The sequence below is a fragment of the Pristiophorus japonicus genome, unplaced genomic scaffold (assembly GCF_044704955.1).
Source record: "Pristiophorus japonicus isolate sPriJap1 unplaced genomic scaffold, sPriJap1.hap1 HAP1_SCAFFOLD_621, whole genome shotgun sequence".
Taxonomy (NCBI): domain Eukaryota; kingdom Metazoa; phylum Chordata; class Chondrichthyes; family Pristiophoridae; genus Pristiophorus; species Pristiophorus japonicus.
In genome coordinates, this window is record NW_027254533.1 from 151,160 (window position 1) to 295,338 (window position 144,179).

General features: G+C 48.3%; 1 long non-coding RNA gene and 2 other non-coding genes across 3 annotated transcripts; all 3 read right to left on the reverse strand.

The window, feature by feature from the left end:
• Window positions 1-24,666: 24,666 nt before the first annotated feature.
• trnal-uaa (transfer RNA leucine (anticodon UAA)) lies at window positions 24,667-24,750 on the reverse strand. Its single transcript has one exon. It is a non-coding gene; the product is annotated as a tRNA-Leu (tRNA).
• Window positions 24,751-27,915: 3,165 nt separating this feature from the next.
• LOC139255693 (uncharacterized) lies at window positions 27,916-46,891 on the reverse strand. The gene is made up of 3 exons (XR_011592064.1): window positions 46,767-46,891; window positions 37,252-37,440; window positions 27,916-28,011 (listed from the first exon to the last, which is right to left on the reverse strand). It is a non-coding gene; the product is annotated as an uncharacterized lncRNA (long non-coding RNA).
• trnas-aga (transfer RNA serine (anticodon AGA)) lies at window positions 28,179-28,259 on the reverse strand. Its single transcript has one exon. It is a non-coding gene; the product is annotated as a tRNA-Ser (tRNA).
• Window positions 46,892-144,179: the final 97,288 nt, after the last annotated feature.

Below are 144,179 nucleotides of genomic sequence, written 5' to 3' on the forward strand. Positions count from 1 at the left end.
TCCATTCTCCATTCTCCCCTCTCCCCTACACTATTCTCCTCCCTTTCCCTCTCCTCCATTCTCCTCTCATCTCCTCTGCTGTCTCATCTCCACTCATCTCCCGTCTTCCCCGATCCACCCCTATCCTCACCTATCCTCTCCTCTCTCCTGTTTTCAGGTCGCTTCTCTCTCCACGCTCCTCTCTCCTCTCCACTCGTCTCCACTCCAATTATCTCGACTCCTCTCCCCTAAATTCTCCCCTCCTCTCCTCACCCCTCTCCTCTCCTCCTCACCTCTTCTCTCCTTTCATTTTAACTTCTCTCCTCACTTGTGTCGTCTGATGTTCTCCCCTCTCCTCTCCTCCCCGCTCCTCTCCTTCCCTCTGCTCTCCTGTACCCTCTCCAGTCCTCTCTTCTCCACTCCTCTCCTCCCCCTCCGACCCTCTCCTCCCCTCTGCTCTCCTTTCCTCTACCCTCTTTTCACCTCCTCCTCTCATGCACTGTCTTCTCTCTCCTCTTCTCTCCCCTAACTTACCCCCCTCTTCTCCACTCACCTCTACTCCCCTCTCCGTTACCCACTCTTCTATCCTCTCCTGCCCTCTCTTCTAATCTCCTCCCTTGTCCCCTCGCTTGTCCTCTCCTCTCCTCTAATCTACTACCCTCCTCTCTCCACTCTGCTTTCATCTTTTCTCTGCTATCCTCTCATCTCTTCTATTCTCCTCTCCATTGCTCGAATCTCCATAGCTCTTCTCTCCTCCAGTCTCCTCTCCACTTCCCCTCTCTTCTCCCCTCTCCTCCTCTCCCTTCTCATCTCTTCTCGCCCTGCTCTCCCCGCTCTCTTCCTCTCCTCTCCTCTGACGGTCTCTCCTCTGCTCTCCCACTGCCCTTCCCCTCTCCTCTGCTCTACTCTCCTTATCTCTCATCCTCTCACCTCTCCACTTCTCTCCATTCCTCCCTTCTCTGCTACGCTCCTCTCCTCGTCTCCCCGCTCCTCTCATCTCTCTTCTGTCCCCTACCTTCTCCCCACCTCTACACCACTCTCCTCTCCACCCCTCTCCCCTACACTCTCATCTCCACTCCCCTCGCCTCTCCACTCCTCTCATCCCTCTCCTCTCCCCTACCTTTTCCTCACCTCTATTCCACTCTCCTCTCCTTCCATCTCCTCTACACTATCATCTCCTTTCCCCTCCTCTCCTCTCTTCCCCTCTCCTATCTTCTCTTCTCCCCTCTTTTCTCCTCTCTTCTCCTCTCCTTTCATCTTATCAACTCTCCTCTGCTTTCCTCTACTCATCTCTGCTCTGCTCTCCTCTGCTCTCCTCTCTACTTCCCCTCTCATCTATCCTATCCTCCACTAACCTCTCCTTACCTTCCTGCTCATCTTCACTCTTTCCTTCTCCCACCCTCTCCAATCATCTCCTATCCTCTACTCTGTTCTGCTGTCTTCTCCACTCAACAGATCTCCTCTCCTCACCTCTGCTCTCCAATTCCCCATCTCTCCTCTCCTCCACACTCATCTCCTCTCGTCTACTCCCCTCCCACCTCCTGTCCTCTCTCTTCTCCCATCCTCACCTCTCTGCTCCTTTCATCTCCATTCCTCACCTCCAGTCTCTACATTCCCTGCTCTGAGGAAAATAAACAATTTGATGGCGTGTGACTGTATGACATCGGTCGCCATGAATCCGGACTGACCATTGTAAAAATAGCACACACGTATCCTTACTGACCAATATATTATCTGCCCCATGTCCCCTTACTGACCACTGTATTATCAGTCCCCATGTATCCTTACTGACCTCTGTATTATCTGTACCCATGTATCCTTACTCACAATTATATTAACAGTCACCATGTACCCTTACTGACGATTGTATTATCAGTTCTTATGTAGCCTTACTGACCACTGTATTATCAGTCCCCATGTACCCTTACTGACAATTGTATTATCAGTCCTCATGTACCTTACTGACCAATATATTATCTGCCCCATGTACCCTTACTAACCACTGTATTATCAGTGCCCATGTATCCTTAATTTGCGCTGTACTGTCAGTCCCCGTGTAGGTTACTGACATTTACTTAGCCTGCCTCTATCCTTCCATTTGTTTTATTTCACTTGTGTTACCCCGAGAAGTGAATTGAAAATCTGAAATTACAGTTATTTTACATCTCAGTAATAATAGAAACTGCCTAAATGAAAGTTGCTCCCTTCACATGCATGCTGTGATTCTGTGGAATTAACTATTTCTGCTTTTACCAATAGTGCTTGGTTTTGGATAAAGTTATTTGATCTGAAAGCCACGTTGCTTTTAAAATATTATGCAATTGAAAGTGATGCAAAGAAAAGGTTCGGACAACTTGTTTATTCAGTGACTGTGATTAATATCCTTCAGTGTGCAGTTTAATTGTCTCACTGGAGAGTTCCCTCAGGCTATAAATAGGGATTCTTTTTCAGTCTGTACAGCAATGTTTGACTGAAGTTGTTGTCTAAAACGAACAGCGCTCTTTGGAGCTCACAGAAAGTCAAGTCATGTTCTGGGAGATTCCAACTCAGCTTTGGATCCTGTGGGCACTTTTCAATGTGGAACGTATTTATTACCCGCTCCTCGCTGCTGTTGGTGTTCCTGGTGAGTCCTTCATCTGCAATGAATTATGTAACCCATGTTTCTCTGTATTTTCTGTCCTTGTCCTTTAGTTCTAGTTATTAATTGTATTCAATTTAAACCTCTTGTTCTTTGTCTAGCAATGCAAATAAGTTTATGTCATGTAATGTTTGATCATTTGTTAATTCGCTGCTCCCAGTTCAATAAATAGTATGTTGTTTCCACAACTTGCTTCCATTGATAGTGGTTCACAGGATTTGACAGAAATTTGACTTTATTGACACAGATATGTTAGTGAACGAAAATATTATTGAACAGCTTGCAGTCAGCTTTTCGCACTGATGCCCAGTGTTGAATAATAAATATGTGTTCAGTGGCAACAAGTGTTTTAAGGACCGCTGGTTATTGTTAATGACACTGACCAGTGGAAATCAGCGTTGATAGATCCTTCACAAATACATTGAGATATGAGACATTATTCACTAATGATTCAGCTATAGACAGTTGTCGTAATTTCCACTGCCTCCCGCTCTGCCTCACAGTCACTAATTCCAGATGGTCAGTTCAGGGTTAAAACTGCAATACGGATTCCAGTAAACTGTTTATTCAGTTGTGTTTGAATTGATTTATTTCCCTTGTTCAGCCACAGTTCAGGAGAGCTCGGTGTGGGCTGCACGGTAGCAACTATTCAAAATGGAGCACTATATTGTGAAATATTTTGATATTTCCAGTCTCAAACTCTCTCTGTCAACTGGAAGTCTGTAACTTTCTCACACCAGGTGAAAGGAAGTTGGTTGACACAGTTCCAGCTGTAAACAGACACGTTCGAAAATCTTCTGTGACATCTTACAACATGGGTTATCATTAGTCTATTGTAAAGCGACAGTCCCTTCTTTAAAGATTATTTGCAATATTCTTGGAAAGTCAGCTTAAGCCAGTTACAAAGTGTACTTTCAAAACAATGGTTGGAAAGGTTCTGATTTCGACACATAATACAATTCAATTCCTCTTCTTCAGCCTACGACAAAACCACAGTAACCACGCCAAAGACTCCATTCCCCTCTCTGGCCACTATCAACTCTCCTCTGCTTTCCTCTACTCATCTCTGCTCTGCTCTCCTCTGCTCTCCTCTCTACTTCCCCTCTCATCTATCCTATCCTCCACTAACCTCTCCTCCCCTTCCTGCTCATCTTCACTCTTTCCTTCTCCCACCCTCTCCAATCATCTCCTATCCTCTACTCTGTTCTGCTGTCTTCTCCACTCAACAGATCTCCTCTCCTCACCTCTGCTCTCCAATTCCCCATCTCTCCTCTCATCCACACTCATCTCCTCTCGTCTACTCCCCTCCCACCTCCTGTCCTCTCTCTTCTCCCATCCTCACCTCTCTGCTCCTTTCATCTCCATTCCTCACCTCCAGTCTCTACATTCCCTGCTCTGAGGAAAATAAACAATTTGATGGCGTGTGACTGTATGGCATCGGTCGCCATGAATCCGGACTGACCATTGTAAAAATAGCACACACGTATCCTTACTGACCAATATATTATCTGCCCCATGTCCCCTTACTGACCACTGTATTATCAGTCCCCATGTATCCTTACTGACCTCTGTATTATCTGTACCCATGTATCCTTACTCACAATTATATTAACAGTCACCATGTACCCTTACTGACGATTGTATTATCAGTTCTTATGTAGCCTTACTGACCACTGTATTATCAGTCCCCATGTACCCTTACTGACAATTGTATTATCAGTCCTCATGTACCTTACTGACCAATATATTATCTGCCCCATGTGCCCTTACTAACCACTGTATTATCAGTGCCCATGTATCCTTAATTTGCGCTGTACTGTCAGTCCCCGTGTAGGTTACTGACATTTACTTAGCCTGCCTCTATCCTTCCATTTGTTTTATTTCACTTGTGTTACCCCGAGAAGTGAATTGAAAATCTGAAATTACAGTTATTTTACATCTCAGTAATAATAGAAACTGCCTAAATGAAAGTTGCTCCCTTCACATGCATGCTGTGATTCTGTGGAATTAACTATTTCTGCTTTTACCAATAGTGCTTGGTTTTGGATAAAGTTATTTGATCTGAAAGCCACGTTGCTTTTAAAATATTATGCAATTGAAAGTGATGCAAAGAAAAGGTTCGGACAACTTGTTTATTCAGTGACTGTGATTAATATCCTTCAGTGTGCAGTTTAATTGTCTCACTGGAGAGTTCCCTCAGGCTATAAATAGGGATTCTTTTTCAGTCTGTACAGCAATGTTTGACTGAAGTTGTTGTCTAAAACGAACAGCGCTCTTTGGAGCTCACAGAAAGTCAAGTCATGTTCTGGGAGATTCCAACTCAGCTTTGGATCCTGTGGGCACTTTTCAATGTGGAACGTATTTATTACCCGCTCCTCGCTGCTGTTGGTGTTCCTGGTGAGTCCTTCATCTGCAATGAATTATGTAACCCATGTTTCTCTGTATTTGCTGTCCTTGTCCTTTAGTTCTAGTTATTAATTGTATTCAATTTAAACCTCTTGTTCTTTGTCTAGCAATGCAAATAAGTTTATGTCATGTAATGTTTGATCATTTGTTAATTCGCTGCTACCAGTTCAATAATTAGTATGTTGTTTCCACAACTTGCTTCCATTGATAGTGGTTCACAGGATTTGACAGAAATTTGACTTTATTGACACAGATATGTTAGTGAACGAAAATATTATTGAACAGCTTGCAGTCAGCTTTTCGCACTGATGCCCAGTGTTGAATAATAAATATGTGTTCAGTGGCAACAAGTGTTTTAAGGACCGCTGGTTATTGTTAATGACACTGACCAGTGGAAATCAGCGTTGATAGATCCTTCACAAATACATTGAGATATGAGACATTATTCACTAATGATTCAGCTATAGACAGTTGTCGTAATTTCCACTACCTCCCGCTCTGCCTCACAGTCACTAATTCCAGATGGTCAGGACAGGGTTAAAACTGCAATACGGATTCCAGTAAAATGTTTATTCAGTTGTGTTTGAATTGATTTATTTTCCTTGTTCAGCCACAATTCAGGAGAGCTCGGTGTGGGCCGCACGGTAGCAACTAATCAAAATGGAGCACTTTATTGTGAAATATTTTGATATTTCCAGTCTCAAACTCTCTCTGTTAACTGGAAATCTGTAACTTTCTCACACCAGGTGAAAGGAAGTTGGTTTACACAGTTCCAGCTGTAAACAGACACGTTCGAAAATCTTCTGTGACATCTTACAACATGGATTATCATTAGTCTATTGTAAAGCGACAGTCCCTTCTTTAAAGATTATTTGCAATATTCTTGGAAAGTCAGCTTAAGCCAGTTACAAAGTGTACTTTCAAAACAATGGTTGGAAAGGTTCTGATTTCGACACATAATACAATTCAATTCCTCTTCTTCAGCCTACGACAAAACCACAGTAACCTCGCCAAAGACTCCATTCCCCTCTCTGGCCACAGATTTCATTCCCCACCTTGGCCACAGACTCCATTCCCCTCCCTGTACACAGATTCGATTCCCCTTCCTGGAAAAAGAATCGATTCCTCTCATGAGCCACATACTCCATTCCCCTCCCTATCACAGACTCCATTCCTTCCTTGGCCACAGACTCCATTCCGTCCCTTGGCCCCCAATTCCATTCTCCTCCCTGGACACAGATTTCATCCCCCTCGCTGTCCCCATACTACATTCCCATCCCTGGACAATGATTCTATTCCCCTCAATGGACACAGGTTATTCACAAACTCGCGGCTTCTTGTGCTGAATTATTGCTTCCTCTGACTTGGATATGGCGTTATATCAGAGTCTCATTCGGAGCTTTACCCACCTGGAAAAGGTCCAATACATTAATTCTTTCAGTCATGACCCGGCACCGACACATCACATCCACCGCTTCACTCACTCCCTGTCACAACACCCAAACACCCCATCCACTGGTACATTCAGTCCAGAGCCAACACCCACACGTCCCATCCATTGGTACATTCAGTCCTTGTCCCGACACCCACACGTCCCATATATTGGTTCTTTCAATACCTGTGCCAAACATCACACGTCCCATCCACTGGTGTATTCAGTCCTGACCCAAACACCACAAGTCCCATTGGATGGTTCACTTAATCCTGACTCATTTCACACATAATTCTTTGAGACAGCTGTTAATGCTCTCAATCTGAAATATAAATTCCCTGTTTTTCTCTTTCTTGCAGTGAACTTAGTGACAATAATGATCCTGTCTCGAGGAAGGTGCGGTCTCTCCAAGTGTGTCAGCCGTTACCTGGTGGCAATGGCAGCGGCGGATCTACTGGTCGTTATCCTCGACCTGATATCCAGGCAGATTCCTATTCGTTATTCAACCGCGTTTGAGTTCATGTGGAAGGTTAAAGTGTGTAATATCCATGCTATCCTGCTTTACGCTGTCACAGACTGTTCCGTCTGGTTCACAGTTGCTTTTACCTTTGATCGATGTATAGCCATTTGTTGTCAGAAGCTCAAAACCAAATATTGCACCGAGAAAACGGCGACTGTATTTGTGGGAACAGTGAGTGCGCTGTTCTGTGTAAAGAACACTTTCTGGTACTTTATGTATGGAGGTATGTATCAGATTTCGAATAGTCCCTGGTTTTGTTTTGTTCGATGGGAAGTCTCTGAGTCAGTATCATGGGCAGTAATTGAATTCCTTCATTATATTATAACACCGTTTATTCCATTTGTTCTGATCCTTCTGCTCAATACTTTAACTGTCAGACAGGTTTTAGTGTCGAGCAGAGCCCGCAGGAGACTCCGGGCCCACAGCAGTGGGGAGAGTCCCAGTGACCCAGAGATGGAGAAGCGAAGGAAATCCATCATTTTACTGTTTGTTATATCCGGCAATTTTATCCTGTTATGGGCAGTGTTTCTGTTATATTCTGTGGTTGAACGATTGTATTCGTTAAATATTATTCGTGTATCTCTACCTAAATATGTAGAGGAAATGGGATTTATGCTTCAGCTCCTGAGTTGCTGCACCAACACATGTATTTATGCCGTGACCCAGACGAAATTCAGAGAGGAGTTGAAGAATGTGGTGAAATATCCCTTTACTCTAATTGTTAAATGCATTAAATAATAAGAATCACACAATGTGTTGGGCGTGTATTCTGCCCAATCCGCTCATCTCTGTGAAACACACACAGTGAGGCCTGTTTTCATCTTTCACCGCGCGGATTCAGCGACGAACAAAAATGATAGTGGTGGGGAAGTCCACGGGGATCAGTCCCGCTGGACTCCTGCAGGTTTTATCCCCGCTAAGACGTCTGTTGCGGCCTGGGATGGGTTTATAAAGCTCCCGACCGCCAGGCTCGTGTCGGATGTGTTTACCCAAAGGGAGCGGCGCGGGGAACTTTTCAGTCCACGGGCGGGCCGCTCAGTCCCCAGCACTCCCAGGAAAAGCTGGGGGGAAATGGCCTGAGACCAAACAACAGCCAGAGAGGGAAGGTTTCAAAGGCTCAAAGGTCAGTGCTTTCATCCATTTGCAGGCTCCTTGTGTTTTTCTCTCAGTGGGGTTTAACCTGAGCAGCCCCAGCGCCTGGTGATAGCGACGTATCCTTGTTTCAGATAATCTACCTTTGGGATTAAAGGGTCTCCTACAGACGGAGTATATCCCAGTGACATTCACCACTATAACGTTCCTTTGTAAGTTTGCCTGAACAATGCGGTGATCTGCAGGATGAAGTGTTCCCCGCACACACTCGACACACATTAAACTCAGCTCCTCCTCACTCTGTGTAAAATCTCCGAGCTCAACATAGCCCATAATATGCAGTGTTCAGGGAGGGTGGTAACGAGCTTTGTTAATAGCTATTGCAGTATGTGTGATGTAATAAAGCGGTGAAACTCGCATGACACTGTGCCTGAGCATTGTGACATCACAGACCTGCACTTTTGACCACGCCCTGGTCTGTGGTTGACCCAGAATCGCATTTCAGACATCCCTTCTCCTTCACCCATCACTTTACAAAGAGTTACTTAATGTCTGCAGCACAGACATAGGCCATTCTGTGCTCGCGGCTGCAAACTTGTCTGAGGCGGTTCCCCTGAGGTTTCCCTGGGGGTGCTGGGAGTTAGCAGCCCGTCTGCCTGTGGACTGCAAATTTACAGAGCGATCTTCCCCACCCCGACTCTTTCGGCCCAGCAGAGCATGCGATAGTTTACTCTATCACCACATCCTGATCTTAAACAGAGTGCACAAAGAGAGTGGTAAATTTGGGAACGTGGAGAAAGTGAGATTCAGTGGTAAGTCCGAGGTGAGTCTGGCTGAGTATTAGCTGTAAGAAGGTAAATTTAGTTGAACGTTTTGAATTGAACTTAGAACTTTAAAAACAGAAGTTAGCAGAAACTGCCTGTTAGTAGTAGTTAACTATCAGTCAGCTGTAAGTGTTAGTCTTAAATATGTGCTAATTACTGCGAGCAATGGGCACGGAGCTGAGACAGCACTTGTAACTTGTGTGTGGCTCCAAAGGTATAAAACTAAACACTGACTTGTGATTCACAGTGTGTTCTGCACAGTGATATTAAACGAAATTTGGTGAGAGTTTGAATGGGAACAGTGGTTGAAGGAGGTGCTGCTTTGGCCTCCAAAATACAGCAGGTAGATGAATGTTTGGTGAGTATTACCTTTTCTCTCGAAGCTTGGTCTACACTAAGACCTGGGAGCAATAACAATACTTTATTAAATTAATAATTTAACTATAATTACTAATTAATTAATATAATTATAAATAACCATTTGAATAAAAACTAAGTCATTAAATTAATTCAGTGTGTAAATAAGCAAATACATTTATAAAAAATAACTAAAGATGGCAGGGTAGGCAATGAGTCGAGACTGTAATGTGTGTGAGTTTGTGGACATCAAATCTGTCCCACATTCCCACATCTGCAGGAAATGTCTATGCTTTATTCGCTCTGGCTCAGCGTAATTGGGCTGGAGTTCGAGTTCGACACACTCTGAAACACACAGGATAAGTGATTTAATCCAGAAAACAGTCACATCCCACAGAAAAGCGCAGGTCAGGAAAGTCCGTGGCTGATTGGGTGCCGTGCAGTGAGAACTGAGGAGAGGCTGAGAATGAGACACTGCTCCTGTCCAACAGGTAGGATATACTCGAAACCTTTAACGATAAGGATAAAGATTGCGTGGAGGACATCCACAATACATACCAAAGTACGTGGCTCAGAAGGTTGTCTACAGGCAGAGATAGGTAGAAATATTAAACAATTACTTTGCGTCAGTATTTATCAGCGAGACAACACAGGTGTACATGCCATCGGATGATATTAGAAATGAAATAACTGCATTTAAAATAACAAGAGGAAAATATTATATAAATTAATCAAACCGAAAATGGATAAAATGCCAGCTTCGGACGAATCACATCTAGAGAAGAGATAGCAGAGGCATTAATAAACATATTTAAAACTTCGTTAGAATAAGGTGCAGTGCCGGAGGATTGGCAGACACCTAATGTAATAACTATTTTTAAGAAGGGAGGTAGAACGTGTCTGAGGAACTATAGTCCAGTCAACTTAACGTCGTTGGGAGGAAAAATAATGGATTCCCTACGAAAAGAAAAAGGGGAAGAACAACTAGAAACCAAAAATGAATAGTCAGCATGGATTATAAAAGGGAAAGTCTTGAATTGACCAAATTCTTTGAATTTTGTGAACAGGTAACAGATAGCGTAAACTAACATACTGTAGTAGATATAATTTATCTGGATTTCCAAAGGCCTTCGATAAGATACCCCATAATCGACTGAAAGGGCAGATCACAAAACGTAATTACAATTAATAATAATAATTGGGATGTTTTAAAATGGAGTTAACAGATTTTTAAAATGGATCCCACAGCCTGTTTTTCAGTCTGTGGGAAGCATGTGTGGGATGCCTTCCACAGAGGGGCAGATGTTCCAATTTATAGATCAAATGCCTTGGGAGCTGGGCACAGACACAGATAACATAGAATTTCAATTCTATAACAAGATACAAGTGAAATAAAAAGAATCATAAGAACATGTATCCTGAATTACCAATTAAACATATAGAGGCCAGATTGGAGGAAGCAACCTACCAGATAATCATGTATTAATCAATCAGCACATATTAATTGTAACTTGTGTAATTACGTAAGACTATAATCTGCAACTTTATAAAATTAGATATCTCTGGCAGTTTCTTTGAGCATTACTTCAAGGGTAGCTCCCCTGTTGGCTTGTATCTTTTATTAATAAAAACTGCATTTACTTTAAGCCTAACGGACTCCGAGTGGTGGTTTGAAGTTAACCCTAACAACTTGGCGCAGTCAGCAGGATCTACTGGACGGGCAGATTAGACACAAAAAGCTGACCAAACTAACAACGAATGAGTAGAGAATTACCTTGAGAAATTCTCCTTGCAAAGTAACCAGAGATGCAACGAATCTGAAGCAGAGTCTGTGCAGCCAGTAACTCCAGTTGAGGGGTGCGTCAGGACACTCTAAGTAAATACATGTGTCGGGAGAATAAGTACGTATATGGGATATTGGGCTAAAAGCCGCGGTGTAAATAGTTCCACTTAAGTAAAGATGGGTAAAATGGGAACTGGGGAAAAAGCCCAAGTGTAAGAAATGGCAAGGGAATCTGCCAAGGCCCTTGGAGGGGTGAGGTATAAACTACCAGAAGAGGTTCTGAGAGATAAATCTAAAAAGGTTAAGAAGATGGTTAAGGCAGGATTTGATGAAGGGAAAAAGAGCAGTTTAACAGCCGGAAAGATGAATAGAAAGATACCCGAAGTTGAGATGGACAGAGAAAATGACAAAAGACAAGAGGCTGTAAGTATAAAAATAGATATAGTTGACAGAAGGGAATGGACAGAGGAATTTGGCCCAAATTTGTATCCCCCACTAACAGGGTTATGATTAGGAGCCGAAGAAAATAAAGGATTTATTGGGGGCCAGAAGTATTGCTAAGCAGATATTTTTCGGAAGACCATAATAAAAACCGTTAGTGACTATCTTAAGTGAAATATGGATCCAAAATTAGAGGCGGCCAAACAATAAGCTTTGTTGAATGAAGAGAGACTTTTGTGAATGTCTGTCTTTGAATGAAAGTGCTTCTGTGATTGTTGACTGCGGAATATTTGAGGTGGGAATTAATGAATTTTTCAAGTGTCTGAAAGCCTGCTTCAGAAAGTGGTGGAGCTGTCTGTTGTTTTGGCCCCACCTACTTTTTCAAACAGAGTGAACGTTTTTTTTAACCCTTTACAGTGTTGTCCTGTATGAGGGAAGTTTTAAGAAAGTAGGAACCTAGAATTGAATTACATTTTGATTTAGAAATCCAGGTGTGGATTTATTCGGATGATATGTTATGGAGTTAGGAAATGCACAAAGGATAGGTTTGTTGAGCAAAAGATAAAAAATGCGAGGTCCCGTTGGTTTAAATTGTTTTTTTCGACACGCTCACTTGTCAAAAGAAAACACGTATGCATTGATTACATTTTGTTGAATGAAAATACATTAAGTCTAGGAATGAAATAAAGAACGATGAAGGGAAATTGTAATGCCTTAAAAAAAGAAGCCTGCGTGGGTGTCTCAAGGCTGCGGGCTGGGGAAATACGCCCCCATATTCCTTTGTGTAAAATCTTGATGCGAAGGCTTCTAGCTCAGTAAAAAGATTTTTAAATAAAAGATTGGCAATACAATATTTGAATTGGGACTTTGAGATATTTCAGGTGATTCTCCTTGACAAACATTTTGGTTGTATTGGAAAATATTGTGTTTGGAAGCCTTTTAATAAAAGTAAACATTCTGCGTCAGAAGCTGAAGCTTAAAAAGAGGTAATTTATGAGATACTGTATCACAAAATTGAAGTTACAGCGCAAAAGATTAGACTTTTTGACGTTCAGCTTCTAAAACAGAAGATAGGCACATAATTATAAAACAAGTACTTTGCATTCTGTGATCTGTGACTCACTATAAGCACAAATGAGAAGTCCGATTAAAAAACAGTTTTACCATACTTGACATTTCATAATCCAACAATAAATACAAATACTACAAAAGGGGAGCAGAAATTAGGATGGAAGAAGTGAACAGTTAATTTTGTTGTGAAGATTTCAAGTACCAATGTTTAAGAAAATACACAACATAAAATGTTAAATCTGACCTCTTAAAAAAAAAGAAATAAAACTATAATGTTTCGAAACAATGTAGAAATGCCTTCAGGGATCAGGGCAAACTCCTGGGCAAGTGGGGAGCTACCTGTGAAAGTTAAAAGGAACTTTGAAAAAATTAAAATGATAAAACGGCAGGCTTTAGCAGTTTAGAACAAAGGAAAATATAAGTTGAACTTGTGACTTCAGATACGGTGGTTGAAGAACCACAGAAAGTGAGACGTAAAGGCTTTGAAACTGGAACAGTTGAGATAACGGAAAGCAGTTATCAAAGTCTATGTGTTAGACTCTGTTCTAGTTATGGAAAAGACATTTGAGATAACGGAAAGCAGGATTTAAGGTAAATCCCAAAAAGGCAAAAATCGGACAAGCTGTGGTACAGTACCTGGGACATAAAATATCGCAAGGAACTCGGACCATGTCCAATGACAGGAAGGAGGACATTAGGATTATGCCCCGACCAAAACCAGCCTGAGGGGTGTGTAAGATATTGGGGTTCTTTTGCTATTGCAGGAATTTTGTGCCTAACCACAGCAACTGCAGAACCAATACAGTGGCTAGTGAAAGGAAAATCCGGTTGAAATGGAAATGGTAAGACTCTAACTAAAATCTGGAATATCCAGGATGTGTTTTATCAACAGAATATAAACGTGATCATCACCGTCCTTCCGATTCTACAAGGACAAGCTGCAAGGCCGCCCCAAGGGGGCCCAGAAGCATTTTACCACACCAGAGGCTCCGTAAAGCAGCCTCTAGGGGGCGGCATCTAGTGTCAGGAGCGTTTGTCTTGAAGCCATAAGATAAGTGTGTAAAAAATGTTACCTGAATATTGTAAACCAGGGGAATTAACCTTGGGAGATTGCGTGGTAGTTAAACCTGGAACAGAAGTAATGTTGTTATTTGACAATGTCCAGCATGAAATGTGACCTGTGAGCATAAATTGAACAGCCAGAAAAAATTATCCACAAGACTAAAGCATTGTAAACATGATTGCTAGACACAATCCTGAGAATAGCTAGTGACACATCAGGAGCAAGGGAGTAACACAAGAAGCTGAGACACAAAGAAGGAAGACAGAGGAGATCTATAGCAAATGACGTATTAGCTTTACAGGGACATCTCTAGTAGATACACCAGATATACAGGCGATCCAGGCAGGTGTAGATAATTTGAGGGGAACAACGGAGTTACTAATCAGGAAACAGACCAGGATTGGGATACAGTCTTCACAGTTAGGATACAAAACTTCCAAAAAAATGCTACAGGGTGTATCCGTATTAGAAGGCCATGCACGAACAATTAACGAGCTAAATAAGCAGGAATTGAGAGGACGATGCTGAGGACAGGAAAAGAGACACATGTCATGCCTATGGGAGATGGATGATTGGTCAGGTGAGACACAATATGGATCAGATACAAACCGGGCGAGTTACAGATTCAATAAATAGCACCCAGTTGAAAGTAATGGCACAACACACTGGGCCATTAGATGCATGCACACAGAAACATAGAAACATAGAAACATAGAAAAAGGTTGCAGGAATAGACCATTCGCTCCTTCGAGCCTGCACCAACATTCAATAAGATCATGGCTGATCATTCACCTCAGTACCACTTTCCTGCTTTCGCTCCACACCCGTTGATCCCATTAACTTAAGGGCCATATCCAACTCCCTCTTGAATATATCTGATGAACTGGCATCAACAACGTTCTGCGGAAGAGAATTCCACAGGTTAACAACTCTCTGAGTGAAGAAGTTTCTCCTCATCTCGGTCCTAAATGGCTTATCCCTTGTCCTCAGACTGTGACCACTGGTTCTGGACTTCCCCAACATCGGGAACATTCTTCGTGCATCTAAACTGCCCAGTCCCGTCAGAATGTTTCTGAGGTCCCCTCTCATTCTTCTAAACACCAGTGAATACAGACCCAGTCGATCCTAACTCTCCTCATATGTCAGTCCTCCCATCCCGGAAATCAGTCTGGTGAACCTTTGCTGCACTCCCTCAATAGCAAGAACGTCCTTCCTCAGATTAGAACAAAACTGAACACAGTATTCCAGGTGAGGCCTCACCAAGGCCCAGTACAGCTGCTCTATTCAAATCCCCAAGATATGGGGCCAACATGCTCTTTGCCTTCTTTCTGTCTGCTGCACCTGCATGACAACCTTCAATGACTGATGTACCATGACACCCGGATCTTGTTGCACCTCCCCTTTTCCTCATCTGCCGCTATTCAAATAATATTCTGCCTTCGTGTTTCTGCCACCAAAGTGCATAACCTCACATTTATCCACATTACACTAAATCTGCCATGCAATTGGCCACTCACCTAACCTGTCCAAATCACCCTGAAGGCTCTTAGCATCCTCCTCACATTTCACACCGCCATCCAGCATAATGTCATCTGCAAACTTGGAGATATTATACAAAATTCCTTCATCAAAATCATTGATGTATATTGTAAATTGCTGGCGTCCCAGCACTGAGCCCTGCGGCACGCAACTAGTCACTGCCTGCCATTATGAAAATAACCCGTTTATCCCGACTCTCTGCTTCCTGTCTGCCAACGAGTTCTCTATCCACGTCAATACATTACCCCCAATACCATGTGCTTTAATTTTGCACACCAACCTCTTGTGTGGGACCTTGTCAAAATTATTTTGCTAGTCCCACTACACCATATCCACTGGTTCTCCCTTGTCGGCTCTACTAGTTACATCCTCACACAATTCTAGAAGATTTGTCAAGCTTGATTTTCCATTCATAAATCCATGCTGACTTGGACCAATCCTGTCACTGCTTTCCAAATGGGCTGCTATTTCATCTTTAAAAATGAATTACAACATTTTCCCCACCACTGATGTCAGGCTAACTGGTCTATAATTACCCGGTTTCTCTCTCCCTCCTTTTTCAAAATGTGGTGTTACATTAGCTACCCTCCAGTCCATACAAACTGATCGAGAATCCATGCACTGTTAGAAAATAATCACCAATGCATCCACTATTTCTAGGGCCACTTCCTTAAGTACTCTGGGATGCAGACCATCAGGCCCCGGGGATTTATCGGCCTTTAGTCCCATCAATTTCCCTAACACAATTTCCCACAAATAAGGATTCTCTTCAGTTCCTCCTTCTCACTAGCCCCTCGGTCACGTACCATTTCCAAAAGATTATGCGTGTCTTCCTTCATGAAGGCAGAACCAAAGCATTTGTTCAACTGGTCTACCATTTCTTTGTTCCCTATTATAAATTCACCTGAATCTGACTGCAAGGGACCTACGTTTGCCTTCACTACTCTTTTTCTCTTCACATATTTATAGAAGTGTTTATGTTCCCAGCAAGCTTCCTCTCATACTCTATTTTCCCCCTCCTAATTAAACCCTTTGTCCTCCTCTGCTGAATTCTAAATTTCTCCCCGTCCTCGGGTTGATGCTTTTTCTGACCAATTTATATGCCTCTTCCTTGGATTTAACGCTATCCTTAATTTTCCTTGTTAGCCACGGTTGAGCCACCTTCCCCATTTTATTTTTACTCCAGACAGGGATGTCCAATTGTTGAAGTTCATCCATGTGATCTTTATATGTTTTCCATTGCCTATCTGCCGTCAACCCTTTATGTATCATTTCCCAGTCTATTCTAGCCAATTCATGTCTCATACCATCGAAGTTACCTTTCCTTAAGTTCACGAACCCAGTCTCAGAATTAATTGTTTCACTCTCCACCTTAACAAAGAATTCCAGCTTATTGTGGTTAGTCTTCCCCAAGGGGCCTCGCACAACAAGATTGCTAATTAGTCCTTTCTCATTACACATCAAGCAGTCGAGGATGGCCAGCCCTCTAGATGGTCCCTCGACATATTGGTCGAGAAAACCATCCCTAATACACGCCAGCAATCCTTCTCCACCGTATTACTACCAGTTTGGTTAGCCCAATCTATGTGTAGATTAAACTCGCCCATGATAAGTGGTGTACCTTTATTGCACACATCCCTACTTTCTTGTTGGATGCTGTCAGCAAACTCACGACAATTGTTTGGTGGTACACAACTCCCACTAGCGTTTTTTTCCCTTTGATATTCCACAGATCCACCCACGTAGAATCCACGCGAATGTCCTTCCTGACTATTGCATTAATTTCCTCTTCAACCAGCAATGCCACCCCACCTCCTTTTCCTTTGTCTCCATCCTTCCTGACTGGTGAATACCCCTGGATGTTGCGTTCCCGGCCTTCGTCACCCTGGATCCATTTCTCCGTGATGCCAATTACATCATATTCATTAATTGCTGCCTGTGCAGTTAATTTGTCCACCTTATTACGAATACTCCTCGCATTGAGGCACAATGCCTTCAGGCTTGTTATCTTAACACACCTTGTCCCTTTAGAAGTTTGCTGCAATGTGGCCCTTTTTGATTTTTTCCTTTGGGTTTCTCTGCCCTCCACCCTTACTTTTCTGCCCCCAAAGGTTCCCATCCCGCTGCCATATCAGCTTAACCCCTCCCCAACAACACGAGCAAACTCTCCCTCGTGGACATTGGTTCTGCTGAGGTGCAGACTGTCCGGTTTGCACAGGTCCCAGCTCCGCCAGAACGGTTCCAATGTCCCAAGAAATTGAATCCCTCCCTTCTGCAACACACATTCATCTGAATTATCCTGCGATTCCTACTCTGAAAAGTGGTAGCTATCCCTTAGATTGCTACCTTTGAAGTCCGATTTGTTAATTTAGCTCCCAGCTCCCTTAATTCAGCTTCTAATTCCTCAGACACAGAGAGTCAGACTCAAACACATAAAGTGCACTCTAAAGACAGAGAGTGAGAGGCACAGATACATTGCACAATCCCATTTGTTTGAATGTTACAAAGTTATCGACAAATGCAGATTCAACAGAATAGATTCGGGTATAACTGAGCAGGATGGCAGGAAATCGATTTGAATTTAAAGATTTACCAGGAGTGGGGTTCGAACCCATGCAGGTATAAACCCATTGGATTTTCCTTCCAACACCTTAACAACTCGGCCATCCTGGTTTTGTCAGTATTCGGATTTTGTCTCTGTGAGAATCTGGGCTGCAGCTCCACTCTCACAGACACAGGTTTTTAATGAGCATTTTCGAATATTTATATTAATATTGACACAGGGGCAACTCTCCTGTTCTTTTTCGAGTAATGCTCTGGGAACTTTCATATCCACCCGAGGGTGCAGACGGAGCTTCAATTTAAAATTTTAAAAGAAAGTCAACAGCTTCAACAATGCAAAATCCCCCAAGTACTGCATTTGAGTGTCAGCCAAGATTATATGCTCAAGTCTCAGGAGTGGGACTTACACACACAACCTCCTTATTCAGCCGAGAATGCTGCCACTGAACCAAAGCCGATACCAAAGTTCACATCCGTATTATTTTCCCCAAGTCTTTTTATAAAGTTTCAGGACATACAGAAGTAATATTCAACATTTTAAAAAAGCTTCATCCTGGTCGGGGAATTGAAGGCCGACCTCGCGCGTGACAGAGAGGGATATTAACTAAGACACGAATGAGGAGCTGACGGGTGTGGATTCTGTCAGTGCAGGAATCGAGCTGAGAACAGAAATGGACACCATGAGAAGTAGACAGGCACATTGAGAAAGAGAGACAAACCGACAAACAGGGAGAGACAGACAGCAAGATAGAGACAACATGAGACAGAAAGTGTGAGACTGAGAAGGAGAGGCAGACTGAGTGAGAAAAAGACACAAACACACACACATACAGATATAAAGAGAGAGAGGGAAACAGTGAGAGAAAGACAGTGATAAAGACAGTAACAAGGAGAGAGACAGATGAAGAGTGAGCGACAGATAGAGAGATATACAGAGATATAAACAGAAAATGATGGAAATACTCAGCAGGTTAGAGACAGGAACTATCAGAGACAGGCAAATAGAGACAGTCAGGTCGAGACATAGATAGACAGAGATGATGGGAATGAGAGAGACAATCAGACAGAGAGACTGAGAGAATCCCACTGGAACAGAACTGGACATCGTGAGAAAGAGACAGACACGTTGAGAGACAGACAAACAGGGAAACAGGGAGAGACAGACAGCGAGATAGAGGCAAAGAGAGACAGAAAGTTTGAGACTGAGTGGGAGGGTCAGACTGAATGAGAAAACGACTCCAACACATACATACACAGAGATGTGTTTGTGTGCTCCATAAAGAGAAGGAGGCAAATATGATGCGATGACAGAGACAAAGACAGGGACAAAGAAAGAGACAAAGAGGGAGACAGATAGAGAGAAAGACAGATAGAGACAATAATTCGGTTCTGTCTTTACAAAGGAAGATACAAAAAACCTTCCGACTGTACGAGGGGACTGTGAGTCTCGTGAGAATGAGGAACTGAAAGATATCCTTATTGGCGGGAAATTGTGTTGGAGAAATTGTTGGGATTAAAAGCCAATAAATGCCCGGCTCCTGATAGTCTGCATCCCAGAGTACTTAAGGAAGTGGCCCTAGAAATAGTGGATGCATTGGTGATCATTTTTCAACAATTATTCGACTCTGGATCAGTTCCTATGGACTAGAGGGTAGCTAATGTGATGGCACTTTTTAAAAAAGGAGGGAGAGAGAAAGCAGCTAATTATAGACCGGTTAGCCTGACATCAGTCGTGAGGAAAATATTGGAATCAATCATTAAGGATGAAATAGCAGCCCATTTGGAAAGCAGTGACAGGATCGGACCGAGTCAGCATGGATTTATGAATGTTAAATCACGCTTGACGAATGTTCTGGAATTTTTTGAGGATGTAATGAGTAGAGTGGAAAAGGGAGAACCAGTGGATGTGGTGTATTTGGACTTTCAATAGGCTTTTGACAAGGTCCCACACTAGAGATTGGTGCACAAAATCAAAGCGCATGGTATTGGGATTAATGTACTGACATGGATAGAGAACTGGTTGGCAGACAGGATGCAGAGAATCGGGATAAACGGGTCCTTTTCAAACTGGCAGGAAGTGACTAGTGGGGTGCCGCAGGGCTCAGTGCTGGGACTCCAGCTCTTTACAATATACATGAACGATTTGGTTGAAGGAATAGAGTGTAATATCTCCAAGTTTGCGGATGACACTAAACTGGGTGGCGGTCCGAGCTGTTAGGAGGACGCTAAGAGGCTGCAGGGTGAATTGGACAGATTAGGTGAGTGGGCAAATACATGGCAGATGCAGTATAATGTGGATAAATGTGAGGTTATCCATTTTGGGGGCAACAACACGAAAGCAGAATATTATCTGAATGGCGGAAAACTAGAAAAAGGGGAGGTGGAGTGAGACCTTGGTGTTATGGTTCATCAGTCACTGAAAGTGGGCATGCAGGTACAGCAGGCGGTAAAGAAGGCAAATGGTATGTTGGCCTTCGTAGCTAGAGGATTTGAATATAGGAGCCAGGAGATCTTACTGCAGTTGTACAAGGCCTTCGTGAGGACACACCTGGAATATTGTGTTCAGTTTTGGTCTCCTAGTCTGAGGAAGGACGTTCTTGCTGTTAAGGGAGTGCAGCGAAGGTTCACCAGACTGATTCCAGGGATGGCAGGACTGTCATATGAGGAGAGATTGGATCAACTAGGCCTTTAATCACTGGCGTTTAGAATGAAGAGAGGGGATCTCATAGAATCATATAAGATTCTGACGGGACTGCACAGGTTAGATTCGGGAAGAATGTTCTCGATGTTGGGGAAGCCAGAACCAGGGGACATAATCTTAGGATAAGGGGTAGGCCATTTAGCAGTGAGATGAGGAGAAACTTCTTCACTCAGAGAGTTGTTGACCTGTGGAATTCCCTGCCACAGAGAGTTGTTGAAGCCAGTTCATTGGATATATTCAAGAGGGAGTTAGATATGGTCCTTACGGTTAAGTGGATGAAGTGGGATGGAGAGGAAAACAGGAAAGGGTAACTGAAAGAATGATCAGCCATAATAATATTGAATAGCGGTGCAGGCTCGAAGGGCCTAATGGCCTACTCCTGCAGTTATTTTCTATGTTTCTATGTTTCAAAAACAGAAAATGATGCAAATACTCATCAGATTAGAGACGGGGACAAAATGAGTCAGGCAAAGACACGGACAGGGAGGATGGGAAAGAGAGAGACATTCAGACAGAGAGTCTGAGAGAATCCCATTGGAACAGAACTGGACACCGTGAGAAAGAGACAGATTGAGAGACAGAGACAAACAGAGAACCAGGCAGAGACAGTGTGAGTCAGAGTGAGGCAGACTGAGGGAGATAAAGGCTCAAGCACACAAACACATACACAGCTCTCTAAAGAGAGAAAGGCAGAGACTGAGATACACAGCTACATTTCACAATTTCATTTCATGATCGACTTAGAGTGTCACAGAGTTACAGAAAATTGCAGATTCAACAGATGAAAATCAAGTATCACTGGGCAGGATGGGAAAAATCTCTGTTAAATTAAAGAGATTCTAGGATTGGGGTTCGAATCCACGCGGGAAAAACCCATTGAATTTTATGGCCAACGCTGTATCCACTCGCCCATCCTGGTCTTTGTAGCGTTTGGATTCTGTCTCTGTGAGAATGTGGCCTTCAGCTCCACCCCCACAGCAACACACACACATACACATCGGGTTTCAGTGAGCATTTACGAAAATTTTTAGTAATATTGACACGGGCGCAACTCTCCTATTCTTTTTCATGTAATGCTCTGGGAACTTTCACATCTAGCCGAGGGTGCAGACGGAGCTTCAATTTAACATTTCAGCCGATTGTCAACAGCTTCAACAATGGAAAATTCCACAAACACTGCATTTGAGTGTCAGCAAAGATTATCTGCTCAAGTCTCAGGAGTGGGACGTACACACACAACCTCCCGATTCAGTCGAGAATAGAACCAATGAACCAAGTCCGATACCAACGATCACAACCGTATTATTTTCCCCAAGTTTTTAAAAAATTTCCAGGACATACCACATTCATGGTGATGATTTGCATCGACAGTTGCACATACACAGAGACATACATATAGATAGACATACACAGACACACACACACACAATAACCAAAAATATACACGCGTCAACATAGAAACATAGAAACATAGAAATTAGTTGCAGGAGCAGGCCATTCGGCCCTTCGAGCCTGCACCACCATTCTTTAAGATCATGGCTGATCATTCAACCTCAGTACCCATTTCCTGTTTTCTCTCCATATCCCTTGAACCCTTGAGTCGTAAGGGCCATATCTAACTCCCTCTTAAATATATCTAACTAACTGGCCTCAACAACTTTCTGCGGTGGAGAATTCAACAGGTTAACCACTCTCTGAGTGAAGAAGTTTCTCCTCATCTCGGTCCTAAATGGCTTACCCCTTATTCTTAGACTGTGACCCCTGGTTCTCGAACTCCCCAGTAACGGAAGCATTTTTCCTGCCTCTCAATTGTCAAATTTAGTCAGAATTTTATTTGCTTCTATGAGATCCCCTCTCATACTTCTAAACTCTAGTGGATACCAGCCCAGTTGATCCAGTCTCTGCACATATGTCAGTCCAGCCATCCCGGGAATCATGCTGGTGAACCTTCGCTGTACTCCCTCAATAGCAAGGACGTCCTTCCTCAGATTCGGAGACCAAAACTGAACACAATATTCCAGGAGTGGCCTCACCAAGGCCCTGTACAACTGCAGTAAAACCTCCCTGCTCCTATACTCAAATCCCCTCGCTATGAAGGCGAACATGCCATTTACATTCTTCACCGCCTGCTGCACCTGCACACCAACTTTCAATGACTGATGTACCATGACACCCAGATCAAGATATACACAGGTTGCCTTAGGCAAATAGATGGATAGACAGGCAGGGTCACTGTCGCTACTTTGTCTGGCTTTTGCGTTTTTCAGTCGAGAATGCTGCCACTGAACCAAAGCCGATACCAATGTTCACAACCGTATTATTTTCCCCAAGTCTTTTTGAAAAGTTCCAGGACATACCAAATTCATGGTGATGATTTCCACAGACAGTTGTACATACACAGAGACATATATACAGATAGACAGACACAGAGACTCACACATACATACATAACCAAAAATATACATGCACCAACGGACATGCACAGATGCCGGAGACATCTCGAGGGATAGACAGGCTGAGTCACTGTCGCTACTTTGGCTGATTTTTGCGTTTTTCTATCCGTATGTATCGTGAATATTGCAGATTAATAAAAATGAGATATAGATGTCAGTGTTGAAAGGTGTGGGACGTTATTCCACCTATCTCAGGATTAGTTTTGCAAAAACCTGGTTAAATTGTGAAGAAAATTGCTGAGAATCGTAGTCGGCAGGATTCGAACCTGAGCGCCGAAAACCAAAAGGATTTCAAGCCAATCGCATTAACCACTCGACCACAATTACTGCGTCTTTGGCATTTTAAATGTTACTCAGAAAAAACTCAGTCATCCATCTCTGTGTAGCAGACGGCCACAGAATCCTGAAAAAGTCTCTGTTTGCAAAAAATCTGGAAGAGGCAATCGCCTCTTGCTGTATTTTTACTGTTCTATATTGTTCTGGAACTTTTCAATATGAATCTATACCAAGAAAGAGACGTAAAATTAGACATTTTGAAAAAACTGCTTTTCCGTCGGGGAATTGAACCCGGTTCTATTTCTTAACAGGGGAGCAGAATTACGACTATACGGACGAAGGTGCGGGCGATGTCAGAGCAGTAATCGAGCTGTGAACAGAAGTCGACAGACACATTGAGAGACAGAGACAAACCGACAAACAGGGAGAGATAGACAGCGATAGAGGGACAACAAGAGACAGAAAGGGTGAGTCTGAAAAGTCACGCAGACTCTGAGAAAAAGACTCAAAAACCTACATATACAGAGATGTGTGTGTGTGATCAATAAAGAGAGAGAGGGAAAGAGTGAAAGAAAGACAGTGATAAAGACAGTGACAAGGAGAGAGACAGATAGAGAGAGAATGACAGAAAGAGAGATATACAGAGATATAAACAGAAAATGATGGAAATACTCAGCAGGTTAGAGACAGGAACTACCAGCGACAGGCAAAGAGAGACAGATAGGCAGAAATATAGACAGACAGAGATGATGGGAAAGAGTGAGACAGTCAGACAGAGAGACTGAGAGAATCCCATTCGAAAAGAAATGGGCACCGTGAGAAAGTGACAGACACATTGAGAACCAGAGACAAACAGGGAAATGGGGACAGACAGACAGTGAGATAGAGACAAAGAGAGACAGAAAGTTTGAGACTGAATGGGAGGATCAGACTGAATGAGAAAAAGGCTCAAACACATACATACACAGAGATGTATTTGCGTGCTCCATAAAGAGAGGGAGGCAAATAGTGATGGAATGACAGAGAAAAGGAGAGGGACAAAGAGAGAGACAAAGAGGGCGACAGATAGAGAGAAAGACAGATAGAGAGAGAGCCATAGAGAAAAAAACAGAACATAATGGAAATATTTATCAGGTTAGAGACAGGGATTAACAGAGACAGGCAAAGACATGGACAGACAGAGATAATGCGACTGAGATAGGCAGTCAGACTGAGAGTCTGAGAGAATCCCATTGCAACAGAACGAGACACCGTGAGAAAGAGACAGATTGAGAGACAGGGACAAACAGAGAAACAGGGACAGAGAGAGTGTGTCAGAGAGAGGCAGACTGAGAGAGACAATGACTCAAACACATTCACAGCTCTCTAAACAGAGAGAGTGGCAGAGACCGAGCAACACAGATACATTTCACAATTTCATTTCATTGTCGGCTCAGAATGTCACATCGTTGCAGAAAATTGGAGATTCAGCAGATGAAAATCGGGTATCACTCGGCAGGATGGGAAAAATCTCTGTTTAATTAAGGAATCACCAGGAGTGGGGTTTGAACCCACACGAGTATATAACCCATTACATCTTAAATGCAACGCCTTTACAACTCGGCCATCCTGGTCCTGATCCTGTCAATGGTTGGACTCTGCCTCTGTGAGAATCTGGACTTCAGCTCCACCCACACAGACACAGAGCATTTCAGGGAGCATTTACGAACATTTTTCGTAATATTGACACGGGCGCAACTCTCCTATTCTTTTTCGACGAAGGCTCTGGGAACTTTCACATCCACCCGAGGGTGCAAATGGAGCTTCAATTTAAAATTTCAGCCGATGGTCAACAGCTTCAACAATGCAAAATTCCCCAAATACTGCATTTGAGTGTCATCCAAGATGATGTGTTCAAGTCTCAGGAGTGGGACTTACACACACAACCTCCTGATTCAGTCGAGAATGGAGCCACTGAACCAAAACCGATACCAAAGATCACAACCGTATTATTTTCCCCAAGTGTTTTAAAAGTTCCAGGACGTACCAAATTCATGGTGATGATTTCCACAGACAGTTGGACATACACAGAGACATACATACAGATAGACATACACAGACACGCGCACACACAATAAAAGAAAATATACATGCATCAACATAGAAACATAGAAATTAGTTGCAGGAATATGCCATTCGGCCCTTCGAGCCTGCACCACCATTCAATAAGATCATGGCTCATCATTCAACCTCTTTTACCCCTTTCCTGCTTTCTCTCCATACCACTTGATCTCTTTAGCCATAAGGGCCATATCTAACTCCCTTTTGAATATATCTAATGAACTGGCCTCAACGACTTTCTGCGGTAGAAAATTTCACAGGTAAACCATTCTCTGAGTGAAGAAGTTTCTCCTCATCTCGGTCATAAATGGCTTACCCCTTATTTTTAGACTGTAATGCTTGGTCTCAAACTACCCAGCAATGAGAACATTCTTACAGCCTCCAATCTCGTCAGAATTTTATATGTTTCCGTGAGATCCCCTCTCATTCTTCTAAACTCCAGTGGATACCAGCCCAGTTGAGCCAGTCTCTCCTCATATGTCAATCCTGACATCCCGGGAATCATGCTGGTGAACTTTCGCTGTACTCCCTCAATAGCAAGGACGTCCTTCCTCAGATTCGGGGACCAAAACTGAACATAATATTCCAGGTGTGACCTCACCAAGGCCCTGTACAACTGCAGTAATATCTTCCTGCTCCCATACTCAAATCCCCGAGCTATGAAGGCGAACATGCCATTTGTTTTCTTCACCGCCTGCTGCACCGACATGCCAACTTTCAATGACTGATGTACCATGACACCCAGATCAAGATATACACAGGTTGCCTTAGACAAATAGATGGATAGACAGGCAGGGTCACTGAGGCTACTTTGGCTGGTTTTTGCGTTTTTCTATCCGTATGTATCGTGAATACTGCAGATTAATGAAAGAAAGAAAACAGCGGCTGCATCGAAAGATGTGGGACGTTCCTCCATCTATCTCAGAATCAGTTTCGCAGTAACGTGGTTAAATTGTGAAACAGAATGAAATATGCTGAGAAACATCGTCGGCAGGATTCAAACCTGCGCAGAGAAACCCCGATGGATTTTTTGTCCATTGTCTTACCCACTCGGCCACGACTACTAGCTCGCTGCATCATTAAATGTTACTCAGATAAAACTCAGTCATCCATCTCTGTGCAGCAAACGGCCACAGAATCCGGAAAAAGTCTCCGTTTGCTAAAAATCTGGAAGAGGCAATCTCCTCTTCCTGTATTTGTACTGTTCTATATTGCTCTGGAACTTTTTAATATGAATCAACACCAAGAAACAAGTAAAATTCTGCATTTTGTAAATGCTGCCACCGCGTCGGGAAGTAGAACCACGGTCTCCGGCGGAACAGGCGGAGATACTCACCACTATACGAACGAGCATGAGTTCTATCAGAGCAGGAAGCGAGCTGTGAATGGAACTGGACACCATGAGAAGACGACAGACACATTGAGAGACAGAGACAAACTGACAAACAGGGAGAGACAGACAGCGAGATAGAGACAACAAGAGACAGAGAATGTGAGACTGAGAAGGAGAGGCAGACTGAGTGAGAAAAAGACTCAAACACACACATATACAGAGATGTGTGTGTGTGATCTATAAAGAGAGAGGGAAAGAGTGAGAGAAAGAGAGTAATAAAGACAGTGACAAGGAGAGAGAGCGACAGATAGAGAGTGTCAGAAATAGAAACACAAATGATGGAAATATTCAGCAGGTTAGAGATAGGAACTATCAGAGGCAGGCAAAGACATGGACAGACAGAAATGATGGCGAAGAGAGAGCCAGTCTGACAAAGAGTCTAAGAGAATCCCATTGGAACAGAACTGGACACCGTGAGAAAGAGATAGAGACACAGGAACAGACAGAGTGAGTCAGACTGAGAGTGAAAAACACACAAACACAAACACACCTCTCTTTGGAACAGACAGAGTGAGTCAGACTGAGTGACAAACACACAAACACAAACATACCTCTCTAAAGAAAGAGACAGGCAGAGACCGAGCGACACCGATACATTTCACAATTTCATTTCATTATCGGCTCAGAGTGTCACAAAGTTGCACATTCAACAGATGAAAATCGGGTATCACTGATGAGAATGGGAGGAAATCTGTGTTAAATTAAAGAAGTACCAGGAGTCAGGTGCGAGAACACGCGGGAAACATCCCATTGAATTTTAAGGCCAACGCCTTAACCACTCGGCCATTCTGTTCCTGTCAGAATATGGATTCTGTCTCTGTGAGAAACTGGGCTTCAACCCCACCCCCACAGAAACACATATATGTCGGCTTTCAGTGAGCATTTACGAACATTTTTAGTAATATTGACACGGGGGAAACTCTCCTATTCTTTTTCGAGTAATGCTCTGGGACCTTTCATATCCACCCGATAGTGCAGACTCAGCTTCAATTTAACATTTCATCCGAAAGTCAAAAGCATCAACAATGCAAAATTCCCCAAGTGCTGCACTTGATTGTTAGCCAACATTATATGCTCAAGTATCAGGAGTGCGACTTGAACACACAAACTCCTGATTCAGTCGAGAATGCTGCCACTGAACCAAAGCCGATACAAAAGTTCACAACCTTATTATTTTCCCCAAGTCTTTTTTATAAGTTCCAGGACATACCAAATTCATGGTGATGATTTCCACAGACAGTTGCACATACACAGATACATATGTAGAGATAGACAGACACAGAGACACACATAACCAAAAATTTGCACTCACCAACGGGCATGCACAGCTGCCTCAGACATCTCGAGGGGTAGACAGGCTGAATCACTGTCGCAACTTTGACTGATGTTTGCGATTTTTGAAACGGATGTATCGTGAATATTGCAGATTAATAAAAATGAGAAAAAAATGTCAGTGTTGAAAGGTGTGGGACGTTATTCCATCGATCTCAGGATCAGTTTGGCAGAGAACCGGTTAAATTGTGAAATGGAATGATAAATACTGAGAATCGTGGTCGGCAGGATTCGAACCTGCGCGGGATAACCCAATGGATTTCTAGTCCATCGCCTTAACCACTCGGCCACGACTACTGTGTCGCTGCCTTTTTAATCGTTACTCAGAAAAATCTCAGTCATCCATCTCTGTGCAGCAGACGGCCAAAGACTCCTGAAAAATTCTCCGTTTGCTAAAAATGTGGACGAGGGAATCTCCTCTAAATGTATTTTTACAGTTCGATATTGTTCTGGAACTTTTTAATATGCATCTCTGCCAAGAAACAGAAGTAAAAAGCTGCATTTTAAAACAACTGCCTCCCCGTCGGGGAATTGAACCGCGGTTTCCCGCGTGATAGGGGGGCATACTCACCACTATACTAACGAGGAACTGACGAGTACCATTTCTGTCAGAGCAGGAATCCAGCCACTGTGAACAGAACTGGACACCAGGAGAAGTCGACAGACACATTGAGAGACAGAGACAAACCGACAAACAGGGAGAGACAGACAGCGAGATAGAGACAACGAGAGACAGAAAGTGTGAGACTGAGAAGGATAGGCAGACTGAGTGAGAAAAAGACTCAAACATTTTCATATACAGAGATGTGTGTGTGTGATCTATTAAGAGAGCGAGGGAAAGAGTGAGAGAAAGACAACGATAAAGAGAGTGACAAGGAGAGAGACAGATAGAGAGAGAGTGATAGAGACTTAAACAGAAAATGATCGAAATACTTCTCAGCTTACAGGCAGGGAGTAACAGAGACAGGCAAAGACATGGACAGACCGAAATGATGGGAAAGAGAGAGCCAGTCAGACAAAGAGTCTGAGAGAATCCCATTGGAACAGACGTGGGCACCGTGAGAAAGAGACAGATTGAGAGACAGAGACAAACAGAGAAATAGGGACAGACAGAGTGAGAGAGACAAAGACTCAAACATACAAACACAGACACAACTCTCTGAAGAGAGAGAGAGAGGCAGAGACCGAGTGACACAGATACATTTCACAATTTCATTTCATTATCGGTTCAGAGTGTCACATTGTTACAGAAAATTGCTGATTCAACCGATGAAAATCCGGTCTCACTGATCAGAATGGGAGGAAATCCGTGTTAAATTAAAGAGAAACCAGGAGTGGGTTACGAACCCACGCTGGAAAAAGCCATTGAACTTTAAGGCCAACGCCTCAACGACTCCTGTGAGTACCTGGATTCTGTCTCTGTGAGAATCTGGGCTTCAACCCCAACCCCACATACAAACACATACACATCGGCTTTCAGTGAGCATTTAGGAACATTTTTAGTAATATTGAGACGGGGGCAACTCTCCTATTCTTTTTCGAGTAATGCACTGGGAACTTTCATCTCCACCCGAGGATGCAGACGGAGATTCAATTTAACATTTCATCCGAAAGTCAACAGCTTCAACATTGCAAAATTCCCCAAGTGCTGCACTTGAGTGTTAGCCAAGATGATATGCTCAAGTCTCAGGAGTGCGACTTGAACAGACAAACTCCCGATTCAGTCGAGAATGCGGCCACTGAACCAAAGCTGATACAAAAGTTCACAACCTTATTATTTTCCCCAAGTCTTTTTAACAAGTTCCAGGACATACCAAATTCATGATGATGATATCCACAGACAGTTGAACATACACAGAGACATACATACAGATAGGCACACATAGAGACACACACACACACACACACTACCAAAAAGTTTCTCCTCATCTCGGTCTTAAATGGCTTACCCCTTATTCTTGGACTGAGACCTTGGTTCTTGAACTCCACAGCAACGGGAACATTCTTTCTGCCTCTAACCTGTCCAAACTCGTCAGAATTTTATATATTTCTATGAGATCGCCTCTCATTCTTCTAAACTCCAGTGTATACCGCCCAATTGATCCAGTCTCTCCTCATATGTCAGTCGTGCCATCCCGGGAATCAAGCTGGTGAACATTCGCTGCACTCCCTCAATCGCAAGGACGTCCTTCCTCAGATTTGGAGACCAAACTGAACACAATATTCCAGGTGTGGCCTCACCAAGACCCTGTGTAATTGCACTAAGACTTCCCTGCTCTTATACTCAAATCACCTCGCTATGAAGGCGAACAGGCCATTTGCCTTTTTACCGCCTGCTGCCAACTTTCAATGACTCATGTACTATGACACCAGATCAAGATATACACAGAGTGCCTTAGACAAATAGAGGGATAGACAGGCAGGGCCACTCTCGCTACTTTGGCTGCCTTTTGCTTTTTTCTATCCGTATGTATCGTGAATATTGCAGATGAATGAAATAAAGAAAAAAATGGCAGCGTTGAAAGGTGTGGTACACGGGGCAACTCACGACACTTTTTCGAATAATGCTGTTGGAACTTTAACATTCACCCGAGAGAGCAGACAGAGCTTCAATTTAACATTTCATCCGAAAGTCAACAGCTTCAACAATGTAAAATACTTGAAGTACTGCACTTGAGTGTCAGCCAAGATTATATGCTCAATTCTCAGGAGTGGCACTTGAAATCGAAAATACTGCCGCTGAACCAAAGCCGATATCAAATGTCACAACCGTATTATTTTCCAAATCTTTTTAACAAGTTCCAGTACATACCAAATTCATGGTGATGATATCCACAGACAGTTGAACATACACAGTGACATACATACAGATAGGCACACATAGAGACACACACACACACACACACTACCAAAAATATACATGCACCAACGGACATACACAGAGTGCCTTAAACATATAGAGGGAGAGACAGGTTGAATCACTGTCGCTAATTTGGCTGATTTTTGCGTTTTTCTATCCGTATGTATCGTGAATATTGCAGATTAATGAAAATTAGAAAAAATGTCAGTGTTGAAATGTGTGGGACATTATTTTACCTAACTCTGGATCCGTTTTGCAGAGATCTGGTTAAATTGTGAAATAGAATGAAAAATGCTGAAATCAGTAGTTGGCAGGATCGAACCTGCGCAGGAAAACCCCAATGGATTTCTTCGTCCATTGCCTTCACCAACCAGACACGATACTGGGTTTCTGCCTCTTTAAATGTTACTCAGATAAAACTCAATCATCTATCTCTCTGCATCAGAACGCCACAGAGTCCTGAAAAAGTCTCCGTTTCCGAAAAATTTGGAAGAGCCAATCTCCTCTTGCTGTATTTTTACTCTTCTATGTTGCTCTGGAACTTTTAATATGAATCTATACCGAATAACAGAAGTACAATTCAACATTTCGTAAATGCTTCCTCCCGCATGACAGGCGGGGATACTCATGACTATACTAACGAGGTGCTGACGGGTGTAGATTTTGAGACAGCAGGAATCGAGCTGTGAAAAGAACTGGACACCGTGAGAAAGAGACAGACACATTGAGAGACAGACACAAAAAGAGAAACAGGGAGAGACAGACAGCGAGCTAGAGAAATAGAGAGAGAGAGCAAGTGTGAGACTGAGAGGGATAGGCAGACTGAGTGAGACAAAGACTCAAACACACACATACACAGAGATGTGTGTGTGTGTGCTCCATAAAGAGAGGGAGGTAAATAGTAATGGAAAGCCAGAGACAAAGACAAAGACATGGACAAAGAGAGCGACAAAGAGAGAGAGAGATAGTGAGAGAGAAGATAGAGAGAGAGAGACAGAGATAAAAACAGAAAATGATGGAAATACTCAACAAGTTAGAGACAGGGTCGAACAGAGACAGGCAAAGAGAGACAGACAGGCAGAGACATAGACAGACAGTGATGATGGGAAAGAGAGAGACAGTCAGACAGAGAGACTGAGAGAATCCCTTTGGAACAGAACTGGACACTGTGAGAAAGACACGGGCAGATTGAGAGACCGAGACAAACAGAGAAAAAGGGAGAGACAGAGTGAGTCAGAGAGAGGCAGTGTGAGGGAGGCAAAGACTCAAACACGCAAACACATGCACAGATCTCTAAAGAGACAGAGGTAGAGAGTGAGGCAGAGACTGAGAGACAGAGATACATTTCACGATTACATTTCTTTATCGGTTCAGAATGTCATAGAATTACAGTAAAATGCAGATTCAACAGATTCTTACTGCAGTTGTACTGGGCCTTGGTGAGGCCTCACCTGGAATATTTTGTTCTGTTTTGATCTCCTAATGTGAGGAAGAACGTTCTTGCTATAGAGGGAGTGCAGCGAAGGTTCACCAGACTGATTCCCGGGATGGCTGGACTGTCATTGGAGGAGAGACTGGATCAACTGGATTTTTATACATTGGACCTTAGAAGGATGAGAGGGGATTCCATAGAAACATAAAGATTCTGGCGGGATGGGACAGGTTAGATGCGGGTAGCTTGTTCCCGATGTTGGGGAAGTCCGGAACCAGGGTACACAGCCTTAGGACAGCCATGTCAACGTGGTGCCAATTATATCATATTCATTCATTGCTGCCTGTGCAGTTAATTCTTCCACCTTATTACAAATACTCCTCGCATTGAGGCACAGAGCCTTCAGGCTTGTCTTTTTAACAACTTTGTCCCTTTTGACATTTGCTGTAATGTGGCCCTTTTTGAAAGGAATGACAAGGGTGTATGCGGTTACAGGAGGATGTGAGGGGAAACAAACATAATACGAGGGGAAGAGTACATCCGCGATGGACCAGTATGATAGCAAAATGAATGGAAATATAAGGGGAATATCGTTATCCGTGTGCCGGAGAGAAAGATGCCTAACTATAGGTCCTCGCCCAGTGGGAGACGGGAGCAAGGATAGCTGCGGGTATGACAATACTACGGAAGGATGTGTCAGTGGAAAAAACCCTGCCCGAACCGAACCCACACATTACAACGATCAAGGGCGAGGGGAATATTGTGCGGTAACTAGCCTGGGAACTTACGTGACTTCAAGACAATCGGTGGCAGTGGGAAGAGCACGCATGACATGCCAGGAAGACAGTGACATGAAATATAAGCGATGAGATTAAGCAAGATATTGATGTTTACATGTAAGAGCAAGCACAATCAATTCCCCTGTTACTTGAAGATTTAACTAGCTCAAGAAATAACATTAAAATATATCAAGAGCTGAAGGATAAAGCAAAAGAACTGGACAGTGAAATAAAGGATAACCTGATATTATACATCCCTGGATAACGATCCTTTCACATAACCTAGTGGCAGTACAGATAGTTATAGCCTTGATTTGGTTGGTGATGTTATGTAACAAGTGCAAAGATAGGCGAGGCTTACCCGAGCAAAGTTGGAAGATAGGGATTATAATTATATCCAATGTGTTAGTCCTAGTGCAGCTGATAGTGTTGCTGATGCTCCTGGGAGACTGTGGAGGCAGATACAAGAGACGCAGAAAGAAGAGGTTGGCCAAGGCCCGTAATCAAGAACGCAGAAAGCCTTTGCTAGATCCAAAGAAGGTTAATCAAACAAAAAGACGGCATGAATACCTGATCTGAGTCATGAGTGTCCCAATCCGATCGCCTGATCAACGATACCGAGGCAGGAGACACACGAATCAAGACAGAATAAGGCAGGGAAAGCAAAAGTGTTGTTCATCGTGCGATATTTTTAAGGGCTGGTCACCTGAAGCCTACGCAGTCCTCAAATTGATGTGGCATTCAATTGAGGTAATAATGGTAGTGGAAGTGATATGTATCGTGATCCAACTATATCTGATGTGTCAGATCAGAGAGAAATACAACCACGTGGTTCTAGCCGAACAGCAAACAGCCTTGTTAATTATGTAATGTAGGCATGATAGGGAGGCGAATAATTTTGTAACGCATTAGGGAAACAACCAAGACCCCGAGCTTATGCACTGCCTGTACAAAAATAAATATAAGTGGCGTGCCAATATCCCAGGGAAATGGTCAAGGGTGGTATGTAAAGACTCCGCAAAAGATGGAACTACGAGCGATCCCAGGGATATGAACTTGATATCACCATTTCCAGCAGATAGCTCAGAACATATATGTGCTCAGCTGATTATTTAGAAATAATCAGGGACCAACAGGAGGGACTGAAAGGGCAGATTAGAAATTGTAATTACAACTAATAATAATAATTGCGATGTTTTAAAATGGAGTTAACAGGTTTTTAAAATGGAACCCACAGCCTGTTTTTCAGACTGTGGGAAGGATGTGTGGGATGCCTACCACAGAGGAGCAGTGTTCCAATTCATAGACCAAAGGGAGCTGGGCACGGACACATATAACATAGAATTTGAATTGTATAGCAAGATAAGAGTTAAATAAAAAGAATCATAACAACATGTGTTTGGATTTCCCAATTAAGGCATATAGAAGCCAGATTGGAGGAATCGCTGAACCAATCATTCATGTATTAATCAGCATTTATTAATTGTAACTTGCGTAATTACGTAATGCGATAATTTGAAACTGTATAATGTAAGTTGTCTCTGGCAGTATCTTCGAGCATTCTTTCAAGGATAGCTCCCCTGCCGGCTTGTATTAATAAAACCTGCATTTAGTTTAAGGCTAACAGAATCCGAGTGGTGGTTTGAAGTTAACCCTAACAAGGTTAGAGAGATAGGGAGAGGTGTAGGGGCCCGTGGAGGTTAGAGAGATAGGGAGGGGTGTAGGGCTGGAGGAGGTTACAGAAATAGGGAGGGGTGTCGGGGCTGGAGGAGGTTAGAGATAGATGGGGCGGGGCCATCGAGGGATTTGAACACGAGGCTGAGAATTTTAAAAGCAGTGCTTCGCTGGGGCCGAGGAGGGGGGAGAAGTGCAGGAACACAACCCCCTCACTACCTACCCTGCACTAACCCTCATCATCTGTTACATCACCTGGAGTTCATGCGACACTCCTCCCCCTCTCTCTTGGTATTTATCTACTCACTTCCTCACTCAAAGCTTATCTCCCATTGACAGTCCGTGTGAGTGCCCTCGTTGTCCCAGAATTGCTCCCCTTGGACACCGACTGACCTTCCCCGTGCCTCCGCCGCCCCTATCCTGTTCCATGACGGCCGACAAATTCAGGTTGTGTTCCAGTTAGCAAGCAAAAGATCCGGGCAGCGCGGGGGGAGGGCTCGTACAAATTAAAACACATGGCGGGCCGGTTAGGGCATGGGGGGGGCCCACAGGCCATATGTTTGACACCCCTGATCTACCCTGTCAAGCCCAATAAGAATTTTGTTGTTTTAAAATGAGATCACCTCTCATTCTTCTAAACTGTAGAGAATATAGGCTTAGTCTACTCAATCTCTCCTCACAGGACAATCCCCCCATCCCAGGAATCAGTCAGGTGAACCTTCGTTGCCATCCTCAATGGCAACTACATCCGTCCTTAGGTAAGCAATCAAAACTGTACACAATACTCCAGGTGTAGTCTTACCAGGGTCCTATATAATTGCAGTAAAACGTCCAAGAGCAAGTTATTATTTAAATGGAGAAAGATTGCAAAGTGCCGCAGTACAGCAGGACCTGGGGTCACTTGTCCATGAAACACAAAAGGATAGTATGCAGGTACAGCAAGTGATCAGGAAGGCCAATGGCATCTTGACCTTTATTGCAAAGGGGATGGAGTATAAAAGTGGGGAAGTTTTGCTGCAGTTATAAAAGGTTTTGGTGAGGCCACTCCTGGAAAACTGCATGCAGTTTTGGTTTCCATATTTACGAAAGGATATAATTGCTTTGGAGGCAGTTCAGAGAAGGTTCACTAGGTTGATATCAGGGATGAGCAGGTTGACTTATGAGGAAAGGTTGAGTAGTTTGGGCCTCTACTCATTGGAATTCAGAAGAATGAGAGGGGATCTATCGAAACGTTTAAGATTATGAGGGGACTTGACAAGGTGGATGCAGAGCTGATGTTTCCACTGATGGGGGAGACTCGAACTAGAGGGCATGATCTTAGAAGAAGGGGCCGCCCATTTAAAACAGATGAGGATGAATTTCTTCTCTCAGAGGGTTGTAAATCTGCGGAACTTGCTGCCTCAGAGAGCTGTGGAAGCTGGGTCATTAAATAAATTTAGGACAGAAATAGTTTCTTCAATGATAAGGGAATAATAGGTTATGGGGAGCGGGCGGGTAAGTGGAGCTGAGTCAATTATCAGATCAGCCATGATCTTATTGAATTGCGGAGCAGGCTCTGTGGGCCGTCTGGCCTACTCCAGTTCCTATTTCTTATGTTCTTATGTTTACTATTATCCTCAAATCCTCTTCTAATAAACAACATACCATTTGGTTTCTTAATTGCTTGCAGTACCTGCATATTATCTTTCAGTGATTCGTGTCCAAGGACACCAAGATCCCTCTGAACACCAACATTTCCAAATCTCTCACCATTTCAAGTAGCTGTTTCCAGTCGACTTTGGCTAAACCACATCTCAGCTTAGTAAAATTGGCTTTTCCCCAATTGAGAACTTTTATTCCTGGTCTATATTTGTCCTTTTCCAGAAGTACCCTGAATCTAACTGAATTACGATCACGAGCACCAATGCTCACCCACTGCTACCCCTTCCAGCTGCCCAGCTTCAGTCCCTAATACTAAGTCCAGAACTTCCCCCTCTCTTGTTGGCCTTGCTACGTACTGGCTAAAAGATTCAGCTGGTTGCTGACCCCTCTGTGAAGGGAAATAGGTCCTTCCTAACCACTCTCTCGAGGCTCCTCATAATTTTATACACCTCATTAACGTCTGCCCTCAGCCTCCTCTGTTCCAAAGAAAACAAACCATTAAGTGGGTTGATGGGCTGGAGGAGGTTACAGAGATATGGAAGGGTGAGACACTGGAGAGATTTGAACACGAGAATGCGTATTTTAAAGGCTGATGCCACCAGCCATCACGCCCAGTACAGAATGTGACTCACTACCAACAGGAAGGACGTTACGTTAACTACTACAAATGCATAATGAGAGGAAATCAATCTCTGTCCCTTTAACTAACAGCGACATGGAAAGAAGGAAATTAATGACCTTTAAATACCTGGTCCACTTGGCACTGAAGTGTCTGAAACTCATAATAGGAACTCATAAATGGAAATAAAATACTGACAGATGTTAAACTGTTTTGTTGACAAAAGAAATCACGATTTAACTTTTAAAAGATAAATAGTTTAACAGGGCTTGAAACATACTCACCCGATAGGCCTACTCAGGATCCACCTCTCAAGAACCGCGATTGGTTGCAGAACACGCTGCTCCCTTGGCCCTCCGGCCTCTGATCTCTCTTCCTGTTGGTTCCCAGGGCAATCAATCACCATTCGCCAATATCCCACTGCCAGATTAAGTTGAGGGGCTCGGAGGAAGAAATAAAATGAGGCTGTGAATCTGAGTTAAGAAATAAAATTAGAAAAACATGATTAAATGAACGAGGAAAGACAATATAAACTAAAGCGTACAATCCTAAAGGGGGTGCATGAACAGTGAGACCTGCGGGTATATATGGACAAATCGCTGAAGGTGGCAGGACAGGTTGGGAAAGCAGTTAAAAAAGCTTGCAGGATCCTGGGCATCACAGAGTACAAAAGCAAGGAGGTTATGATGAACCTTTGTAAAACACTGGTTCGGCCTCAAGTGGAGCATTGTGTCCAATTCTGGGCACCGCCCATTGGGATGGGATACCCTTAGAGAGGGTGCAGAAGAGATTGACAAGAATGATTCACGAGATGAGGGACTTCAGTTTTGTGACTTGACTGGAGAAGCTGGGGTTGTTCTCCTTGGAGCAGAGAACGTTGAGAGGAGAATGGATAGAGATGTTCAAAATCATGAGGGGTCCGGACAGAGTAGATCGAGAGCTACTGTTCCCATTGGCGGAAGGGTCAAGAACCAGAGGAGACGGATTTAAGGTGGATGAGCAGAAGAACCAAAGGCGATGTAAGAAAAATCTATTTCATGCTACGAATTGTCAGGATCTGGAATGCACGGCCTCAAAAGATGGTGGAGGCAGACTCAATCACAGCTTTCAAAAGGGAATTGGATAAGTACCTGAAAGAAAACATTTGCAGGGCCGGGGGGAAAAGGCGGGGCAGTGGGACTAGCTGCGAGCCGGCAAGGGCTCGACGGGCCGAATGGCCTTCCGTGCTGTAACCATTCTCTGATTGTGTGAGCAGAACCACTCTGTTCCCTGACTCAATCTAAAGCCTTCCTGTTTGTGAGCACCTCTGTTAAACCTGTTTATCTCCGCCTTAAATATATTCAATGATCCAGCCTCCACAGCTCTCTGGCAGAGAATTCCACAGATTTGCAAGAAGAAATTCCTCCTCATCTCATTTTTAAATGGTCTGTGGAGAAAGGCTGCATTTGTAAATAGAACAGGATTTACTGGGATTGCTTTGGGTACTGAACCATGTTCATTCTGGCAGCTCTTGTTTGTTTCTGATTATCTTAATAACCCCTATATATGGGCTGGAGATTAATATCTTGTATAAATGTTGAACAAATTATATTCGTTTCAAACACAGTGTGTCGAATATTTGATTCCTCCATGATCAGAGGAGACTAATTGATGTTCTGTTACCGACTGTTCCATTTTAGTGCTTTTTCTTAATCTAACTTATATCACTTCTCACCTAGTTCACCTTCTATTATATCAAACCCCAAACTTGTCCCGTTTGAGTACATGAGTTGCAATTGTAGTAGACTTAACTGCAGTGTCTTACTTTAAATTCAGCTGAAATCCTTTGAACCACCCCTTTATTGAACTGCCTTGCAAAAGATTTGAAATCCGTTACTTTCTGTAACCTGGTTTTGGAACCGATTGAATTTTAAAATGCATCCACACATTTTGCACGTGATAGCCTGTGAAATATTCTGATATTTGTAATTGTCATTGCCACAAACTCAGCTCTCTAGCCACCGATTCAATCCCTCTCCCCAACTTGTGTCTGTGCCTGAACCGGACTGTTTGCATCCTTGGTGCCATATTTAATCCTGAAGTATGTTTTTGACCACATATCCACATAATTAAGAATGCATATTTCCACCTGTGTAACATCGCCCTTGCCTCACCTCATCCGCTGCTGACCCCTCATCCCTGCCTTTGTTACTTCTGGATTTGACTATTACAACATACTCCTGCCACATTCTCACCTGCATAAACTAGAGTTGATCCAAAATTCGCTTGCCCGTGCCCTAACTCTCACCAAGTCCAGCTCACCCATCAGCCCTGTGCTCGCTGAACGACATTGGCTTCTGGTTCAGCAACGCCTTGATTTCAAAATTCTAATACTTATTTTCAAAACTCTCCATGGCCTCGCCCCTCCCTAGCTCTGTAAACTCCTCCAGCCCCAACCAGCACCACACCGCCACCTCCCCCCCCCACCCCCGACCCATGAGATATCTTTCTTCCTGAGCATTCCTGATTATAATTGGTGGCTGTGCCTTCTGTTGTCCAGGCAGGCCCCAAGTTCTTGAAAACCCAGCCTAAACCTTTCTGTCTAACCTGTGCAGTACCTTCCCTGGCAGTTCTTGATGGGATACTGCAGAGCAAGCTTTTCTCTCTTATCTAATCCATGCTGCATCTTTCCACGGAGTGTTTGACAGGAGAGTGTAGGGTGAACTTTACTCAGTATCTAACCCGCGTTGTTCCTCCTCTGGGTGTGTTTGATGGGATGGTGTAGAGGGAGATTTACTCTGTATCTAACCCGTGCTTTACCTGTCCTGGAAGTGTTTGATGGACAGTGTCGGGGGAGCTTTACAGTGTATGTAACCTGTGCTGTACCTGCGCTGGGAGTGTTTGATGGGACAATGTCGCGGGAGTTGTACTCTATATCTAACCCATGCCGTAACTGCGTTGGGAGTGTTTGATGGATCAGTCTATGGGAGCTTTACACTCTGACTAACCCATGCTGTGCCTATTGTGCGACTGTTTGATGGGACAGTGTAGAGGGAGATTAACTCTGTATCTAACCAATGCTGTACCTACCCTGGGACTGTTTGGGACAGGCTAGAGGGTGATTTAACCTTCAATATCCAAGGCTGTATCTACCTGAGAATGTCTGGTGAGACATTGTAGAGGGAGCTTTACTCTGTATCTAACCTGTGTTGTCATCATCATCATCATCATCATAGGTAGTCCCCGAAATCGAGGAAGACTTGCTTCCACTCCTGAAGTGAGTTATTTGGTGGCTGAACCGTCGAATACGAGAGCCACAGACTCTGTCACAGGTAGAACAGATAGTCGTTGAAGGAAGGGGTGGTTGGGTGCAGCACGCTCTTTCCACTACCTGCACTTGTTTTCTGCATGCCCTTGGCGATGAGACTCCCAGATGCACTTCCTCCACTTAGGGTGGTCTTTGGCCAGGGACTCCCAGATGTCAGTGGGGATCTCGCACTTTATCAGGGAGGCTTTGAGGGTGTCCTTGTAACGTTTCCGCTGCCCACCTTTGGCTCATTTTCCGTGAAGAAGCTCTGCATAGAGCACTTGCTTTGGGAGTCTCGTGTCTGGCATGCGAACTATGTGGTCTGCGTAGCGGAGCTAGTCGAGTGTGGTCAGTGCTTCAATGCTGGGGACGTTAGCCTGGACGAGGACGCTGATGTTGGTGTGCCTGTACTGCCAGGTGATTTGTAGGATTTTGCGGAGACATCGTTGGTGATATATCTCCAGCGAGAAAAATTGTCTACTGTACATTGTCCATGCCTCTGAGCCATACAGGAGGGCGGGTATTACTACAGCCCTGTAGACCATGAGCTTGGTTGTACCTGCCCAGGGAATGGTTTATGAGACAGTGTAGAGGAAACTTTACTCTGTCTCTAACCCGTGTTTTTTCTGTCCTGGGAGTGTTTGATGGGACAGTGTAGAGGGAGCTTTACTCTGTATCTCACCCGTGCTGCACCCGCCCCGCGAATATCCGCTGGAATAATATAGAGAGAGATTTTCTCTACACCTAACAGATGCTGTATCTGCCGTGGAATGACTGGGACAAGTTAGAGAGAGATGTAGTCTGTGTCTAACCTGTGCTGTACTTGCACTGGAAACGTTTGGTGGAACAGTATAGAGGGAGCTTTATTCTATATTTAACCTGTTAAGTCCAGAAAAAGTAATGTGATTGAGTACTATAGAGGTGAGTAAGTGTGACCTGTCTCTTTATTCTAACTTCAGAGTGCACGTACAACATGGAAGGTCTGCTTATATACAGTGCTCCCAAGGGACGCTGGGATCCCTTGGGACTCCAACAGATACGCCCTGTGGTGGTGGTAGAATTTTGGTTACATAGAGTTATATACATCACATCACTCCCTCCCAAAGTCAAAGTACACTTATTTGCAAGTTGAGACGATCTGGGGCTTTTCGCTCCCGAGTCGATCGTCTCGGTACAAATACAGGTGCAGGTGAGTTCGTTGGTTCTTCGCTGGGCTGCTGCGCAGCTGACCTTGCTGGGCTGCTGGGGATGATGAGTTCAGTTTCGTGGTCAACCATGATGTTGGTTGCCACTTGTGTGTGTGTCGGAGGGTCGAAGTTGGTTGCTTGTGGCTGTCTGTGAATCGAAGTTTGGTTTGGTCCAAATACTTTCTGCAAGTTAATCCATTTGCGAGTTTGACCTGAAACACCCTCCTCCCTTCTTTGGCTATGACAGTGCCAGCAAGCTATTTGGGACCATGTCCATAGTTGAGTACAAATACAGGGTCATTGACTTCACTATTGCGTGACAAATCTGTGCGATCACGGTACATGCTTTGTTGATGCCACCTGCCCTCGACTTATCATGGAGATCAGGGTGAACGAGAGAAAGCCTTGTTTTGAGCATCCTTTTCAGGAGCAGCTCAGCTGGGGTACCCCGGTGAGAGCATGGTGTCTGGTGCAGTGGCTGAGCAGGACTCGGGACAGGTGGGTCTGCAGGGAGCCTTTTGACATGTGTTTCAAGCTTTACTTGATGGTTTGGACTGCACGTTCTGTCTGGTCATTGGATGCGGGCTTGAACGGGGCAGATGTGATGTGCTTGATCCCATTGCGTGTCATTAAATGCTTGAATTCAGTGCTGGTGAAGCACGGCCCGTTGTCGCTAACAAGGACATCAGGCAGGCCGTGCGTGGCTCGAAGGTTTTCGAGGGTGGCAGTGGACGTGCTTACAGACATTATTACAGACTCAATCCAGTTAGAATAAACATCCACAAGAACGAAGAACATTTTGCCTAAAATGGGCCGGCGAAGTCAACGTGGATCCTAGACCACGGTTTGGAGGGCCATGACCACAAACTTGGGTGCCCTGGGTGCATTGCTCAGTTGCGAGCAAGTGGTGCATTGGCGCACGCAAGACTCCAAATCTGCGTCGATATCGGGCCTCCACACATGGGGTCTGAATATAGCTTTCATCATTACTATGCCTGGGTGGGCACAGTGTAGGTAAGGTTTGAACATTTCCCTCCCTTTCTTGGGAAAAACCACGTGATTACCCCACAAAAGACAGTCAGTCTGTCTGGACATTTCGTCTTTACGCTGCTGGAATAGCTTGATCTCGTCATGCATCTCCGCTGGGACGCTGGACCAGCTCCCATGGAGGACACCGTTTTTACAAAGGACAGTAAAGGATCCTGGCTGGTCCAGATCCTCATCTGGCGGCCGTAACGGGTGACTTTTCATTTTCAAATGCATCCATCACCAAGAGCAAGTCTGCAGGCTGTGCCATTTCCACCCCGGTGGTGGGAAAAGTAGCCGACTGAGGGCATCAGTGCAGTTCTCTGTGCCTGGCCAGTGGTGAATTGCATACTTATCTGCATACAGCGTGAGCGCCCATCTTTGGATGCGAGCAGAAGCATTAGTATTCATACCTTTGCTCTCTGTGAATAGCGATATGAGCGGCTTATGGTGAGTTTCTAACTGGAACTAAAGCCCAAACAGATACTGGTGCATTTTTTCGCCCCGTAAACGCATGCGAGCGCTTCTTTTTCAATCATGCTGTAGGTCCTTTCGGCCTTGGACGAACTCCTGGTCGCATGGGCGACCGGTTGCAATGTTCCCAAATCGTTTGCTTATTGTAACACATGTCCGACCCTGTACAAAGATGCATCGCAAGCTAGCACTAAACGTTTACATGGATCATACAGGACAAGCAGTTTGTTGGAACATAACAGATTTCGGACTTCCTCAAAAGCAGTCTCTTTTGATTTCCCCCGTGCCTAATAATCTCCCTTGCACAGCCACATGTGTAGAGGTTCTAGCAAGGTGCTTAACCCAGGTAGGAAATTACCAAAATAATTGAGGAGCCCCAGGAAGGACCACAGCTCCGTCACGTTCTGTGGTCTCGGCGCGTTCTTGATGGCCTCCGTCTGGGTGTCAGTGGGTCTGATGCCATCTGCCACGGTTCTTCTCCCTAAGAACTCGACCTTTGCCGCCAGGAAAACACACTTCGAGCGTTTCAACCTGAGTCCCACATGATCTAGCCGACTTAGAACCTCTTCCACGTTCTGCAAGTGCTCGACGGTGTTCCGACCTGTGACCAGTATATCATCCTGGAAAACCACAATGTGCAGAACCGACATTAGCAGACTCTCCATGTCCCTCTGAAAAATAGCCACGGTCGATCGAATTCCAAACGGTCATCTAATGTAGATGAACAGACCTTTGTGCGTGTTGATGCAGGTGAGGCCTTTTTAAGGTTCCGCCAGCTCCTGCATCATGTGGGCCGAGGTCAAGTCCAACTTGGTGAATGCCTTTCCTCCTGCCAGTGTCGCAAATAGTTCATCTGCCTTTGGTTGAGGGTACTGGTCCTGCAGCGAAAAGTGGTTAATCATTACTTTATAGTCCCCACAAATTCTGACCGTGACATCGCCCTTGAGAACCAGAACAACCTGACTGGCCCACTCGTGAAATCCACCAGTGCGATGATGCCCTCTCGTTGAACTCGATCTCCACTTTCTCTCGCATCATATATGCCACTGCCCGTGTCTTGTGATGGATGGGTCATGTACCGGGAATCAAGTGGATCTGCACCTTCACCCTCAAGAAACTTCTGAACCCTGGCTCAAACAATGACGGAAACTTGCTCAGAACCTGGGCACATGAGGCGTCATCGATGGATGAAAGCGCTCGGATGTCATCCCAGTTCCAACGTATTTTTCTCAGCCAGCTTCTGCCGAACAGTGTGGGGCCATCTCCTGACACTATCCTGATTGGGAGTTCGTGTACTGTTCCATCATAAGAGACTTTTAATACTGTGCTGTCAATTACTGGGATCAGCTCTTTAGTGTAAGTTTTCAGTTTGGTGTGAATGGGGCTCAGCTTGGGCCTGTCGAAGGCCCTTTTCTCATGATGGACTGACTCGCACCCATGTCCAATTCCACAGATACTGGAATTCCGTTCAGTTCAACATTTAACATGATTGGTGGACATTTCGTGGTGAAGGTGTGTACCCCGTACACTTCTGCCTCCTCGGTTTGATTCACTAGTTCAGTTTAATCCACCATGGATCGGTCTACCACTGCAATGTGGTGCTTTGCAGTGTTTGCAGCTCATCTGCACATTCGCTGGAGGTATCCCCTTGTTCCACAGCCTTTGCACGCATAGTGTTTGAAGCTGCATAATGGGCTCGATGATCACCTCCGCAGCGCCAACAATCTGTTAACTGCCTCGAATTAACGCTTGATGGCAGACTCTGAGTCATCTGAGATCATGCAGCTGCAGGCGTGTACATTCTGCCATATGCATTCCTGCCAGGAAACGATGTTACTTTGTGTACAGTACTTGCTGAAACATCTGTGTGCTGCGAAATTTGTTTGGCTGGTGGACATAAATGCCTAGGCTATCGTTATGGCTTTGCTCAGGTGCGGTGTTTCAACAGTCAATAGTTTGCGAAGGTTATCCTCATGGCCAATGCCAAGCACAAATAATCTCTTCGCATTTACTCCAGGCATCCATCAAATTCGCAATGTCCTGCAAGGTGCCTTATTTCACCGACGTAGCTCGCCACTTCCTGGCCTTCAGACCGTTGACATCTGTAAAATTGATACCTTACCATCAGAATGCTCTCCTTCGGATGTAGGTGCTCCTGGATCAGCGCACACAGTTCTTCATACGATTTGGTTGTTGGTTTCACCGGAGCAAGAAAATTCTTCATGAGGCCATAGGTTGTTGCCCTGCAGAGAGTGAGGAGGATCGCCCTTTGTTTGGCAGCATTCACATTCCCTGCCAGCTCGTTGGCCATGAAGTATTAGTCGAGTCGCTGCATGAAGACCTCCCAATCGTCCCCTTCTGAGAATTTCTCCAGGATATCAACAGTTCTCTGCATTTTCACATGATGATTCATTCTCTCGTCTCCAATTGTTATGTCCAGAATAAAGTAATGTGATTGAGTACTGTAGACATGAGTAAGTGTGATCTTGGTCTCTTTGTTCTAACTCCAGAGTGCAGTACAGCATGGGAGGCCTGCTTATATACCATGCTCCCAAGGGATGCTGGGATCCCTTGGGACTCCAACAGATATGCCCTCTGATGGCGGTAGATTGCTGGTTACATTGGGTTGCATACATAACATAACCCATGTTGTACTTGCCCTGGGAATGTCTGATGGGACAGTGTAGAGGGTGCTTTAATCAGTATGTACTCCATATCCGTTGTACTCCGTAGAGGACGAAATCATCATTGTGACTCCAGGAGGAGCTCCTCAGCCACAGGGGAAGACGGTTGAGGAGGATTCTAGTGATGACTTTCCCAGTGGCTGGTAACAGGGAGACTCATCTGTAATTGCCACAGTCGGACTTGTCCCCTTTGTTAAAGATGTTCACGATTACTGCATCTCTGAGATCTCCAGGCCTGCTCTCCTCCTTCCAGATGAGAGAGATGAGGTCATGCATTCATGCCAATATTGCCTCTCCACCATACTTTAGTGCCTCAGCGGGGATTCCATCCGCTCCCATTGCCTTGTTGTTCTTGAGCTGGCGGATGGCCTTTTCTATCTCGTGCAGGGCTGAGGTTTTGCTGAGATGTTGGCGGGTAGCATGCTGCAGGATGGAGTCGAGGACACTCGAGTCAAAGGCAGAGTCTCGGTTAAGGACATCTTCGAAGTGCTCCTTCCAGAGGGTCCTGACTGCCTCAGTGTCCTTGATGAGTGTTTCACCATTCTTGGCCAGCAGTGGGGCGGTGCCTTGGGTGCTTGGGCCATAAGTGGCCTTGACTGCGATGAAGAATCCTCGCACATCATGGCTGCCGGCCAGCTGCTGAAACTCCTGTGATTTCTCCACCCACCATCTATGCTTTCGGTCACAGGTTTTTTCTTGGACCTCGGCCTCAAGCCATCTGTAATGCTGCTTTGCTGCTCCCGAGTTGGGTTGTTGTTTTAGGTTCAGATTTGCCCTGTGCTTGAGATTAATTAGCTCTTGGATCTCCTGGTCATTCTCATCAAACCAGTCCTGGTGTTTCCTCGATCAGGCCAACATCCCCAGCATCGAAGCACTGACCACACTCGACCAGCTGCGTTGGATTGGCCACATTGTTCACAACTATTTTAAGTAGAACAATAATCAAGTTCCCCTGATTAAAGGGTGGAGGGGGGTCACACTCCAGAAACTTTCATTAAAGTGCCCCCTTGTTTTTTTACGGAACCAAAAACACAACTTAACAGTTCAACATAAAGATAACTTTTGTCAAATCAAATCAAATGAATTAAAATTACAATTCTGTTCCCTCTTGAATGATGCACTCCAGTCTCTCTGGTGCTCACCTCTCATGGAAGGCCACGAATCTACCAGTGGACACTCCATGCTCAATCTCCAGGGATACCATGGCTCGACACATTGTTCACAAGACTCCCAAAGCAAGGCTCTACTCGGAACGCCTCCACGGAAAGCGAGCCTACAGTGGGCAGAGGAAACCTTTCAACGACACCCTCAAAGCCTCCTTGATGAAATTCACCAACCCCCCGATACCTAGGAGTCCCTGAAAAAAGTCCGCCCTAAGTTGAGGAAGTGCATCTGGGAGGCCACTGAGCACCTCGAGTCTCATCGCTGAGTGCATGCAGAAACCAAGCATAGGAGCATGTGGCAAACCAGTCCCACCCACTCATTCGTTCAACGACTCTCTGTCCCACCTGTGACAGAGACTGTCATTCCCATACTGGACTGTTTCGTCACCGAAGAACTCATCTTTAGAGTGTAAGCAAGTCTTTCTCGATTTAGACGGACAGCCTGTGATAATGATGATGTGTATCTCACCTGTGTTGTGCATGTCCTGTGCATTTTTGGATTGGCTGTTTAGAGAGATGTTTACCCTGCTTCTAAATTATGCTGTACTTGCCCTGGGAGTGTTTGATGGGACAGTGTAGAGGGAGCTTCACTCTGTATCTAACCTATGCTGTACCTGCACTGGGAGTGTTTAATGGGACAGTGTAGAGGGAGCTTTACTCCATATCTAACCGATACTGTACCTGACCTGGGAGTGTTTCATTCCTCACTCCCTCAGTACCCTGTGTTACTCACACTCCCACAGTACCCTGTGTTACTCACACTCCCTCAGTACCCTGTGTTACTCATACCCCCTCAGTACCCTGTGTTACTCACACTCCCTCAGTACCCTGTGTTACTCACACCCCCTCAGTACCCTGTGTTACTCACACTCCCTCAGTCCCCTGTGTTACTCACACTCCCTCAGTACCCTGTGTTACTCACACTCCCTCAGTACCCTGTGTTACTCACACTCCCTCAGTACCCTGTGTTACTCACACTCCCTCAGTACCCTGTGTTACTCACACTCCCTCAGTACCCTGTGTTACTCACACTCCCTCAGAACCCTGTGTTACTCACACTCCCTCAGTACCCTGTGTTACTCACACCCTCAGTACCCTATGTTACTCACATTCCCTCAGTACCCTGTGTTACTCACACTCCCTCAGTACCCTGTGTTACTCACACTCCCTCAGTACCCTGTGTTACTCACACTCCCTCAGTACCCTGTGTTACTCACACTCCCTCAGTACCCTGTGTTACTCACACTCCCTCAGTACCCTGTGTTACTCACACACCCTCAGTATCCTGTGTTACTCACACTCCCTCAGTACCCTGTGTTAATCACAATCCCTCAGTACCCAGTGTCACTCACACTCCCTCAGTACCCTGTGTTACTCACACTCCCTCAGTACCCTGTGTTACTCACACTCCCTCAGTACCCTGTGTTAATCACACTCCCTCAGTACCCTGTGTTAATCACACTCCCTCAGTACCCTGTGTTACTCACACTCCCTCAGTACCCTGTGTTACTCACACTCCCTCAGTACCCTGTGTTACTCACACTCCCTCAGTACCCTGTGTTACTCACACTCCCTCAGTACCCTGTGTTACTCACACTCCCTCAGTACCCTGTGTTACTCACACTCCCTCAGTACCCTGTGTTACTCACAATCTCTCAGTACCCAGTGTCACTCACACTCCCTCAGTACCCTGTGTTACTCACACTCCCTCAGTACCCTGTGTTACTCACACTCCCTCAGTAACCTGCGTTACTCACACTCCCTCAGTCCCCTGTGTTACTCACACTCCCTCAGTACCCTGTGTTAATCACACTCCCTCAGTACCCTGTGTTAATCACACTCCCTCAGTACCCTGTGTTACTCACACTCCCTCAGTACCCTGTGTTACTCACACTCCCTCAGTACCCTGTGTTACTCACACTCCCTCAGTACCCTGTGTTACTCACACTCCCTCAGTGCCCTGTGTTACTCACACTCCCTCAGTACCCTGTGTTACTCACACTTCCTCAGTACCCTGTGTTACTCACATTCCCTCAGTACCCTGTGTTACTCACACACCCTCAGTACCCTGTGTTACTCACACTCCCTCAGTACCCTGTGTTACTCACACACCCTCAGTACCCTGTGTTACTCACACTCCCTCTGTACCCTGTGTTACTCACACTCCATCAGTACCTCTGTGTTACTCACACTCCCTCAGTACCCTGTATTACTCACACACCCTCAGTACCCTGTGTTACTCACACTCCCTCTGTACCCTGTGTTACTCACACTCCCTCAGTACCCTGTGTTACTCACACTCCCTCAGTACCCTGTGTTACTCACACTCCCTCAGTACCATGTGTTACTCACACTCCCTCAGTACCCTGTGTTACTCACTATCCCTCTGTACCCTGTGTTACTCACATTCCCTCAGTACCCTGTGTTACTCACACTCCCTCAGTACCCTATGTTACTCACACTCCCTCAGTACCCTGTGTTAATCACACTCCCTCAGTACCCTGTGTTACTCACACTCCCTCAGTACCCTGTGTTACTCACACTCCCTCAGTACCCTGTGTTACTCACACTCCCTCAGTACCTGTGTTACTCACACTCCCTCAGTACCCTGTTACTCACACTCCCTCAGTACCCTGTGTTACTCACACTCCCTCAGTACCCTGTGTTACTCACACTCCCTCAGTACCCTTTGTTACTCACACTCCCTCAGTACCCTGTGTCACTCACACTCCCTCAGTACCCTGTGTTACTCACACTCCCTCACTACCCTGTGTTACTCACACTCCCTCAGTACCCTGTGTTACTCACACTCCCTCAGTACCCTGTGTTACTCACACTCCCTCAGTACCCTGTGTTACTCACACTCCCTCAGTAACCTGTGTTACTCACACACCCTCAGTACCCTGTGTTACTCACACTCCCTCAGTACCCTGTGTTACTCACACTCCCTCAGTACCCTGTGTTACTCACACTCCCTCAGTAACCTGTGTTACTCACAAACCCTCAGTACCCTGTGTTACTCACAATCCCTCAGTAACCTGTGTTACTCACACACCCTCAGTACCCTGTGTTACTCACACTCCCTCAGTACCCTGTGTTACTCACACTCCCTCAGTACCCTGTGTTACTCACACTCCCTCAGTACCCTGTGTTACACACACTCCCTCAGTACCCTGTGTTACTCACACTCCCTCAGTACCTGTGTTACTCACACTCCCTCAGTACCCTGTGTTACTCACACTCCCTCAGTACCCTGTGTTACTCACACTCCCTCAGTACCCTGTGTTACTCACATTCCCTCAGTACCCTGTGTTACTCACACTCCCTCAGTACCCTGTGTTACTCACACTCCCTCAGTACCCTGTGTTACTCACACTCCCTCAGTACCCTGTGTTACTCACACTCCCTCAGTACCCTGTGTTATTCACACTCCCTCAGTACCCTGTGTTACTCACACTCCCTCAGTACCCTGTGTTACTCACACTCCCTCAGTACCCTGTGTTACTCACACTCCCTCAGTATCCTGTGTGACTCACACTCCCTCAGTACACTGTGTTACTCACACTCCCTCAGTACCCTGTGTTACACTCCCTCAGTTCCCTGTGTTACTCACACTCCCTCAGTACCCTGTGTTACTCACACTCCCTCAGTACGCTGTGTTACTCACAATCCCTCAGTACCCTGTGTTACTCACACTCCCTCAGTACCCAGTGTTACTCACACTCCCTCAGTACCCTGTGTTACTCACACTCCCTCAGTACCCTGTGTTACTCACACTCCCTCAGTACCCTGTGTTACTCACACTCCCTCAGTACCCTGTGTTACCCACACTCCCTCAGTACCCTGTGTTACTCACACTCCCTCAGTAACCTGTGTTACTCACACTCCCTCAGTACCCTGTGTTACTCACACTCCCTCAGTACCCTGTGTTACTCACACCCCCTCAGTACCCTGTGTTACTCACACTCCCTCAGTACACTGTGTTACTCACACCCCCTCAGTACCCTGTGTTACTCACACTCCCTCAGTACACTGTGTTACCCACACTCCCTCAGTACCCTGTGTTACTCACACTCCCTCAGTACCCTGTGTTACTCACACTCCCTCAGTACCCTGTGTTACTCACACTCCCTCAGTACCCTGTGTTACTCACACTCCTCAGTACCCTGTGTTACTCACACTCCCTCAGTACCCTGTGTTAGTCACACTCCTTCAGTACCCTGTGTTACCCACACTCCCTCAGTACCCTGTGTTACTCACACTCCCTCCGTACCCTGTGTTACTCACACTCCCTCCGTACCCTGTGTTACTCACACTCCCTCAGTACCATGAGTTACTCACACTCCCTCAGTACCCTGTGTTACTCACACTCCCTCAGTACCATGTGTTACTCACACTCACTCAGTACCCTGTGTTACTCACACTCCCTCAGTGCCCTGTGTTACTCACACTCCCTCAGTACCCTGTGTTAATCACACTCCCTCAGTACTCTGTGTTACTCACACCCCCTCAGTACCCTGTGTTATTCACACTCCCTCAGTACCCTGTGTTACTCACACTCCCTCAGTACCCTGTGTTACTCACACTCCCTCCGTACCCTGTGTTACTCACACTCCCTCAGTACCCTGTGTTACTTTCACTCTCTCAGTACCCTGTGTTACTCACACTCGCTCAGTACCATGTGTTACTCACACTCCCTCAGTACCCTGTGTTACTCACACTCCCTCAGTACCCTGTGTTACTCACACTCCCTCAGTACCCTGTGTTACTCACACTCCCTCAGTACCCTGTGTTACTCACAATCCCTCAGTACCCAGTGTCACTCACACTCCCTCAGTACCCTGTGTTACTCACACTCCCTCAGTACCCTGTGTTAATCACACTCCCTCAGTACCCTGTGTTACTCACACTCCCTCAGTACCCTGTGTTACTCACACTCCCTCAGTACCCTGTGTTACTCACACTCCCTCAGTACCCTGTGTTACTCACACTCCCTCAGTACCCTGTGTTACTCACACTCCCTCAGTACACTGTGTTACTCACACTCCCTCAGTACCATGTGTTACTAACACTCCCTCAGTACCCTGTGTTACTCACACTCCCTCCCTCAGTGTCCTGTGTTACTCACACTCCCTCAGTACCCTGTGTTAATCACACTCCCTCAGTACTCTGTGTTACTCACACACCCTCAGTACCCTGTGTTACTCACACTCCCTCAGTACCCTGTGTTACTCACATTCCCTCAGTACCCTGTGTTACTCACACTCCCTCAGTACCCTGTGTTACTCACACTCCGTCAGTACCCTGTTTTACACACACTCCCTCAGTACCCTGTGTTACACACACTCCCTCAGTACCCTGTGTTACTCACATTCCCTCAGTGCCCTGTGTTACTCACACTCCCTCAGTACCCTGTGTTACTCACATTCCCTCAGTGCCCTGTGTTACTCACACTCCCTCAGTACCCTGTGTTACACACACTCCCTCAGTACACTGTGTTACTCACACTCCCTCAGTACCCTGTGTTACTCACACTCCCTCAGTACCCTGTGTTACTCACACTCCCTCAGTACCTGTGTTACTCACACTCCCTCAGTATCCTGTGTTACTCACACTCCCTCAGTACCCTGTGTTACTCACACTCCCTCAGTACCCTTTGTTACTCACACTCCCTCAGTACCCTGTGTTACTCACACTCCCTCAGTACCCTGTGTTACTCACACTCCCTCAGTACCCTGTGTTACTCACACTCCCTCAGTACCCTGTGTTACTCACACTCCCTCAGTACCTTGTGTTACTCACACTCCCTCAGTACCCTGTGTTATTCACACTCCCTCAGTACCCTGTGTTACTCACACTCCCTCAGTACCCTGTGTTACTCACACTCCCTCAGTACCCTGTGTTCCTCACACTCCCTCAGTACCCTGTGTTCCTCACACTCCCTCAGTACCCTGTGTTACTCACACTCCCTCAGTACCCTGTGTTACTCACACTCTCAGTACCCTGTGTTACTCACACGCCCTCAGTACCCTGTGTTACTCACATTCCCTCAATACCCTGTGTTACTCACACTCCCTCAGTACCCTGTGTTACTCACACTCCCTCAGTATCCTGTGTGACTCACACTCCCTCAGTACCCTGTGTTACTCACACTCCCTCAGTACCCTGTGTTACTCACACTCCCTCAATACCCTGTGTTACTCACACTCCCTCAGTACCCTGTGTTATTCACACTCCCTCAGTACCCTGTGTTACTCACACTCCCTCAGTACCCTGTGTTACTCACACTCCCTCAGTAACCTGTGTTACTCACACTCCCTCAGTAACCTGTGTTACTCACACACCCTCAGTACCCTGTGTTACTCACACTCCCTCAGTACCCTGTGTTACTCACACTCCCTCAGTACCCTGTGTTACTCACACTCCCTCAGTAACCTGTGTTACTCACACACCCTCAGTACCCTGTGTTACTCACACACCCTCAGTACCCTGTGTTACTCACACTCCCTCAGTACCCTGTGTTACTCACACTCCCTCAGTACCCTGTGTTACTCACACTCCCTCAGTACCCTGTGTTACTCACACTCCCTCAGTACCCTGTATTACTCACGTGCCCTCAGTATCCTGTGTTACTCACACTCCCTCAGTACCCTGTGTTACTCACACTCCCTCAGTACCCTGTGTTACTCACACTCCCTCAGTACCCTGTGTTACTCACACTCCCTCAGTACCCTGTATTACTCACGTGCCCTCAGTACCCTGTGTTACTCACACTCCCTCAGTACCCTGTGTTACTCACACTCCTCAGTACCCTGTGTTACTCACACTCCCTCAGTACCCTGTGTTACTCACATTCCCTCAGTACCCTGTGTTACCCACACTCCCTCAGTACCCTGTGTTACTCACACTCCCTCAGTAACCTGTGTTACTCACACTCCCTCAGTACCCTGTGTTACTCACACTCCCTCAGTACCCTGTTACTCACACCCCCTCAGTACCCTGTGTTACTCACACTCCCTCAGTACCCTGTGTTACTCACACTCCCTCAGTACCATGTGTTACTCACACTCCCTCCGTACCCTGTGTTACTCAACTCCCTCAGTACCCTGTGTTACTCACACTCCCTCAGTACACTGTGTTACTCACACTCTCTCAGTTCCCTGTGTTACTCACACTCCCTCAGTACCATGTGTTACTCACACTCCCTCAGTACCCTGTGTTAATTACACTCCCTCAGTGCCCTGTGTTACTCACACTCCCTCAGTACCCTGTGTTACTCACACTCCCTCAGTACACTGTGTTACTCACACTCTCTCAGTACCCTGTGTTACTCACACTCCCTCAGTACCATGTGTTACTCACACTCCCTCAGTACCCTGTGTTACTCACACTCCCTCAGTGCCCTGTGTTACTCACACTCCCTCAGTACCCTGTGTTACTCACACTCCCTCAGTACCCTGTGTTACTCACACTCCCTCAGTACCCTGTGTTACTCACACTCCCTTAGTGTCCTGCGACACTCACACTCCCTCAGTAAACTGTGTTACTCACACTCCCTCAGTATCCTGTGTTACTCTCATTCCCTCAGTAACCTGTGTTTCTCACACTCCCTCAGTAGCTGTGTTACTCACACTCCCTCAATACCCTATGTTTCTCACACTCCCTCAGTACCCTGTGTTACTCACACACCCTCAGTACCCTGTGTTACTCACACTCCCTCCGTCCCCTGAGTTACTCACACTTGTTCAGTACCCTGTGTTACTCACTCTCCCACCGTCCCCTGTGTTACACACTCTCCTTCAGTAGCCTGTGTTACTCACACTCCCTCAGTACCCAGTGTTACTCACACTCCCTCAGTATCCTGTTTTACTCAAACCCCCTCAATCCCCTGTGTTACTCACACTCCCTTAGTACCCTGTGTTATTCACACACCCTCAGTACCCTGTGTTACTCACACTCCCTCAGTACCCTGTGTTACTCACACTCCCTCAGTACCCTGTGTTACTCACACTCCCTCAGTACTCTGTGTTACTCACACTCCCTCAGTACCCTGTTACTCACACCCCCTCAGTACCCTGTGTTACTCAAAATCCCTTAGTACCCTGTGTTACTCACACTCCCTCAGTACCCTGTGTTATTCACACTCCCTCAGTACCCTGTGTTACTCACAATCCCTTAGTACCCTGTGTTACTCACACTCCCTCAGTACCCTGTGATACTCACACTCCCTCAGTACCCTGTGTTACTCACACTCCCTCAGTACCCTGTGTTATTCACACTCCCTCAGTACCCTGTGTTACTCACACTCCCTCAGTACTCTGTGTTACTCACACTCCCTCAGTAACCTCTTTTACTCACACTACCTCAGTATCCTGTGTTACTCACACTCCCTCAGTACCCTGTGTTAGTCACACTCCCTCAGTACCCTGTGTTACTCACACTCCCTCAGTACCCTGTGTTATTCACACTCCCTCAGTACCCTGTGTTACTCACACTCCCTCAGTACTCTGTGTTACTCACACTCCCTCAGTAACCTCTTTTACTCACACTCCCTCAGTACCCTGTGTTACTCACAGTCCCTCAGTACCCTGTGTTACTCACACTCCCTCAGTAACATGTGTTACTCACACTCCCTCAGTACCATGTGTTACTCACACTCCCTCAGTAACCTCTTTTACTCACACTCCCTCAGTACCCTGTGTTACTCACAGTCCCTCAGTACCCTGTGTTACTCACAGTCCCTCAGTACCCTGTGTTACTCACACTCCCTCAGTAACCTCTTTTACTCACACTCCCTCAGTACCCTGTGTTACTCACAGTCCCTCAGTACCCTGTGTTACTCACAGTCCCTCAGTACCCTGTGTTACTCACACTCCCTCAGTAACCTGTGTTACTCACACTCCCTCGGTACCCTGTGTTACTCACACTCCCTCAGTAACCTGTGTTACTCACACTCCCTCAGTACCCTGTGTTACTCACACTCCCTCAGTACCCTGTGTTACTCACACTCCCTCAGTACTCTGTGTTACTCACACTCCCTCAGTACCCTGTGTTACTCACACTCCCTCAGTACCCTGCGTTACTCACACTCCCTCAGTACCCTGTGTTACTCACACTCCCTCAGTACCCTGTGTTACTCACACTCCCTCAGTACCCTGTGTTACTCACACTCCCTCAGTACCCTGTGTTATTCACACTCCCTCAGTACCCTGTGTTACTCACACTCCCTCAGTACCCTGTGTTACTCACACTCCCTCAGTACCCTGTGTTCCTCACACTCCCTCAGTACCCTGTGTTCCTCACACTCCCTCAGTACCCTGTGTTACTCACACTCCCTCAGTACCCTGTGTTACTCACACTCTCTCAGTACCCTGTGTTACTCACACGCCCTCAGTACCCTGTGTTACTCACATTCCCTCAGTACCCTATGTTACTCACACTCCCTCAGTACCCTGTGTTACTCACACTCCCTCAGTATCCTGTGTGACTCACACTCCCTCAGTACCCTGTGTTACTCACACTCCCTCAGTACCCTGTGTTACTCACACTCCCTCAGTACCCTGTGTTACTCACACTCCCTCAGTACCCTGTGTTACTCACACTCCCTCAGTACCCTGTGTTACTCACACTCCCTCAGTAACCTGTGTTACTCACACTCCCTCAGTACCCTGTGTTACTCACACTCCCTCAGTACCCTGTGTTACTCACACTCTCTCAGTACCCTGTGTTACTCACACGCCCTCAGTACCCTGTGTTACTCACATTCCCTCAGTACCCTATGTTACTCACACTCCCTCAGTACCCTGTGTTACTCACACTCCCTCAGTATCCTGTGTGACTCACACTCCCTCAGTACCCTGTGTTACTCACACTCCCTCAGTACCCTGTGTTACTCACACTCCCTCAGTACCCTGTGTTACTCACACTCCCTCAGTACCCTGTGTTACTCACACTCCCTCAGTACCCTGTGTTACTCACACTCCCTCAGTAACCTGTGTTACTCACACACCCTCAGTACCCTGTGTTACTCACACTCCCTCAGTACCCTGTATTACTCACGTGCCCTCAGTACCCTGTGTTACTCACACTCCCTCAGTACCCTGTGTTACTCACACTCCTCAGTACCCTGTGTTACTCACACTCCCTCAGTACCCTGTGTTACTCACACCCCCTCAGTACCCTGTGTTACCCACACTCCCTCAGTACCCTGTGTTACTCACACTCCCTCAGTAACCTGTGTTACTCACACTCCCTCAGTACCCTGTGTTACTCACACTCCCTCAGTACCCTGTTACTCACACCCCCTCAGTACCCTGTGTTACTCACACTCCCTCAGTACCCTGTGTTACTCACACTCCCTCAGTACCATGTGTTACTCACACTCCCTCCGTACCCTGTGTTACTCACACTCCCTCAGCACCCTGTGTTACTCACACTCCCTCAGTACACTGTGTTACTCACACTCTCTCAGTACCCTGTGTTACTCACACTCCCTCAGTACCATGTGTTACTCACACTCCCTCAGTACCCTGTGTTAATTACACTCCCTCAGTGCCCTGTGTTACTCACACTCCCTCAGTACCCTGTGTTACTCACACTCCCTCAGTACACTGTGTTACTCACACTCTCTCAGTACCCTGTGTTACTCACACTCCCTCAGTACCATGTGTTACTCACACTCCCTCAGTACCCTGTGTTACTCACACTCCCTCAGTGCCCTGTGTTACTCACACTCCCTCAGTACCCTGTGTTACTCACACTCCCTCAGTATCCTGTGTTACTCACACTCCCTCAGTACCCTGTGTTACTCACACTCCCTCAGTGTCCTGCGACACTCACACTCCCTCAGTAAACTGTGTTACTCACACTCCCTCAGTATCCTGTGTTACTCTCATTCCCTCAGTAACCTGTGTTTCTCACACTCCCTCAGTAGCTGTGTTACTCACACTCCCTCAATACCCTATGTTTCTCACACTCCCTCAGTACCCTGTGTTACTCACACACCCTCAGTACCCTGTGTTACTCACACTCCCTCAGTACCCTTTGTTACTCACACTCCCTCCGTCCCCTGAGTTACTCACACTTGTTCAGTACCCTGTGTTACTCACTCTCCCACCGTCCCCTGTGTTACACACTCTCCTTCAGTAGCCTGTGTTACTCACACTCCCTCAGTACCCTGTGTTACTCACACTCCCTCAGTATCCTGTGTTACTCAAACCCCCTCAATCCCCTGTGTTACTCACACTCCTTCAGTACCTGTGTTACTCACACTCCCTTATTACCCTGTGTTACTCACACTCCCTTAGTACCCTGTGTTACTCACACTCCCTCAGTATCCTGTGTTACTCAAACCCCCTCAATCCCCTGTGTTACTCACACTCCTTCAGTACCTGTGTTACTCACACTCCCTTATTACCCAGTGTTACTCACACTCCCTTAGTACCCTGTGTTATTCACACACCCTCAGTACCCTGTGTTACTCACACTCCCTCAGTACCCTGTGTTACTCACACTCCCTCAGTACCCTGTGTTACTCACACTCCCTCAGTACTCTGTGTTACTCACACTCCCTCAGTACCCTGTTACTCACACCCCCTCAGTACCCTGTGTTACTCACACTCCCTCAGTACCCTGTGTTACTCACAATCCCTTAGTACCCTGTGTTACTCACACTCCCTCAGTACCCTGTGTTACTCACACTCCCTCAGTACCCTGTGTTACTCACACTCCCTCAGTACCCTGTGTTACTCAAAATCCCTTAGTACCCTGTGTTACTCACACTCCCTCAGTACCCTGTGTTATTCACACTCCCTCAGTACCCTGTATTACTCACAATCCCTTAGTACCCTGTGTTACTCACACTCCCTCAGTACCCTGTGTTACTCACACTCCCTCAGTACCCTGTGTTACTCACACTCCCTCAGTACCCTGTGTTACTCACACTCCCTCAGTACCCTGTGTTATTCACACTCCCTCAGTACCCTGTGTTACTCACACTCCCTCAGTACTCTGTGTTACTCACACTCCCTCAGTAACCTCTTTTACTCACACTACCTCAGTATCCTGTGTTACTCACACTCCCTCAGTACCCTGTGTTAGTCACACTCCCTCAGTACCCTGTGTTACTCACACTCCCTCAGTACCCTGTGTTATTCACACTCCCTCAGTACCCTGTGTTAGTCACACTCCCTCAGTACTCTGTGTTACTCACACTCCCTCAGTAACCTCTTTTACTCACACTCCCTCAGTACCCTGTGTTACTCACAGTCCCTCAGTACCCTGTGTTACTCACACTCCCTCAGTAACCTGTGTTACTCACACTCCCTCAGTACCATGTGTTACTCACACTCCCTCAGTAACCTCTTTTACTCACACTCCATCAGTACCCTGTGTTACTCACAGTCCCTCAGTACCCTGTGTTACTCACAGTCCCTCAGTACCCTGTGTTACTCACACTCCCTCAGTAACCTCTTTTACTCACACTCCCTCAGTACCCTGTGTTACTCACAGTCCCTCAGTACCCTGTGTTACTCACAGTCCCTCAGTACCCTGTGTTACTCATACTCCCTCAGTAACCTGTGTTACTCACACTCCCTCAGTACCCTGTGTTACTCACACTCCCTCAGTAACCTGTGTTACTCACACTCCCTCAGTAACCTGTGTTACTCACACTCCCTCAGTACCCTGTGTTACTCACACTCCCTCAGTACTCTGTGTTACTCACACTCCCTCAGTACCCTGTGTTACTCACACTCCCTCAGTACTCTGTGTTACTCACACTCCCTCAGTACCCTGTGTTACTCACACTCCCTCAGTACCCTGTGTTACTCACACTCCCTCAGTACCCTGTGTTACTCACACTCCCTCAGTACCCTGTGTTACTCACACTCCCTCAGTACCCTGTGTTACTCACAGTCCCTCAGTACCCTGTGTTACTCACAGTCCCTCAGTACCCTGTGTTACTCACACTCCCTCAGTAACCTGTGTTACTCACACTCCCTCGGTACCCTGTGTTACTCACACTCCCTCAGTAACCTGTGTTACTCACACTCCCTCAGTACCCTGTGTTACTCACACTCCCTCAGTACCCTGTGTTACTCACACTCCCTCAGTACTCTGTGTTACTCACACTCCCTCAGTACCCTGTGTTACTCACACTCCCTCAGTACCCTGCGTTACTCACACTCCCTCAGTACCCTGTGTTACTCACACTCCCTCAGTACCCTGTGTTACTCACACTCCCTCAGTACCCTGTGTTACTCACACTCCCTCAGTACCCTGTGTTATTCACACTCCCTCAGTACCCTGTGTTACTCACACTCCCTCAGTACCCTGTGTTACTCACACTCCCTCAGTACCCTGTGTTCCTCACACTCCCTCAGTACCCTGTGTTCCTCACACTCCCTCAGTACCCTGTGTTAGTCACACTCCCTCAGTACCCTGTGTTACTCACACTCTCTCAGTACCCTGTGTTACTCACACGCCCTCAGTACCCTGTGTTACTCACATTCCCTCAGTACCCTATGTTACTCACACTCCCTCAGTACCCTGTGTTACTCACACTCCCTCAGTATCCTGTGTGACTCACACTCCCTCAGTACCCTGTGTTACTCACACTCCCTCAGTACCCTGTGTTACTCACACTCCCTCAGTACCCTGTGTTACTCACACTCCCTCAGTACCCTGTGTTACTCACACTCCCTCAGTACCCTGTGTTACTCACACTCCCTCAGTACCGTGTTACTCACACTCCCTCAGTACCCTGTGTTACTCACACTCCCTCAGTACCCTGTATTACTCACGTGCCCTCAGTACCCTGTGTTACTCACACTCCCTCAGTACCCTGTGTTACTCACACTCCCTCAGTACTCTGTGTTACTCACACTCCCTCAGTACCCTGTGTTACTCACACTCCCTCAGTACCCTGTATTACTCACGTGCCCTCAGTACCCTGTGTTACTCACACTCCCTCAGTACCCTGTGTTACTCACACTCCTCAGTACCCTGTGTTACTCACACTCCCTCAGTACCCTGTGTTACTCACACCCCCTCAGTACCCTGTGTTACCCACACTCCCTCAGTACCCTGTGTTACTCACACTCCCTCAGTAACCAGTGTTACTCACACTCCCTCAGTACCCTGTGTTACTCACACTCCCTCAGTACCCTGTTACTCACACCCCCTCAGTACCCTGTGTTACTCACACTCCCTCAGTACCCTGTGTTACTCACACGACCTCAGTACCATGTGTTACTCACACTCCCTCCGTACCCTGTGTTACTCACACTCCCTCAGCACCCTGTGTTACTCACACTCCCTCAGTACACTGTGTTACTCACACTCTCTCAGTACCCTGTGTTACTCACACTCCCTCAGTACCATGTGTTACTCACACTCCCTCAGTACCCTGTGTTACTCACACTCCCTCAGTGCCCTGTGTTACTCACACTCCCTCAGTACCCTGTGTTACTCACACTTTCTCAGTATCCTGTGTTACTCACACTCCCTCAGTACCCTGTGTTACTCACACTCCCTCAGTGTCCTGCGACACTCACACTCCCTCAGTAAACTGTGTTACTCACACTCCCTCAGTATCCTGTGTTACTCTCATTCCCTCAGTAACCTGTGTTTCTCACACTCCCTCAGTAGCTGTGTTACTCACACTCCCTCAATACCCTATGTTTCTCACACTCCCTCAGTACCCTGTGTTACTCACACACCCTCAGTACCCTGTGTTACTCACACTCCCTCAGTACCCTTTGTTACTCACACTCCCTCCGTCCCCTGAGTTACTCACACTTGTTCAGTACCCTGTGTTACTCACTCTCCCACCGTCCCCTGTGTTACACACTCTCCTTCAGTAGCCTGTGTTACTCACACTCCCTCAGTACCCTGTGTTACTCACACTCCCTCAGTATCCTGTGTTACTCAAACCCCCTCAATCCCCTGTGTTACTCACACTCCTTCAGTACCTGTGTTACTCACACTCCCTTATTACCCTGTGTTACTCACACTCCCTTAGTACCCTGTGTTACTCACACTCCCTCAGTATCCTGTGTTACTCAAACCCCCTCAATCCCCTGTGTTACTCACACTCCTTCAGTACCTGTGTTACTCACACTCCCTTATTACCCAGTGTTACTCACACTCCCTTAGTACCCTGTGTTATTCACACACCCTCAGTACCCTGTGTTACTCACACTCCCTCAGTACCCTGTGTTACTCACACTCCCTCAGTACCCTGTGTTACTCACACTCCCTCAGTACCCTGTTACTCACACCCCCTCAGTACCCTGTGTTACTCACACTCCCTCAGTACCCTGTGTTACTCACAATCCCTTAGTACCCTGTGTTACTCACACTCCCTCAGTACCCTGTGTTACTCACACTCCCTCAGTACCCTGTGTTACTCACACTCCCTCAGTACCCTGTGTTACTCAAAATCCCTTAGTACCCTGTGTTACTCACACTCCCTCAGTACCCTGTGTTATTCACACTCCCTCAGTACCCTGTGTTACTCACAATCCCTTAGTACCCTGTGTTACTCACACTCCCTCAGTACCCTGTGTTACTCACACTCCCTCAGTACCCTGTGTTACTCACACTCCCTCAGTACCCTGTGTTATTCACACTCCCTCAGTACCCTGTGTTACTCACACTCCCTCAGTACTCTGTGTTACTCACACTCCCTCAGTAACCTCTTTTACTCACACTACCTCAGTATCCTGTGTTACTCACACTCCCTCAGTACCCTGTGTTAGTCACACTCCCTCAGTACCCTGTGTTACTCACACTCCCTCAGTACCCTGTGTTATTCACACTCCCTCAGTACCCTGTGTTACTCACACTCCCTCAGTACTCTGTGTTACTCACACTCCCTCAGTAACCTCTTTTACTCACACTCCCTCAGTACCCTGTGTTACTCACAGTCCCTCAGTACCCTGTGTTACTCACACTCCCTCAGTAACCTGTGTTACTCACACTCCCTCAGTACCATGTGTTACTCACACTCCCTCAGTAACCTCTTTTACTCACACTCCATCAGTACCCTGTGTTACTCACAGTCCCTCAGTACCCTGTGTTACTCACAGTCCCTCAGTACCCTGTGTTAATCACACTCCCTCAGTAACCTCTTTTACTCACACTCCCTCAGTACCCTGTGTTACTCACAGTCCCTCAGTACCCTGTGTTACTCACAGTCCCTCAGTACCCTGTGTTACTCACACTCCCTCAGTAACCTGTGTTACTCACACTCCCTCAGTACCCTGTGTTACTCACACTCCCTCAGTAACCTGTGTTACTCACACTCCCTCAGTACCCTGTGTTACTCACACTCCCTCAGTACCCTGTGTTACTCACACTCCCTCAGTACTCTGTGTTACTCACACTCCCTCAGTACCCTGTGTTACTCACACTCCCTCAGTACTCTGTGTTACTCACACTCCCTCAGTACCCTGTGTTACTCACACTCCCTCAGTACCCTGTGTTACTCACACTCCCTCAGTACCCTGTGTTACTCACACTCCCTCAGTACCCTGTGTTACTCACACTCCCTCAGTACTCTGTGTTACTCACACTCCCTCAGTACACTGTGTTACTCACATTCCCTCAGTACCCTGTGTTACTCACACTCCCTCACTACCCTGTGTTACTCACACTCCCTCAGTACCCTGTTTTACTCACACTCCCTCAGTACTCTGTGTTACTCACACTCCCTCAGTACACTGTGTTACTCACATTCCCTCAGTACTCTGTGTTACTCACACTCCCTCAGGATCCTGTATTACTCACACTCCCTCAGTACCCTGTGTTACTCACACTCCCTCAGTACACTGTGTTACTCACATTCCCTCAGTACCCTGTGTTACTCACACTCCCTCAGTACTCTCTGTTACTCACACTCCCTCAGTACCCTGTGTTACTCACACTCCCTCAGTACCCTGTTACTCACACTCCCTCAGTACCCTGTGTTACTCACAATCCCTTAGTACCCTGTGTTACTCACACTCCCTCAGTACCCTGTGTTACTCACTCTCCCTCAGTACCCTGTGTTACTCACACTCCCTCAGTACCCTGTGTTACTCAAAATCCCTTAGTACCCTGTGTTACTCACACTCCCTCAGTACCCTGTGTTATTCACACTCCCTCAGTACCCTGTGTTACTCACAATCCCTTAGTACCCTGTGTTACTCACACTCCCTCAGTACCCTGTGTTACTCACACTCCCTCAGTACCCTGTGTTACTCACACTCCCTCAGTACCCTGTGTTATTCACACTCCCTCAGTACCCTGTGTTACTCACACTCCCTCAGTACCCTGTGTTACTCACACTCCCTCAGTAACCTCTTTTACTCACACTACCTCAGTATCCTGTGTTACTCACACTCCCTCAGTACCCTGTGTTAGTCACACTCCCTCAGTACCCTGTGTTGCTCACACTCCCTCAGTACCCTGTGTTATTCACACTCCCTCAGTACCCTGTGTTACTCACACTCCCTCAGTACTCTGTGTTACTCACACTCCCTCAGTAACCTCTTTTACTCACACTCCCTCAGTACCCTGTGTTACTCACAGTCCCTCAGCACCCTGTGTTACTCACACTCCCTCAGTACCCTGTGTTACTCACACTCCCTCAGTATCCTGTGTGACTCACACTCCCTCAGTACCCTGTGTTACTCACACTCCCTCAGTACCCTGTGTTACTCACACTCCCTCAGTACCCTGTGTTACTCACACTCCCTCAGTACCCTGTGTTACTCACACTCCCTCAGTATCCTGTGTGACTCACACTCCCTCAGTACCCTGTGTTACTCACACTCCCTCAGTACCCTGTGTTACTCACACTCCCTCAGTACCCTGTGTTACTCACACTCCCTCAGTACCCTGTGTTACTCACACTCCCTCAGTACCCTGTGTTACTCACACTCCCTCAGTAACCTGTGTTACTCACACACCCTCAGTACCCTGTGTTACTCACACTCCCTCAGTACCCTGTGTTACTCACACTCCCTCAGTACCCTGTGTTACTCACACTCCCTCAGTAACCTGTGTTACTCACACACCCTCAGTACCCTGTGTTACTCACACACCCTCAGTACCCTGTGTTACTCACACTCCCTCAGTACCCTGTGTTACTCACACTCCCTCAGTACCGTGTTACTCACACTCCCTCAGTACCCTGTGTTACTCACACTCCCTCAGTACCCTGTATTACTCACGTGCCCTCAGTACCCTGTGTTACTCACACTCCCTCAGTACCCTGTGTTACTCGCACTCCCTCAGTACTCTGTGTTACTCACACTCCCTCAGTACCCTGTGTTACTCACACTCCCTCAGTACCCTGTATTACTCACGTGCCCTCAGTACCCTGTGTTACTCACACTCCCTCAGTACCCTGTGTTACTCACACTCCTCAGTACCCTGTGTTACTCACACTCCCTCAGTACCCTGTGTTACTCACACCCCCTCAGTACCCTGTGTTACCCACACTCCCTCAGTAACCAGTGTTACTCACACTCCCTCAGTACCCTGTGTTACTCACACTCCCTCAGTACCCTGTTACTCACACCCCCTCAGTACCCTGTGTTACTCACACTCCCTCAGTACCCTGTGTTACTCACACGACCTCAGTACCATGTGTTACTCACACTCCCTCCGTACCCTGTGTTACTCACACTCCCTCAGCACCCTGTGTTACTCACACTCCCTCAGTACACTGTGTTACTCACACTCTCTCAGTACCCTGTGTTACTCACACTCCCTCAGTACCATGTGTTACTCACACTCCCTCAGTACCCTGTGTTACTCACACTCCCTCAGTGCCCTGTGTTACTCACACTCCCTCAGTACCCTGTGTTACTCACACTTCCTCAGTATCCTGTGTTACTCACACTCCCTCAGTACCCTGTGTTACTCACACTCCCTCAGTGTCCTGCGACACTCACACTCCCTCAGTAAACTGTGTTACTCACACTCCCTCAGTATCCTGTGTTACTCTCATTCCCTCAGTAACCTGTGTTTCTCACACTCCCTCAGTAGCTGTGTTACTCACACTCCCTCAATACCCTATGTTTCTCACACTCCCTCAGTACCCTGTGTTACTCACACACCCTCAGTACCCTGTGTTACTCACACTCCCTCAGTACCCTTTGTTACTCACACTCCCTCCGTCCCCTGAGTTACTCACACTTGTTCAGTACCCTGTGTTACTCACTCTCCCACCGTCCCCTGTGTTACACACTCTCCTTCAGTAGCCTGTGTTACTCACACTCCCTCAGTACCCTGTGTTACTCACACTCCCTCAGTATCCTGTGTTACTCAAACCCCCTCAATCCCCTGTGTTACTCACACTCCTTCAGTACCTGTGTTACTCACACTCCCTTATTACCCTGTGTTACTCACACTCCCTTAGTACCCTGTGTTACTCACACTCCCTCAGTATCCTGTGTTACTCAAACCCCCTCAATCCCCTGTGTTACTCACACTCCTTCAGTACCTGTGTTACTCACACTCCCTTATTACCCAGTGTTACTCACACTCCCTTAGTACCCTGTGTTATTCACACACCCTCAGTACCCTGTGTTACTCACACTCCCTCAGTACCCTGTGTTATTCACACTCCCTCAGTACCCTGTGTTACTCACACTCCCTCAGTACTCTGTGTTACTCACACTCCCTCAGTACCCTGTTACTCACACCCCCTCAGTACCCTGTGTTACTCACACTCCCTCAGTACCCTGTGTTACTCACAATCCCTTAGTACCCTGTGTTACTCACACTCCCTCAGTACCCTGTGTTACTCACACTCCCTCAGTACCCTGTGTTACTCACACTCCCTCAGTACCCTGTGTTACTCAAAATCCCTTAGTACCCTGTGTTACTCACACTCCCTCAGTACCCTGTGTTATTCACACTCCCTCAGTACCCTGTGTTACTCACAATCCCTTAGTACCCTGTGTTACTCACACTCCCTCAGTACCCTGTGTTACTCACACTCCCTCAGTACCCTGTGTTACTCACACTCCCTCAGTACCCTGTGTTATTCACACTCCCTCAGTACCCTGTGTTACTCACACTCCCTCAGTACTCTGTGTTACTCACACTCCCTCAGTAACCTCTTTTACTCACACTACCTCAGTATCCTGTGTTACTCACACTCCCTCAGTACCCTGTGTTAGTCACACTCCCTCAGTACCCTGTGTTACTCACACTCCCTCAGTACCCTGTGTTATTCACACTCCCTCAGTACCCTGTGTTACTCACACTCCCTCAGTACTCTGTGTTACTCACACTCCCTCAGTAACCTCTTTTACTCACACTCCCTCAGTACCCTGTGTTACTCACAGTCCCTCAGTACCCTGTGTTACTCACACTCCCTCAGTAACCTGTGTTACTCACACTCCCTCAGTACCATGTGTTACTCACACTCCCTCAGTAACCTCTTTTACTCACACTCCATCAGTACCCTGTGTTACTCACAGTCCCTCAGTACCCTGTGTTACTCACAGTCCCTCAGTACCCTGTGTTAATCACACTCCCTCAGTAACCTCTTTTACTCACACTCCCTCAGTACCCTGTGTTACTCACAGTCCCTCAGTACCCTGTGTTACTCACAGTCCCTCAGTACCCTGTGTTACTCACACTCCCTCAGTAACCTGTGTTACTCACACTCCCTCAGTACCCTGTGTTACTCACACTCCCTCAGTAACCTGTGTTACTCACACTCCCTCAGTACCCTGTGTTACTCACACTCCCTCAGTACCCTGTGTTACTCACACTCCCTCAGTACTCTGTGTTACTCACACTCCCTCAGTACCCTGTGTTACTCACACTCCCTCAGTACTCTGTGTTACTCACACTCCCTCAGTACCCTGTGTTACTCACACTCCCTCAGTACCCTGTGTTACTCACACTCCCTCAGTACCCTGTGTTACTCACACTCCCTCAGTACCCTGTGTTACTCACACTCCCTCAGTACTCTGTGTTACTCACACTCCCTCAGTACACTGTGTTACTCACATTCCCTCAGTACCCTGTGTTACTCACACTCCCTCACTACCCTGTGTTACTCACACTCCCTCAGTACCCTGTTTTACTCACACTCCCTCAGTACTCTGTGTTACTCACACTCCCTCAGTACACTGTGTTACTCACATTCCCTCAGTACTCTGTGTTACTCACACTCCCTCAGGATCCTGTATTACTCACACTCCCTCAGTACCCTGTGTTACTCACACTCCCTCAGTACACTGTGTTACTCACATTCCCTCAGTACCCTGTGTTACTCACACTCCCTCAGTACTCTCTGTTACTCACACTCCCTCAGTACCCTGTGTTACTCACACTCCCTCAGTACCCTGTTACTCACACTCCCTCAGTACCCTGTGTTACTCACAATCCCTTAGTACCCTGTGTTACTCACACTCCCTCAGTACCCTGTGTTACTCACTCTCCCTCAGTACCCTGTGTTACTCACACTCCCTCAGTACCCTGTGTTACTCAAAATCCCTTAGTACCCTGTGTTACTCACACTCCCTCAGTACCCTGTGTTATTCACGCTCCCTCAGTACCCTGTGTTACTCACAATCCCTTAGTACCCTGTGTTACTCACACTCCCTCAGTACCCTGTGTTACTCACACTCCCTCAGTACCCTGTGTTACTCACACTCCCTCAGTACCCTGTGTTATTCACACTCCCTCAGTACCCTGTGTTACTCACACTCCCTCAGTACCCTGTGTTACTCACACTCCCTCAGTAACCTCTTTTACTCACACTACCTCAGTATCCTGTGTTACTCACACTCCCTCAGTACCCTGTGTTAGTCACACTCCCTCAGTACCCTGTGTTGCTCACACTCCCTCAGTACCCTGTGTTATTCACACTCCCTCAGTACCCTGTGTTACTCACACTCCCTCAGTACTCTGTGTTACTCACACTCCCTCAGTAACCTCTTTTACTCACACTCCCTCAGTACCCTGTGTTACTCACAGTCCCTCAGCACCCTGTGTTACTCACACTCCCTCAGTAACCTGTGTTACTCACACTCCCTCAGTACCATGTGTTACTCACACTCCCTCAGTAACCTCTTTTACTCACACTCCCTCAGTACCCTGTGTTACTCACAGTCCCTCAGTACCCTGTGTTACTCACAGTCCCTCAGTACCCTGTGTTACTCACACTCCCTCAGTAACCTCTTTTACTCACACTCCCTCAGTACCCTGTGTTACTCACAGTCCCTCAGTACCCTGTGTTACTCACAGTCCCTCAGTACCCTGTGTTACTCACACTCCCTCAGTAACCTGTGTTACTCACACTCCCTCAGTACCCTGTGTTACTCACACTCCCTCAGTATCCTGTGTTACTCACACTCCCTCAGTACCCTGTGTTACTCACACTCCCTCAGTACCCTGTGTTACTCACACTCCCTCAGTACTCTGTGTTACTCACACTCCCTCAGTACCCTGTGTTACTCACACTCCCTCAGTACCCTTTGTTACTCACACTCCCTCAGTACCCTGTGTTACTCACACTCCCTCAGTACTCTGTGTTACTCACACTCCCTCAGTACCCTGTGTTACTCACACTCCCTCAGTACCCTGTGTTACTCACACTCCCTCAGTACCCTGTGTTACTCACACTCCCTCAGTACCCTGTGTTACTCACACTCCCTCAGTACTCTGTGTTACTCACACTCCCTCAGTACACTGTGTTACTCACATTCCCTCAGTACCCTGTGTTACTCACACTCCCTCAGTACCCTGTGTTACTCACACTCCCTCAGTACCCTGTTTTACTCACACTCCCTCAGTACTCTGTGTTACTCACACTCCCTCAGTACACTGTGTTACTCACATTCCCTCAGTACTCTGTGTTACTCACACTCCCTCAGGATCCTGTATTACTCACACTCCCTCAGTACCCTGTGTTACTCACACTCCCTCAGTACACTGTGTTACTCACATTCCCTCAGTACCCTGTGTTACTCACACTCCCTCAGTACTCTGTGTTACTCACACTCCCTCAGTACCCTGTGTTACTCACACTCCCTCAGTACCCTGTTACTCACACTCCCTCAGTACCCTGTGTTACTCACACTCCCTCAGTACACCGTGTTACTCACACTCCCTCAGTAACCTGTGTTACTCACACTCCCTCAGTACCCTGTGTTACTCACACTCCCTCAGTACCCTGTGTTACTCACACTCCCTAATAACCCTGTTACTCACACTCCCTCAGTACCCTGTTACTCACCCTCCCTCAGTACCCTGTGTTACTCACACTCCCTCAGTACCCTGTGTTACTCACACTCCCTCAGTACTCTGTGTTACTCACACTCCCTCAGTACACTGTGTTACTCACATTCCCTCAGTATTCTGTGTTACTCACACTCCCTCAGGATCCTGTATTACTCACACTCCCTCAGTACCCTGTGTTACTCACACTCCCTCAGTACACTGTGTTACTCACATTCCCTCAGTTCCCTGTGTTACTCACACTCCCTCAGTACCCTGTGTTACTCACACTCCCTCAGTACCCTGTTACTCACACTCCCTCAGTACCCTGTGTTACTCACACTCCCTAAGTACCCTGTTACTCACACTCCCTCAGTACCCTGTGTTACTCACACTCCCTCAGTACCCTGTTACTCACACACCCTCAGTACCCTGTGTTACTCACACTCCCTCAGTACCCTGTTACTCACACTCCCTCAGTACCCTGTGCTACTCACACTCCCTCAGTACCCTGTGTTACTCACACTCCCTCAGTATCCTGTGTTACTCACAATCCCTCAGTACCCAGTGTTACTCACACTCCCTCAGTACCCTGTGTTACTCACAATCCCTCAGTACCCAGTGTTACTCACACTCCCTCAGTACACTGTGTTACTCACACCGCCTCAGTACCCTGTGTTACTCACACTCCCTCAGTACCCTGTGTTACTAACACTCCCTCAGTACCCTGTGTTACTCACACTCCCTCAGTACCCTGTGTTACTCACACCCCCTCAGTACACTGTGTTAATCACACTCCCTCAGTACCCTGTGTTAATCACACTCCCTCAGTACCCTGTGTTACTCACACTCCCTCAGTACCATGTGTTACTCACACTCCCTCAGTACCCTGTGTTACTCACACTCCCTCAGTACTCTGTGTTACTCACACTCCCTCAGTACCCTGTGTTACTCACACTCCCTCAGTACCCTGTGTTACTCACACTCCCTCAGTACCCTGTGTTACTCACACTCCCTCAGTACCCTGTGTTACTCACACTCCCTCAGTACTCTGTGTTACTCACACTCCCTCAGTACACTGTGTTACTCACATTCCCTCAGTACCCTGTGTTACTCACACTCCCTCAGTACCCTGTGTTACTCACACTCCCTCAGTACCCTGTTTTACTCACACTCCCTCAGTACTCTGTGTTACTCACACTCCCTCAGTACACTGTGTTACTCACATTCCCTCAGTACTCTGTGTTACTCACACTCCCTCAGGATCCTGTATTACTCACACTCCCTCAGTACCCTGTGTTACTCACACTCCCTCAGTACACTGTGTTACTCACATTCCCTCAGTACCCTGTGTTACTCACACTCCCTCAGTACTCTGTGTTACTCACACTCCCTCAGTACCCTGTGTTACTCACACTCCCTCAGTACCCTGTTACTCACACTCCCTCAGTACCCTGTGTTACTCACAATCCCTTAGTACCCTGTGTTACTCACACTCCCTCAGTACCCTGTGTTACTCACACTCCCTCAGTACCCTGTGTTACTCACACTCCCTCAGTACCCTGTGTTACTCAAAATCCCTTAGTACCCTGTGTTACTCACACTCCCTCAGTACCCTGTGTTATTCACACTCCCTCAGTACCCTGTGTTACTCACAATCCCTTAGTACCCTGTGTTACTCACACTCCCTCAGTACCCTGTGTTACTCACACTCCCTCAGTACCCTGTGTTACTCACACTCCCTCAGTACCCTGTGTTATTCACACTCCCTCAGTACCCTGTGTTACTCACACTCCCTCAGTACCCTGTGTTATTCACACTCCCTCAGTACCCTGTGTTACTCACACTCCCTCAGTACTCTGTGTTACTCACACTCCCTCAGTAACCTCTTTTACTCACACTCCCTCAGTACCCTGTGTTACTCACAGTCCCTCAGTACCCTGTGTTACTCACACTCCCTCAGTAACCTGTGTTACTCACACTCCCTCAGTACCATGTGTTACTCACACTCCCTCAGTAACCTATTTTACTCACACGCCCTCAGTACCCTGTGTTACTCACAGTCCCTCAGTACCCTGTGTTACTCACAGTCCCTCAGTACCCTGTGTTACTCACACTCCCTCAGTAACCTCTTTTACTCACACTCCCTCAGTACCCTGTGTTACTCACAGTCCCTCAGTACCCTGTGTTACTCACAGTCCCTCAGTACCCTGTGTTACTCACACTCCCTCAGTAACCTGTGTTACTCACACTCCCTCAGTACCCTGTGTTACTCACACTCCCTCAGTCACCTGTGTTACTCACACTCCCTCAGTACCCTGTGTTACTCACACTCCCTCAGTACCCTGTGTTACTCACACTCCCTCAGTACTCTGTGTTACTCACACTCCCTCAGTACCCTGTGTTACTCACACTCCCTCAGTACCCTGTGTTACTCACACTCCCTCAGTACCCTGTGTTACTCACACTCCCTCAGTACTCTGTGTTACTCACACTCCCTCAGTACCCTGTGTTACTCACACTCCCTCAGTACCCTGTGTTACTCACACTCCCTCAGTACCCTGTGTTACTCACACTCCCTCAGTACCCTGTGTTTCTCACACTCCCTCAGTACTCTGTGTTACTCACACTCCCTCAGTACACTGTGTTACTCACATTCCCTCAGTACCCTGTGTTACTCACACTCCCTCAGTACCCTGTGTTACTCACACTCCCTCAGTACCCTGTGTTACTCACACTCCCTAATAACCCTGTTACTCACACTCCCTCAGTACCGTTACTCACACTCCCTCAGTACCCTGTGTTACTCACACTCCCTCAGTACCCTGTGTTACTCACACTCCCTCAGTACTCTGTGTTACTCACACTCCCTCAGTACACTGTGTTACTCACATTCCCTCAGTACTCTGTGTTACTCACACTCCCTCAGGATCCTGTATTACTCACACTCCCTCAGTACCCTGTGTTACTCACACTCCCTCAGTACACTGTGTTACTCACATTCCCTCAGTTCCCTGTGTTACTCACACTCCCTCAGTACCCTGTGTTACTCACACTCCCTCAGTACCCTGTTACTCACACTCCCTCAGTACCCTGTGTTACTCACACTCCCTAAGTACCCTGTTACTCACACTCCCTCAGTACCCTGTGTTACTCACACTCCCTCAGTACCCTGTTACTCACACACCCTCAGTACCCTGTGTTACTCACACTCCCTCAGTACCCTGTTACTCACACTCCCTCAGTACCCTGTGCTACTCACACTCCCTCAGTACCCTGTTACTCACACTCCCTCAGTACCCTGTGTTACTCACACTCCCTCAGTACCCTGTTACTCACACTCCCTCAGTACCCTGTGTTACTCACACTCCCTCAGTACCCTGTTACTCACACTCCCTCAGTACCCTGTGTTACTCACACTCCCTCAGTATCCTGTGTTACTCACAATCCCTCAGTACCCAGTGTTACTCACACTCCCTCAGTACCCTGTGTTACTCACAATCCCTCAGTACCCAGTGTTACTCACACTCCCTCAGTACACTGTGTTACTCACACCGCCTCAGTTCCCTGTGTTACTCACACTCCCTCAGTACCCTGTGTTACTAACACTCCCTCAGTACCCTGTGTTACTCACACTCCCTCAGTACCCTGTGTTACTCACACCCCCTCAGTACACTGTGTTAATCACACTCCCTCAGTACCCTGTGTTAATCACACTCCCTCAGTACCCTGTGTTACTCACACTCCCTCAGTACCATGTGTTACTCACACTCCCTCAGTACACTGTGTTACTCACACTCCCTCAGTACACTGTGTTACTCACAATCCCTCAGTACCCAGTGTTACTCACACCCCCTCAGTACACTGTGTTAATCACACTCCCTCAGTACCCTGTGTTATTCACACTCCCTCAGTACCCTGTGTTACTCAAAATCCCTTAGTACCCTGTGTTACTCACACTCCCTCAGTACCCTGTGTTATTCACACTCCCTCAGTACCCTGTGTTACTCACAATCCCTTAGTACCCTGTGTTACTCACACTCCCTCAGTACCCTGTGTTACTCACACTCCCTCAGTACCCTGTGTTACTCACACTCCCTCAGTACCCTGTGCTATTCACACTCCCTCAGTACCCTGTGTTACTCACACTCCCTCAGTACTCTGTGTTACTCACACTCCCTCAGTAACCTCTTTTACTCACACTACCTCAGTATCCTGTGTTACTCACACTCCCTCAGTACCCTGTGTTAGTCACACTCCCTCAGTACCCTGTGTTACTCACACTCCCTCAGTACCCTGTGTTATTCACACTCCCTCAGTACCCTGTGTTACTCACACTCCCTCAGTACTCTGTGTTACTCACACTCCCTCAGTAACCTCTTTTACTCACACTCCCTCAGTACCCTGTGTTACTCACAGTCCCTCAGTACCCTGTGTTACTCACACTCCCTCAGTAACCTGTGTTACTCACACTCCCTCAGTACCATGTGTTACTCACACTCCCTCAGTAACCTATTTTACTCACACTCCCTCAGTACCCTGTGTTACTCACAGTCCCTCAGTACCCTGTGTTACTCACAGTCCCTCAGTACCCTGTGTTACTCACACTCCCTCAGTAACCTCTTTTACTCACACTCCCTCAGTACCCTGTGTTACTCACAGTCCCTCAGTACCCTGTGTTACTCACAGTCCCTCAGTACCCTGTGTTACTCACACTCCCTCAGTAACCTGTGTTACTCACACTCCCTCAGTACCTTGTGTTACTCACACTCCCTCAGTAACCTGTGTTACTCACACTCCCTCAGTACCCTGTGTTACTCACACTCCCTCAGTACCCTGTGTTACTCACACTCCCTCAGTACTCTGTGTTACTCACACTCCCTCAGTACCCTGTGTTACTCACACTCCCTCAGTACCCTGTGTTACTCACACTCACTCAGTACCCTGTGTTACTCACACTCCCTCAGTACTCTGTGTTACTCACACTCCCTCAGTACCCTGTGTTACTCACACTCCCTCAGTACCCTGTGTTACTCACACTCCCTCAGTACCCTGTGTTACTCACACTCCCTCAGTACCCTGTGTTACTCACACTCCCTCAGTACTCTGTGTTACTCACACTCCCTCAGTACACTGTGTTACTCACATTCCCTCAGTACCCTGTGTTACTCACACTCCCTCAGTACCCTGTGTTACTCACACTCCCTCAGTACCCTGTTTTACTCACACTCCCTCAGTACTCTGTGTTACTCACACTCCCTCAGTACACTGTGTTACTCACATTCCCTCAGTACTCTGTGTTACTCACACTCCCTCAGGATCCTGTATTACTCACACTCCCTCAGTACCCTGTGTTACTCACAGTCCCTCAGTACCCTGTGTTACTCACACTCCCTCAGTAACCTCTTTTACTCACACTCCCTCAGTACCCTGTGTTACTCACAGTCCCTCAGTACCCTGTGTTACTCACAGTCCCTCAGTACCCTGTGTTACTCACACTCCCTCAGTAACCTGTGTTACTCACACTCCCTCAGTACCCTGTGTTACTCACACTCCCTCAGTAACCTGTGTTACTCACACTCCCTCAGTACCCTGTGTTACTCACACTCCCTCAGTACCCTGTGTTACTCACACTCCCTCAGTACTCTGTGTTACTCACACTCCCTCAGTACCCTGTGTTACTCACACTCCCTCAGTACCCTGTGTTACTCACACTCCCTCAGTACCCTGTGTTACTCACACTCCCTCAGTACTCTGTGTTACTCACACTCCCTCAGTACCCTGTGTTACTCACACTCCCTCAGTACCCTGTGTTACTCACACTCCCTCAGTACCCTGTGTTACTCACACTCCCTCAGTACCCTGTGTTACTCACACTCCCTCAGTACTCTGTGTTACTCACACTCCCTCAGTACACTGTGTTACTCACATTCCCTCAGTACCCTGTGTTACTCACACTCCCTCAGTACCCTGTGTTACTCACACTCCCTCAGTACCCTGTTTTACTCACACTCCCTCAGTACTCTGTTACTCACACTCCCTCAGTACACTGTGTTACTCACATTCCCTCAGTACTCTGTGTTACTCACACTCCCTCAGGATCCTGTATTACTCACACTCCCTCAGTACCCTGTGTTACTCACACTCCCTCAGTACACTGTGTTACTCACATTCCCTCAGTACCCTGTGTTACTCACACTCCCTCAGTACTCTGTGTTACTCACACTCCCTCAGTACCCTGTGTTACTCACACTCCCTCAGTACCCTGTTACTCACACTCCCTCAGTACCCTGTGTTACTCACACTCCCTCAGTACACCGTGTTACTCACACTCCCTCAGTAACCTGTGTTACTCACACTCCCTCAGTACCCTGTGTTACTCACACTCCCTCAGTACCCTGTGTTACTCACACTCCCTAATAACCCTGTTACTCACACTCCCTCAGTACCCTGTTACTCACACTCCCTCAGTACCCTGTGTTACTCACACTCCCTCAGTACCCTGTGTTGCTCACACTCCCTCAGTACTCTGTGTTACTCACACTCCCTCAGTACACTGTGTTACTCACATTCCCTCAGTACTCTGTGTTACTCACACTCCCTCAGGATCCTGTATTACTCACACTCCCTCAGTACCCTGTGTTACTCACACTCCCTCAGTACACTGTGTTACTCACATTCCCTCAGTTCCCTGTGTTACTCACACTCCCTCAGTACCCTGTGTTACTCACACTCCCTCAGTACCCTGTTACTCACACTCCCTCAGTACCCTGTGTTACTCACACTCCCTAAGTACCCTGTTACTCACACTCCCTCAGGATCCTGTATTACTCACACTCCCTCAGTACCCTGTGTTACTCACACTCCCTCAGTACACTGTGTTACTCACATTCCCTCAGTTCCCTGTGTTACTCACACTCCCTCAGTACCCTGTGTTACTCACACTCCCTCAGTACACTGTGTTACTCACATTCCCTCAGTTCCCTGTGTTACTCACACTCCCTCAGTACCCTGTGTTACTCACACTCCCTCAGTACCCTGTTACTCACACTCCCTCAGTACCCTGTGTTACTCACACTCCCTCAGTACCATGTGTTACTCACACTCCCTCAGTACCCTGTGTTACTCACACTCCCTCAGTACTCTGTGTTACTCACACTCCCTCAGTACCCTGTGTTACTCACACTCCCTCAGTACCCTGTGTTACTCACACTCCCTCAGTACCCTGTGTTACTCACACTCCCTCAGTACCCTGTGTTACTCACACTCCCTCAGTACTCTGTGTTACTCACACTCCCTCAGTACACTGTGTTACTCACATTCCCTCAGTACCCTGTGTTACTCACACTCCCTCAGTACCCTGTGTTACTCACACTCCCTCAGTACCCTGTTTTACTCACACTCCCTCAGTACTCTGTGTTACTCACACTCCCTCAGTACACTGTGTTACTCACATTCCCTCAGTACTCTGTGTTACTCACACTCCCTCAGGATCCTGTATTACTCACACTCCCTCAGTACCCTGTGTTACTCACACTCCCTCAGTACACTGTGTTACTCACATTCCCTCAGTACCCTGTGTTACTCACACTCCCTCAGTACTCTGTGTTACTCACACTCCCTCAGTACCCTGTGTTACTCACACTCCCTCAGTACCCTGTTACTCACACTCCCTCAGTACCCTGTGTTACTCACAATCCCTTAGTACCCTGTGTTACTCACACTCCCTCAGTACCCTGTGTTACTCACACTCCCTCAGTACCCTGTGTTACTCACACTCCCTCAGTACCCTGTGTTACTCACACTCCCTCAGTACTCTGTGTTATTCACACTCCCTCAGTACCCTGTGTTACTCACACTCCCTCAGTACTCTGTGTTACTCACACTCCCTCAGTAACCTCTTTTACTCACACTCCCTCAGTACCCTGTGTTACTCACAGTCCCTCAGTACCCTGTGTTACTCACACTCCCTCAGTAACCTGTGTTACTCACACTCCCTCAGTACCATGTGTTACTCACACTCCCTCAGTAACCTCTTTTACTCACACGCCCTCAGTACCCTGTGTTACTCACAGTCCCTCAGTACCCTGTGTTACTCACAGTCCCTCAGTACCCTGTGTTACTCACACTCCCTCAGTAACCTCTTTTACTCACACTCCCTCAGTACCCTGTGTTACTCACAGTCCCTCAGTACCCTGTGTTACTCACAGTCCCTCAGTACCCTGTGTTACTCACACTCCCTCAGTAACCTGTGTTACTCACACTCCCTCAGTACCCTGTGTTACTCACACTCCCTCAGTAACCTGTGTTACTCACACTCCCTCAGTACCCTGTGTTACTCACACTCCCTCAGTACCCTGTGTTACTCACACTCCCTCAGTACGCTGTGTTACTCACACTCCCTCAGTACCCTGTGTTACTCACACTCCCTCAGTACCCTGTGTTACTCACACTCCCTCAGTACCCTGTGTTACTCACACTCCCTCAGTACTCTGTGTTACTCACACTCCCTCAGTACCCTGTGTTACTCACACTCCCTCAGTACCCTGTGTTACTCACACTCCCTCAGTACCCTGTGTTACTCACACTCCCTCAGTACCCTGTGTTTCTCACACTCCCTCAGTACTCTGTGTTACTCACACTCCCTCAGTACACTGTGTTACTCACATTCCCTCAGTACCCTGTGTTACTCACACTCCCTCAGTACCCTGTGTTACTCACACTCCCTAAGTACCCTGTTTTACTCACACTCCCTCAGTACTCTGTGTTACTCACACTCCCTCAGTACACTGTGTTACTCACATTCCCTCAGTACTCTGTGTTACTCACACTCCCTCAGGATCCTGTATTACTCACACTCCCTCAGTACCCTGTGTTACTCACACTCCCTCAGTACACTGTGTTACTCACACCCCCTCAGTACCCTGTGTTACTCACACTCCCTCAGTACCCTGTGTTACTCACACCCCCTCAGTACCCTGTGTTACTCACACTCCCTCAGTCCCCTGTGTTACTCACACTCCCTCAGTACCCTGTGTTACTCACACTCCCTCAGTACCCTGTGTTACTCACACTCCCTCAGTACCCTGTGTTACTCACACTCCCTCAGTACCCTGTGTTACTCACACTCCCTCAGTACCCTGTGTTACTCACACTCCCTCAGTACCCTATGTTTCTCACACTCCCTCAGTACCCTGTGTTACTCACACTCCCTCAGTACCCTATGTTACTCACACTCCCTCAGTACCCTGTGTTACTCACAACCCCTCAGTCCCCTGTGTTACTCACACTCCCTCCGTACCCTGTGTTACTCACACTCCCTCAGTAACCTGTGTTACTCACACTCCCTCTGTACCCTGTGTTACTCACACTCCCTCAGTAACCTGTGTTACTCACACTCCCTCAGTACCCTATGTTTCTCACACTCCCTCAGTACCCTGTGTTACTCACACTCCCTCAGTACCCTATGTTACTCACACTCCCTCAGTACCCTGTGTTACTCACAACCCCTCAGTCCCCTGTGTTACTCACACTCCCTCAGTACCCTGTGTTACTCACACTCCCTCAGTACCCTGTGTTACTCACACTCCCTCAGTATCCTGTGTTACTCACACTCCCTCAGTACCCTGTGTTACTCACACTCCCTCAGTACCCTGTGTTACTCACACTCCCTCAGTACCCTGTGTTACTCACACTCCCTCAGAACCCTGTGTTACTCACACTCCCTCAGTACCCTGTGTTACTCACACCCTCAGTACCCTATGTTACTCACACTCCCTCAGTACCCTGTGTTACTCACACTCCCTCAGTACCCTGTGTTACTCACACTCCCTCAGTACCCTGTGTTACTCACACTCCCTCAGTACCCTGTGTTACTCACACTCCCTCAGTATCCTGTGTTACTCACACTCCCTCAGTACCCTGTGTTAATCACAATCCCTCAGTACCCTGTGTTACTCACACTCCCTCAGTACCCTGTGTTACTCACACTCCCTCAGTACCCTGTGTTAATCACAATCCCTCAGTACCCTGTGTTAATCACACTCCCTCAGTACCCTGTGTTACTCACACACCCTCAGTACCCTGTGTTACTCACACTCCCTCAGTACCCTGTGTTACTCACACTCCCTCAGTACACTGTGTTACTCACAGTTCCCTCAGTACCCTGTGTTACTCACACTCCCTCTGTACCCTGTGTTACTCACACTCCCTCAGTACTCTGTGTTACTCACACACCCTCAGTACCCTGTGTTACTCACACTCCCTCAGTACTCCGTGTTACTCACACTTCCTCAGTACCCTGTGTTACTCACACTCCCTCAGTGCCGTGTGTTACTCACAGTCCCTCAGTACCCTGTGTTACTCACACTCCCTCAGTACCCTATGTTACTCACACTCCCTCAGTACCCTGTGTTACTCACACACCCTCAGTACCCTGTGTTACTCACACTCCCTCAGTACCCTATGTTACTCACACTCCCTCAGTACTCTGTGTTACTCACACACCCTCAGTACCCTGTATTACTCACACTCCCTCAGTACCCTGTGTTACTCACACTCCCTCAGTGCACTGTGTTACTCACACTCCTCAGTACCCTGTGTTACTCACACTCCCTCAGTACCCTGTGTTACTCACACACCCTCAGTCCCCTGTGTTACTCACACTCCCTCAGTACCCTGTGTTACTCACACTCCCTCAGTACCCTGTGTTACTCACACACCCTCAGTACCCTGTGTTACTCACACTCCCTCAGTACCCTGTGTTACTCACACTCCCTCAGTACCCTGTTTTACTCACACACCCTCAGTACCCTGTGTTACTCACACTCCCTCAGTACCCTGTGTTACTCACACTCCCTCAGTACCCTGTGTTACTCACACTCCCTCAGTACCCTGTGTTACTCACAATCCCTCAGTACCCAGTGTCACTCACACTCCCTCAGTACCCTGTGTTACTCACACTCCCTCAGTACCCTGTGTTACTCACACTCCCTCAGTACCCTGTGTTAATCACACTCCCTCAGTACCCTGTGTTAATTACACTCCCTCAGTAGCCTGTGTTACTCACACTCCCTCAGTACCCTGTGTTACTCACACTCCCTCAGTACCCTGTGTTACTCACACTCCCTCAGTACCCTGTGTTACTCACACTCCCTCAGTACCCTGTGTTACTCACACTCCCTCAGTACCCTGTGTTACTCACACTCCCTCAGTACCCTGTGTTACTCACAATCTCTCAGTACCCAGTGTCACTCACACTCCCTCAGTACCCTGTGTTACTCACACTCCCTCAGTACCCTGTGTTACTCACACTCCCTCAGTAACCTGCGTTACTCACACTCCCTCAGTCCCCTGTGTTACTCACACTCCCTCAGTACCCTGTGTTAATCACACTCCCTCAGTACCCTGTGTTAATCACACTCCCTCAGTACCCTGTGTTACTCACACTCCCTCAGTACCCTGTGTTACTCACACTCCCTCAGTACCCTGTGTTACTCACACTCCCTCAGTACCCTGTGTTACTCACACTCCCTCAGTGCCCTGTGTTACTCACACTCCCTCAGTACCCTGTGTTACTCACACTTCCTCAGTACCCTGTGTTACTCACATTCCCTCAGTACCCTGTGTTACTCACACACCCTCAGTACCCTGTGTTACTCACACTCCCTCAGTACCCTGTTTTACTCACACACCCTCAGTACCCTGTGTTACTCACACTCCCTCTGTACCCTGTGTTACTCACACTCCATCAGTACCTCTGTGTTACTCACACTCCCTCAGTACCCTGTATTACTCACACACCCTCAGTACCCTGTGTTACTCACACTCCCTCTGTACCCTGTGTTACTCACACTCCCTCAGTACCCTATGTTACTCACACTCCCTCAGTACCATGTGTTACTCACACTCCCTCAGTACCCTGTGTTACTCACTATCCCTCTGTACCCTGTGTTACTCACATTCCCTCAGTACCCTGTGTTACTCACACTCCCTCAGTACCCTATGTTACTCACACTCCCTCAGTACCCTGTGTTAATCACACTCCCTCAGTACCCTGTGTTACTCACACTCCCTCAGTACCCTGTGTTACTCACACTCCCTCAGTACCCTGTGTTACTCACACTCCCTCAGTACCTGTGTTACTCACACTCCCTCAGTACCCTGTTACTCACACTCCCTCAGTACCCTGTGTTACTCACACTCCCTCAGTACCCTGTGTTACTCACACTCCCTCAGTACCCTTTGTTACTCACAGTCCCTCAGTACCCTGTGTCACTCACACTCCCTCAGTACCCTGTGTTACTCACACTCCCTCACTACCCTGTGTTACTCACACTCCCTCAGTACCCTGTGTTACTCACACTCCCTCAGTACCCTGTGTTACTCACACTCCCTCAGTACCCTGTGTTACTCACACTCCCTCAGTAACCTGTGTTACTCACACACCCTCAGTACCCTGTGTTACTCACACTCCCTCAGTACCCTGTGTTACTCACACTCCCTCAGTACCCTGTGTTACTCACACTCCCTCAGTAACCTGTGTTACTCACAAACCCTCAGTACCCTGTGTTACTCACAATCCCTCAGTAACCTGTGTTACTCACACACCCTCAGTACCCTGTGTTACTCACACTCCCTCAGTACCCTGTGTTACTCACACTCCCTCAGTACCCTGTGTTACTCACACTCCCTCAGTACCCTGTGTTACACACACTCCCTCAGTACCCTGTGTTACTCACACTCCCTCAGTACCTGTGTTACTCACACTCCCTCAGTACCCTGTGTTACTCACACTCCCTCAGTACCCTGTGTTACTCACACTCCCTCAGTACCCTGTGTTACTCACATTCCCTCAGTACCCTGTGTTACTCACACTCCCTCAGTACCCTGTGTTACTCACACTCCCTCAGTACCCTGTGTTACTCACACTCCCTCAGTACCCTGTGTTATTCACACTCCCTCAGTACCCTGTGTTACTCACACTCCCTCAGTACCCTGTGTTACTCACACTCCCTCAGTACCCTGTGTTACTCACACTCCCTCAGTATCCTGTGTGACTCACACTCCCTCAGTACACTGTGTTACTCACACTCCCTCAGTACCCTGTGTTACACTCCCTCAGTTCCCTGTGTTACTCACACTCCCTCAGTACCCTGTGTTACTCACACTCCCTCAGTACGCTGTGTTACTCACAATCCCTCAGTACCCTGTGTTACTCACACTCCCTCAGTACCCAGTGTTACTCACACTCCCTCAGTACCCTGTGTTACTCACACTCCCTCAGTACCCTGTGTTACTCACACTCCCTCAGTACCCTGTGTTACTCACACTCCCTCAGTACCCTGTGTTACCCACACTCCCTCAGTACCCTGTGTTACTCACACTCCCTCAGTAACCTGTGTTACTCACACTCCCTCAGTACCCTGTGTTACTCACACTCCCTCAGTACCCTGTGTTACTCACACTCCCTCAGTACCCTGTGTTACTCACACTCCCTCAGTACACTGTGTTACTCACACCCCCTCAGTACCCTGTGTTACTCACACTCCCTCAGTACACTGTGTTACCCACACTCCCTCAGTACCCTGTGTTACTCACACTCCCTCAGTACCCTGTGTTACTCACACTCCCTCAGTACCCTGTGTTACTCACACTCCCTCAGTACCCTGTGTTACTCACACTCCTCAGTACCCTGTGTTACTCACACTCCCTCAGTACCCTGTGTTAGTCACACTCCCTCAGTACCCTGTGTTACCCACACTCCCTCCGTACCCTGTGTTACTCACACTCCCTCCGTACCCTGTGTTACTCACACTCCCTCCGTACCCTGTGTTACTCACACTCTCTCAGTACCCTGTGTTACTCACACTCCCTCAGTACCATGTGATACTCACACTCACTCAGTACCCTGTGTTACTCACACTCCCTCAGTGCCCTGTGTTACTCACACTCCCTCAGTACCCTGTGTTAATCACACTCCCTCAGTACTCTGTGTTACTCACACCCCCTCAGTACCCTGTGTTATTCACACTCCCTCAGTACCCTGTGTTACTCACACTCCCTCAGTACCCTGTGTTACTCACACTCCCTCCGTACCCTGTGTTACTCACACTCCCTCAGTACCCTGTGTTACTTTCACTCTCTCAGTACCCTGTGTTACTCACACTCGCTCAGTACCATGTGTTACTCACACTCCATCAGTACCCTGTGTTACTCACACTCCCTCAGTACCCTGTGTTACTCACACTCCCTCAGTACCCTGTGTTACTCACACTCCCTCAGTACCCTGTGTTACTCACAATCCCTCAGTACCCAGTGTCACTCACACTCCCTCAGTACCCTGTGTTACTCACACTCCCTCAGTACCCTGTGTTAATCACACTCCCTCAGTACCCTGTGTTACTCACACTCCCTCAGTACCCTGTGTTACTCACACTCCCTCAGTACCCTGTGTTACTCACACTCCCTCAGTACCCTGTGTTACTCACACTCCCTCAGTACCCTGTGTTACTCACACTCCCTCAGTACACTGTGTTACTCACACTCTCTCAGTACCATGTGTTACTAACACTCCCTCAGTACCCTGTGTTACTCACACTCCCTCCCTCAGTGTCCTGTGTTACTCACACTCCCTCAGTACCCTGTGTTAATCACACTCCCTCAGTACTCTGTGTTACTCACACACCCTCAGTACCCTGTGTTACTCACACTCCCTCAGTACCCTGTGTTACTCACATTCCCTCAGTACCCTGTGTTACTCACACTCCCTCAGTACCCTGTGTTACTCACACTCCGTCAGTACCCTGTTTTACACACACTCCCTCAGTACCCTGTGTTACACACACTCCCTCAGTACCCTGTGTTACTCACATTCCCTCAGTGCCCTGTGTTACTCACACTCCCTCAGTACCCTGTGTTACTCACATTCCCTCAGTGCCCTGTGTTACTCACACTCCCTCAGTACCCTGTGTTACACACACTCCCTCAGTACACTGTGTTACTCACACTCCCTCAGTACCCTGTGTTACTCACACTCCCTCAGTACCCTGTGTTACTCACACTCCCTCAGTACCTGTGTTACTCACACTCCCTCAGTACCCTGTGTTACTCACACTCCCTCAGTACCCTGTGTTACTCACACTCCCTCAGTACCCTTTGTTACTCACACTCCCTCAGTACCCTGTGTAACTCACACTCCCTCAGTACCCTGTGTTACTCACACTCCCTCAGTACCCTGTGTTACTCACACTCCCTCAGTACCCTGTGTTACTCACACTCCCTCAGTACCTTGTGTTACTCACACTCCCTCAGTACCCTGTGTTATTCACACTCCCTCAGTACCCTGTGTTACTCACACTCCCTCAGTACCCTGTGTTACTCACACTCCCTCAGTACCCTGTGTTCCTCACACTCCCTCAGTACCCTGTGTTCCTCACACTCCCTCAGTACCCTGTGTTACTCACACTCCCTCAGTACCCTGTGTTACTCACACTCTCAGTACCCTGTGTTACTCACACGCCCTCAGTACCCTGTGTTACTCACATTCCCTCAGTACCCTATGTTACTCACACTCCCTCAGTACCCTGTGTTACTCACACTCCCTCAGTATCCTGTGTGACTCACACTCCCTCAGTACCCTGTGTTACTCACACTCCCTCAGTACCCTGTGTTACTCACACTCCCTCAATACCCTGTGTTACTCACACTCCCTCAGTACCCTGTGTTATTCACACTCCCTCAGTACCCTGTGTTACTCACACTCCCTCAGTACCCTGTGTTACTCACACTCCCTCAGTAACCTGTGTTACTCACACACCCTCAGTACCCTGTGTTACTCACACTCCCTCAGTACCCTGTGTTACTCACACTCCCTCAGTACCCTGTGTTACTCACACTCCCTCAGTAACCTGTGTTACTCACACACCCTCAGTACCCTGTGTTACTCACACACCCTCAGTACCCTGTGTTACTCACACTCCCTCAGTACCCTGTGTTACTCACACTCCCTCAGTACCCTGTGTTACTCACACTCCCTCAGTACCCTGTGTTACTCACACTCCCTCAGTACCCTGTATTACTCACGTGCCCTCAGTATCCTGTGTTACTCACACTCCCTCAGTACCCTGTGTTACTCACACTCCCTCAGTACCCTGTGTTACTCACACTCCCTCAGTACCCTGTGTTACTCACACTCCCTCAGTACCCTGTATTACTCACGTGCCCTCAGTACCCTGTGTTACTCACACTCCCTCAGTACCCTGTGTTACTCACACTCCTCAGTACCCTGTGTTACTCACACTCCCTCAGTACCCTGTGTTACTCACATTCCCTCAGTACCCTGTGTTACCCACACTCCCTCAGTACCCTGTGTTACTCACACTCCCTCAGTAACCTGTGTTACTCACACTCCCTCAGTACCCTGTGTTACTCACACTCCCTCAGTACCCTGTTACTCACACCCCCTCAGTACCCTGTGTTACTCACACTCCCTCAGTACCCTGTGTTACTCACACTCCCTCAGTACCATGTGTTACTCACACTCCCTCCGTACCCTGTGTTACTCACACTCCCTCAGTACCCTGTGTTACTCACACTCCCTCAGTACACTGTGTTACTCACACTCCCTCAGTACCATGTGATACTCACACTCACTCAGTACCCTGTGTTACTCACACTCCCTCAGTGCCCTGTGTTACTCACACTCCCTCAGTACCCTGTGTTAATCACACTCCCTCAGTACTCTGTGTTACTCACACCCCCTCAGTACCCTGTGTTATTCACACTCCCTCAGTACCCTGTGTTACTCACACTCCCTCAGTACCCTGTGTTACTCACACTCCCTCCGTACCCTGTGTTACTCACACTCCCTCAGTACCCTGTGTTACTTTCACTCTCTCAGTACCCTGTGTTACTCACACTCGCTCAGTACCATGTGTTACTCACACTCCATCAGTACCCTGTGTTACTCACACTCCCTCAGTACCCTGTGTTACTCACACTCCCTCAGTACCCTGTGTTACTCACACTCCCTCAGTACCCTGTGTTACTCACAATCCCTCAGTACCCAGTGTCACTCACACTCCCTCAGTACCCTGTGTTACTCACACTCCCTCAGTACCCTGTGTTAATCACACTCCCTCAGTACCCTGTGTTACTCACACTCCCTCAGTACCCTGTGTTACTCACACTCCCTCAGTACCCTGTGTTACTCACACTCCCTCAGTACCCTGTGTTACTCACACTCCCTCAGTACCCTGTGTTACTCACACTCCCTCAGTACACTGTGTTACTCACACTCTCTCAGTACCATGTGTTACTAACACTCCCTCAGTACCCTGTGTTACTCACACTCCCTCCCTCAGTGTCCTGTGTTACTCACACTCCCTCAGTACCCTGTGTTAATCACACTCCCTCAGTACTCTGTGTTACTCACACACCCTCAGTACCCTGTGTTACTCACACTCCCTCAGTACCCTGTGTTACTCACATTCCCTCAGTACCCTGTGTTACTCACACTCCCTCAGTACCCTGTGTTACTCACACTCCGTCAGTACCCTGTTTTACACACACTCCCTCAGTACCCTGTGTTACACACACTCCCTCAGTACCCTGTGTTACTCACATTCCCTCAGTGCCCTGTGTTACTCACACTCCCTCAGTACCCTGTGTTACTCACATTCCCTCAGTGCCCTGTGTTACTCACACTCCCTCAGTACCCTGTGTTACACACACTCCCTCAGTACACTGTGTTACTCACACTCCCTCAGTACCCTGTGTTACTCACACTCCCTCAGTACCCTGTGTTACTCACACTCCCTCAGTACCTGTGTTACTCACACTCCCTCAGTACCCTGTGTTACTCACACTCCCTCAGTACCCTGTGTTACTCACACTCCCTCAGTACCCTTTGTTACTCACACTCCCTCAGTACCCTGTGTTACTCACACTCCCTCAGTACCCTGTGTTACTCACACTCCCTCAGTACCCTGTGTTACTCACACTCCCTCAGTACCCTGTGTTACTCACACTCCCTCAGTACCTTGTGTTACTCACACTCCCTCAGTACCCTGTGTTATTCACACTCCCTCAGTACCCTGTGTTACTCACACTCCCTCAGTACCCTGTGTTACTCACACTCCCTCAGTACCCTGTGTTCCTCACACTCCCTCAGTACCCTGTGTTCCTCACACTCCCTCAGTACCCTGTGTTACTCACACTCCCTCAGTACCCTGTGTTACTCACACTCTCAGTACCCTGTGTTACTCACACGCCCTCAGTACCCTGTGTTACTCACATTCCCTCAGTACCCTATGTTACTCACACTCCCTCAGTACCCTGTGTTACTCACACTCCCTCAGTATCCTGTGTGACTCACACTCCCTCAGTACCCTGTGTTACTCACACTCCCTCAGTACCCTGTGTTACTCACACTCCCTCAATACCCTGTGTTACTCACACTCCCTCAGTACCCTGTGTTATTCACACTCCCTCAGTACCCTGTGTTACTCACACTCCCTCAGTACCCTGTGTTACTCACACTCCCTCAGTAACCTGTGTTACTCACACACCCTCAGTACCCTGTGTTACTCACACTCCCTCAGTACCCTGTGTTACTCACACTCCCTCAGTACCCTGTGTTACTCACACTCCCTCAGTAACCTGTGTTACTCACACACCCTCAGTACCCTGTGTTACTCACACACCCTCAGTACCCTGTGTTACTCACACTCCCTCAGTACCCTGTGTTACTCACACTCCCTCAGTACCCTGTGTTACTCACACTCCCTCAGTACCCTGTGTTACTCACACTCCCTCAGTACCCTGTATTACTCACGTGCCCTCAGTATCCTGTGTTACTCACACTCCCTCAGTACCCTGTGTTACTCACACTCCCTCAGTACCCTGTGTTACTCACACTCCCTCAGTACCCTGTGTTACTCACACTCCCTCAGTACCCTGTATTACTCACGTGCCCTCAGTACCCTGTGTTACTCACACTCCCTCAGTACCCTGTGTTACTCACACTCCTCAGTACCCTGTGTTACTCACACTCCCTCAGTACCCTGTGTTACTCACATTCCCTCAGTACCCTGTGTTACCCACACTCCCTCAGTACCCTGTGTTACTCACACTCCCTCAGTAACCTGTGTTACTCACACTCCCTCAGTACCCTGTGTTACTCACACTCCCTCAGTACCCTGTTACTCACACCCCCTCAGTACCCTGTGTTACTCACACTCCCTCAGTACCCTGTGTTACTCACACTCCCTCAGTACCATGTGTTACTCACACTCCCTCCGTACCCTGTGTTACTCACACTCCCTCAGTACCCTGTGTTACTCACACTCCCTCAGTACACTGTGTTACTCACACTCTCTCAGTACCCTGTGTTACTCACACTCCCTCAGTACCATGTGTTACTCACACTCCCTCAGTACCCTGTGTTAATTACACTCCCTCAGTGCCCTGTGTTACTCACACTCCCTCAGTACCCTGTGTTACTCACACTCCCTCAGTACACTGTGTTACTCACACTCTCTCAGTACCCTGTGTTACTCACACTCCCTCAGTACCATGTGTTACTCACACTCCCTCAGTACCCTGTGTTACTCACACTCCCTCAGTGCCCTGTGTTACTCACACTCCCTCAGTACCCTGTGTTACTCACACTCCCTCAGTACCCTGTGTTACTCACACTCCCTCAGTAAACTGTGTTACTCACACTCCCTCAGTATCCTGTGTTACTCTCATTCCCTCAATACCCTATGTTTCTCACACTCCCTCAGTACCCTGTGTTACTCACACACCCTCAGTACCCTGTGTTACTCACACTCCCTCCGTCCCCTGAGTTACTCACACTTGTTCAGTACCCTGTGTTACTCACTCTCCCACCGTCCCCTGTGTTACACACTCTCCTTCAGTAGCCTGTGTTACTCACACTCCCTCAGTACCCAGTGTTACTCACACTCCCTCAGTATCCTGTGTTACTCAAACCCCCTCAATCCCCCGTGTTACTCACACTCCTTCAGTATTTGTGTTACTCACACTCCCTTATTACCCTGTGTTACTCACACTCCCTTAGTACCCTGTGTTACTCACACTCCCTCAGTATCCTGTGTTACTCAAACCCCCTCAATCCCCTGTGTTACTCACACTCCTTCAGTACCTGTGTTACTCACACTCCCTTAACACCCAGTGTTACTCACACTCCCTTAGTACCCTGTGTTATTCACACACCCTCAGTACCCTGTGTTACTCACACTCCCTCAGTACCCTGTGTTACTCACACTCCCTCAGTACCCTGTGTTACTCACACTCCCTCAGTACTCTGTGTTACTCACACTCCCTCAGTAACCTCTTTTACTCACACTCCCTCAGTACCCTGTGTTACTCACAGTCCCTCAGTACCCTGTGTTACTCACACTCCCTCAGTAACATGTGTTACTCACACTCCCTCAGTACCATGTGTTACTCACACTCCCTCAGTAACCTCTTTTACTCACACTCCCTCAGTACCCTGTGTTACTCACAGTCCCTCAGTACCCTGTGTTACTCACAGTCCCTCAGTACCCTGTGTTACTCACACTCCCTCAGTAACCTCTTTTACTCACACTCCCTCAGTACCCTGTGTTACTCACAGTCCCTCAGTACCCTGTGTTACTCACAGTCCCTCAGTAACCTGTGTTACTCACACTCCCTCGGTACCCTGTGTTACTCACACTCCCTCAGTAACCTGTGTTACTCACACTCCCTCAGTACCCTGTGTTACTCACACTCCCTCAGTACCCTGTGTTACTCACACTCCCTCAGTACCCTGTGTTACTCACACTCCCTCAGTACTCTGTGTTACTCACACTCCCTCAGTACCCTGTGTTACTCACACTCCCTCAGTACCCTGCGTTACTCACACTCCCTCAGTACCCTGTGTTACTCACACTCCCTCAGTACCCTGTGTTACTCACACTCCCTCAGTACCCTGTGTTACTCACACTCCCTCAGTACCCTGTGTTATTCACACTCCCTCAGTACCCTGTGTTACTCACACTCCCTCAGTACCCTGTGTTACTCACACTCCCTCAGTACCCTGTGTTCCTCACACTCCCTCAGTACCCTGTGTTCCTCACACTCCCTCAGTACCCTGTGTTACTCACACTCCCTCAGTACCCTGTGTTACTCACACGCCCTCAGTACCCTGTGTTACTCACATTCCCTCAGTACCCTATGTTACTCACACTCCCTCAGTACCCTGTGTTACTCACACTCCCTCAGTATCCTGTGTGACTCACACTCCCTCAGTACCCTGTGTTACTCACACTCCCTCAGTACCCTGTGTTACTCACACTCCCTCAGTACCCTGTGTTACTCACACTCCCTCAGTACCCTGTGTTACTCACACTCCCTCAGTACCCTGTGTTACTCACACTCCCTCAGTAACCTGTGTTACTCACACACCCTCAGTACCCTGTGTTACTCACACTCCCTCAGTACCCTGTGTTACTCACACTCCCTCAGTACCCTGTGTTACTCACACTCCCTCAGTAACCTGTGTTACTCACACACCCTCAGTACCCTGTGTTACTCACACACCCTCAGTACCCTGTGTTACTCACACTCCCTCAGTACCCTGTGTTACTCACACTCCCTCAGTACCCTGTGTTACTCACACTCCCTCAGTACCCTGTGTTACTCACACTCCCTCAGTACCCTGTATTACTCACGTGCCCTCAGTACCCTGTGTTACTCACACTCCCTCAGTACCCTGTGTTACTCACACTCCCTCAGTACTCTGTGTTACTCACACTCCCTCAGTACCCTGTGTTACTCACACTCCCTCAGTACCCTGTATTACTCACGTGCCCTCAGTACCCTGTGTTACTCACACTCCCTCAGTACCCTGTGTTACTCACACTCCTCAGTACCCTGTGTTACTCACACTCCCTCAGTACCCTGTGTTACACACACCCCCTCAGTACCCTGTGTTAACCACACTCCCTCAGTACCCTGTGTTACTCACACTCCCTCAGTAACCTGTGTTACTCACACTCCCTCAGTACCCTGTGTTACTCACACTCCCTCAGTACCCTGTTACTCACACCCCCTCAGTACCCTGTGTTACTCACACTCCCTCAGTACCCTGTGTTACTCACACTCCCTCAGTACCCTGTGTTACTCACACTCCCTCAGTACCATGTGTTACTCACACTCCCTCCGTACCCTGTGTTACTCACACTCCCTCAGCACCCTGTGTTACTCACACTCCCTCAGTACACTGTGTTACTCACACTCTCTCAGTACCCTGTGTTACTCACACTCCCTCAGTACCATGTGTTACTCACACTCCCTCAGTACCCTGTGTTAATTACACTCCCTCAGTGCCCTGTGTTACTCACACTCCCTCAGTACCCTGTGTTACTCACACTCCCTCAGTACCATGTGTTACTCACACTCCCTCAGTACCCTGTGTTAATTACACTCCCTCAGTGCCCTGTGTTACTCACACTCCCTCAGTACCTTGTGTTACTCACACTCCCTCAGTACCCTGTGTTATTCACACTCCCTCAGTACCCTGTGTTACTCACACTCCCTCAGTACCCTGTGTTACTCACACTCCCTCAGTACCCTGTGTTCCTCACACTCCCTCAGTACCCTGTGTTCCTCACACTCCCTCAGTACCCTGTGTTACTCACACTCCCTCAGTACCCTGTGTTACTCACACTCTCAGTACCCTGTGTTACTCACACGCCCTCAGTACCCTGTGTTACTCACATTCCCTCAGTACCCTGTGTTACTCACACTCCCTCAGTACCCTGTGTTACTCACACTCCCTCAGTATCCTGTGTGACTCACACTCCCTCAGTACCCTGTGTTACTCACACTCCCTCAGTACCCTGTGTTACTCACACTCCCTCAATACCCTGTGTTACTCACACTCCCTCAGTACCCTGTGTTATTCACACTCCCTCAGTACCCTGTGTTACTCACACTCCCTCAGTACCCTGTGTTACTCACACTCCCTCAGTAACCTGTGTTACTCACACACCCTCAGTACCCTGTGTTACTCACACTCCCTCAGTACCCTGTGTTACTCACACTCCCTCAGTACCCTGTGTTACTCACACTCCCTCAGTAACCTGTGTTACTCACACACCCTCAGTACCCTGTGTTACTCACACACCCTCAGTACCCTGTGTTACTCACACTCCCTCAGTACCCTGTGTTACTCACACTCCCTCAGTACCCTGTGTTACTCACACTCCCTCAGTACCCTGTGTTACTCACACTCCCTCAGTACCCTGTATTACTCACGTGCCCTCAGTATCCTGTGTTACTCACACTCCCTCAGTACCCTGTGTTACTCACACTCCCTCAGTACCCTGTGTTACTCACACTCCCTCAGTACCCTGTGTTACTCACACTCCCTCAGTACCCTGTATTACTCACGTGCCCTCAGTACCCTGTGTTACTCACACTCCCTCAGTACCCTGTGTTACTCACACTCCTCAGTACCCTGTGTTACTCACACTCCCTCAGTACCCTGTGTTACTCACATTCCCTCAGTACCCTGTGTTACCCACACTCCCTCAGTACCCTGTGTTACTCACACTCCCTCAGTAACCTGTGTTACTCACACTCCCTCAGTACCCTGTGTTACTCACACTCCCTCAGTACCCTGTTACTCACACCCCCTCAGTACCCTGTGTTACTCACACTCCCTCAGTACCCTGTGTTACTCACACTCCCTCAGTACCATGTGTTACTCACACTCCCTCCGTACCCTGTGTTACTCACACTCCCTCAGTACCCTGTGTTACTCACACTCCCTCAGTACACTGTGTTACTCACACTCTCTCAGTACCCTGTGTTACTCACACTCCCTCAGTACCATGTGTTACTCACACTCCCTCAGTACCCTGTGTTAATTACACTCCCTCAGTGCCCTGTGTTACTCACACTCCCTCAGTACCCTGTGTTACTCACACTCCCTCAGTACACTGTGTTACTCACACTCTCTCAGTACCCTGTGTTACTCACACTCCCTCAGTACCATGTGTTACTCACACTCCCTCAGTACCCTGTGTTACTCACACTCCCTCAGTGCCCTGTGTTACTCACACTCCCTCAGTACCCTGTGTTACTCACACTCCCTCAGTACCCTGTGTTACTCACACTCCCTCAGTAAACTGTGTTACTCACACTCCCTCAGTATCCTGTGTTACTCTCATTCCCTCAATACCCTATGTTTCTCACACTCCCTCAGTACCCTGTGTTACTCACACACCCTCAGTACCCTGTGTTACTCACACTACCTCCGTCCCCTGAGTTACTCACACTTGTTCAGTACCCTGTGTTACTCACTCTCCCACCGTCCCCTGTGTTACACACTCTCCTTCAGTAGCCTGTGTTACTCACACTCCCTCAGTACCCAGTGTTACTCACACTCCCTCAGTATCCTGTGTTACTCAAACCCCCTCAATCCCCCGTGTTACTCACACTCCTTCAGTATTTGTGTTACTCACACTCCCTTATTACCCTGTGTTACTCACACTCCCTTAGTACCCTGTGTTACTCACACTCCCTCAGTATCCTGTGTTACTCAAACCCCCTCAATCCCCTGTGTTACTCACACTCCTTCAGTACCTGTGTTACTCACACTCCCTTAACACCCAGTGTTACTCACACTCCCTTAGTACCCTGTGTTATTCACACACCCTCAGTACACTGTGTTACTCACACTCCCTCAGTACCCTGTGTTACTCACACTCCCTCAGTACCCTGTGTTACTCACACTCCCTCAGTACTCTGTGTTACTCACACTCCCTCAGTAACCTCTTTTACTCACACTCCCTCAGTACCCTGTGTTACTCACAGTCCCTCAGTACCCTGTGTTACTCACACTCCCTCAGTAACATGTGTTACTCACACTCCCTCAGTACCATGTGTTACTCACACTCCCTCAGTAACCTCTTTTACTCACACTCCCTCAGTACCCTGTGTTACTCACAGTCCCTCAGTACCCTGTGTTACTCACAGTCCCTCAGTACCCTGTGTTACTCACACTCCCTCAGTAACCTCTTTTACTCACACTCCCTCAGTACCCTGTGTTACTCACAGTCCCTCAGTACCCTGTGTTACTCACAGTCCCTCAGTACCCTGTGTTACTCACATTCCCTCAGTAACCTGTGTTACTCACACTCCCTCGGTACCCTGTGTTACTCACACTCCCTCAGTAACCTGTGTTACTCACACTCCCTCAGTACCCTGTGTTACTCACACTCCCTCAGTACCCTGTGTTACTCACACTCCCTCAGTACCCTGTGTTACTCACACTCCCTCAGTACTCTGTGTTACTCACACTCCCTCAGTACCCTGTGTTACTCACACTCCCTCAGTACCCTGCGTTACTCACACTCCCTCAGTACCCTGTGTTACTCACACTCCCTCAGTACCCTGTGTTACTCACACTCCCTCAGTACCCTGTGTTACTCACACTCCCTCAGTACCCTGTGTTATTCACACTCCCTCAGTACCCTGTGTTACTCACACTCCCTCAGTACCCTGTGTTACTCACACTCCCTCAGTACCCTGTGTTCCTCACACTCCCTCAGTACCCTGTGTTCCTCACACTCCCTCAGTACCCTGTGTTACTCACACTCCCTCAGTACCCTGTGTTACTCACACGCCCTCAGTACCCTGTGTTACTCACATTCCCTCAGTACCCTATGTTACTCACACTCCCTCAGTACCCTGTGTTACTCACACTCCCTCAGTATCCTGTGTGACTCACACTCCCTCAGTACCCTGTGTTACTCACACTCCCTCAGTACCCTGTGTTACTCACACTCCCTCAGTACCCTGTGTTACTCACACTCCCTCAGTACCCTGTGTTACTCACACTCCCTCAGTACCCTGTGTTACTCACACTCCCTCAGTAACCTGTGTTACTCACACACCCTCAGTACCCTGTGTTACTCACACTCCCTCAGTACCCTGTGTTACTCACACTCCCTCAGTACCCTGTGTTACTCACACTCCCTCAGTAACCTGTGTTACTCACACACCCTCAGTACCCTGTGTTACTCACACACCCTCAGTACCCTGTGTTACTCACACTCCCTCAGTACCCTGTGTTACTCACACTCCCTCAGTACCCTGTGTTACTCACACTCCCTCAGTACCCTGTGTTACTCACACTCCCTCAGTACCCTGTATTACTCACGTGCCCTCAGTACCCTGTGTTACTCACACTCCCTCAGTACCCTGTGTTACTCACACTCCCTCAGTACTCTGTGTTACTCACACTCCCTCAGTACCCTGTGTTACTCACACTCCCTCAGTACCCTGTATTACTCACGTGCCCTCAGTACCCTGTGTTACTCACACTCCCTCAGTACCCTGTGTTACTCACACTCCTCAGTACCCTGTGTTACTCACACTCCCTCAGTACCCTGTGTTACACACACCCCCTCAGTACCCTGTGTTACTCACACTCCTCAGTACCCTGTGTTACTCACACTCCCTCAGTACCCTGTGTTACACACACCCCCTCAGTACCCTGTGTTAACCACACTCCCTCAGTACCCTGTGTTACTCACACTCCCTCAGTAACCTGTGTTACTCACACTCCCTCAGTACCCTGTGTTACTCACACTCCCTCAGTACCCTGTTACTCACACCCCCTCAGTACCCTGTGTTACTCACACTCCCTCAGTACCCTGTGTTACTCACACTCCCTCAGTACCCTGTGTTACTCACACTCCCTCAGTACCATGTGTTACTCACACTCCCTCCGTACCCTGTGTTACTCACACTCCCTCAGCACCCTGTGTTACTCACACTCCCTCAGTACACTGTGTTACTCACACTCTCTCAGTACCCTGTGTTACTCACACTCCCTCAGTACCATGTGTTACTCACACTCCCTCAGTACCCTGTGTTAATTACACTCCCTCAGTGCCCTGTGTTACTCACACTCCCTCAGTACCCTGTGTTACTCACACTCCCTCAGTACACTGTGTTACTCACACTCTCTCAGTACCCTGTGTTACTCACACTCCCTCAGTACCATGTGTTACTCACACTCCCTCAGTACCCTGTGTTACTCACACTCCCTCAGTGCCCTGTGTTACTCACACTCCCTCAGTACCCTGTGTTACTCACACTCCCTCAGTATCCTGTGTTACTCACACTCCCTCAGTACCCTGTGTTACTCACACTCCCTCAGTGTCCTGCGACACTCACACTCCCTCAGTAAACTGTGTTACTCACACTCCCTCAGTATCCTGTGTTACTCTCATTCCCTCAGTAACCTGTGTTTCTCACACTCCCTCAGTAGCTGTGTTACTCACACTCCCTCAATACCCTATGTTTCTCACACTCCCTCAGTACCCTGTGTTACTCACACACCCTCAGTACCCTGTGTTACTCACACTCCCTCAGTACCCTTTGTTACTCACACTCCCTCCGTCCCCTGAGTTACTCACACTTGTTCAGTACCCTGTGTTACTCACTCTCCCACCGTCCCCTGTGTTACACACTCTCCTTCAGTAGCCTGTGTTACTCACACTCCCTCAGTACCCTGTGTTACTCACACTCCCTCAGTATCCTGTGTTCCTCAAACCCCCTCAATCCCCTGTGTTACTCACACTCCTTCAGTACCTGTGTTACTCACACTCCCTTATTACCCTGTGTTACTCACACTCCCTTAGTACCCTGTGTTACTCACACTCCCTCAGTATCCTGTGTTACTCAAACCCCCTCAATCCCCTGTGTTACTCACACTCCTTCAGTACCTGTGTTACTCACACTCCCTTATTACCCAGTTTTACTCACACTCCCTTAGTACCCTGTGTTATTCACACACCCTCAGTACCCTGTGTTACTCACACTCCCTCAGTACCCTGTGTTACTCACACTCCCTCAGTACCCTGTGTTACTCACACTCCCTCAGTACTCTGTGTTACTCACACTCCCTCAGTACCCTGTTACTCACACCCCCTCAGTACCCTGTGTTACTCACACTCCCTCAGTACCCTGTGTTACTCACAATCCCTTAGTACCCTGTGTTACTCACACTCCCTCAGTACCCTGTGTTACTCACACTCCCTCAGTACCCTGTGTTACTCACACTCCCTCAGTACCCTGTGTTACTCAAAATCCCTTAGTACCCTGTGTTACTCACACTCCCTCAGTACCCTGTGTTATTCACACTCCCTCAGTACCCTGTATTACTCACAATCCCTTAGTACCCTGTGTTACTCACACTCCCTCAGTACCCTGTGTTACTCACACTCCCTCAGTACCCTGTGTTACTCACACTCCCTCAGTACCCTGTGTTACTCACACTCCCTCAGTACCCTGTGTTACTCACACTCCCTCAGTACCCTGTGTTACTCACACTCCCTCAGTAACCTGTGTTACTCACACACCCTCAGTACCCTGTGTTACTCACACACCCTCAGTACCCTGTGTTACTCACACTCCCTCAGTACCCTGTGTTACTCACACTCCCTCAGTACCCTGTGTTACTCACACTCCCTCAGTACCCTGTGTTACTCACACTCCCTCAGTACCCTGTATTACTCACGTGCCCTCAGTACCCTGTGTTACTCACACTCCCTCAGTACCCTGTGTTACTCACACTCCCTCAGTACTCTGTGTTACTCACACTCCCTCAGTACCCTGTGTTACTCACACTCCCTCAGTACCCTGTATTACTCACGTGCCCTCAGTACCCTGTGTTACTCACACTCCCTCAGTACCCTGTGTTACTCACACTCCTCAGTACCCTGTGTTACTCACACTCCCTCAGTACCCTGTGTTACACACACCCCCTCAGTACCCTGTGTTACTCACACTCCTCAGTACCCTGTGTTACTCACACTCCCTCAGTACCCTGTGTTACACACACCCCCTCAGTACCCTGTGTTAACCACACTCCCTCAGTACCCTGTGTTACTCACACTCCCTCAGTAACCTGTGTTACTCACACTCCCTCAGTACCCTGTGTTACTCACACTCCCTCAGTACCCTGTTACTCACACCCCCTCAGTACCCTGTGTTACTCACACTCCCTCAGTACCCTGTGTTACTCACACTCCCTCAGTACCCTGTGTTACTCACACTCCCTCAGTACCATGTGTTACTCACACTCCCTCCGTACCCTGTGTTACTCACACTCCCTCAGCACCCTGTGTTACTCACACTCCCTCAGTACACTGTGTTACTCACACTCTCTCAGTACCCTGTGTTACTCACACTCCCTCAGTACCATGTGTTACTCACACTCCCTCAGTACCCTGTGTTAATTACACTCCCTCAGTGCCCTGTGTTACTCACACTCCCTCAGTACCCTGTGTTACTCACACTCCCTCAGTACACTGTGTTACTCACACTCTCTCAGTACCCTGTGTTACTCACACTCCCTCAGTACCATGTGTTACTCACACTCCCTCAGTACCCTGTGTTACTCACACTCCCTCAGTGCCCTGTGTTACTCACACTCCCTCAGTACCCTGTGTTACTCACACTCCCTCAGTATCCTGTGTTACTCACACTCCCTCAGTACCCTGTGTTACTCACACTCCCTCAGTGTCCTGCGACACTCACACTCCCTCAGTAAACTGTGTTACTCACACTCCCTCAGTATCCTGTGTTACTCTCATTCCCTCAGTAACCTGTGTTTCTCACACTCCCTCAGTAGCTGTGTTACTCACACTCCCTCAATACCCTATGTTTCTCACACTCCCTCAGTACCCTGTGTTACTCACACACCCTCAGTACCCTGTGTTACTCACACTCCCTCAGTACCCTTTGTTACTCACACTCCCTCCGTCCCCTGAGTTACTCACACTTGTTCAGTACCCTGTGTTACTCACTCTCCCACCGTCCCCTGTGTTACACACTCTCCTTCAGTAGCCTGTGTTACTCACACTCCCTCAGTACCCTGTGTTACTCACACTCCCTCAGTATCCTGTGTTCCTCAAACCCCCTCAATCCCCTGTGTTACTCACACTCCTTCAGTACCTGTGTTACTCACACTCCCTTATTACCCTGTGTTACTCACACTCCCTTAGTACCCTGTGTTACTCACACTCCCTCAGTATCCTGTGTTACTCAAACCCCCTCAATCCCCTGTGTTACTCACACTCCTTCAGTACCTGTGTTACTCACACTCCCTTATTACCCAGTTTTACTCACACTCCCTTAGTACCCTGTGTTATTCACACACCCTCAGTACCCTGTGTTACTCACACTCCCTCAGTACCCTGTGTTACTCACACTCCCTCAGTACCCTGTGTTACTCACACTCCCTCAGTACTCTGTGTTACTCACACTCCCTCAGTACCCTGTTACTCACACCCCCTCAGTACCCTGTGTTACTCACACTCCCTCAGTACCCTGTGTTACTCACAATCCCTTAGTACCCTGTGTTACTCACACTCCCTCAGTACCCTGTGTTACTCACACTCCCTCAGTACCCTGTGTTACTCACACTCCCTCAGTACCCTGTGTTACTCAAAATCCCTTAGTACCCTGTGTTACTCACACTCCCTCAGTACCCTGTGTTATTCACACTCCCTCAGTACCCTGTATTACTCACAATCCCTTAGTACCCTGTGTTACTCACACTCCCTCAGTACCCTGTGTTACTCACACTCCCTCAGTACCCTGTGTTACTCACACTCCCTCAGTACCCTGTGTTATTCACACTCCCTCAGTACCCTGTGTTACTCACACTCCCTCAGTACTCTGTGTTACTCACACTCCCTCAGTAACCTCTTTTACTCACACTACCTCAGTATCCTGTGTTACTCACACTCCCTCAGTACCCTGTGTTAGTCACACTCCCTCAGTACCCTGTGTTACTCACACTCCCTCAGTACCCTGTGTTATTCACACTCCCTCAGTACCCTGTGTTACTCACACTCCCTCAGTACTCTGTGTTACTCACACTCCCTCAGTAACCTCTTTTACTCACACTCCCTCAGTACCCTGTGTTACTCACAGTCCCTCAGTACCCTGTGTTACTCACACTCCCTCAGTAACCTGTGTTACTCACACTCCCTCAGTACCATGTGTTACTCACACTCCCTCAGTAACCTCTTTTACTCACACTCCATCAGTACCCTGTGTTACTCACAGTCCCTCAGTACCCTGTGTTACTCACAGTCCCTCAGTACCCTGTGTTACTCACACTCCCTCAGTAACCTCTTTTACTCACACTCCCTCAGTACCCTGTGTTACTCACAGTCCCTCAGTACCCTGTGTTACTCACAGTCCCTCAGTACCCTGTGTTACTCACACTCCCTCAGTAACCTGTGTTACTCACACTCCCTCAGTACCCTGTGTTACTCACACTCCCTCAGTAACCTGTGTTACTCACACTCCCTCAGTACCCTGTGTTACTCACACTCCCTCAGTAACCTGTGTTACTCACACTCCCTCAGTAACCTGTGTTACTCACACTCCCTCAGTAACCTGTGTTACTCACACTCCCTCAGTACCCTGTGTTACTCACACTCCCTCAGTACCCTGTGTTACTCACACTCCCTCAGTACTCTGTGTTACTCACACTCCCTCAGTACCCTGTGTTACTCACACTCCCTCAGTACCCTGTGTTACTCACATTCCCTCAGTACCCTATGTTACTCACACTCCCTCAGTACCCTGTGTTACTCACACTCCCTCAGTATCCTGTGTGACTCACACTCCCTCAGTATCCTGTGTTACTCACACTCCCTCAGTACCCTGTGTTACTCACACTCCCTCAGTACCCTGTGTTACTCACACTCCCTCAGTACCCTGTGTTACTCACACTCCCTCAGTACCCTGTGTTACTCACACTCCCTCAGTAACCTGTGTTACTCACACACCCTCAGTACCCTGTGTTACTCACACTCCCTCAGTACCCTGTGTTACTCACACTCCCTCAGTACCCTGTGTTACTCACACTCCCTCAGTACCCTGTGTTACTCACACTCCCTCAGTAACCTGTGTTACTCACACACCCTCAGTACCCTGTGTTACTCACACACCCTCAGTACCCTGTGTTACTCACACTCCCTCAGTACCCTGTGTTACTCACACTCCCTCAGTACCCTGTGTTACTCACACTCCCTCAGTACCCTGTGTTACTCACACTCCCTCAGTACCCTGTATTACTCACGTGCCCTCAGTACCCTGTGTTACTCACACTCCCTCAGTACCCTGTGTTACTCACACTCCCTCAGTACTCTGTGTTACTCACACTCCCTCAGTACCCTGTGTTACTCACACTCCCTCAGTACCCTGTATTACTCACGTGCCCTCAGTACCCTGTGTTACTCACACTCCCTCAGTACCCTGTGTTACTCACACTCCTCAGTACCCTGTGTTACTCACACTCCCTCAGTACCCTGTGTTACTCACACCCCCTCAGTACCCTGTGTTACCCACACTCCCTCAGTACCCTGTGTTACTCACACTCCCTCAGTAACCTGTGTTACTCACACTCCCTCAGTACCCTGTGTTACTCACACTCCCTCAGTACCCTGTTACTCACACCCCCTCAGTACCCTGTGTTACTCACACTCCCTCAGTACCCTGTGTTACTCACACTCCCTCAGTACCATGTGTTACTCACACTCCCTCCGTACCCTGTGTTACTCACACTCCCTCAGCACCCTGTGTTACTCACACTCCCTCAGTACACTGTGTTACTCACACTCTCTCAGTACCCTGTGTTACTCACACTCCCTCAGTACCATGTGTTACTCACACTCCCTCAGTACCCTGTGTTAATTACACTCCCTCAGTGCCCTGTGTTACTCACACTCCCTCAGTACCCTGTGTTACTCACACTCCCTCAGTACACTGTGTTACTCACACTCTCTCAGTACCCTGTGTTACTCACACTCCCTCAGTACCATGTGTTACTCACACTCCCTCAGTACCCTGTGTTACTCACACTCCCTCAGTGCCCTGTGTTACTCACACTCCCTCAGTACCCTGTGTTACTCACACTCCCTCAGTATCCTGTGTTACTCACACTCCCTCAGTACCCTGTGTTACTCACACTCCCTCAGTGTCCTGCGACACTCACACTCCCTCAGTAAACTGTGTTACTCACACTCCCTCAGTATCCTGTGTTACTCTCATTCCCTCAGTAACCTGTGTTTCTCACACTCCCTCAGTAGCTGTGTTACTCACACTCCCTCAATACCCTATGTTTCTCACACTCCCTCAGTACCCTGTGTTACTCACACACCCTCAGTACCCTGTGTTACTCACACTCCCTCAGTACCCTTTGTTACTCACACTCCCTCCGTCCCCTGAGTTACTCACACTTGTTCAGTACCCTGTGTTACTCACTCTCCCACCGTCCCCTGTGTTACACACTCTCCTTCAGTAGCCTGTGTTACTCACACTCCCTCAGTACCCTGTGTTACTCACACTCCCTCAGTATCCTGTGTTACTCAAACCCCCTCAATCCCCTGTGTTACTCACACTCCTTCAGTACCTGTGTTACTCACACTCCCTTATTACCCTGTGTTACTCACACTCCCTTAGTACCCTGTGTTACTCACACTCCCTCAGTATCCTGTGTTACTCAAACCCCCTCAATCCCCTGTGTTACTCACACTCCTTCAGTACCTGTGTTACTCACACTCCCTTATTACCCAGTGTTACTCACACTCCCTTAGTACCCTGTGTTATTCACACACCCTCAGTACCCTGTGTTACTCACACTCCCTCAGTACCCTGTGTTACTCACACTCCCTCAGTACCCTGTGTTACTCACACTCCCTCAGTACTCTGTGTTACTCACACTCCCTCAGTACCCTGTTACTCACACCCCCTCAGTACCCTGTGTTACTCACACTCCCTCAGTACCCTGTGTTACTCACAATCCCTTAGTACCCTGTGTTACTCACACTCCCTCAGTACCCTGTGTTACTCACACTCCCTCAATACCCTGTGTTACTCACACTCCCTCAGTACCCTGTGTTACTCAAAATCCCTTAGTACCCTGTGTTACTCACACTCCCTCAGTACCCTGTGTTATTCACACTCCCTCAGTACCCTGTGTTACTCACAATCCCTTAGTACCCTGTGTTACTCACACTCCCTCAGTACCCTGTGTTACTCACACTCCCTCAGTACCCTGTGTTACTCACACTCCCTCAGTACCCTGTGTTATTCACACTCCCTCAGTACCCTGTGTTACTCACACTCCCTCAGTACTCTGTGTTACTCACACTCCCTCAGTAACCTCTTTTACTCACACTACCTCAGTATCCTGTGTTACTCACACTCCCTCAGTACCCTGTGTTAGTCACACTCCCTCAGTACCCTGTGTTACTCACACTCCCTCAGTACCCTGTGTTATTCACACTCCCTCAGTACCCTGTGTTACTCACACTCCCTCAGTACTCTGTGTTACTCACACTCCCTCAGTAACCTCTTTTACTCACACTCCCTCAGTACCCTGTGTTACTCACAGTCCCTCAGTACCCTGTGTTACTCACACTCCCTCAGTAACCTGTGTTACTCACACTCCCTCAGTACCATGTGTTACTCACACTCCCTCAGTAACCTCTTTTACTCACACTCCATCAGTACCCTGTGTTACTCACAGTCCCTCAGTACCCTGTGTTACTCACAGTCCCTCAGTACCCTGTGTTACTCACACTCCCTCAGTAACCTCTTTTACTCACACTCCCTCAGTACCCTGTGTTACTCACAGTCCCTCAGTACCCTGTGTTACTCACAGTCCCTCAGTACCCTGTGTTACTCACACTCCCTCAGTAACCTGTGTTACTCACACTCCCTCAGTACCCTGTGTTACTCACACTCCCTCAGTAACCTGTGTTACTCACACTCCCTCAGTACCCTGTGTTACTCACACTCCCTCAGTACCCTGTGTTACTCACACTCCCTCAGTACTCTGTGTTACTCACACTCCCTCAGTACCCTGTGTTACTCACACTCCCTCAGTACTCTGTGTTACTCACACTCCCTCAGTACCCTGTGTTACTCACACTCCCTCAGTACCCTGTGTTACTCACACTCCCTCAGTACCCTGTGTTACTCACACTCCCTCAGTACCCTGTGTTACTCACACTCCCTCAGTACTCTGTGTTACTCACACTCCCTCAGTACACTGTGTTACTCACATTCCCTCAGTACCCTGTGTTACTCACACTCCCTCACTACCCTGTGTTACTCACACTCCCTCAGTACCCTGTTTTACTCACACTCCCTCAGTACTCTGTGTTACTCACACTCCCTCAGTACACTGTGTTACTCACATTCCCTCAGTACTCTGTGTTACTCACACTCCCTCAGGATCCTGTATTACTCACACTCCCTCAGTACCCTGTGTTACTCACACTCCCTCAGTACACTGTGTTACTCACATTCCCTCAGTACCCTGTGTTACTCACACTCCCTCAGTACTCTCTGTTACTCACACTCCCTCAGTACCCTGTGTTACTCACACTCCCTCAGTACCCTGTTACTCACACTCCCTCAGTACCCTGTGTTACTCACAATCCCTTAGTACCCTGTGTTACTCACACTCCCTCAGTACCCTGTGTTACTCACACTCCCTCAGTACCCTGTGTTACTCACACTCCCTCAGTACCCTGTGTTACTCACACTCCCTCAGTACCCTGTGTTATTCACACTCCCTCAGTACCCTGTGTTACTCACAATCCCTTAGTACCCTGTGTTACTCACACTCCCTCAGTACCCTGTGTTACTCACACTCCCTCAGTACCCTGTGTTACTCACACTCCCTCAGTACCCTGTGTTATTCACACTCCCTCAGTACCCTGTGTTACTCACACTCCCTCAGTACCCTGTGTTACTCACACTCCCTCAGTAACCTCTTTTACTCACACTACCGCAGTATCCTGTGTTACTCACACTCCCTCAGTACCCTGTGTTAGTCACACTCCCTCAGTACCCTGTGTTGCTCACACTCCCTCAGTACCCTGTGTTATTCACACTCCCTCAGTACCCTGTGTTACTCACACTCCCTCAGTACTCTGTGTTACTCACACTCCCTCAGTAACCTCTTTTACTCACACTCCCTCAGTACCCTGTGTTACTCACAGTCCCTCAGTACCCTGTGTTACTCACACTCCCTCAGTAACCTGTGTTACTCACACTCCCTCAGTACCATGTGTTACTCACACTCCCTCAGTAACCTCTTTTACTCACACTCCCTCAGTACCCTGTGTTACTCACAGTCCCTCAGTACCCTGTGTTACTCACAGTCCCTCAGTACCCTGTGTTACTCACACTCCCTCAGTAACCTCTTTTACTCACACTCCCTCAGTACCCTGTGTTACTCACAGTCCCTCAGTACCCTGTGTTACTCACAGTCCCTCAGTACCCTGTGTTACTCACACTCCCTCAGTAACCTGTGTTACTCACACTCCCTCAGTACCCTGTGTTACTCACACTCCCTCAGTAACCTGTGTTACTCACACTCCCTCAGTACCCTGTGTTACTCACACTCCCTCAGTACCCTGTGTTACTCACACTCCCTCAGTACTCTGTGTTACTCACACTCCCTCAGTACCCTGTGTTACTCACACTCCCTCAGTACCCTTTGTTACTCACACTCCCTCAGTACCCTGTGTTACTCACACTCCCTCAGTACTCTGTGTTACTCACACTCCCTCAGTACCCTGTGTTACTCACACTCCCTCAGTACCCTGTGTTACTCACACTCCCTCAGTACCCTGTGTTACTCACACTCCCTCAGTACCCTGTGTTACTCACACTCCCTCAGTACTCTGTGTTACTCACACTCCCTCAGTGCACTGTGTTACTCACATTCCCTCAGTACCCTGTGTTACTCACACTCCCTCAGTACCCTGTGTTACTCACACTCCCTCAGTACCCTGTTTTACTCACACTCCCTCAGTACTCTGTGTTACTCACACTCCCTCAGTACACTGTGTTACTCACATTCCCTCAGTACTCTGTGTTACTCACACTCCCTCAGGATCCTGTATTACTCACACTCCCTCAGTACCCTGTGTTACTCACACTCCCTCAGTACACTGTGTTACTCACATTCCCTCAGTACCCTGTGTTACTCACACTCCCTCAGTACTCTGTGTTACTCACACTCCCTCAGTACCCTGTGTTACTCACACTCCCTCAGTACCCTGTTACTCACACTCCCTCAGTACCCTGTGTTACTCACACTCCCTCAGTACACCGTGTTACTCACACTCCCTCAGTAACCTGTGTTACTCACACTCCCTCAGTACCCTGTGTTACTCACACTCCCTCAGTACCCTGTGTTACTCACACTCCCTAATAACCCTGTTACTCACACTCCCTCAGTACCCTGTTACTCACACTCCCTCAGTACCCTGTGTTACTCACACTCCCTCAGTACCCTGTGTTACTCACACTCCCTCAGTACTCTGTGTTACTCACACTCCCTCAGTACACTGTGTTACTCACATTCCCTCAGTACTCTGTGTTACTCACACTCCCTCAGGATCCTGTATTACTCACACTCCCTCAGTACCCTGTGTTACTCACACTCCCTCAGTACACTGTGTTACTCACATATCCTCAGTTCCCTGTGTTACTCACACTCCCTCAGTACCCTGTGTTACTCACACTCCCTCAGTACCCTGTTACTCACACTCCCTCAGTACCCTGTGTTACTCACACTCCCTAAGTACCCTGTTACTCACACTCCCTCAGTACCCTGTGTTACTCACACTCCCTCAGTACCCTGTTACTCACACACCCTCAGTACCCTGTGTTACTCACACTCCCTCAGTACCCTGTTACTCACACTCCCTCAGTACCCTGTGCTACTCACACTCCCTCAGTACCCTGTGTTACTCACACTCCCTCAGTATCCTGTGTTACTCACAATCCCTCAGTACCCAGTGTTACTCACACTCCCTCAGTACCCTGTGTTACTCACAATCCCTCAGTACCCAGTGTTACTCGCACTCCCTCAGTACACTGTGTTACTCACACCGCCTCAGTACCCTGTGTTACTCACACTCCCTCAGTACCCTGTGTTACTAACACTCCCTCAGTACCCTGTGTTACTCACACTCCCTCAGTACCCTGTGTTACTCACACCCCCTCAGTACACTGTGTTAATCACACTCCCTCAGTACCCTGTGTTAATCACACTCCCTCAGTACCCTGTGTTACTCACACTCCCTCAGTACCCTGTGTTACTCACAATCCCTTAGTACCCTGTGTTACTCACACTCCCTCAGTACCCTGTGTTACTCACACTCCCTCAGTACCCTGTGTTACTCACACTCCCTCAGTACCCTGTGTTACTCAAAATCCCTTAGTACCCTGTGTTACTCACACTCCCTCAGTACCCTGTGTTATTCACACTCCCTCAGTACCCTGTGTTACTCACAATCCCTTAGTACCCTGTGTTACTCACACTCCCTCAGTACCCTGTGTTACTCACACTCCCTCAGTACCCTGTGTTACTCACACTCCCTCAGTACCCTGTGTTATTCACACTCCCTCAGTACCCTGTGTTACTCACACTCCCTCAGTACTCTGTGTTACTCACAATCCCTCAGTAACCACTTTTACTCACACGACCTCAGTATCCTGTGTTACTCACACTCCCTCAGTACCCTGTGTTAGTCACACTCCCTCAGTACCCTGTGTTACTCACACTCCCTCAGTACCCTGTGTTATTCACACTCCCTCAGTACCCTGTGTTACTCACACTCCCTCAGTACTCTGTGTTACTCACACTCCCTCAGTAACCTCTTTTACTCACACTCCCTCAGTACCCTGTGTTACTCACAGTCCCTCAGTACCCTGTGTTACTCACACTCCCTCAGTAACCTGTGTTACTCACACTCCCTCAGTACCATGTGTTACTCACACTCCCTCAGTAACCTCTTTTACTCACACGCCCTCAGTACCCTGTGTTACTCACAGTCCCTCAGTACCCTGTGTTACTCACAGTCCCTCAGTACCCTGTGTTACTCACACTCCCTCAGTAACCTCTTTTACTCACACTCCCTCAGTACCCTGTGTTACTCACAGTCCCTCAGTACCCTGTGTTACTCACAGTCCCTCAGTACCCTGTGTTACTCACACTCCCTCAGTAACCTGTGTTACTCACACTCCCTCAGTACCCTGTGTTACTCACACTCCCTCAGTAACCTGTGTTACTCACACTCCCTCAGTACCCTGTGTTACTCACACTCCCTCAGTACCCTGTGTTACTCACACTCCCTCAGTACTCTGTGTTACTCACACTCCCTCAGTACCCTGTGTTACTCACACTCCCTCAGTACCCTGCGTTACTCACACTCCCTCAGTATCCTGTGTGACTCACACTCCCTCAGTACCCTGTGTTACTCACACTCCCTCAGTACCCTGTGTTACTCACACTCCCTCAATACCCTGTGTTACTCACACTCCCTCAGTACCCTGTGTTATTCACACTCCCTCAGTACCCTGTGTTACTCACACTCCCTCAGTACCCTGTGTTACTCACACTCCCTCAGTAACCTGTGTTACTCACACACCCTCAGTACCCTGTGTTACTCACACTCCCTCAGTACCCTGTGTTACTCACACTCCCTCAGTACCCTGTGTTACTCACACTCCCTCAGTAACCTGTGTTACTCACACACCCTCAGTACCCTGTGTTACTCACACACCCTCAGTACCCTGTGTTACTCACACTCCCTCAGTACCCTGTGTTACTCACACTCCCTCAGTACCCTGTGTTACTCACACTCCCTCAGTACCCTGTGTTACTCACACTCCCTCAGTACCCTGTATTACTCACGTGCCCTCAGTATCCTGTGTTACTCACACTCCCTCAGTACCCTGTGTTACTCACACTCCCTCAGTACCCTGTGTTACTCACACTCCCTCAGTACCCTGTGTTACTCACACTCCCTCAGTACCCTGTATTACTCACGTGCCCTCAGTACCCTGTGTTACTCACACTCCCTCAGTACCCTGTGTTACTCACACTCCTCAGTACCCTGTGTTACTCACACTCCCTCAGTACCCTGTGTTACTCACATTCCCTCAGTACCCTGTGTTACCCACACTCCCTCAGTACCCTGTGTTACTCACACTCCCTCAGTAACCTGTGTTACTCACACTCCCTCAGTACCCTGTGTTACTCACACTCCCTCAGTACCCTGTTACTCACACCCCCTCAGTACCCTGTGTTACTCACACTCCCTCAGTACCCTGTGTTACTCACACTCCCTCAGTACCATGTGTTACTCACACTCCCTCCGTACCCTGTGTTACTCACACTCCCTCAGTACCCTGTGTTACTCACACTCCCTCAGTACACTGTGTTACTCACACTCTCTCAGTACCCTGTGTTACTCACACTCCCTCAGTACCATGTGTTACTCACACTCCCTCAGTACCCTGTGTTAATTACACTCCCTCAGTGCCCTGTGTTACTCACACTCCCTCAGTACCCTGTGTTACTCACACTCCCTCAGTACACTGTGTTACTCACACTCTCTCAGTACCCTGTGTTACTCACACTCCCTCAGTACCATGTGTTACTCACACTCCCTCAGTACCCTGTGTTACTCACACTCCCTCAGTGCCCTGTGTTACTCACACTCCCTCAGTACCCTGTGTTACTCACACTCCCTCAGTACCCTGTGTTACTCACACTCCCTCAGTAAACTGTGTTACTCACACTCCCTCAGTATCCTGTGTTACTCTCATTCCCTCAATACCCTATGTTTCTCACACTCCCTCAGTACCCTGTGTTACTCACACACCCTCAGTACCCTGTGTTACTCACACTCCCTCCGTCCCCTGAGTTACTCACACTTGTTCAGTACCCTGTGTTACTCACTCTCCCACCGTCCCCTGTGTTACACACTCTCCTTCAGTAGCCTGTGTTACTCACACTCCCTCAGTACCCAGTGTTACTCACACTCCCTCAGTATCCTGTGTTACTCAAACCCCCTCAATCCCCCGTGTTACTCACACTCCTTCAGTATTTGTGTTACTCACACTCCCTTATTACCCTGTGTTACTCACACTCCCTTAGTACCCTGTGTTACTCACACTCCCTCAGTATCCTGTGTTACTCAAACCCCCTCAATCCCCTGTGTTACTCACACTCCTTCAGTACCTGTGTTACTCACACTCCCTTAACACCCAGTGTTACTCACACTCCCTTAGTACCCTGTGTTATTCACACACCCTCAGTACACTGTGTTACTCACACTCCCTCAGTACCCTGTGTTACTCACACTCCCTCAGTACCCTGTGTTACTCACACTCCCTCAGTACTCTGTGTTACTCACACTCCCTCAGTAACCTCTTTTACTCACACTCCCTCAGTACCCTGTGTTACTCACAGTCCCTCAGTACCCTGTGTTACTCACACTCCCTCAGTAACATGTGTTACTCACACTCCCTCAGTACCATGTGTTACTCACACTCCCTCAGTAACCTCTTTTACTCACACTCCCTCAGTACCCTGTGTTACTCACAGTCCCTCAGTACCCTGTGTTACTCACAGTCCCTCAGTACCCTGTGTTACTCACACTCCCTCAGTAACCTCTTTTACTCACACTCCCTCAGTACCCTGTGTTACTCACAGTCCCTCAGTACCCTGTGTTACTCACAGTCCCTCAGTACCCTGTGTTACTCACATTCCCTCAGTAACCTGTGTTACTCACACTCCCTCGGTACCCTGTGTTACTCACACTCCCTCAGTAACCTGTGTTACTCACACTCCCTCAGTACCCTGTGTTACTCACACTCCCTCAGTACCCTGTGTTACTCACACTCCCTCAGTACCCTGTGTTACTCACACTCCCTCAGTACTCTGTGTTACTCACACTCCCTCAGTACCCTGTGTTACTCACACTCCCTCAGTACCCTGCGTTACTCACACTCCCTCAGTACCCTGTGTTACTCACACTCCCTCAGTACCCTGTGTTACTCACACTCCCTCAGTACCCTGTGTTACTCACACTCCCTCAGTACCCTGTGTTATTCACACTCCCTCAGTACCCTGTGTTACTCACACTCCCTCAGTACCCTGTGTTACTCACACTCCCTCAGTACCCTGTGTTCCTCACACTCCCTCAGTACCCTGTGTTCCTCACACTCCCTCAGTACCCTGTGTTACTCACACTCCCTCAGTACCCTGTGTTACTCACACGCCCTCAGTACCCTGTGTTACTCACATTCCCTCAGTACCCTATGTTACTCACACTCCCTCAGTACCCTGTGTTACTCACACTCCCTCAGTATCCTGTGTGACTCACACTCCCTCAGTACCCTGTGTTACTCACACTCCCTCAGTACCCTGTGTTACTCACACTCCCTCAGTACCCTGTGTTACTCACACTCCCTCAGTACCCTGTGTTACTCACACTCCCTCAGTACCCTGTGTTACTCACACTCCCTCAGTAACCTGTGTTACTCACACACCCTCAGTACCCTGTGTTACTCACACTCCCTCAGTACCCTGTGTTACTCACACTCCCTCAGTACCCTGTGTTACTCACACTCCCTCAGTAACCTGTGTTACTCACACACCCTCAGTACCCTGTGTTACTCACACACCCTCAGTACCCTGTGTTACTCACACTCCCTCAGTACCCTGTGTTACTCACACTCCCTCAGTACCCTGTGTTACTCACACTCCCTCAGTACCCTGTGTTACTCACACTCCCTCAGTACCCTGTATTACTCACGTGCCCTCAGTACCCTGTGTTACTCACACTCCCTCAGTACCCTGTGTTACTCACACTCCCTCAGTACTCTGTGTTACTCACACTCCCTCAGTACCCTGTGTTACTCACACTCCCTCAGTACCCTGTATTACTCACGTGCCCTCAGTACCCTGTGTTACTCACACTCCCTCAGTACCCTGTGTTACTCACACTCCTCAGTACCCTGTGTTACTCACACTCCCTCAGTACCCTGTGTTACACACACCCCCTCAGTACCCTGTGTTACTCACACTCCTCAGTACCCTGTGTTACTCACACTCCCTCAGTACCCTGTGTTACACACACCCCCTCAGTACCCTGTGTTAACCACACTCCCTCAGTACCCTGTGTTACTCACACTCCCTCAGTAACCTGTGTTACTCACACTCCCTCAGTACCCTGTGTTACTCACACTCCCTCAGTACCCTGTTACTCACACCCCCTCAGTACCCTGTGTTACTCACACTCCCTCAGTACCCTGTGTTACTCACACTCCCTCAGTACCCTGTGTTACTCACACTCCCTCAGTACCATGTGTTACTCACACTCCCTCCGTACCCTGTGTTACTCACACTCCCTCAGCACCCTGTGTTACTCACACTCCCTCAGTACACTGTGTTACTCACACTCTCTCAGTACCCTGTGTTACTCACACTCCCTCAGTACCATGTGTTACTCACACTCCCTCAGTACCCTGTGTTAATTACACTCCCTCAGTGCCCTGTGTTACTCACACTCCCTCAGTACCCTGTGTTACTCACACTCCCTCAGTACACTGTGTTACTCACACTCTCTCAGTACCCTGTGTTACTCACACTCCCTCAGTACCATGTGTTACTCACACTCCCTCAGTACCCTGTGTTACTCACACTCCCTCAGTGCCCTGTGTTACTCACACTCCCTCAGTACCCTGTGTTACTCACACTCCCTCAGTATCCTGTGTTACTCACACTCCCTCAGTACCCTGTGTTACTCACACTCCCTCAGTGTCCTGCGACACTCACACTCCCTCAGTAAACTGTGTTACTCACACTCCCTCAGTATCCTGTGTTACTCTCATTCCCTCAGTAACCTGTGTTTCTCACACTCCCTCAGTAGCTGTGTTACTCACACTCCCTCAATACCCTATGTTTCTCACACTCCCTCAGTACCCTGTGTTACTCACACACCCTCAGTACCCTGTGTTACTCACACTCCCTCAGTACCCTTTGTTACTCACACTCCCTCCGTCCCCTGAGTTACTCACACTTGTTCAGTACCCTGTGTTACTCACTCTCCCACCGTCCCCTGTGTTACACACTCTCCTTCAGTAGCCTGTGTTACTCACACTCCCTCAGTACCCTGTGTTACTCACACTCCCTCAGTATCCTGTGTTCCTCAAACCCCCTCAATCCCCTGTGTTACTCACACTCCTTCAGTACCTGTGTTACTCACACTCCCTTATTACCCTGTGTTACTCACACTCCCTTAGTACCCTGTGTTACTCACACTCCCTCAGTATCCTGTGTTACTCAAACCCCCTCAATCCCCTGTGTTACTCACACTCCTTCAGTACCTGTGTTACTCACACTCCCTTATTACCCAGTTTTACTCACACTCCCTTAGTACCCTGTGTTATTCACACACCCTCAGTACCCTGTGTTACTCACACTCCCTCAGTACCCTGTGTTACTCACACTCCCTCAGTACCCTGTGTTACTCACACTCCCTCAGTACTCTGTGTTACTCACACTCCCTCAGTACCCTGTTACTCACACCCCCTCAGTACCCTGTGTTACTCACACTCCCTCAGTACCCTGTGTTACTCACAATCCCTTAGTACCCTGTGTTACTCACACTCCCTCAGTACCCTGTGTTACTCACACTCCCTCAGTACCCTGTGTTACTCACACTCCCTCAGTACCCTGTGTTACTCAAAATCCCTTAGTACCCTGTGTTACTCACACTCCCTCAGTACCCTGTGTTATTCACACTCCCTCAGTACCCTGTATTACTCACAATCCCTTAGTACCCTGTGTTACTCACACTCCCTCAGTACCCTGTGTTACTCACACTCCCTCAGTACCCTGTGTTACTCACACTCCCTCAGTACCCTGTGTTATTCACACTCCCTCAGTACCCTGTGTTACTCACACTCCCTCAGTACTCTGTGTTACTCACACTCCCTCAGTAACCTCTTTTACTCACACTACCTCAGTATCCTGTGTTACTCACACTCCCTCAGTACCCTGTGTTAGTCACACTCCCTCAGTACCCTGTGTTACTCACACTCCCTCAGTACCCTGTGTTATTCACACTCCCTCAGTACCCTGTGTTACTCACACTCCCTCAGTACTCTGTGTTACTCACACTCCCTCAGTAACCTCTTTTACTCACACTCCCTCAGTACCCTGTGTTACTCACAGTCCCTCAGTACCCTGTGTTACTCACACTCCCTCAGTAACCTGTGTTACTCACACTCCCTCAGTACCATGTGTTACTCACACTCCCTCAGTAACCTCTTTTACTCACACTCCATCAGTACCCTGTGTTACTCACAGTCCCTCAGTACCCTGTGTTACTCACAGTCCCTCAGTACCCTGTGTTACTCACACTCCCTCAGTAACCTCTTTTACTCACACTCCCTCAGTACCCTGTGTTACTCACAGTCCCTCAGTACCCTGTGTTACTCACAGTCCCTCAGTACCCTGTGTTACTCACACTCCCTCAGTAACCTGTGTTACTCACACTCCCTCAGTACCCTGTGTTACTCACACTCCCTCAGTAACCTGTGTTACTCACACTCCCTCAGTACCCTGTGTTACTCACACTCCCTCAGTAACCTGTGTTACTCACACTCCCTCAGTAACCTGTGTTACTCACACTCCCTCAGTAACCTGTGTTACTCACACTCCCTCAGTACCCTGTGTTACTCACACTCCCTCAGTACCCTGTGTTACTCACACTCCCTCAGTACTCTGTGTTACTCACACTCCCTCAGTACCCTGTGTTACTCACACTCCCTCAGTACCCTGTGTTACTCACATTCCCTCAGTACCCTATGTTACTCACACTCCCTCAGTACCCTGTGTTACTCACACTCCCTCAGTATCCTGTGTGACTCACACTCCCTCAGTATCCTGTGTTACTCACACTCCCTCAGTACCCTGTGTTACTCACACTCCCTCAGTACCCTGTGTTACTCACACTCCCTCAGTACCCTGTGTTACTCACACTCCCTCAGTACCCTGTGTTACTCACACTCCCTCAGTAACCTGTGTTACTCACACACCCTCAGTACCCTGTGTTACTCACACTCCCTCAGTACCCTGTGTTACTCACACTCCCTCAGTACCCTGTGTTACTCACACTCCCTCAGTACCCTGTGTTACTCACACTCCCTCAGTAACCTGTGTTACTCACACACCCTCAGTACCCTGTGTTACTCACACACCCTCAGTACCCTGTGTTACTCACACTCCCTCAGTACCCTGTGTTACTCACACTCCCTCAGTACCCTGTGTTACTCACACTCCCTCAGTACCCTGTGTTACTCACACTCCCTCAGTACCCTGTATTACTCACGTGCCCTCAGTACCCTGTGTTACTCACACTCCCTCAGTACCCTGTGTTACTCACACTCCCTCAGTACTCTGTGTTACTCACACTCCCTCAGTACCCTGTGTTACTCACACTCCCTCAGTACCCTGTATTACTCACGTGCCCTCAGTACCCTGTGTTACTCACACTCCCTCAGTACCCTGTGTTACTCACACTCCTCAGTACCCTGTGTTACTCACACTCCCTCAGTACCCTGTGTTACTCACACCCCCTCAGTACCCTGTGTTACCCACACTCCCTCAGTACCCTGTGTTACTCACACTCCCTCAGTAACCTGTGTTACTCACACTCCCTCAGTACCCTGTGTTACTCACACTCCCTCAGTACCCTGTTACTCACACCCCCTCAGTACCCTGTGTTACTCACACTCCCTCAGTACCCTGTGTTACTCACACTCCCTCAGTACCATGTGTTACTCACACTCCCTCCGTACCCTGTGTTACTCACACTCCCTCAGCACCCTGTGTTACTCACACTCCCTCAGTACACTGTGTTACTCACACTCTCTCAGTACCCTGTGTTACTCACACTCCCTCAGTACCATGTGTTACTCACACTCCCTCAGTACCCTGTGTTAATTACACTCCCTCAGTGCCCTGTGTTACTCACACTCCCTCAGTACCCTGTGTTACTCACACTCCCTCAGTACACTGTGTTACTCACACTCTCTCAGTACCCTGTGTTACTCACACTCCCTCAGTACCATGTGTTACTCACACTCCCTCAGTACCCTGTGTTACTCACACTCCCTCAGTGCCCTGTGTTACTCACACTCCCTCAGTACCCTGTGTTACTCACACTCCCTCAGTATCCTGTGTTACTCACACTCCCTCAGTACCCTGTGTTACTCACACTCCCTCAGTGTCCTGCGACACTCACACTCCCTCAGTAAACTGTGTTACTCACACTCCCTCAGTATCCTGTGTTACTCTCATTCCCTCAGTAACCTGTGTTTCTCACACTCCCTCAGTAGCTGTGTTACTCACACTCCCTCAATACCCTATGTTTCTCACACTCCCTCAGTACCCTGTGTTACTCACACACCCTCAGTACCCTGTGTTACTCACACTCCCTCAGTACCCTTTGTTACTCACACTCCCTCCGTCCCCTGAGTTACTCACACTTGTTCAGTACCCTGTGTTACTCACTCTCCCACCGTCCCCTGTGTTACACACTCTCCTTCAGTAGCCTGTGTTACTCACACTCCCTCAGTACCCTGTGTTACTCACACTCCCTCAGTATCCTGTGTTACTCAAACCCCCTCAATCCCCTGTGTTACTCACACTCCTTCAGTACCTGTGTTACTCACACTCCCTTATTACCCTGTGTTACTCACACTCCCTTAGTACCCTGTGTTACTCACACTCCCTCAGTATCCTGTGTTACTCAAACCCCCTCAATCCCCTGTGTTACTCACACTCCTTCAGTACCTGTGTTACTCACACTCCCTTATTACCCAGTGTTACTCACACTCCCTTAGTACCCTGTGTTATTCACACACCCTCAGTACCCTGTGTTACTCACACTCCCTCAGTACCCTGTGTTACTCACACTCCCTCAGTACCCTGTGTTACTCACACTCCCTCAGTACTCTGTGTTACTCACACTCCCTCAGTACCCTGTTACTCACACCCCCTCAGTACCCTGTGTTACTCACACTCCCTCAGTACCCTGTGTTACTCACAATCCCTTAGTACCCTGTGTTACTCACACTCCCTCAGTACCCTGTGTTACTCACACTCCCTCAATACCCTGTGTTACTCACACTCCCTCAGTACCCTGTGTTACTCAAAATCCCTTAGTACCCTGTGTTACTCACACTCCCTCAGTACCCTGTGTTATTCACACTCCCTCAGTACCCTGTGTTACTCACAATCCCTTAGTACCCTGTGTTACTCACACTCCCTCAGTACCCTGTGTTACTCACACTCCCTCAGTACCCTGTGTTACTCACACTCCCTCAGTACCCTGTGTTATTCACACTCCCTCAGTACCCTGTGTTACTCACACTCCCTCAGTACTCTGTGTTACTCACACTCCCTCAGTAACCTCTTTTACTCACACTACCTCAGTATCCTGTGTTACTCACACTCCCTCAGTACCCTGTGTTAGTCACACTCCCTCAGTACCCTGTGTTACTCACACTCCCTCAGTACCCTGTGTTATTCACACTCCCTCAGTACCCTGTGTTACTCACACTCCCTCAGTACTCTGTGTTACTCACACTCCCTCAGTAACCTCTTTTACTCACACTCCCTCAGTACCCTGTGTTACTCACAGTCCCTCAGTACCCTGTGTTACTCACACTCCCTCAGTAACCTGTGTTACTCACACTCCCTCAGTACCATGTGTTACTCACACTCCCTCAGTAACCTCTTTTACTCACACTCCATCAGTACCCTGTGTTACTCACAGTCCCTCAGTACCCTGTGTTACTCACAGTCCCTCAGTACCCTGTGTTACTCACACTCCCTCAGTAACCTCTTTTACTCACACTCCCTCAGTACCCTGTGTTACTCACAGTCCCTCAGTACCCTGTGTTACTCACAGTCCCTCAGTACCCTGTGTTACTCACACTCCCTCAGTAACCTGTGTTACTCACACTCCCTCAGTACCCTGTGTTACTCACACTCCCTCAGTAACCTGTGTTACTCACACTCCCTCAGTACCCTGTGTTACTCACACTCCCTCAGTACCCTGTGTTACTCACACTCCCTCAGTACTCTGTGTTACTCACACTCCCTCAGTACCCTGTGTTACTCACACTCCCTCAGTACTCTGTGTTACTCACACTCCCTCAGTACCCTGTGTTACTCACACTCCCTCAGTACCCTGTGTTACTCACACTCCCTCAGTACCCTGTGTTACTCACACTCCCTCAGTACCCTGTGTTACTCACACTCCCTCAGTACTCTGTGTTACTCACACTCCCTCAGTACACTGTGTTACTCACATTCCCTCAGTACCCTGTGTTACTCACACTCCCTCACTACCCTGTGTTACTCACACTCCCTCAGTACCCTGTTTTACTCACACTCCCTCAGTACTCTGTGTTACTCACACTCCCTCAGTACACTGTGTTACTCACATTCCCTCAGTACTCTGTGTTACTCACACTCCCTCAGGATCCTGTATTACTCACACTCCCTCAGTACCCTGTGTTACTCACACTCCCTCAGTACACTGTGTTACTCACATTCCCTCAGTACCCTGTGTTACTCACACTCCCTCAGTACTCTCTGTTACTCACACTCCCTCAGTACCCTGTGTTACTCACACTCCCTCAGTACCCTGTTACTCACACTCCCTCAGTACCCTGTGTTACTCACAATCCCTTAGTACCCTGTGTTACTCACACTCCCTCAGTACCCTGTGTTACTCACACTCCCTCAGTACCCTGTGTTACTCACACTCCCTCAGTACCCTGTGTTACTCACACTCCCTCAGTACCCTGTGTTATTCACACTCCCTCAGTACCCTGTGTTACTCACAATCCCTTAGTACCCTGTGTTACTCACACTCCCTCAGTACCCTGTGTTACTCACACTCCCTCAGTACCCTGTGTTACTCACACTCCCTCAGTACCCTGTGTTATTCACACTCCCTCAGTACCCTGTGTTACTCACACTCCCTCAGTACCCTGTGTTACTCACACTCCCTCAGTAACCTCTTTTACTCACACTACCGCAGTATCCTGTGTTACTCACACTCCCTCAGTACCCTGTGTTAGTCACACTCCATCAGTACCCTGTGTTGCTCACACTCCCTCAGTACCCTGTGTTATTCACACTCCCTCAGTACCCTGTGTTACTCACACTCCCTCAGTACTCTGTGTTACTCACACTCCCTCAGTAACCTCTTTTACTCACACTCCCTCAGTACCCTGTGTTACTCACAGTCCCTCAGTACCCTGTGTTACTCACACTCCCTCAGTAACCTGTGTTACTCACACTCCCTCAGTACCATGTGTTACTCACACTCCCTCAGTAACCTCTTTTACTCACACTCCCTCAGTACCCTGTGTTACTCACAGTCCCTCAGTACCCTGTGTTACTCACAGTCCCTCAGTACCCTGTGTTACTCACACTCCCTCAGTAACCTCTTTTACTCACACTCCCTCAGTACCCTGTGTTACTCACAGTCCCTCAGTACCCTGTGTTACTCACAGTCCCTCAGTACCCTGTGTTACTCACACTCCCTCAGTAACCTGTGTTACTCACACTCCCTCAGTACCCTGTGTTACTCACACTCCCTCAGTAACCTGTGTTACTCACACTCCCTCAGTACCCTGTGTTACTCACACTCCCTCAGTACCCTGTGTTACTCACACTCCCTCAGTACTCTGTGTTACTCACACTCCCTCAGTACCCTGTGTTACTCACACTCCCTCAGTACCCTTTGTTACTCACACTCCCTCAGTACCCTGTGTTACTCACATTCCCTCAGTACCCTGTGTTACTCACACTCCCTCAGTACTCTGTGTTACTCACACTCCCTCAGTACCCTGTGTTACTCACACTCCCTCAGTACCCTGTTACTCACACTCCCTCAGTACCCTGTGTTACTCACACTCCCTCAGTACACCGTGTTACTCACACTCCCTCAGTAACCTGTGTTACTCACACTCCCTCAGTACCCTGTGTTACTCACACTCCCTCAGTACCCTGTGTTACTCACACTCCCTAATAACCCTGTTACTCACACTCCCTCAGTACCCTGTTACTCACACTCCCTCAGTACCCTGTGTTACTCACACTCCCTCAGTACCCTGTGTTACTCACACTCCCTCAGTACTCTGTGTTACTCACACTCCCTCAGTACACTGTGTTACTCACATTCCCTCAGTACTCTGTGTTACTCACACTCCCTCAGGATCCTGTATTACTCACACTCCCTCAGTACCCTGTGTTACTCACACTCCCTCAGTACACTGTGTTACTCACATATCCTCAGTTCCCTGTGTTACTCACACTCCCTCAGTACCCTGTGTTACTCACACTCCCTCAGTACCCTGTTACTCACACTCCCTCAGTACCCTGTGTTACTCACACTCCCTAAGTACCCTGTTACTCACACTCCCTCAGTACCCTGTGTTACTCACACTCCCTCAGTACCCTGTTACTCACACACCCTCAGTACCCTGTGTTACTCACACTCCCTCAGTACCCTGTTACTCACACTCCCTCAGTACCCTGTGCTACTCACACTCCCTCAGTACCCTGTGTTACTCACACTCCCTCAGTATCCTGTGTTACTCACAATCCCTCAGTACCCAGTGTTACTCACACTCCCTCAGTACCCTGTGTTACTCACAATCCCTCAGTACCCAGTGTTACTCACACTCCCTCAGTACACTGTGTTACTCACACCGCCTCAGTACCCTGTGTTACTCACACTCCCTCAGTACCCTGTGTTACTAACACTCCCTCAGTACCCTGTGTTACTCACACTCCCTCAGTACCCTGTGTTACTCACACCCCCTCAGTACACTGTGTTAATCACACTCCCTCAGTACCCTGTGTTAATCACACTCCCTCAGTACCCTGTGTTACTCACACTCCCTCAGTACCCTGTGTTACTCACAATCCCTTAGTACCCTGTGTTACTCACACTCCCTCAGTACCCTGTGTTACTCACACTCCCTCAGTACCCTGTGTTACTCACACTCCCTCAGTACCCTGTGTTACTCAAAATCCCTTAGTACCCTGTGTTACTCACACTCCCTCAGTACCCTGTGTTATTCACACTCCCTCAGTACCCTGTGTTACTCACAATCCCTTAGTACCCTGTGTTACTCACACTCCCTCAGTACCCTGTGTTACTCACACTCCCTCAGTACCCTGTGTTACTCACACTCCCTCAGTACCCTGTGTTATTCACACTCCCTCAGTACCCTGTGTTACTCACACTCCCTCAGTACTCTGTGTTACTCACAATCCCTCAGTAACCACTTTTACTCACACGACCTCAGTATCCTGTGTTACTCACACTCCCTCAGTACCCTGTGTTAGTCACACTCCCTCAGTACCCTGTGTTACTCACACTCCCTCAGTACCCTGTGTTATTCACACTCCCTCAGTACCCTGTGTTACTCACACTCCCTCAGTACTCTGTGTTACTCACACTCCCTCAGTAACCTCTTTTACTCACACTCCCTCAGTACCCTGTGTTACTCACAGTCCCTCAGTACCCTGTGTTACTCACACTCCCTCAGTAACCTGTGTTACTCACACTCCCTCAGTACCATGTGTTACTCACACTCCCTCAGTAACCTCTTTTACTCACACGCCCTCAGTACCCTGTGTTACTCACAGTCCCTCAGTACCCTGTGTTACTCACAGTCCCTCAGTACCCTGTGTTACTCACACTCCCTCAGTAACCTCTTTTACTCACACTCCCTCAGTACCCTGTGTTACTCACAGTCCCTCAGTACCCTGTGTTACTCACAGTCCCTCAGTACCCTGTGTTACTCACACTCCCTCAGTAACCTGTGTTACTCACACTCCCTCAGTACCCTGTGTTACTCACACTCCCTCAGTAACCTGTGTTACTCACACTCCCTCAGTACCCTGTGTTACTCACACTCCCTCAGTACCCTGTGTTACTCACACTCCCTCAGTACTCTGTGTTACTCACACTCCCTCAGTACCCTGTGTTACTCACACTCCCTCAGTACCCTGCGTTACTCACACTCCCTCAGTACCCTGTGTTACTCACACTCCCTCAGTACTCTGTGTTACTCACACTCCCTCAGTACCCTGTGTTACTCACACTCCCTCAGTACCCTGTGTTACTCACACTCCCTCAGTACCCTGTGTTACTCACACTCCCTCAGTACCCTGTGTTTCTCACACTCCCTCAGTACTCTGTGTTACTCACACTCCCTCAGTACACTGTGTTACTCACATTCCCTCAGTACCCTGTGTTACTCACACTCCCTCAGTACCCTGTGTTACTCACACTCCCTCAGTACCCTGTTTTACTCACACTCCCTCAGTACTCTGTGTTACTCACACTCCCTCAGTACACTGTGTTACTCACATTCCCTCAGTACTCTGTGTTACTCACACTCCCTCAGGATCCTGTATTACTCACACTCCCTCAGTACCCTGTGTTACTCACACTCCCTCAGTACACTGTGTTACTCACATTCCCTCAGTACCCTGTGTTACTCACACTCCCTCAGTACTCTGTGTTACTCACACTCCCTCAGTACCCTGTGTTACTCACACTCCCTCAGTACCCTGTTACTCACACTCCCTCAGTACCCTGTGTTACTCACACTCCCTCAGTACACCGTGTTACTCACACTCCCTCAGTAACCTGTGTTACTCACACTCCCTCAGTACCCTGTGTTACTCACACTCCCTCAGTACCCTGTGTTACTCACACTCCCTAATAACCCTGTTACTCACACTCCCTCAGTACCCTGTTACTCACACTCCCTCAGTACCCTGTGTTACTCACACTCCCTCAGTACCCTGTGTTACTCACACTCCCTCAGTACTCTGTGTTACTCACACTCCCTCAGTACACTGTGTTACTCACATTCCCTCAGTACTCTGTGTTACTCACACTCCCTCAGGATCCTGTATTACTCACACTCCCTCAGTACCCTGTGTTACTCACACTCCCTCAGTACACTGTGTTACTCACATTCCCTCAGTTCCCTGTGTTACTCACACTCCCTCAGTACCCTGTGTTACTCACACTCCCTCAGTACCCTGTTACTCACACTCCCTCAGTACCCTGTGTTACTCACACTCCCTAAGTACCCTGTTACTCACACTCCCTCAGTACCCTGTGTTACTCACACTCCCTCAGTACCCTGTTACTCACACACCCTCAGTACCCTGTGTTACTCACACTCCCTCAGTACCCTGTTACTCACACTCCCTCAGTACCCTGTGCTACTCACACTCCCTCAGTACCCTGTTACTCACACTCCCTCAGTACCCTGTGTTACTCACACTCCCTCAGTACCCTGTTACTCACACTCCCTCAGTACCCTGTGTTACTCACACTCCCTCAGTACCCTGTTACTCACACTCCCTCAGTACCCTGTGTTACTCACACTCCCTCAGTATCCTGTGTTACTCACAATCCCTCAGTACCCAGTGTTACTCACACTCCCTCAGTACCCTGTGTTACTCACAATCCCTCAGTACCCAGTGTTACTCACACTCCCTCAGTACACTGTGTTACTCACACCGCCTCAGTACCCTGTGTTACTCACACTCCCTCAGTACCCTGTGTTACTAACACTCCCTCAGTACCCTGTGTTACTCACACTCCCTCAGTACCCTGTGTTACTCACACCCCCTCAGTACACTGTGTTAATCACACTCCCTCAGTACCCTGTGTTAATCACACTCCCTCAGTACCCTGTGTTACTCACACTCCCTCAGTACCATGTGTTACTCACACTCCCTCAGTACACTGTGTTACTCACACTCCCTCAGTACACTGTGTTACTCACAATCCCTCAGTACCCAGTGTTACTCACACCCCCTCAGTACACTGTGTTAATCACACTCCCTCAGTACCCTGTGTTATTCACACTCCCTCAGTACCCTGTGTTACTCAAAATCCCTTAGTACCCTGTGTTACTCACACTCCCTCAGTACCCTGTGTTATTCACACTCCCTCAGTACCCTGTGTTACTCACAATCCCTTAGTACCCTGTGTTACTCACACTCCCTCAGTACCCTGTGTTACTCACACTCCCTCAGTACCCTGTGTTACTCACACTCCCTCAGTACCCTGTGCTATTCACACTCCCTCAGTACCCTGTGTTACTCACACTCCCTCAGTACTCTGTGTTACTCACACTCCCTCAGTAACCTCTTTTACTCACACTACCTCAGTATCCTGTGTTACTCACACTCCCTCAGTACCCTGTGTTAGTCACACTCCCTCAGTACCCTGTGTTACTCACACTCCCTCAGTACCCTGTGTTATTCACACTCCCTCAGTACCCTGTGTTACTCACACTCCCTCAGTACTCTGTGTTACTCACACTCCCTCAGTAACCTCTTTTACTCACACTCCCTCAGTACCCTGTGTTACTCACAGTCCCTCAGTACCCTGTGTTACTCACACTCCCTCAGTAACCTGTGTTACTCACACTCCCTCAGTACCATGTGTTACTCACACTCCCTCAGTAACCTATTTTACTCACACTCCCTCAGTACCCTGTGTTACTCACAGTCCCTCAGTACCCTGTGTTACTCACAGTCCCTCAGTACCCTGTGTTACTCACACTCCCTCAGTAACCTCTTTTACTCACACTCCCTCAGTACCCTGTGTTACTCACAGTCCCTCAGTACCCTGTGTTACTCACACTCCCTCAGTACTCTGTGTTACTCACACTCCCTCAGTACCCTGTGTTACTCACACTCCCTCAGTACCCTGTGTTACTCACACTCCCTCAGTACCCTGTGTTACTCACACTCCCTCAGTACCCTGTGTTACTCACACTCCCTCAGTACTCTGTGTTACTCACACTCCCTCAGTACACTGTGTTACTCACATTCCCTCAGTACCCTGTGTTACTCACACTCCCTCAGTACCCTGTGTTACTCACACTCCCTCAGTACTCTGTGTTACTCACACTCCCTCAGTACACTGTGTTACTCACATTCCCTCAGTACTCTGTGTTACTCACACTCCCTCAGGATCCTGTATTACTCACACTCCCTCAGTACCCTGTGTTACTCACACTCCCTCAGTACACTGTGTTACTCACATTCCCTCAGTACCCTGTGTTACTCACACTCCCTCAGTACTCTGTGTTACTCACACTCCCTCAGTACCCTGTGTTACTCACACTCCCTCAGTAACCTGTTACTCACACTCCCTCAGTACCCTGTGTTACTCACAATCCCTTAGTACCCTGTGTTACTCACACTCCCTCAGTACCCTGTGTTACTCACACTCCCTCAGTACCCTGTGTTACTCACACTCCCTCAGTACCCTGTGTTACTCAAAATCCCTTAGTACCCTGTGTTACTCACACTCCCTCAGTACCCTGTGTTATTCACACTCCCTCAGTACCCTGTGTTACTCACAATCCCTTAGTACCCTGTGTTACTCACACTCCCTCAGTACCCTGTGTTACTCACACTCCCTCAGTACCCTGTGTTACTCACACTCCCTCAGTACCCTGTGTTATTCACACTCCCTCAGTACCCTGTGTTACTCACACTCCCTCAGTACTCTGTGTTACTCACAATCCCTCAGTAACCACTTTTACTCACACGACCTCAGTATCCTGTGTTCCTCACACTCCCTCAGTATCCTGTGTTACTCACAGTCCCTCAGTACCCTGTGTTATTCACACTCCCTGAGTACCCTGTGTTACTCACACTCCCTCAGTACTCTGTGTTACTCACACTCCCTCAGTAACCTCTTTTACTCACACTCCCTCAGTACCCTGTGTTACTCACAGTCCCTCAGTACCCTGTGTTACTCACAGTCCCTCAGTACCCTGTGTTACTCACACTCCCTCAGTAACCTGTGTTACTCACACTCCCTCAGTACCCTGTGTTACTCACACTCCCTCAGTACTCTGTGTTACTCACACTCCCTCAGTACCCTGTGTTACTCACACACCCTCAGTACCCTGTGTTACTCACACTCCCTCAGTACCCTGTGTTACTCACACTCCCTCAGTACCCTGTGTTTCTCACACTCCCTCAGTACTCTGTGTTACTCACACTCCCTCAGTACACTGTGTTACTCACATTCCCTCAGTACCCTGTGTTACTCACACTCCCTCAGTACCCTGTGTTACTCACACTCCCTCAGTACCCTGTGTTACTCACACTCCCTCAGTACACTGTGTTACTCACATTCCCTCAGTACCCTGTGTTACTCACACTCCCTCAGTACTCTGTGTTACTCACACTCCCTCAGTACCCTGTGTTACTCACACTCCCTCAGTACCCTGTTACTCACACTCCCTCAGTACCCTGTGTTACTCACACTCCCTCAGTACACCGTGTTACTCACACTCCCTCAGTACTCTGTGTTACTCACACTCCCTCAGGATCCTGTATTACTCACACTCCCTCAGTACCCTGTGTTACTCACACTCCCTCAGTACCCTGTGTTACTCACACTCCCTCAGTATCCTGTGTTACTCACACTCCCTAATAACCCTGTTACTCACACTCCCTCAGTACCCTGTTACTCACACTCCCTCAGTACCCTGTGTTACTCACACTCCCTCAGTACCCTGTGTTACTCACACTCCCTCAGTACTCTGTGTTACTCACACTCCCTCAGTACACTGTGTTACTCACATTCCCTCAGTACTCTGTGTTACTCACACTCCCTCAGGATCCTGTATTACTCACACTCCCTCAGTACCCTGTGTTACTCACACTCCCTCAGTACACTGTGTTACTCACATTCCCTCAGTTCCCTGTGTTACTCACACTCCCTCAGTACCCTGTGTTACTCACACTCCCTCAGTACCCTGTTACTCACACTCCCTCAGTACCCTGTGTTACTCACACTCCCTAAGTACCCTGTTACTCACACTCCCTCAGTACCCTGTGTTACTCACACTCCCTCAGTACCCTGTTACTCACACACCCTCAGTACCCTGTGTTACTCACACTCCCTCAGTACCCTGTTACTCACACTCCCTCAGTACCCTGTGCTACTCACACTCCCTCAGTACCCTGTTACTCACACTCCCTCAGTACCCTGTGTTACTCACACTCCCTCAGTACCCTGTTACTCACACTCCCTCAGTACCCTGTGTTACTCACACTCCCTCAGTACCCTGTTACTCACACTCCCTCAGTACCCTGTGTTACTCACACTCCCTCAGTATCCTGTGTTACTCACAATCCCTCAGTACCCAGTGTTACTCACACTCCCTCAGTACCCAGTGTTACTCACAATCCCTCAGTACCCAGTGTTACTCACACTCCCTCAGTACACTGTGTTACTCACACCGCCTCAGTACCCTGTGTTACTCACACTCCCTCAGTACCCTGTGTTACTAACACTCCCTCAGTACCCTGTGTTACTCACACTCCCTCAGTACCCTGTGTTACTCACACCCCCTCAGTACACTGTGTTAATCACACTCCCTCAGTACCCTGTGTTAATCACACTCCCTCAGTACCCTGTGTTACTCACACTCCCTCAGTACCATGTGTTACTCACACTCCCTCAGTACACTGTGTTACTCACACTCCCTCAGTACACTGTGTTACTCACAATCCCTCAGTACCCAGTGTTACTCACACCCCCTCAGTACACTGTGTTAATCACACTCCCTCAGTACCCTGTGTTATTCACACTCCCTCAGTACCCTGTGTTACTCAAAATCCCTTAGTACCCTGTGTTACTTACACTCCCTCAGTACCCTGTGTTATTCACACTCCCTCAGTACCCTGTGTTACTCACAATCCCTTAGTACCCTGTGTTACTCACACTCCCTCAGTACCCTGTGTTACTCACACTCCCTCAGTACCCTGTGTTACTCACACTCCCTCAGTACCCTGTGCTATTCACACTCCCTCAGTACCCTGTGTTACTCACACTCCCTCAGTACTCTGTGTTACTCACACTCCCTCAGTAACCTCTTTTACTCACACTACCTCAGTATCCTGTGTTACTCACACTCCCTCAGTACCCTGTGTTAGTCACACTCCCTCAGTACCCTGTGTTACTCACACTCCCTCAGTACCCTGTGTTATTCACACTCCCTCAGTACCCTGTGTTACTCACACTCCCTCAGTACTCTGTGTTACTCACACTCCCTCAGTAACCTCTTTTACTCACACTCCCTCAGTACCCTGTGTTACTCACAGTCCCTCAGTACCCTGTGTTACTCACACTCCCTCAGTAACCTGTGTTACTCACACTCCCTCAGTACCATGTGTTACTCACACTCCCTCAGTAACCTATTTTACTCACACTCCCTCAGTACCCTGTGTTACTCACAGTCCCTCAGTACCCTGTGTTACTCACAGTCCCTCAGTACCCTGTGTTACTCACACTCCCTCAGTAACCTCTTTTACTCACACTCCCTCAGTACCCTGTGTTACTCACAGTCCCTCAGTACCCTGTGTTACTCACAGTCCCTCAGTACCCTGTGTTACTCACACTCCCTCAGTAACCTGTGTTACTCACACTCCCTCAGTACCCTGTGTTACTCACACTCCCTCAGTAACCTGTGTTACTCACACTCCCTCAGTACCCTGTGTTACTCACACTCCCTCAGTACCCTGTGTTACTCACACTCCCTCAGTACTCTGTGTTACTCACACTCCCTCAGTACCCTGTGTTGCTCACACTCCCTCAGTACCCTGTGTTACTCACACTCCCTCAGTACCCTGTGTTACTCACACTCCCTCAGTACTGTGTTACTCACACTCCCTCAGTACCCTGTGTTACTCACACTCCCTCAGTACCCTGTGTTACTCACACTCCCTCAGTACCCTGTGTTACTCACACTCCCTCAGTACCCTGTGTTACTCACACTCCCTCAGTACTCTGTGTTACTCACACTCCCTCAGTACACTGTGTTACTCACATTCCCTCAGTACCCTGTGTTACTCACACTCCCTCAGTACCCTGTGTTACTCACACTCCCTCAGTACCCTGTTTTACTCACACTCCCTCAGTACTCTGTGTTACTCACACTCCCTCAGTACACTGTGTTACTCACATTCCCTCAGTACTCTGTGTTACTCACACTCCCTCAGGATCCTGTATTACTCACACTCCCTCAGTACCCTGTGTTACTCACACTCCCTCAGTACACTGTGTTACTCACATTCCCTCAGTACCCTGTGTTACTCACACTCCCTCAGTACTCTGTGTTACTCACACTCCCTCAGTACCCTGTGTTACTCACACTCCCTCAGTACCCTGTTACTCACACTCCCTCAGTACCCTGTGTTACTCACACTCCCTCAGTACACCGTGTTACTCACACTCCCTCAGTAACCTGTGTTACTCACACTCCCTCAGTACCCTGTTACTCACACTCCCTCAGTACCCTGTGTTACTCACACTCCCTAAGTACCCTGTTACTCACACTCCCTCAGGATCCTGTATTACTCACACTCCCTCAGTACCCTGTGTTACTCACACTCCCTCAGTACACTGTGTTACTCACATTCCCTCAGTTCCCTGTGTTACTCACACTCCCTCAGTACCCTGTGTTACTCACACTCCCTCAGTACACTGTGTTACTCACATTCCCTCAGTTCCCTGTGTTGCTCACACTCCCTCAGTACCCTGTGTTACTCACACTCCCTCAGTACCCTGTTACTCACACTCCCTCAGTACCCTGTGTTACTCACACTCCCTCAGTACGCTGTGTTACTCACACTCCCTCAGTACACTGTGTTACTCACATTCCCTCAGTACTCTGTGTTACTCACACTCCCTCAGGATCCTGTATTACTCACACTCCCTCAGTACCCTGTGTTACTCACACTCCCTCAGTACACTGTGTTACTCACATTCCCTCAGTTCCCTGTGTTACTCACACTCCCTCAGTACCCTGTGTTACTCACACTCCCTCAGTACACTGTGTTACTCACATTCCCTCAGTTCCCTGTGTTACTCACACTCCCTCAGTACCCTGTGTTACTCACACTCCCTCAGTACCCTGTTACTCACACTCCCTCAGTACCCTGTGTTACTCACACTCCCTCAGTACCATGTGTTACTCACACTCCCTCAGTACCCTGTGTTACTCACACTCCCTCAGTACTCTGTGTTACTCACACTCCCTCAGTACCCTGTGTTACTCACACTCCCTCAGTACCCTGTGTTACTCACACTCCCTCAGTACCCTGTGTTACTCACACTCCCTCAGTACCCTGTGTTACTCACACTCCCTCAGTACTCTGTGTTACTCACACTCCCTCAGTACACTGTGTTACTCACATTCCCTCAGTACCCTGTGTTACTCACACTCCCTCAGTACCCTGTGTTACTCACACTCCCTCAGTACCCTGTTTTACTCACACTCCCTCAGTACTCTGTGTTACTCACACTCCCTCAGTACACTGTGTTACTCACATTCCCTCAGTACTCTGTGTTACTCACACTCCCTCAGTACTCTGTGTTACTCACACTCCCTCAGTACCCTGTGTTACTCACACTCCCTCAGTACCCTGTTACTCACACTCCCTCAGTACCCTGTGTTACTCACAATCCCTTAGTACCCTGTGTTACTCACACTCCCTCAGTACCCTGTGTTACTCACACTCCCTCAGTACCCTGTGTTACTCACACTCCCTCAGTACCCTGTGTTACTCAAAATCCCTTAGTACCCTGTGTTACTCACACTCCCTCAGTACCCTGTGTTATTCACACTCCCTCAGTACCCTGTGTTACTCACAATCCCTTAGTACCCTGTGTTACTCACACTCCCTCAGTACCCTGTGTTACTCACACTCCCTCAGTACCCTGTGTTACTCACACTCCCTCAGTACCCTGTGTTATTCACACTCCCTCAGTACCCTGTGTTACTCACACTCCCTCAGTACTCTGTGTTACTCACAATCCCTCAGTAACCTCTTTTACTCACACGACCTCAGTATCCTGTGTTACTCACACTCCCTCAGTACCCTGTGTTAGTCACACTCCCTCAGTACCCTGTGTTACTCACACTCCCTCAGTACCCTGTGTTATTCACACTCCCTCAGTACCCTGTGTTACTCACACTCCCTCAGTACTCTGTGTTACTCACACTCCCTCAGTAACCTCTTTTACTCACACTCCCTCAGTACCCTGTGTTACTCACAGTCCCTCAGTACCCTGTGTTACTCACACTCCCTCAGTAACCTGTGTTACTCACACTCCCTCAGTACCATGTGTTACTCACACTCCCTCAGTAACCTCTTTTACTCACACGCCCTCAGTACCCTGTGTTACTCACAGTCCCTCAGTACCCTGTGTTACTCACAGTCCCTCAGTACCCTGTGTTACTCACAGTCCCTCAGTAACCTCTTTTACTCACACTCCCTCAGTACCCTGTGTTACTCACAGTCCCTCAGTACCCTGTGTTACTCACAGTCCCTCAGTACCCTGTGTTACTCACACTCCCTCAGTAACCTGTGTTACTCACACTCCCTCAGTACCCTGTGTTACTCACACTCCCTCAGTAACCTGTGTTACTCACACTCCCTCAGTACCCTGTGTTACTCACACTCCCTCAGTACCCTGTGTTACTCACACTCCCTCAGTACTCTGTGTTACTCACACTCCCTCAGTACCCTGTGTTACTCACACTCCCTCAGTACCCTGTGTTACTCACACTCCCTCAGTACCCTGTGTTACTCACACTCCCTCAGTACTCTGTGTTACTCACACTCCCTCAGTACCCTGTGTTACTCACACTCCCTCAGTACCCTGTGTTACTCACACTCCCTCAATACCCTGTGTTACTCACACTCCCTCAGTACCCTGTGTTTCTCACACTCCCTCAGTACTCTGTGTTACTCACACTCCCTCAGTACCCTGTGTTACTCACACTCCCTCAGTACCCTGTTACTCACACTCCCTCAGTACCCTGTGTTACTCACACTCCCTCAGTACACCGTGTTACTCACACTCCCTCAGTAACCTGTGTTACTCACACTCCCTCAGTACCCTGTGTTACTCACACTCCCTCAGTACCCTGTGTTACTCACACTCCCTAATAAACCTGTTACTCACACTCCCTCAGTACCCTGTTACTCACACTCCCTCAGTACCCTGTGTTACTCACACTCCCTCAGTACCCTGTGTTACTCACACTCCCTCAGTACTCTGTGTTACTCACACTCCCTCAGTACACTGTGTTACTCACATTCCCTCAGTACTCTGTGTTACTCACACTCCCTCAGGATCCTGTATTACTCACACTCCCTCAGTACCCTGTGTTACTCACACTCCCTCAGTACACTGTGTTACTCACATTCCCTCAGTTCCCTGTGTTACTCACACTCCCTCAGTACCCTGTGTTACTCACACTCCCTCAGTACCCTGTTACTCACACTCCCTCAGAACCCTGTGTTACTCACACTCCCTAAGTACCCTGTTACTCACACTCCCTCAGTACCCTGTGTTACTCACACTCCCTCAGTACCCTGTTACTCACACACCCTCAGTACCCTGTGTTACTCACACTCCCTCAGTACCCTGTTACTCACACTCCCTCAGTACCCTGTGCTACTCACACTCCCTCAGTACCCTGTTACTCACACTCCCTCAGTACCCTGTGTTACTCACACTCCCTCAGTACCCTGTTACTCACACTCCCTCAGTACCCTGTGTTACTCACACTCCCTCAGTACCCTGTTACTCACACTCCCTCAGTACCCTGTGTTACTCACACTCCCTCAGTATCCTGTGTTACTCACAATCCCTCAGTACCCAGTGTTACTCACACTCCCTCAGTACCCTGTGTTACTCACAATCCCTCAGTACCCAGTGTTACTCACACTCCCTCAGTACACTGTGTTACTCACACCGCCTCAGTACCCTGTGTTACTCACACTCCCTCAGTACCCTGTGTTACTAACACTCCCTCAGTACCCTGTGTTACTCACACTCCCTCAGTACCCTGTGTTACTCACACTCCCTCAGTACACTGTGTTACTCACACTCCCTCAGTACACTGTGTTACTCACAATCCCTCAGTACCCAGTGTTACTCACACCCCCTCAGTACACTGTGTTAATCACACTCCCTCAGTACCCTGTGTTATTCACACTCCCTCAGTACCCTGTGTTACTCAAAATCCCTTAGTACCCTGTGTTACTCACACTCCCTCAGTACCCTGTGTTATTCACACTCCCTCAGTACCCTGTGTTACTCACAATCCCTTAGTACCCTGTGTTACTCACACTCCCTCAGTACCCTGTGTTACTCACACTCCCTCAGTACCCTGTGTTACTCACACTCCCTCAGTACCCTGTGCTATTCACACTCCCTCAGTACCCTGTGTTACTCACACTCCCTCAGTACTCTGTGTTACTCACACTCCCTCAGTAACCTCCTTTACTCACACTACCTCAGTATCCTGTGTTACTCACACTCCCTCAGTACCCTGTGTTAGTCACACTCCCTCAGTACCCTGTGTTACTCACACTCCCTCAGTACCCTGTGTTATTCACACTCCCTCAGTACCCTGTGTTACTCACACTCCCTCAGTACTCTGTGTTACTCACACTCCCTCAGTAACCTCTTTTACTCACACTCCCTCAGTACCCTGTGTTACTCACAGTCCCTCAGTACCCTGTGTTACTCACACTCCCTCAGTAACCTGTGTTACTCACACTCCCTCAGTACCATGTGTTACTCACACTCCCTCAGTAACCTCTTTTACTCACACTCCCTCAGTACCCTGTGTTACTCACAGTCCCTCAGTACCCTGTGTTACTCACAGTCCCTCAGTACCCTGTGTTACTCACACTCCCTCAGTAACCTCTTTTACTCACACTCCCTCAGTACCCTGTGTTACTCACAGTCCCTCAGTACCCTGTGTTACTCACAGTCCCTCAGTACCCTGTGTTACTCACACTCCCTCAGTAACCTGTGTTACTCACACTCCCTCAGTACCCTGTGTTACTCACACTCCCTCAGTAACCTGTGTTACTCACACTCCCTCAGTACCCTGTCTTACTCACACTCCCTCAGTACCCTGTGTTACTCACACTCCCTCAGTACTCTGTGTTACTCACACTCCCTCAGTACCCTGTGTTACTCACACTCCCTCAGTACCCTGTGTTACTCACACTCCCTCAGTACCCTGTGTTACTCACACTCCCTCAGTACTCTGTGTTACTCACACTCCCTCAGTACCCTGTGTTACTCACACTCCCTCAGTACCCTGTGTTACTCACACTCCCTCAGTACCCTGTGTTACTCACACTCCCTCAGTACCCTGTGTTACTCACACTCCCTCAGTACCCTGTGTTACTCACACTCCCTCAGTACTCTGTGTTACTCACACTCCCTCAGTACACTGTGTTACTCACATTCCCTCAGTACCCTGTGTTACTCACACTCCCTCAGTACCCTGTGTTACTCACACTCCCTCAGTACCCTGTTTTACTCACACTCCCTCAGTACTCTGTGTTACTCACACTCCCTCAGTACACTGTGTTACTCACTTTCCCTCAGTACTCTGTGTTACTCACACTCCCTCAGGATCCTGTATTACTCACACTCCCTCAGTACCCTGTGTTACTCACACTCCCTCAGTACACTGTGTTACTCACATTCCCTCAGTACCCTGTGTTACTCACACTCCCTCAGTACTCTGTGTTACTCACACTCCCTCAGTACCCTGTGTTACTCACACTCCCTCAGTACCCTGTTACTCACACTCCCTCAGTACCCTGCGTTACTCACACTCCCTCAGTACACCGTGTTACTCACACTCCCTCAGTAACCTGTGTTACTCACACTCCCTCAGTACCCTGTGTTACTCACACTCCCTCAGTACCCTGTGTTACTCACACTCCCTAATAACCCTGTTACTCACACTCCCTCAGTACCCTGTTACTCACACTCCCTCAGTACCCTGTGTTACTCACACTCCCTCAGTACCCTGTGTTACTCACACTCCCTCAGTACACTGTGTTACTCACATTCCCTCAGTACTCTGTGTTACTCACACTCCCTCAGGATCCTGTATTACTCACACTCCCTCAGTACCCTGTGTTACTCACACTCCCTCAGTACACTGTGTTACTCACATTCCCTCAGTTCCCTGTGTTACTCACACTCCCTCAGTACCCTGTGTTACTCACACTCCCTCAGTACCCTGTTACTCACACTCCCTCAGTACCCTGTGTTACTCACACTCCCTAAGTACCCTGTTACTCACACTCCCTCAGTACCCTGTGTTACTCACACTCCCTCAGTACCCTGTTACTCACACACCCTCAGTACCCTGTGTTACTCACACTCCCTCAGTACCCTGTTACTCACACTCCCTCAGTACCCTGTGCTACTCACACTCCCTCAGTACCCTGTTACTCACACTCCCTCAGTACCCTGTGTTACTCACACTCCCTCAGTACCCTGTTACTCACACTCCCTCAGTACCCTGTGTTACTCACACTCCCTCAGTACCCTGTTACTCACACTCCCTCAGTACCCTGTGTTACTCACACTCCCTCAGTATCCTGTGTTACTCACAATCCCTCAGTACCCAGTGTTACTCACACTCCCTCAGTACCCTGTGTTACTCACAATCCCTCAGTACCCAGTGTTACTCACACTCCCTCAGTACACTGTGTTACTTCCACCGCCTCAGTACCCTGTGTTACTCACACTCCCTCAGTACCCTGTGTTACTAACACTCCCTCAGTACCCTGTGTTACTCACACTCCCTCAGTACCCTGTGTTACTCACACCCCCTCAGTACACTGTGTTAATCACACTCCCTCAGTACCCTGTGTTAATCACACTCCCTCAGTACCCTGTGTTACTCACACTCCCTCAGTACCATGTGTTACTCACACTCCCTCAGTACACTGTGTTACTCACACTCCCTCAGTACACTGTGTTACTCACAATCCCTAAGTACCCAGTGTTACTCACACCCCCTCAGTACACTGTGCTAATCACACTCCCTCAGTACCCTGTGTTAATCACACTCCCTCAGTACCCTGTGTTACTCACACTCCCTCAGTACCCTGTGTTACTCACACTCCCTCAGTACCATGTGTTACTCACACTCCCTCAGTACACTGTGTTACTCACACTCCCTCAGTACCATGTGTAACTCACACTCCCTCAGTACACTGTGTTACTCACACTCCCTCAGTACACTGTGTTACTCACAATCCCTCAGTACCCTGTGTTAATCACACTCCCTCAGTACCCTGTGTTACTCACACTCCCTCAGTACCCTGTGTTACTCACACTCCCTCAGTACCCTGTGTTACTCACACTCCCTCAGTACCCTGTATTACTCACAATCCCTCAGTACCATGTGTTACTCACACTCCCTCAACACCCTGTGTTACTCACACTCCCTCAGTACCCTGTGTTACTCACACTCCCTCAGTACACTGTGTTACTCACACTCCCTCAGTACCATGTGTTACTCACATTCCCTCAGTACACTGTGTTACTCACACTCCCTCAGTACACTGTGTTACTCACAATCCCTCAGTACCCTGTGTTACTCACACTCCCTCAGTACCCTGTGTTACTCACACTCCCTCAGTACCCTGTGTTACTCACACTCCCTCTGTACCCTGTGTTACTCACAATCCCTCAGTACCCTGTGTTACTCACACTCCCTCAGTACCCTGTGTTACTCACACTCCCTCAGTACCCTGTGTTACTCACAATACCTCAGTACCCTGTGTTACTCACACTCCCTCAGTACCCTGTGTTACTCACACTCCCTCAGTACCCTGTGTTACTCACAATCCCTCAGTACCCTGTGTTACTCACACTCCCTCAGTACCCTGTGTTACTCACACTCCCTCAGTACCCTGTGTTACTCACACTCCCTCAGTACCCTGTGTTACTCACACTCCCTCAGTACCCTGTGTTACTCACGCTCCCTCAATACCCTGTGTTACTCACACTCCCTCAGTACCCTGTGTTACTCACACTCCCTCAGTACCCAGTGTTACTCACGCTCCCTCAGTACCCTGTGTTACTCACACTCCCTCAGTACCCTGTGTTACTCACAATCCCTCAGTACCCTGTGTTACTCACACTCCCTCAGTACCCTGTGTTACTCACACTCCCTCAGTACCCTGTGTTACTCACACTCCCTCAGTATCCTGTGTTACTCACACTCCCTCAGTAACCTGTGTTACTCACAATCCCTCAGTACCCTGTGTTACTCACACTCCCTCAGTACCCTGTTTTATTCACACTCCCTCAGTATCCTGTGTTACTCACACTCCCTCAGTATCCTGTGTTACTCACACTCCCTCAGTAACCTGTGTTACTCACAATCCCTCAGTACCCTGTATTACTCACACTCCCTCAGTACCCTGTGTTACTCACACTTCCTCAGTACCCTGTATTACTCACACTCCCTCAGTAACCTGTGTTACTCACAATCCCTCAGTACCCTGTGTTACTCACACTCCCTCAGTAAACTGTATTACTCACAATCCCTCAGTACCCTGTATTACTCACACTCCCTCAGTAACCTGTGTTACTCACAATCCCTCAGTACCCTGTGTTACTCACACTCCCTCAGTACCCTGTTTTATTCACACTCCCTCAGTACCCTGTGTTACTCACAACCCCTCAGTCCCCTGTGTTACTCACACTCCCTCCGTACCCTGTGTTACTCACACTCCCTCAGTAACCTGTTTTACTCACACTCCCTCTGTACCCTGTGTTACTCACACTCCCTCAGTAACCTGTGTTACTCACACTCCCTCAGTACCCTATGTTTCTCACACTCCCTCAGTACCCTGTGTTACTCACACTCCCTCAGTACCCTATGTTACTCACACTCCCTCAGTACCCTGTGTTACGCACAACCCCTCAGTCCCCTGTGTTACTCACACTCCCTCAGTACCCTGTGTTACTCACACTCCCTCAGTACCCTGTGTTACTCACACTCCCTCAGTACCCTGTATTACTCACACTCCCTCAGTATCCTGTGTTACACACACTCCCTCAGTACCCTGTGTTACTCACACTCCCTCAGTACCCTGTGTTACTCACACTCCCTCAGAACCCTGTGTTACTCACACTCCCTCAGTACCCTGTGTTACTCACACTCCCTCTGTACCCTGTGTTACTCACACCCTCAGTACCCTATGTTACTCACACTCCCTCAGTACCCTGTGTTACTCACACTCCCTCAGTACCCTGTGTTACTCACACTCCCTCAGTACCCTGTGTTACTCACACTCCCTCAGTACCCTGTGTTACTCACACTCCCTCAGTACCCTGTGTTACTCACACTCCCTCAGTACCCTGTGTTACTCACACACCCTCAGTACCCTGTGTTACTCACAATCCCTCAGTACCCTGTGTTACTCACACTCCCTCAGTACCCTGTATTACTCACACTCCCTCAGTACCCTGTGTTACTCATACTCCTCAGTACCCTGTGTTACTCACAGTCCCTCAGTACCCTGTGTTACTCACACTCCCTCAGTATCCTGTGTTACTCACAGTCCCTCAGTACCCTGTGTTACTCACACTCCCTCAGTACCCTGTGTTACTCACACTCCTCAGTACCCTGTGTTACTCACAATCCCTCAGTACCCTGTGTTACTCACACTCCCTCAGTACCCTGTGTTACTCACACTCCCTCAGTACCTTGTGTTACTCACACTCCCTCAGTACCCTGTGTTAATCACACTCCCTCAGTACCCTGTGTTACTCACACTCCCTCAGTACCCTGTGTTACTCACACTCCCTCAGTACCCTGTGTTACTCACACTCCCTCAGTACCCTGTGTTACTCACACTCCCTCAGTACCCTGTGTTACTCACACTCCCTCAGTACCCTATGTTACTCACACTCCCTCAGTACCCTGTATTACTCACACTCCCTCAGTACCCTGTGTTACTCACACACCCTCAGTACCCTGTATTACTCACACTCCCTCAGTACCCTGTGTTACTCACACTCCCTCAGTACCCTGTGTTACTCACACTCCCTCAGTACCCTGTGTACTCTCACACCCTCAGTACCCTGTATTACTCACACTCCCTCAGTACCCTGTGTTACTCACGCTCCCTCAGTACCCTGTATTACTCACACTCCCTCAGTACCCTGTGTTACTCACACTCCCTCAGTACCCTGTGTTACTCACACACCCTCAGTACCCTATGTTACTCACACTCCCTCAGTACCCTGTATTACTCACACTCCCTCAGTACCCTGTGTTACTCACACTCCCTCAGTACCCGGTGTTACTCACACACCCTCAGTACCCTATGTTACTCACACTCCCTCAGTACCCTGTATTACTCACACTCCCTCAGTACCCTGTGTTACTCACAATCCCTCAGTACCCTGTGTTACTCACACTCCTCAGTACCCTGTGTTACTCATACTCCTCAGTACCCTGTGTTACTCACAGTCCCTCAGTACCCTGTGTTACTCACACTCCCTCAGTATCCTGTGTTACTCACAGTCCCTCAGTACCCTGTGTTACTCACACTCCCTCAGTACCCTGTGTTACTCACACTCCTCAGTACCCTGTGTTACTCACAATCCCTCAGTACCCTGTGTTACTCACACTCCCTCAGTACCCTGTGTTACTCACACTCCCTCAGTACCTTGTGTTGCTCACACTCCCTCAGTACCCTGTGTTAATCACACTCCCTCAGTACCCTGTGTTACTCACACTCCCTCAGTACCCTGTGTTACTCACACTCCCTCAGTACCCTGTGTTACTCACACTCCCTCAGTACCCTGTGTTATTCACACTCCCTGAGTACCATGTGTTACTCACACTCCCTCAGTACCCTGTGTTACTCACACTCCCTCAGTACCCTGTGTTACTCACACTCCATCAGTACCCTGTGTTACTCACACTCCATCAGTACCCTGTGTTACTCACACTCCCTCAATATCATGTGTTACTCACACTCCCTCAGTACCCTGTGTTACTCACACTCCATCAGTACCCTGTGTTACTCACACTCCCTCAGTACCATGTGTTACTCACACTCCCTCAGTACCCTGTGTTACTCACACTCCCTCAGTACCATGTGTTACTCACACTCCCTCAGTACCCTGTGTTACTCACACTCCCTCAGTACCATGTGTTACTCACACTCCCTCAGTACCCTGTATTACTCACACTCCCTCAGTACCCTGTGTTACTCACACTCCCTCAGTACCCTGTGTTACTCACACTCCCTCGGTACCCTGTGTTACTCATACTCCCTCAGTACCATGTGTTACTCACACTCCCTCAGTACCCTGTGTTACTCACACTCCCTCAGTACCCTGTGTTACTCACACTCCCTCAGTACCCTGTGTTACTCACACTCCCTCAGTACCCTGTGTTACTCACACTCCCTCAGTAACCTGTGTTACTCACACTCCCTCAGTACCCTGTGTTACTCACACTCCCACAGTACCCTGTGTTACTCACAATCCCTCAGTACCCTGTGTTACTCACAGTCCCTCAGTACCCTGTGTTACTCACACTCCCTCAGTACCCTGTGTTACTCACACTCCCTCAGTACCCTGTGTTACTCACACTCCCTCAGTACCCTGTGTTACTCATACTCCTCAGTACCCTGTGTTATTCACAGTCCCTCAGTACCCTGTGTTACTCACACTCCCTCAGTATCCTGTGTTACTCACAGTCCCTCAGTCCCCTGTGTTACTCACACTCTCTCAGTACCCTGTGTTACTCACACTCCCTCAGTACCCTGTGTTACTCACACTCCTCAGTACCCTGTGTTACTCACACACACTCAGTACCCTGTATTACTCACACTCCCTCAGTACCCTGTATTACTCACACTCCCTCAGTACCCTATGTTACTCACACTCCCTCAGTACCCTGTGTTACTCACACACCCTCAGTACCCTGTGTTACTCACACTCCCTCAGTACCCTGTGTTACTCACACTCCCTCAGTACCCTGTGTTACTCACACTCCCTCAGTACCCTGTGTTACTCACACTCCCTCAGTACCCTGTATTACTCACACTCCCTCAGTACCCTGTGTCACTCACACTCCCTCAGTACCCTGTGTTACTCACACATCCTCAGTACCCTATGTTACTCACACTCCCTCAGTACCCTGTATTACTCACACTCCCTCAGTACCCTGTGTTACTCACAATCCCTCAGTACCCTGTGTTACTCACACTCCTCAGTACCCTGTGTTACTCATACTCCTCAGTACCCTGTGTTACTCACAGTCCCTCAGTACCCTGTGTTACTCACACTCCCTCAGTATCCTGTGTTACTCACAGTCCCTCAGTACCCTGTGTTACTCACACTCCCTCAGTACCCTGTGTTACTCACACTCCCTCAGTACCCTGTGTTACTCACACTCCTCAGTACCCTGTGTTACTCACAGTCCCTCAGTACCCTGTGTTACTCACACTCCCTCAGTACCCTGTGTTACTCACACTCCCTCAGTACCCTATGTTACTCACACTCCCTCAGTACCCTGTGTTACTCACACTCCCTCAGTACCCTGTGTTACTCACACTCCCTCAGTACCCTGTGTTACTCACACTCCCTCAGTACCCTGTGTTACTCACACTCCCTCAGTACCCTGTGTTACTCACACTACCTCAGTACCCTGTGTTACTCACACTCCCTCAGTACCCTGTGTTACTCACACTCCCTCAGTACCCTGTGTTACTCACACTCCCTCAGTACCCTGTGTTACTCACACTCCCTCAGTACCCTGCGTTACTCACAATCCCTCAGTACCCTGTGTTACTCACACTCCCTCAGTACACTGTGTTACTCACACTCCCTCAGTACCCTGTGTTACTCACACTCCCTCAGTACACTGTGTTACTCACACTCCCTCAGTACCCTGTGTTACTCACACTCCCTCAGTACCCTGTGTTACTCACACTCCCTCAGTACCCTGTGTTACTCACACTCCCTCAGTACCCTGCGTTACTCACAATCCCTCAGTACCCTGTTACTCACACTCCCTCAGTACCCTGCGTTACTCACAATCCCTCAGTACCCTGTTACTCACACTCCCTCAGTACCCTGTGTTACTCACAATCCCTCAGTACCCTGTGTTACTCACACTCCCTCAGTATCCTGTGTTACTCACACTCCCTCAGTACCATGTGTTACTCACACTCCCTCAGTAACCTCTTTTACTCACACGCCCTCAGTACCCTGTGTTACTCACAGTCCCTCAGTACCCTGTGTTACTCACAGTCCCTCAGTACCCTGTGTTACTCACAGTCCCTCAGTAACCTCTTTTACTCACACTCCCTCAGTACCCTGTGTTACTCACAGTCCCTCAGTACCCTGTGTTACTCACAGTCCCTCAGTACCCTGTGTTACTCACACTCCCTCAGTAACCTGTGTTACTCACACTCCCTCAGTACCCTGTGTTACTCACACTCCCTCAGTAACCTGTGTTACTCACACTCCCTCAGTACCCTGTGTTACTCACACTCCCTCAGTACCCTGTGTTACTCACACTCCCTCAGTACTCTGTGTTACTCACACTCCCTCAGTACCCTGTGTTACTCACACTCCCTCAGTACCCTGTGTTACTCACACTCCCTCAGTACCCTGTGTTACTCACACTCCCTCAGTACTCTGTGTTACTCACACTCCCTCAGTACCCTGTGTTACTCACACTCCCTCAGTACCCTGTGTTACTCACACTCCCTCAATACCCTGTGTTACTCACACTCCCTCAGTACCCTGTGTTTCTCACACTCCCTCAGTACTCTGTGTTACTCACACTCCCTCAGTACCCTGTGTTACTCACACTCCCTCAGTACCCTGTTACTCACACTCCCTCAGTACCCTGTGTTACTCACACTCCCTCAGTACACCGTGTTACTCACACTCCCTCAGTAACCTGTGTTACTCACACTCCCTCAGTACCCTGTGTTACTCACACTCCCTCAGTACCCTGTGTTACTCACACTCCCTAATAAACCTGTTACTCACACTCCCTCAGTACCCTGTTACTCACACTCCCTCAGTACCCTGTGTTACTCACACTCCCTCAGTACCCTGTGTTACTCACACTCCCTCAGTACTCTGTGTTACTCACACTCCCTCAGTACACTGTGTTACTCACATTCCCTCAGTACTCTGTGTTACTCACACTCCCTCAGGATCCTGTATTACTCACACTCCCTCAGTACCCTGTGTTACTCAC